The 126,097-nt window shown below is 40.3% G+C and overlaps 6 protein-coding genes and 1 pseudogene across 11 annotated transcripts; 4 read left to right on the forward strand and 3 right to left on the reverse strand.

Moving 5' to 3' along the window:
* Nucleotides 1-1,059: 1,059 nt before the first annotated feature.
* Nucleotides 1,060-29,378, reverse strand: Ccdc47 (coiled-coil domain containing 47). The gene is made up of 13 exons (XM_027946251.2): nt 28,991-29,378; nt 22,738-23,006; nt 21,843-21,950; nt 20,804-20,978; nt 17,472-17,593; nt 17,175-17,240; nt 12,399-12,500; nt 12,095-12,205; nt 10,733-10,818; nt 7,109-7,167; nt 6,722-6,831; nt 6,331-6,498; nt 1,060-2,776 (listed from the first exon to the last, which is right to left on the reverse strand). The coding sequence occupies exons 2-13, from the start codon at nt 22,999-23,001 to the stop codon at nt 2,696-2,698; spliced, it is 1,452 nt and encodes a 483-aa protein (XP_027802052.2). The 5' UTR covers nt 23,002-23,006; nt 28,991-29,378; the 3' UTR covers nt 1,060-2,695.
* On the forward strand, nt 24,401-25,368 carry LOC114101297 (proliferating cell nuclear antigen-like; annotated as a pseudogene).
* A 376-nt stretch (nt 29,379-29,754) lies between the features above and the next one.
* Nucleotides 29,755-73,297, forward strand: Ddx42 (DEAD-box helicase 42). 2 transcript variants are annotated; one of them, XM_027946246.2, is made up of 18 exons: nt 29,755-29,925; nt 40,676-40,908; nt 43,564-43,714; nt 50,703-50,764; nt 52,711-52,747; nt 53,573-53,722; nt 57,289-57,393; nt 58,997-59,116; nt 60,084-60,260; nt 60,776-60,904; nt 61,532-61,631; nt 62,186-62,233; nt 62,983-63,080; nt 65,086-65,362; nt 66,770-66,996; nt 68,394-68,504; nt 70,234-70,335; nt 71,668-73,297. In XM_027946246.2, exons 2-18 carry the CDS (start codon nt 40,688-40,690, stop codon nt 72,364-72,366), a joined length of 2,814 nt encoding a protein of 937 aa, XP_027802047.1. In that variant the 5' UTR covers nt 29,755-29,925; nt 40,676-40,687; the 3' UTR covers nt 72,367-73,297. The 2 variants fall into 2 exon arrangements, with proteins under 2 accessions (XP_027802047.1, XP_027802048.1); XM_027946247.2 differs by lacking the exons at nt 29,755-29,925; nt 40,676-40,908; nt 43,564-43,714; nt 52,711-52,747.
* A 123-nt stretch (nt 73,298-73,420) lies between these two features.
* Ftsj3 (FtsJ RNA 2'-O-methyltransferase 3) lies at nt 73,421-81,078 on the reverse strand. Of its 3 annotated transcripts, none has more exons than XM_071603592.1 (21): nt 80,982-81,078; nt 80,594-80,686; nt 80,320-80,425; nt 79,930-79,976; nt 79,748-79,827; nt 79,222-79,321; nt 78,934-79,128; nt 78,514-78,629; nt 78,300-78,404; nt 78,115-78,215; nt 77,803-77,883; nt 77,564-77,713; nt 77,315-77,450; nt 75,602-75,789; nt 75,356-75,479; nt 74,997-75,274; nt 74,652-74,737; nt 74,470-74,569; nt 74,182-74,365; nt 74,008-74,102; nt 73,421-73,917 (listed from the first exon to the last, which is right to left on the reverse strand). In XM_071603592.1, exons 2-21 carry the CDS (start codon nt 80,658-80,660, stop codon nt 73,725-73,727), a joined length of 2,532 nt encoding a protein of 843 aa, XP_071459693.1. In that variant the 5' UTR covers nt 80,661-80,686; nt 80,982-81,078; the 3' UTR covers nt 73,421-73,724. The 3 variants fall into 3 exon arrangements, with proteins under 3 accessions (XP_071459693.1, XP_027802050.2, XP_027802051.2); XM_027946249.3 differs by having other exon boundaries at nt 80,785-81,078; XM_027946250.2 differs by having other exon boundaries at nt 80,770-81,078.
* A 58-nt stretch (nt 81,079-81,136) lies between these two features.
* Nucleotides 81,137-86,199, forward strand: Psmc5 (proteasome 26S subunit, ATPase 5). Of its 2 annotated transcripts, none has more exons than XM_027946196.2 (12): nt 81,137-81,234; nt 81,783-81,854; nt 83,741-83,810; nt 84,127-84,224; nt 84,394-84,450; nt 84,526-84,756; nt 84,981-85,107; nt 85,195-85,385; nt 85,482-85,580; nt 85,665-85,775; nt 85,885-85,971; nt 86,084-86,199. In XM_027946196.2, the coding sequence occupies exons 1-12, from the start codon at nt 81,211-81,213 to the stop codon at nt 86,135-86,137; spliced, it is 1,221 nt and encodes a 406-aa protein (XP_027801997.1). In that variant the 5' UTR covers nt 81,137-81,210; the 3' UTR covers nt 86,138-86,199. The 2 variants fall into 2 exon arrangements, with proteins under 2 accessions (XP_027801997.1, XP_071459694.1); XM_071603593.1 differs by lacking the exon at nt 81,137-81,234 and adding an exon at nt 83,522-83,645 and having other exon boundaries at nt 81,791-81,854.
* Nucleotides 86,200-86,255: 56 nt separating this feature from the next.
* Smarcd2 (SWI/SNF related BAF chromatin remodeling complex subunit D2) lies at nt 86,256-96,502 on the reverse strand. The gene is made up of 13 exons (XM_027946195.3): nt 95,991-96,502; nt 91,476-91,660; nt 91,240-91,282; nt 90,981-91,103; nt 89,396-89,551; nt 88,859-88,954; nt 88,626-88,727; nt 88,324-88,485; nt 88,066-88,163; nt 87,766-87,901; nt 87,486-87,608; nt 87,289-87,390; nt 86,256-87,215 (listed from the first exon to the last, which is right to left on the reverse strand). Exons 1-13 carry the CDS (start codon nt 96,204-96,206, stop codon nt 87,162-87,164), a joined length of 1,596 nt encoding a protein of 531 aa, XP_027801996.1. The 5' UTR covers nt 96,207-96,502; the 3' UTR covers nt 86,256-87,161.
* Nucleotides 96,503-108,803: 12,301 nt separating this feature from the next.
* LOC114101255 (intercellular adhesion molecule 1) lies at nt 108,804-120,533 on the forward strand. Of its 2 annotated transcripts, XM_027946193.2 has the most exons (8): nt 108,804-108,998; nt 113,297-113,372; nt 115,345-115,611; nt 116,456-116,776; nt 117,028-117,306; nt 118,023-118,292; nt 118,943-119,185; nt 119,530-120,533. In XM_027946193.2, exons 1-8 carry the CDS (start codon nt 108,996-108,998, stop codon nt 119,736-119,738), a joined length of 1,668 nt encoding a protein of 555 aa, XP_027801994.2. In that variant the 5' UTR covers nt 108,804-108,995; the 3' UTR covers nt 119,739-120,533. The 2 variants fall into 2 exon arrangements, with proteins under 2 accessions (XP_027801994.2, XP_071459183.1); XM_071603082.1 differs by lacking the exon at nt 115,345-115,611.
* Nucleotides 120,534-126,097: the final 5,564 nt, after the last annotated feature.

Below are 126,097 nucleotides of genomic sequence, written 5' to 3' on the forward strand. Positions count from 1 at the left end.
TAATCTTCACATTGCTAATTTCTACTAGATGGGTAGAACGAGAATATCAGTGTTTTTCTTTGGTGTAGGTTCCACGTAAAGAGGTCTACGTCTGGGACTTGACAGTGAGAAGTTTCCTATTAATACAGAAAGAGAATCACGAAGGATTCCTCTCTTCCCCCCAAAATACCCTATCAATTTTGGCAGATCAATTCAGAGAACTCTGAAAGGATCTCCTTGGTTTCCACTGGGAGAGAGAAAAACAAGTAAAGCTAAACTGAAATCACTTGGAAAAAAGTCTTAGAGGGTACCATTTCTTTAAGACTTGTGGTGTTCCATCTGGAGGTGTTAGAGTTATTAGGAGGTGGAGCCTACTGGAAGTAAAGTTAGGGCATTGGGGGAGTGTCCTTGAATGGGATATTGGGACTCCAGCTCCTCCTCCTGCTTTTCTTTGCTTCCTGGTCACTATGAAGTGAGCAGCTTCACTCTACTGTTCACTCCCTTCCATGTTTTGCCTCACCATAGGCCCAAAGTGATAAGGATAAGCAAGCAAGGACTGAAATCTCTCAAACTATAAGCCAAAATAAATCTTTCCTCCTTTAAGCTGGCTATTTCAGGTGTGTCATAGCTACAGAAAGCTAACACAGAGACTGCAGGAAGGAACACACTAGTACATGCGCTGGGCCCAGAGACACAAGTCTGTAATACCAGTGACTTGGGAAGCTGAGTCAGGAGGATTGCAAGTTTGAGGCCACACTTGGAAACTGTCAAAAGGGCTGGGCATGTAGTGATCTTCAATCCCCAATAACAAAAAATTAAAATTAATAAAGGCTGGGGATATAGCACTGGTAGAATATTTCTGGGTTCAATCCCTAATACCCCCCACAAAACAAACAAAAACAAGAGGGAGCTCTAAGAATATAAAACACTTTAAAAGGGGTAAATGAACAACAAAATGAATATTCAAGATCAATACTTTTAAAGGAAAAGCATTTCAGTGCTGACTTTCACTGATCAGAAAAAACTTTCCTATGGGTGTATACTCTTGTAAGAGAACTCTAGAAAAGTCAAGGCTCACTCTTGAGATTTTGTCAATCAGTTTAATATATGTCCATAGGTAGTTCATTAGAATGCTTAAATTACAAAATTAGCTGCCATGGTCCAAATGTGTGGGACTTTAAGAAAGCTTATATTATTAAAAGATAGCTAAGCATATCAACTTTGATTTCTAAAATGTACTTTAAAGGCTTGTAGTACAATGCTAGTTCTAGAATTATATAGCACTAAATTAAATTTGTGTTATTTTTGTCATTTTAATAACTTAAATTCACAAACTGTTAAAAAATATTACATCTGCATCTCCCAGTTTACACATTTCTGTATTAACCTAGAGAAAACCCATGTGAAAAGTTCCCATGCAGTTACAAAGGCAGCGGTACATGCTGTTTTCACAGCAACTCATTGTAGTTGCCCCAGAACAGATCTGCACATAAAGCATCAACAAAAATCCCTCCTCCCACACCCACCAAAACACCCAACCCTTTCCCATCCCCAGCAAAAACTACCTGGTGCCAGCAGTGACTTAAAAAATGCTTTCTTAGTAGGAAGCATTTATAAAATGCAGAGATCTGAACAAGCCAAATGCTTGTACAGATAGATGGGCCTTTCCCACAAGAGTTTCTTCCTCAAGAGGCAGAAAGAACTCTCAATAGTTTAGGAAGGCTCAGTTTTTTAAGTATTATTTATGCATGTTTTTGGCTATTTGAAAGGACATACCCAGCCCCAACTGTAGAAGAGAAAAAGCAGAAGGAGAAGCAAAGGTACACAGCCATAACACAGCAGAGCTTCTCCATGAACATCCAATAGGTGGCATTAATGAAGAAGAAAAATATTTGTGACTTCACATAGACCAATGATCTGATTGCTGATCTGATATGGATGTAGCAATTAATTTTTCATGCACTTGGTACTCAAGAAAATAACATAAAACCTTTGAAAATACAGCATTCACATTGTCATTAGCTCATAGTATCAGATAAGGAGAAAACCATGCTCATGTACTACCTACCTCTAGAATTTTCCATGTACATATCAGTATCCTAACACCTACAGATTTCCTATAATACTGCTATCAGCACCTCCCACCTACAAAACATACTGCATATGTACTGAGTTTCCTGAAATTTCGTCACCACATATAATGTTCTAAATTTTACTTTTTCACAAGTTCAATGTACACACAGAAGAAAACATCAAGCAATGTTTATTGTGCAATTCCAGTAGTTATTTGTGGAATCTTGGTTTAGAGTCAGGTTCCATAGCTACTCTATCTGCTTAGTTTAAACAAAAAGCAACAACCTAATTATTTACCTGTAAATTTCATGATATTTCTTCAAACTTTAAAACATTAAAAGGATTGATGATTCATGTTATAATTTAAAAAATATTTGAAAACTACATTTTATATATCATTTCTTTTATAAAATAATCAAAATAATTTGATTATCTGGAAGAAAATTACTGAAATAGAGCCCTTTCAATGTATCTACAACCTCTGTAAAACTCCAGACCAAGAGCAGAATAGATGATGAAATAAGGATTTCTCAGCACAGAGAGTATCTGAACTTTAAAGTGAGAAAACGACTGGTGTTTTTTTATGTTTCCTATGAACTCAGAGCTTATAGGTGGAATTAGGACTCGGATCTCTGGGATGATTTTACATGGCTTTCACTTTGATTTGTTTCATTTTCATTTGCTTCTTCTCCAATTTCTTCTGTTCACGCCTCAATGCAGCTTCCTAAGACAGGAAGGAGAGAAAGAAAGAACCCAAACTTAGTTCTAAGCACATTAAAAAAAAAACAAAAACAAAAGCAAAACCTTAGGCCTGTAGCACAAATAACATTCTAGAAGAGAGTTAACTCTTGATAGTATAACAAATTGTTTCAAAGAGTGATTTGTAAATTCCTGGTCTGGGAACTATTGACTGTGTTAGGTTCCCCCACAAATAATAGAGAACTACCCACCAATACTGCAGTAAGTGAGAATGTTTATTAATTCATAGGTGTCCTATCACCTAAATAGTTGAAAAACTGAAATATCAATATTAATGCCACTTTAACGGAAACACATTCTGAGTTTGGGTTCACAAAGGAGGAAAGAACTCCCCCTCCCCTGCTCTGCCTACTGTGAGGGCCTAGTAGCAAACAGCTACAGCATATATGTCAAAAGCTATATTATTCTGGGACATTTATATAAAGTAGTCAGATATTCTCCCAACATCCTCTTCCCACACTCTCAATCTCTCTCTCCACCACCATCCAATCTTTCCCCAGCATTATCCATCCCTACTTTTCATATTACGTATTATACCCACATGTACATCTGCATCTCCCAAGATACTAGAATATAGTATCATGATTTAAAAACATATTTATGTTAATATATTTAAGTGACATCTTATGCCAAGACCATGTGAAAAATGCTCACCTTCAATAATTAAAAAATTGTAAAGCAAGAAACCATTTCCTATCAGATTTACAACTTCAAACAACTGATGTTTTTTCATAAAAGATGTTAGTGAAGAGATTTCATACAATGTTGAAAGTGTAAATAGATACAACTTCTTATAAGCAATATCCATTAAAAGTATTTTTCATAAACATGTGTATACATGCATACCTACATATTTATATATTTTTTATTTTCTGAAACAATCTTAGAAGAAATATATATTCACGTGTATGTACATATATACAGATATCTCCCAGGACTCTTTACCTTAAGAAATAAAAAAGCTCATATGTGGGAAGATATTACCTTCTTGAAAGACTTGTATTTATAAGCTGATTTACTTAAGAAAAGATAATATATACACTTAGTATATGAATGGATATATAAACAAAGGGAAAACTATATAAACAGTGTTATCTTTAATAGTGTTTATAGTGATTACCTTTAGGGATAGGGGGTGTTTGAGGGATTATTATATTATTTTTATATGGTAATTTTAACTTCTATGTATATTTTTCTCATTAAATATATAAGAAAACAAAACAAACAAAAAGCATCCTGGCAGGGATGTCTAGCTCATTTCTATGAATGAGCCATTCAAGTCAGAAATTGGCCACAGTGGCACATTCTTTTTTTTGGTACTGAGGATTGAGCACACAAGCCACATCCCTACCCCTTTTTTATATTTTATTTAGAAACAGGATCTCACTGAGTTGCTTAGGGCCTTGCTAAGTTGCTGAGGCTGGCTTTGAACTCACGATCTTCCTGCCTCAGCTTCCCTAGCTGCTGGGATTACAGGCATGCTCCACTGTGACTGGCCAGTGGGCACATGCTTCTTTTTTTAAAAAATTTTTTTTAGTTGTCAGTGGACCTTTATTTTATTTATTTACATGTGGTGCTAAGACTCAAACCCAATGCCTCACACATGCTAGGCAAGTGCTCTACCACTGAGCCCCAGCACCAGCACATGCTTTTAATCCAGTTACTTAGGAGGCTGAGGCAGGAGAATAGCATGTTCAAGGTTATCCTTGCCAAGTTCAAGGCTAGCCTCAGCAACTCAATGAGACCCTATCTCAAAATAAAACATTATAAAGGGTGTCGTAGCTTAATGGAAAAGCACCCCTGGGTTAAATCCCCAGTATTGCTAAACATATGAATAAGTAAGTCAGTCAGAAATTGATTATGAACTGGGCAGGGTGGTGAACACCTGTAATCCTAGCAGCTGGGGAGGTTGAGATAGGAGAATCCAGAGTTCAAAGCCAGCCTCAGCAAAAGCAAAGCACTAAGCAACTCAGTGAGACCCTGTCTTTAAATAAAATACAAAATAGAGTTGAGGATGTGGCTCAGTGGTTGAGTGCCCCTGAGTTCAATCTCTGGTACCTCCTTCCACCCAAAAAAGAAAAAGAAATCGATTATAACTTTTTATCTCAAATGTAGCTTCTATTCCATTTAGTTCACTAGATCTTCTCATAAGGTTTCCAGACCAGACATTATAAAGCAGTGGTTCTAGGGCTGGGGTTGTGGCTCAGTGGTAGAACACTTGCCTAGCATGTGTGAGACACTGGGTTCGATTCTCAGCACCACATACCAATAAATAAGTAAAATTTAAAAATTCATCAACAACTAATAAAAATATTTAAAGAAAAATAAAATAAAGCAGTGGTTCTAAAAAAAAAACCCCAAATGGTTTACATTCACAAGAAGCTTACAATCTAACTCAAGTTCTGGGTCTCCTTTTTCCTTTAACCCACTTTAGATTCGAATCTTAGAAAGAACAGAACTTCCTTTTTCATATAAAAATGAAAGGCATTACCTCTTAATGATTCCTATATATATATTTTATGTGTATACATTGAAGAGTCATTTCATTTATAAAGAAGACTGCATAAACATAGCTAAATTTTTAGGGGGAAATGCCCATCAGCTAACCCAAACCAAACCAAATGAAGCATGATGAAATCCAGGCACAGTGGCTTATGCCTGTAATCCCAGTGGTTTGGGAGGCCAAGGCAGGAGGATTGCAAGTTCAAAGCCAGCCTCAGCACTTAGCAAACTAAGCAATTTAGTGGGACCCTGTCTCAATGTGGTTCAGTGATTAAGTGCCCCTGAGTTTGATCCCCAGTACCAAAAAGAAAAAGAAAAAGAAACACAATGAGAGAGATGCAGGCAGAGTTATATCCTGGGCACTTCAGTTATCCTTGCCAAGTTAACACCTCACTGGCAACTGCAGTGCACACAGAAGCTCACATTTTTTTGGGCAACATGTGCCTTTTGCTCTGAAAGATTTTCTTCAATCTTCAAGATTATTCTCATTTAAATTCACAATTTCCAGGACTTTGTTCTCTTCTTTTTTAACCAGATGTATAAGTTTTAGTGCTGGATTAGGGCATCTTATTTCATAAAATTATCAGAATATGCTTATATTTAAATAACACACTAGAGCCTAAGAAGCTTACATTTGAGATAATAACTTGAAAAATACACACAAAAGTATTAGAATTCTCTGATTCTATGATTAAATCTTAAACTTTATATAGTAACTTCATTTAGTGCTGTTAATAATCCTAATTTCTGGGGCTGGGGTTGTGACTCAGTGGTAGAGTGCTTGCCCAAAATGTGTGAAGCACTGAGTTCGAGTATCAGTACCGCATATAAATAAATGAATAAAATAAAGGTCCATCAACATCTAAAAAAAATTTAAAAACAACCATGAAAAAAACAAAACTTTTAGCTTGTATACATTCCAATATAGGATTACATGAACAGCCAGTGTGGTACAAACAGGAATCCTTATAATAAAAATCTTAGTATTGCCCCAGTGATAAGGTAAGTCTGTCTTACCTCCAGTCTGCGTTGTTTCTCAGGATCTTCTTCGTTCATGATGCGCTCCTTCTCTGCTCTTTTCTTTTCTTCACGCCGGGACTGTGCAGCTTCCTGTCTCTGTACGTGTGTTAGTTTCAAGAAGTTCTCTTCTACTCGTGCACGGTTCTTATCTGCTTTTTGTTTGCCCTTTCCCAAAAAGACAAAGTCTTTCATAAGAAATCCATCTCTATGCCACAAAAGTAAAATTTCACTCAGAATTCTTGCATTAAACTATTTCCATCTGGCACTTTCAAATCATCTAGCAAAAATTCAATCATTGATAGCTGCTCCCTCTAGAGTCCTACCCAGAAAACAAACAAACAAACAATAATTAAAGGTATCAGTTTGTAATAAAGGCTTTGTGTCTTACTTCTCTGTTGAGTCGAAACTTTTTGGCTTTATCAATAGAATAAATCACCATGTTCATCAAGGGTAGCAAAGCCTCCATATCCTTTGGGTAAGTGTTACCTGATCCAGGCACTGGAAAACAAAGTCAATTTTCTATTGAGTTAATGGCAGCATTAATACCTGAGTCACCAAAAAAAAAATTTTTAATGTTAATAGACTCCTTTCTCCAAGTTTTCTAGCAGAAAATTAAAATACATAAAATGTGATCTTCTTGAAGAAACTCAGAAATCAATCAAATCAGGCATAAGGTTATTAATTTTAATGTAATTTTACATCTATCAGTTGCAAAAGAACTATATCTCCTTAAGGTCATCTCATAGAAAACCAAGACAGGACCCAGAACACTTACCATTAAATGTAAACAATAGTGTCCTCTTAGTGTCAGGCAGCTTTAAAGGCTGACCTTCCCTGTCATAAAAGAAAAGTCTTTTAAGACACAACATAAGAAAGACATTTTCCATGTTCACAAGTCATCTGATTCATTTAGACAGATACCTGCAAATAATCAGCACAGTAAGTGCCTTGGCATCCCCAAGTCAAATATAATCTCTGGGCCTGAAGGAGACTTAAGGTCATCTGGTCTACTTGGCTATCTGATGAATGCATTCCCAAGTGACCTTTATCTTTCAATTTGAATACTTCCAGTGGTGATGTCCCCTGCAGGCAGGATATATTCCATCTCATCTGGGAAGTCAGAAATGAATCTACATTTAAGTATGAGGTCCATATTTTATATGACACTCGTAGTTTTGTGGGTTTTTTTTTTTTTTTTCAGTATTGAGGATTAAACCCAAAGACACTTTACCACTCTGCTAAATCCCCAGTCTTTAAAAAAAAAAAAAAAAAATTAAAATAATTTGGAGACAGGGTCTTGCTAAATTGTCAAAGGTGGCCTGGAATTTGTGATCCTTTGGCCTCAGCCTCCCAAGTACCTGGTATTACAGGTTTGTGCCACCCTGCCTGTCTTATTTATTTTGATGAATTATATTTTATTTCCAACTTCTATGCTATCTTCCCACAATAAAGCATCTTACTTGAGTTAGCCTCTGAAGAAATTTAGAGATAATCTACTATAACATATAATTGGCCCTCCATATCTACGGGTTCTATAAAATATTTGGGAAAAGAATCTCATCTGTAATAAACATGTATTGTGCAAACTTTGTCATCATTCCCAAAGCAACAGCTATTTACATAGCATTTACACTGTAATAGGTATTATAAGCAATCTACAGTTTAAAGTACATGGGAGGATATGCATAGGTTATATGCAAAGAGTACAGCATTTTTATGTAAGGAACTTGAGCATCCTTCAATTTTGGTATCTGAGGGGAGTCCTGGAATCAATCCCCTGTGGATTTGGAGGGAAGACTATATAATTTAGTTCTGTCCTTGAAGATTCATTCATAGTCTTTGACTGCCAATCATCCCCCCTTTCTACAATTCAAAATGCTTGATAAATATTCTAATGTGATATTTTGTCCCTGGTGTTGCAAGGCAAGGATGATACAATACCATCTAGAGGGATATAATCTGAATAATCCCACTTACAACTAAAATCCAGAATGAGTTTTTTGTTGTTATTGTTTAGATGCTGGGGAGTAAACCCAGGGCCCCCAGATACCTTTATTTATTTACTTGGTACTGATGACTGAACTTAGTGGTATTTTATCACTGAGCTACAACCTCAGTCCTTTTGATCTTTTGGGAGAGGGTCTTCCTAAATTACTGAGGCTGGCCTCAAACTTGTGATCCTCCTGCCTCAGCCTCCCCAGTCACTGGGATGATAGCCTTGTAATTGTACTCAACTCCATAGCCCATCAGAGTAGTGTGCAACTGAAAATTTAGATTGGAACCAGTTCTACATGACAAGGAAACTTAAGGATGCCCTCCTGAGACAGACTATAAATTTAAGAATGAATCCAAGCCCTGAATATGTACACCTGGACAATATTACTATAAAGCTAAAAACCTGATTGGGAATAACTGATAATATGCTCGGAGAAGATATAATAATCACCTGTTTAAAGAAGGAAGCCAGAAAAGGGTATAAATGACAAAATACACAATTACATAGATTTGTAATCAAACAAAAGTCAAACATCATAGACAGATTAATATCATAAAATTTTGGGAAAAAAATGCTGGGTGTGGTGGTGCTACTTGGGAAGATGAGGAAAGAGGACTGCGAGTTGGGGCCAGCCTGGGCAATTTAGCAAGACCCTGTTTCAAAAATTAAAAACCAGGCATGGTGCTACATGTCTACAATCTCAGCGAATGGGAGGTTTGAGAGATTCCTAAGTTTATAGCCAACCCTGGCAACTTAGCAAGAGACTATCCCAAAAATAAAAAATAAAACTAAAAAGCCTTTTTATAAAAAATTAAAAAACCGGGCTGGGGATGTGGCTCAAGCGGTAGCACGCTTGCCTGGCATGCGTGCGGCCTGGGTTCGATCCTCAGCACCACATACAAACAAAGATGTTGTGTCCGCAGAAAACTAACTAACTAAATAAATAAATATTTAAAATAAATAAATAAACAAACAAACCTGGGGGGGCCGGGGTTGTGGCTCAGTGGTAGAGCTTGAGAGCTTGCCTAACATGTGTGGGGCACTGGGTTCGAACAAATAAAATAGAGGTATTAAAAAAAAAAAAAAAAAAAAGACAGGGGATATAGCTCAGTAGTAAAATGCCCCTGAGTTTAATCCCCAATACCAAAACAATGAATGATGAATGAATAAAAGAAAAAGGGTCAGGATGCAGCATGGTGGTAAAGCACTCATGTGCAAGGTCCTGAATTCAATTCCCAGCACCAAAAACAAAAACAAAAGCTGGGCACCAGGGCACACACCTGTAATTCCAGTGGCTTGGGAGGCTGAGGCAGGAGGATCACTAGTACAAAGCCAGCCTCAGCAATGGTGAGACGCTAAGCAACTCAATGAGACCCTGTTTCTAAATAAAATACAAATAGGGCTGGGGATGTGGCTCAGCGGTTGAGTGCCCAAGTTCAATCCTGGTACAAAAAAAAAACAAGAATTTCCATTTTCTTAGTATCAATCATTTCTGTAAGATTCTCATCAACCTTACTGAGTGTGTGATGCAAATAGGCACAGACATATGCAAAGTAGGCTAGGCTAGGCTCATTTGTTTGTCTCCCATAGATTTTCTTTCTTGATGTTTTTGGTCCTGCTGAGGATTGAAACCAAGGCCTGTAATATGCTAAGCAAGTGCTGTGCCACCTGAGCTACATCCTCCTCTCCCATGGGCTTTTCTTTCTTTCTTTCTTTAATTTTTTGTTTAGTTGCTGAAGGACATTTATTTTGTTCATTTATTTATATGTGGTGCTAAGAATTGAACCCAGTGCCTCACACTTTACCACTGAGCCATGACCCCAGCCCTCCCATGGGTTTTCAATGACACCTCTCTCTCTTTTTTGGTACCAGGGATTGAATTTAGGGGTGCTTTGCCACTGAGCTACATCCCTAGTCCTCTTTAAAATGGTGATTATTTGGGCTGGGGATATAGCTCAGTTGGTAGAGTGCTTGCCTTGCATGCACAAAGCCCTGGGTTCAACCTCGGTTCAATCCCTAGCAACACACACGCACAAACACGTCTAAAATGGTGATTATTTGAACTCAGGGCCTAACACATGCTAGGCAAGTGTTCTATCACTGAGCTATATATATATATTTTTTTTATTTGAGATAGGGTCTAGCTAAATTGCTAAGGCTGGCCTCAAGCTTGCAATTCTCAACTGCCTCAGCCTCCCCAGTTGTTGGGATTAAAAGTGTGCACTATCTTGCCTGGCTTTTCAATGACCTCTTGTGATGCATACAACCAAAGCAAAGGAAAACTTGGATGCCATCACCAACTTCTCTCACTCATTTGGTAAGAAAACTCAGAGAAGCATTTTGTGGTGTTTCAACACAGAACTAGCAAGAAATATTAATACCAACGTTTTATCTCATACGTACTCTTGCATAATTTTTGGACCAGAGAACTGGTCTGAAAAATGAATGGATTCAATCTTGTCAGCATAGTGTGTAAGAAAGTGAACCATCTGAAAAACAGAAAATAAAATTATTTTTTTTAAAGTTGATTTTGATGCATTTCCCTTTTTTCATAAACATTTCACCCTTCAATCCCCTGCAATGTTGCTCAGACCAAAATGTTTTAAAATTAAATTTATTTTTTTATTTTATTTTTTTGAGAGAGAGAGAGAGAGAGAGAGAAAGAGAGAATTTTAATATTTATTTTTTAGTTTTCGGTGGACACAACATCTTTGTTTGTATGTGGTGCTGAGGATCGAACCCGGGCTGCACGCATGCCAGGCGAGTGCACTACCGCTTGAGCCACATCCCCAGCCCTAAAATTAAATTTAAATAAGGAAGCTCTCTAAAGTGAAATTAATATTGTTCTTATACAGTAGCTGAAAATATGTCACAAAGCAAAATTGTAAACAAGAACGAAAGTTATGAAAATCTAAAATAATTCAGGGGATTCTTTGAGCTTCATTCTCAGTCCTTTTAATTTTGAGACAAGGTTTCATTAAGTTGCTTAGGGCCTCCCTAAATTGTTGAGGCTGGCCTTGAATTTGCAATCCTCGCCTCAGGCTTCCTACCTGCTGGGATTACAGGCCTGTTACTACACCCAGATTCAAGGATTCCTTTTTTTTTTTTTTTAAATACCAAGGATTGAACCCAGGGGCACTTAACCCGGAGCTACATCCCCAACCTTTTTAAAAATATTTTATTTAGAAACAGGGTCTTGATGAGTTGTTTAGGGCCTCACTTAGTTGCTGAAGCTGGTTTTGAACTCAAAATCCTCCTGCATCAGCCTCCTGAGCCACTGGAATAACAGGTATGTGCCACCGTGCCTGGCTCAAGGGATTCTTTATAAACATGTCACCTTGAATTTACATTTGGAACTGTCCCTGAGTTATTCCATAATTTAATGTAAGTAAGATATACTGTTACCATAACACAACCAAAAGAAAGAAATGGTTTTCTGAACACCCTCTTCTCCTATGCTAATTGAAGATCAAAATTATAGACCAAATGGCATGGTGAAAAGAATTGAAGTTGTGTTCCTTCTTCAAAAAACCTGAAAGTCATTAGCAATCCCAGAAACAATTTGCTATTCATTCAGAGAACTTCTTGACTAATCAAACAGTACTTCTGACAAGTTGAATTACTGCTTAAATATGGTATTTCAGAATTGATGTGAGAAAAGAATACATAATTAATGCATTAACATTAAGGATTCATACAGGGTGACTTTTAGGAAAAGCCTTCTCAATGCCAGGTCTGGCAAATATAAGTCTTTTTTACATTTACCTTTGTATCCATCATTCCCTCTGTGACTTCTCCCATCTCCGACAGGATGGCCAAAGAGTCTGGCAGTCCATACTTCACTCCAGACTTAGGTTTATCACTACAAAACTCACTCTGGAGGAAGAAAATTTTGAAAATAAGATAGGACATTTGATTATGCACAAAGATTTCCCCCTCAAAAAAGCATCTGTATTAACATATTTCAAAGCTTAACAACATTTGAGTAAGGTAATTGTCTGTGCAATGAAAATCTATTTAATAAAGAAGCAGTTTCTATACATATTTCAGTTGGAAAAACTTGACGTACCAGATCCTGCATCTCTTTCTGCAGTCGCACTAAAGCTTTCCGTGTGCCAACAGCAAACACATAGGTATCCATGTCTTCATCATTCATAGTTACTTTTATTTGCTTTTAAAACAAAACAACAAAGCTTACTATTGGGTTCTACGGTAGATAGATTTCTAAATGGTCCCTAAGAACTCCCTTGAGTGAGATTTGCAAGTATGATGTGTCATCACTCCCATAATTATGTTGTTATAAGGCAAAAGGTCCTTAATTGATTGATTTTGAATTAACCAAAAGGGACATTATCTTGGGTATACCCACTAAGCATGCAAATCCTTAAAAAGGATGAGACTCTATGAGAAGAAAAGAATCAAGGAGTGAAAGGGCTTAAATAAAGATGAGTGATAAAGAACTGAGGGTAGCCTCTAGGAGCCAGTTGGTAAGTAGAAAGAAAATAGAGATCTACAACTACAAGAAACTGAACTATGCCAACAACCTGAATGATCTTGAGAAAGTGATGCCCAAGAAGGAAACTTTAATCTTGCTGATACCTTAATTTCAGCCTGCAAAGACCTGAGCAGAGAACCCATGCTTGGACTACTTATTTTCACAAACTGTGATATAACAAATGGGTGTTATTTTAAGCTGCCAAATTTGTGTTAATTTGTTCTGCAGCAATAGAATACTAACAGATTCATACAGGAATACTCAAGTCCAAAATTCAGCATTAACAAGATCCTAATTGAAGCTGGGTGTGGTGGCACACACCTAAAATCCCAAAGGCTCGGGAGGCTGAAGCAGGAGGATCGTGAGTTCAAAGTCAGCCTCAGCAAAAAGTGAGGTGCTAATCAACTCAAGTGAGACCCTATCTCTAAATAAAATACAAATAGGGCTGGGGTTGTGGCTCAGTGGTGAGTGCCCCTGAGTTCAATCCCTGGTACCCACCCATGCAAAAAGATCCTAATTGGAAATGTGCTATAATAAGAAATACATTTGGTTTTTGTCCCAGGTTTCAGGCACCAAGCTCCTAAAACCTTTAGAATCACATGAATGATTGGAGTATCTTTTGTTATTGAGAAAAGAAATGCAATGACTTTGGTTGGCTCCTAGATGGCATCAGAAATAGGGCTGGTCATCATAATAATCAAGGGCTTAGCGGGTGTGATCTTTCAGCCCTATTCAAGATATCTGGGAAAGAAAGGAAAAATGGAAATTGAGTTCTACAAAGACTCCAGAACAGGAATGGGGATTTAGCTCAGTGAACAGCACTTGCCCAACATGCTCAAGGTCCTGGGTTCAATCTCTAGTACCACAAACAACAACAAAAAAAATCCTGAATAAGATACAGAGGGCTTCCAAGTTAGTGAACTCATCAACCTGTTGGAAGAGTAAAATGCTCAGAAAGGTCATGCTCCATGCATACCCCTCTCCTATGTACCACCCTTTATTTCTCTTTTATTTGGCTATTCCCGAGTTATATCCTTAAAAATAAGCCAGTAAATGTAAGTAAAATGTTTTCCTGAGTTCTGTGAGATAATCTAACAAATTAATGAACCTGGCCAGAGGTTGTAGAAATGTCCAGTTTATATTTTGATCAGTCAGAACTGTACATGGCAATATGGATGGCCTGGGATCTGCAATTCCCTCTGAAACAGGAATAGTCTTGTGGGATTGGACCCTTCAGCCTGTGGGATCTAAGCTAACTCCAGGCAGATAGTATCAGAATTGAATAGAATTGTTAGCACTCAATTGGTGTCCAGAGAATCAAAGAACTGTTGGTGTTGGAAAATACCCCCAAAGCAAGTAAACAACTATTAATATTTTGCATTGGGCCAAAATTAAAAGCCTAAAGAGTCTGATATGACAAAACATGGCCCTACTTGTCATCTTATTTATATTTTTAAATGTTTGAGTCAAATAATTATCAGTTTTTCCAATAATATGGAAAAAAGAAATGTTACTATTGGGTAAGATCTGGCAAAATAGCAGCCGTAAAAGAAAAATTTTCTGCTCTTTCAACATTGACAGAAAATTATACAAAGTCAACACTTTAAACAGAATCCTATAAGAAAAAAAAAAACTAAATGTAAAGAATCATGGGTGTGGGCTCAATGGGCTCAATCATGGGGGTTATGGCTCAATGGTAGAACACTTGCCTTGTACATGTGAGGCACTGGGTTTGATCCTCAGCACCACATAAAAAATAAATAAGCGGGGCTGGGATTGTGGCTCAGTGGTAGAGTGCTTGACTAGCATGTATGGGACACTGGGTTCGATCCTCAGAACCACATACTTGTAAAATAAAGATATGGTGTCCACCTAAAACTAAGAAATAAAATAAATATTTAAAAAATAAATAAGCAAAATAAAGTTATTGTGTTCATCCACAACTAAAAAATACTAAAAAAAAAAAAAAAAAGAATCATGAGTTTATTAAGGTAATTTCTCTTTGAGAGGTAGGGGAAAAGGAGGGAGGAAAGGAGAGAAAAAAGGATGACTGGCCCAGAGGAAAAAGAGAAGAGTAAATACACTCCAGGAAAGAAATGACATGATTTAAACACTAAAGAATAATTTCTATGAAAGATGGCTGGGGAGGTTACAGCAAATTTTCTTCTTCTTTTTTTATTTTTTTGAGTAGTGGAGATTGATATGACAAAACATGGCCCTACTTGTCATCTTATTTATATAAGGGCATTTAATCACTGAGCCATATCCTCAGCCCTTTTTTATATTTTAGAGACAGAGTCTTGCTGAGTTGCTTAGTGCCTCACTAAATTGCTGAGGCTGGCTCTGAACTTGAGATCCTCCTACCTCAGCCTCCCAAGTTGCTGGGATTACATGCATGGGCTACTGTGCCCAGCTTCTTCATTTTTAACTAATGTTTGGTGGGAAAAGAGATGACAGGAACATTAACTGATGAGGCTCTAAACTTTAGTGGATTAAGTCATCAATGGCGACATTAAAAAAAATTAAAAGATGTAGATTTACAACTAAAATTGAAATCTTTAAAATAATGAGTTTCAAGAAGAGGCATGGTGGTGCATTCCTGTAATCCCAGCAGCTTGGGAGGCTGAGGCAGGAGGACTGCAATTGAAAGCCAGCCTCAGCAACTTAGTCAGGATGTAAGTAACTCAGCAAGACCCTGTCTCTAAATAAAATATAAAAAGGGCTGGGGATTGTGGCTCAGTGGTTAAGCACCCCTGGGTTCAATCTCCAGTACCAAAAAAGAGGGAGAAAAAAGAGAGAGATGAGCCAGATGCAGTGACATGTCAGTAACCCTAGCTATGCAGGAGGCTGAGACAAGAAGGATCACAAAATTGAGGCCAGCCTAGACAACTTAGCAAGACCTTGGCTCAAAATATAAACAGAAGGACTGGGTGTAGCTCAGAGACCTCTGGGTTCAATCCCCAGTATTGCCCCCACCTCCAAAAAAAAAAAAAAAAAACCAAGAAAGAAAAGAGAGATGAACAGGGGAGCAGGAAGTAATTATAAATTACTTATTAAATATAAAGTAATTTAGAAAGGACACCATCATTTAGCCCATTCCCTACACTTTGGAGAATATGTTTTACAAGATCCTGGATATATGGTTATCTAATCTCTATGTGAAAACTTGCCATGGCAGAGACTTAGCACCTTATCAGGGAGCCCATCCTACCTATAGACCACTGATCATTCCAATTTTTTTTTTTCTTTTTGAGTGTGCACCCAAGTGATTGGGAAAGAAATAGTGTTTCAATGACAGGAATAGAAAAGTTCAGAGTAGAAGTAGTTTGGGTGTAGGGCTGGGGTTGTGGTTCAGTGGTAGAGTGCTTGCCTAGCATGCATGAGGCACTGGGTTCCAACCTCAGCACCACGTAAAAGCAAAATAATATGTCCACCTAAAATAATAATATAATCATAATATATAATAATAATATAATAATCCAATAACATTTGAAAGTACTAAATTTATAAAACTAATACAACACTTACTTAACACTACTTTGTACTTTGACATACACTTATATATCTCTTATTTTATTAATTCATATAAAAGAAGAAATTGTCCTTTTCTTGTTTTTTTTATTGTTGTTTTTCAGTACTAAGGATAGAATCCAGGATGCTCTACTATGGAGCCACATCCCCAGTCCTTTTTATTTTTCGTTTTGAGATCCTTGCCTAGGCTGGCTTTGAACTTGCAACCCTCCTGTCTCAGCCTCCAGAGATGCTAGGATTACAGGTGGGTGCCACCATGCCCAGCTATTCTGTATATTTTTGTTTCTTGTACCAGTGGGAACCAACACAATTATTTACTGAAAGAATTAAGGAAGGAGGAATATGGCATTTCTAATAAAGGATACATTGGCAGATTAACAAGTTAATTTAATAAAGGAAAGAAGGTATGCCTAATAATAAAGTTCTTAAATCATGGTTTGAGCTCCTTCAACCAAAATTAATTATCTGAAGCAAAAAAATTTGAGAAGAAACCCAGCTTTTTGCCAAAAACAAAGACATACATAAGAAGCAGAAGTAGATATGAAGGCAAACTATTTGTGACAATTCTTCTTCCCTCTATCAAGGCTAATTTAGCTGATCTCTGTGGTGGTAGAGTATTTCTCATTCCCTCCAAAAAGCACATTAAGGCCTCCAGATAGTTGTACACTGAGTGAAAGAAGATCTGCTTAAATAGAAAAGGATCATTTTTTTTTGGAAAGGGATATAAGTTGCCAGAAATTCCAATAACAATCAGGTAGAAATGGAATAAGGTCAAAGAAGTAACAAATTCAATCTGTAACCAGCATGTATAATACATACCACTTGATCACTCATTGGCCTCATCATTCGTGCCAGGACATTCAGTAAGTCTTGTCTCTTAAGGAACTAAAAAAATAAGGAGTTAATATAGTTTTAACTTCTACTTACTATAAAGAAAGGGACTTTGAGAGAAAATCACTTGCTTTATCAAATATCCTCTATAACATGCTTGTCAGTTAGCAGAATAGTTGAACCTTATTTTAAACCAAACATGAAGAGATGAGACATTGAATTTAGAACATTAGGAACCACATTTAGAAAAAAGGGATGATATACATTGGACCAAAAGTTACTTACCCTCAGCTGGATAAGCATTCCCTCACAGCACACTCTACCAGAACACCACAAGTTATAGATATGCTCATTCTCCTGGTTCAACTTTCCCGTGCTTGTAGCTTCTTTGTTAGTTCCATCATCTCCTAGGGGTAAAACCACTTAATGTGATTCACTGAAAATTTGGGGCCTAATTATCACACCCTTCCTCTATCCTGACTCCAACATGATCATAGCTTTAAGGTAACAATAATTTGTTATCTTATAGAATCTCTTTTGGAGAGAGATTTATATAGATTGGCACTGTTCCTTTTACTACTACTTATTTTTTTAAATATTTATTTTTTAGTTTAAGGTGGACACAATATCTTTATTTTTTATTTTTATGTGGTGTTGAGGATCGAACCCATGCCAGGTGAGCACACTACCGCTTGAGCCACATCCCCAGCCCCACTACTACTTATTTTTTTCTAGTTTGTTTAATGTTCCATTTTCACACTTTAATAGATTTGATGTATTTCTTTCTTTCTTTTCTTTTTTAGAGAGAGAGAGAGAGAGAAATTTTTAACATTTATTTTTTAGTTTTCGGCGGACACAACATCTTTGTTTGTATGTGGTGCTGAGGGTCGAACCCGGGCCGCACGCACGCCAGGCGAGTGCACTACCACTTGAGCCACATCCCCAGCCCAGATTTGATGTATTTCTTATACTTCTTTACTCATTAGTTAATCTAGTTCTTGAGGGTTACTGAGTCATCTTGATGAACCAACCATCCTTTTTAAAAGAACTGTTGACAAATCCTAGATATTCTTTAAGAGTTTCATTAACCTCAGTTATCTCTCCTGACAGAGGAAAAAAAAATTCACTAGCTTTCACACTTTCCAAAGCACCAAACTTTTCCTTTTTTTGTACCAACTTTAGACAGACTATAGTAAAAATATCTCCCACTGAGAGGCAGAGCAGAGGGATGGTTAAGGGGAAGTAATGCAGAATGAATTCTTAAAAAAATCATGTTATATATGCAAATATAAATATACCACAGGGAATTTTACCTTTATGCATAAGTAAAAAGAACCAAAGAACCAATCAAATACAAATAAACAGAGGAGCGAAAGAAGTCTAATAAAGGAAGAAAAAAAGGGGTGAAGGGGAGGAGGAATGATCATAACCTGAAATCGAATTCAATGCATGTATGAGTTTGTTAGTATGAACCCAAATACTATGTATAATTATAAAGCTATAATAATAACAATAATAATAATAATAATAATGATAATAAAATAATTTCCCAAAGTTTCCTGCACAAAGTTGATTCCTACCCACTGTTCCAATACTATTTTCTGTTGTCATCCTTTCATGTTTCTCTGTGAATTTATGCATGGAGAACAGAGCAGATGGCATTTGCCCTCAGATACCAGCATGTAGTAGGCATGAAAGCTGTGGGAAGGCTCCTCATCATTCAGTGGGACTTGTATGCTATGTGGCCATCCAGACTGGAAGAAACAGGGGCTGCTTTTCACTTTTAAAATGTTTGTCTCCATGAAAAACAACAGACTCTAGTAACCACATGAAAATGGAGCAAGAGAGAGGGCAATGAGTCAAAAAACTGCTTATATTTTTCAATGTCCTGGTCAAAAAGTACTCTGAAAAACCACTGCATAGAGGTGAAAGTATCATAGAGAGCATGGACTTTGGCAATTTAATAGTTCAGCCATGTTTTAATATTTCTGCTCTCCAGTTAACTTCTAAGGAAAACAAAAATTATACCCAATTGATGGTGTTGTTACAAAGAGCAAATAAGAAACAATGTATGCAAAGTACCTAGCACAATATATAAATAGTCTGCTAAAGAATAGAGTTGATGGATCCCTATTTACTATTTTTAAAAATATTTTTTAGCTGTAGATGGACACAATATATTCTATTTATTTACTTTTATGTGGTGCTAAGGCTGGAACCCAGTGCCTCACACGTGCTAGGCAAGCACTCTACCACTGAGCTACAACCCCAGCCCCCCTTTTTACTATTAAAGTGGAATAAAGTGATACCGGGGTGCGGTGGAGCATACCTGTTATCCTACTACTTGGGAGGCTGAGGAAAGAGGATTGCAAGTTTGAGGCCAGCCTGGACAACTCAGTGAGATCCTGTCTCACAATAAAAAAAATGTTGGGAGTGTCACTCAGAAGTACTTTCCTAACATGTGTGAAGCCCAGGAATTAATTCCCAGTATAGCAACCACCCCCCACAACAACAAAAAAAGTGTTAAAATGACAAGTAGAGGTTCATGTGAGGGGAGTCCACCCCACTTCTTATACTGCACAGTTACAGATATTCCTCCAAGTACTTCAGTGTATATCTCATCAGAAGATTCAGTACCTTAGAACTGGAGAGAAATTTAAGGGGCTTCCAACTTCTTTTCTTTTCTTCCTCCTCTTTCTTCCTTTTTTTTTTTTTTTTTTTTTTTGGTAGTACAGTACTGGAGATTGAGTCTAGGTCCTTGAGCATACTAGGCAAGTGCTCTACCACTGAGCTACATTCTTAGACCTTTTAAAAAAGACCCTAGGTTTCATTAAGTCACCCAGTCTGGCCTCAAACTTGTGATCCCCTGCCAGAGCCTCAAAAGTGGCTGGGATTACAGAAATGTGTCACTGTGCCCAGCAGGACTTCCAATTTCTAAAGGCGAATCGAAAGCATTTATCGAGTTACTTATAATGTCAAAATTTCATAGTTTCAACCAGAAGTTTATCAACTTTTTTGGGGTGTGGGGAGGATACCAGGGATTGAACTCAGAGGCACTCAACCCCTGAGCCACATTCCCAGCCATATTTTGTATTTTATTTGGAGGCAGGGTCTCACTGAGTTGCTTAAGGCTTCCCATTGCTGAGGCTGGGTTTGAACTCATGATCCCCCTGCCTTAGCCTCTTGAGCCACTGGGATTACAGGGGTGCACCATCATGCCTAGTGCAATTATACTATTGTTTGATAAAAGATAAAGAAATTATTACATAAATGCAATATACTCAGTACATTAAACTAAAAAAAATATGTATCCTCTTCAAGCAGTACATGAAAGCAACTGGACGCTTATACTTAGAAAAAAATGCACGAAGGTAAGTTACTAGGGAACAAAACTGAACAAATTACATTACTCTATTATGTGCATGTACAAATATGTAACAAAGAATCTGAGAATTACATATAATTATAATGGACCAATTAAAAAAAAATGTGTGACAAGAAAATGCATCCTCTTTAGCATTTACTGAAAGCAGTTAGATGCTTATGCTGAAGGGAATAAACACTTCTTACCAGACTATTTTCAAGCAGGGAGCTGGACATATATTGGCCTAACTTACCCACTAAGGTAAAGTTGCTCTCCAAAAGCTCTCTATGAGTGTTAAACCAGGCCTGTGCTAGGCGACTGTTTTTATTCTTTCCAATAATGTAGTTCATGATATAGGCGAGCAGACCAGTCACCATCAAAATTTCTAGATAATAACTCTCCCAACTGTTCTGGAGGTGTGCAGGTACCTAAAGAATCAAAATTATTCCATTTAATATTGGATAAGGCTGAATGATAAGAGTCTAATAATGGTATGAAAAATGAGAAAACCCATAAGTAGAAATAAATCTCTTATATAACTGTCACTGAATATGATTATACATCGAGAAATAAGCCTATTTTGGTTTTTTAACTTAGTTTTGTAAAAGATTCTTTAAGGAAATGTTAAAGAGAATCAGATGAGATGAAAAGCTGGCAAATTCTTTGTATTAACTTGGTTCTGAGTCCCACCCCAAAATATATCCAGTGCATGGTATACCTGTTTATTTATTTCTTTTTTAGTGTGTGCTGGGGTTTGAACCCAGGAACACTTAACCACTGAGCCACATCCCGAACCCTTCTTATAATTTACTTAGAGACAGGATCTCACTGAGTTACCTAGGGCCTTGCAAAGTCACTGAAGCTGGCTTTGAAATTGTGATACTCCAGTCTCAGCCTCCAGAGCTACTGGGATTACAGGCATGCACCACCATGCCTATTTATTTATTTATTTATTTTTATTTATTCTAATTAGTTATACATTATTTATTTCTTGATAATAAAACCAGGAGAACTAGAATAAAATAGCCGTTCTTTTTCCAGATATGATCCTTTTTTTTTTTTTGGATTGGTGGTGCTGCTGCAGATCAAGCCCAGGGTCTTTGCATGCTTAACTGGTGCACTACCACAGATTTCTAGGTATAGATGTTTATCAGAAATAACTGATGTTAAGCTATTTCTCAATTTCCACTATAACATCAACACCAGCCATATGTCACTAATTATATTTCTGGGATTAATGACATCAAGATGTTTTGTTGGTTAATTTAGAATTCAGAACCCTGTATACCTACGTCAACAATTGTTATTGGGTCTTTATTTTTGCTAGAAGTAGTATCTGGTTTGTCTTCATAACCTTCAAATTCTTCGTCATCATAAGGTTCATTCTCCGTATCTCCCTCCTACAAAAATGAGGCACAATCTGTTTTTCTCTACAAATGTCACCAGCAATAGTGTCTCATTTTGCAGGCAACGTTTGTAAAGGAAAAGAGAACTTGTTAACAGAAAGCCCAGAACAGAGATATTAGATGTTTTTAGCAAAATATCAAAGTGTTCAAACTTTCAGTCCTAAAATAAATAAGTTCTGGAGACTTAATGTACAATATAGCATGGTAATAATTAGTAGAATATTATATATACTTAAAATTTGCTATGAGAACAGATGGTAAGTATTTTCATTACACATACAAATAAAGAAAACTATGTGAGGTAACAATATGTTAACTAGTTTGTGATGATCACTTCACAATGTATACACATATCAAAACACCATGTTGTACAATTTAAATATACGTAATCTTCATTTGTCACTAAACTTCAATAAAGTTGAGACAAAAACCCAAAAACACAAAAATGATGACTCCCCATACTTTAGAACCCAAAGTTCTAAACCTAAATGATGACAATCCTCACCCATACACAGTATCTATTCTCTAGCCCCTTCCCTAGCCAGGATTGCCATAGAGGAGGAAAACACAATTTACCATATTTTTTAATGTAAAAGGTGGAAACATCACAAATTGTTTTTCAGTAGGGAAAACTCTTATCTACTGAAGAAAAACGAAGATTCCAGAGAGTAAAGGTCTCCCTAGATCTGTGTCTTATTTCTAATATTTGAGAAGTGCTAGTTATAAAATTTCCCATCCTCCAAATTGGGGGGAAAAAAAAATCAATGAAAGAAAACCCCACCTGGGTATCTGCATCTTCAAAATCTCCTTCTTGGTTTTCATCTTGCCCTTCCAATTCCACAGTTGTCTCATCTTCGTCGTCTTCAGTAGTTATTACCCGTTGAGGAGATTCGGTAACAGAATCTTCTAGGACATCTTCAAATTCAGCAAAGTCATTATCATCATACTCTACTATGTCCTCCTCATCCTCAAAATCATCAAACTTGGCTTCAGAGACACTCCCGAACACCAAAACAACAACAAAGAAAGCACAGAAAGCTTTCATTGCACCTTAAAAATAAGATTAAAAAACAAAACAAAGAGCCTTAAAATGAACTCTATTCTACAAATAACAGATTTTGTAAATAGTGAAAATAAAAATTTAAATTTAAAATAAAAAACCTCTCCTGCTTTTCTCTTACTCCATACTCTCAGATTTCAAAAACATTATACAAAAAAAAAAAAAAAAGTCAGGTCAAGAGGCTTAGATCTAGTTTAGACCTTGTTACTAGTCATCTGTAAAATCTTGGACAAAACATGTAATTTCTTTAGGGTGGGGGTCTCTGAAAATTTTTTTCCATTTAAACTGAGTGTTCCATAAAGGAAATTTTTTTCTTTTTTTCAACATACACTTGAGGGCTTATACAAAGCTTTCTAAAGACAATGAAAAGGACATATCATGAAAGAATAAGATACAACTATTTACCTATTAGTGATAACAAAAATAATCTGTAAACAAGCTATGCAAGGAAGGGGATATCGCTCAGTACATGTCAAAGGCCTTGGGCTTGATTCCCAGCACTGCACAAACACACAAAAACACCATTTGCCCTTAGATCAATTTTTTATATGTGCCTGCACATGCTATAAGAGTATTCACTTAAAACATTAAGTGCTAGGTACTGTCCTAAAAGCTTTATGAAAAGCAACTGATTTAATCCACAAAAAGCAAATGTTTTAATCCTCATAACAATCCTCTAAGGAAAGCATAATTACCCAAATCCCCATTTCACAGATAAGGAAAATGAGGCAGAGATGTTAAATAATACAACTACCACATGACATAGACATGTGGATTTGATTCCAGAGTTTTGACTTCAGAATATGTGCTGAGCCATTCTCAAGTTACTTCTCAAATGTAAGCTGGCAGCTGTGGCTTTATATTACTTAGAGTAGTAATTTACTAACAAACTGTTTCTAGTGTATATGGTAGAATGCAACATTACCAGCATTTTATAGCTTTCAGAAAAGAATAGTAAGTATTCTAATATTTGAACAAGTTTGTGAACTAACAAAAATAATGAAAAAATATCTGTGACAAACAAAAAATCTTATATGAAAATATGAAAAACAATGCAATCATTTTATCTAACAGTTAAGGCATTTATGCTGCAATGGAAGTAGCTAAGGGGGCTTGGGATGTAGCTCAGTGGTAGAGTGCTTGTCTAGTATGTGTGAGGCCCTGGGTTCGATTCTCAGACCACATAAAGGTAAATAGATAAAATAAAGGTAGTGAGTCCATCTATAACTTAAAAAAATATATTTAAAACAAACAAACAGGTCGTCTTCTCTGGTCTCAGTCTCTGCTGTGTTCGCCCACTCTCTCTGGGCCTTGGGAAGCCTAAACTCCGAATAGGCCTTACTGCTTTCCGCCCAGCCGTAGCTTCGTCTTAGACTTCACCACCATGTTCGAGGAGCACCTGGTCCAGGGGTCCATCCTGAAGAAGGTGCTGGAAGCCCTCAAGGACCTCATCAACGAGGCCTGCTGGGACATCAGCTCTGGTGGTGTAAACCTTCAGAGTATGGACTCGTCCCATCTCCTTGGTGCAGCTTACCCTGTGCTCTGAGGGCTTCGACACATACCTCTGTGATCGCAACCTGGCCATGGGTGAACCTCACCAGCATGTCCAAAATACTAAAATGTGCTGGCAATGAAGACATTATTACATAAAGGGCTGAAGATAATGCGGATACATTGGCGCTAGTATTTGAAGCACCGAATCAAGAGAAAGTTTCAGACTATGAAATGAAGTTTTTTTTTTTAATATTTATTTTTTAGTTTTTCGGCGGACACAACATCTTTGTTTGTATGTGGTGCTGAGGATCGAACCCGGGCCGCACGCATGCCAGGCAAGTGTGCTACCGCTTGAGCCACATCCCTAGCCCCATGAAATGAAGTTAATGTTGAACAATTTTGGAATTCCAGAACAAGAGTACAGTTGTGTTGTAAAGATGCCTTCTGGTGAATTTGCACATATATGCCGAGACCTCAGTCATACTGGAGATGCTGTTGTAATATCCTATGCAAAAGATGGAGTGAAATTTTCTGCAAGTGGAGAACTTGGAAATGGAAACATTAAGTTGTCTCAAACAAATAATGTTGATAAAGAAAAGGAAGCTGTTATCATAGAGATGAATGAGCCAGTTCAGCTAACTTTTGCACTGAGGTACCTGAACTTCTTTACAAAAGCCACTCCACTCTCTCCTACAGTAACACTCAGTATGTCTGCAGATGTACCCCTTGTTGTAGAGTATAAAACTGCTGACATGGGACATTTAAAGTATTATTTGGCTCCCAAGACCGAGGATGAAGAAGGATCTTAGGCATTCTTAAAATCTGAGGAAATAAAACTAAGCTCTTTGAGAACTGCTTCTAAAAGACTGAAAGTCTTTTCTGTCACCAAATTTGTAACTGAGTACATATGTAGATAATGTTTTCTGTAAATAACCTAATTTTCCCTTTCCTTCCTCTACAGCTTAAGAATAAAATCCAAAATCAAATCTGGTTTTGTTAACCTAAAAATACTTCTTTCTGCCTTACTTAGAAATACTTCTGGTGATTTTTATAATAAAAGGGTCTTGACTTTAAATGCAGTTTTAAGAATTGTTTTTCAATTTAAATAAAGTTATCTGAATTTCAAATGTCAAAAAAATATATAAAAATAAAACAAACAAACAAAAAACATTTAGGGGCCAAAAGTTGTGGCAGACACCTGTATCCCAGCAGCTCAGGAAGCTGAGGCAGAAGAATCCCAAGTTCAAGGCCAACCTAAGCAATTAAGTGAGGCCCTAAGCAACTAAACAAGACCCTGTCTCAAAATAAAAAATAAATAAGGCTGAGGATGTAACTCAGTGGTTGAGTGCCCCGGGTTCAATCTGTACAAGTACAAAAACAAAAACAAAACAAAAAACCACCACCACCACCAACAACAACAACAAAAAAACCAAAACCCCAACCATCTAGGTTTATTTTAAAAGTCCTGCCCTCTTATCTAAACAGGAGACTTACATCATCTGCTATCTAAAAGGCATGTCCATTTTCATGCTCTACAATCCCCCCGCTACCCCATACTATACTTGGTAACTATTTTAGGCTTGTGGAGCAGACACTGTTGGGTACCCTTTAAAAATAACTCTTTAAAAATGTAAGACATTCTTAGTTCAAAGGCCACCTCTAAGGCTTTGTTTGCTGACCCCTGCTCTATGGTCATCTTAAACTCAGCAGGTATCTGAATTTCCCTGTTTTTATAATATCAATCTCATTTTTTCCAGTCTTGTTTTTAAAAATGAGATATATAATTTCTCATTTCTTCTGCATTTGAAATTTAATCAGTCATCAAACCCCCATTCTGTAAGCCACCATGATCCAAATTATCACCACCTGCTAAGAAACCACAGCATTATCCTAAACTGAATTCTTTCCTACTCCCTATTTCTCTTTCCTTAAAACCACTGTCATCTTTCTAATACAACTTTGGTTACATAAATCATCAAAGGCCAACCAACTCCTGCAAAACAATATAAAAATTCTTCTGGCTTTCACTGTTTTCTATAAAATGATCCTACTATATCAACTATACCTTCACTAAGTATACTACCATGCCACTAAGCATATGATCATGCCAAGATAAGTAAAATGTAATTCCTGACATAAATTTGCTCAGGTATTTAGCTTAAAGAATATGTATTACAGTATTACTTATGACAGTACAAGTTTTGAAACTATTTGGTTAAATTATGTATGTATCCAAACAAACTTACTTTTGCCCATTAAAATCTGTTACAAAGAAGTTAGAAACCATGTTGTTTTAGGAGCACATGGACATAAAGGAAAAGGTTTAAAAGTACATATATCTACATAGAACAGTAGTTAGTGTGTATGGTATGTTTATTGGTATTATCTTTCTTTTTCTTTTTCTAACTTTCCTATGATATATGCTTGTAATTAAAAGAAATAATTCTTTGTAAATAAAAGTATATTTTCTGCATTAGGGAAAGAAGACAAGGAACAGCTATGACACAAAGGCCTGAAATAACACATTTCACTTTTCTGAGCATTGGGTTTGCAGACTTAACTTGCTGAAAAGGACAGCAGTGGCCAGATATGATCTTTATATGACACACCAAGAACTTTGGATAACTAGAAACAACTAAAGGATTTTAAATAGGAAAACTATACAGATTTGCAACCTAATCTTCATAGTTTATAGGCAGCATGAATCTTAGAAGGGTACTTGACACAGGAAACTCAGAACTGGCTGAGATAATTAAACAGTATTTAACTGGAAGTGGCAGAAATGAAAAATAAAAATTGATTTGACAGATACTAAGAATTATATTTGGCAACATAAAGTAACCAGATGCTGGGAACATGGGGAAGAAAGATCTGCAATGATTCCAAGTTTTGTTTAAATAAAAGTGAATAGCTGGACAAAGCCATCCTTCATTGAGATAAAAAGAACAATGAAGGAGAAAAATAATGAGGAAAAAGGTAATAAATTCAATCTAGTACTTATTTAAAAAGAAAGTAAATGGAAATATAAGAGTTCAGGATACAGACTTGAGCTTGAAAGAGACACACTATGGGAATGCACAGATCACCAGAAAGTATTGAGCTGAGTTGGTGAGGGGTTCAAGAGAGAAATCACCCAAAGAAAATCTGGAAACAAATCATAATAGCCAAGAGGTGGGCTTATATCTCCTGTAGTATCTACCACAGAGAAGGCACTCAACAAGTATTTGTTCCTTCATTATTAATTACCTTTTTAAGAGTTAAAAAGTATTTTAGGGCACACCTTTTCAGATCAAACAGATGCTGTCAACTTGACTAATAGACTGCAAATCGAAATGGTCATTTTAGACTGAATTTTAACTTGGAACTTTTAAGAATACACACACAGAAGCATTTTTTTTTTTTTAAAGAGAGAGTGGGGGAGAGAGAGAGAATTTTTTAATATTTATTTTTTAGTTCTCGGCAGACACAACATCTTTGTATGTGGTGCTGAGGATCGAACCCGGGCGGCACGCATGCCAGGCGAGCGCGCTACCGCTTGAGCCACATCCCCAGCCCCACAGAAGCATTTTTAAGATAACTCAGCATGTGAAAGGGCTCCTTCAAGGTTATTTAGGTTAATATTATACAAGCCATTTGTGTATTGGCTTTTCCTCTCATAAGTCTCTGCTGCACCTGTCAACCCATTTCTCAAATGCACAATTCGTGCCAGGTCACCCAGTCTCTAGGACTCCTGAAGCTAGGGAACACTGAACCAAGGCAGGGCACAAGCACTAACAAGTCTGGTTTGATTATTATCTATAAACTCACTGGGTAGTCTCTCAGTGACGGACTCTGGACTTAAAAACGAAAGAGTAAGTAAAGCAACCATTCTTTGCTGTTATTTTAGAAGAGGCCTCTGACATTAGTCCTCTGTCTCCTTAAGTTTGGTTAAAACCCCGTTTTATGTTAACAATCTTCAGAGAAGGCTGACTACAGAAAGTAGTTGCATCTATCAAACCACCCTTGTTTAGTCTCTCTCCACCATGGAGAATCCATTCATCCCAATGTTTATGCTCCATTTTTCCTGCCTCACGTTGTAAATTTCCTCTAACTTTGTCCTTTAGGTTGGCATTTGCTCAGAGCTTTGTGAAGATTCCAAAACACACTAAAATTACCCCAGTCCCCAAAAGACCAATAGAAAATGAGCCAGAAGAGTGAACAAAGATTTAATATTCAATATAACATATATACGTATGCATGTATGTGTGTGTGTGTGTGTGTGTGTGTGTATATATATATATATATATATATATATATATTTTTTTTTTTTTTTCTTAAAAAAAGGGTATATAAGAAGTCGCGGGGATGGATGCGTGTCACCATTGGCAGGGCAGAAGGGCTGGTTAGGTGAAAAACAGGACCGAATTATAGGCCACGCAACTCAGTCGCCGCTCGGCCTGACCCAGCCCCACCGACTAAGGCATCACGGCCCGCTACCTACCTGTTCCCGAGCTTAAAGCCCGCCGGGCGCTCCTGCGGCCTTGCTTCTCAGCCTGGCTACCACCTTTATCGTCGCCCAGGTTTACTGGCGGCTATGCCAGTAAGACAAGGCAGAAGCAGGTAGCTCAGTCACACCGCCCCTCTTTTCACGTAATCTCTGCCGTCCGTTACGTAGAATGCGTGTGGTTCATCCGCGCCTGCGCTGGGCGTGGGGGGCGTAACGCGAACTCAGTTACAGCACCAGACCTACCCCTCCACCGCCCAGAAGAAGCGAGATGGGGCTTCTGGGAAGGTTACATAATCCCCACCCGTGGGCCGTAAGTGCCCTCGCCGAAGCCGGCATTTTCTATTAGGGTCCAGTCGGGTTGACGTCACTCTGAACCGGTGCTCCGGAAGCTAAAGGTGGCCATGCGCTATGGGACCATGTGGTCACAGGCAAGCGAGGAAATGTTGCCCAAGTCTTATTTACAAAGGAGCTGATTTGGGATCGACTTTTTTTTATGTATACGTGGTTTTCAGCCAACCTCCTTTCTCTTGGAATTTTTGAGCGACTCCCTGTTACTGCCACTCTTTCTTCATTCCAGACCCCCTTTCTTGACGGGCCATGAACACTTCACCCAAGCAGCAGCTTCCCGTCAAAGTGCCCAAGGAGCCTGTGAGGGATTCTGGAACTTCTTGGGCGGGAAGTAGCGGAGCCTTCCGGCAGCCGTAGCCCCCAGGCCCCGCCCTTTGGCCCGCGCTCTCTTTACTGCGCATGTCAGGTGTGTGTTCCCCTCCCCCCCGCCAGCAACGGGCCGAGAGGCGGCGGCGGCGGCGGAGAAGGGGGCGGAGAGGGAGGAGCGCGGCGGGACGGGGCCTGTACCGCGCGTACTTTGGGCCGTGGGATTCTCTCCGCGCCGGCGGTAGTAGCAGCTGCCGCTGCAGCCATAGCAGCAGGTTTGTGGCAGAGGGGGAAGGGGGAGGCAGGACGCGGGGTCGCTAGCCCTTTGAAGCACTAGAGGTAACTGTGGGGCCTAGCGAAGGCTGAGGAACCCCGGCCTCGCTTAACAAAGAGTCGGCGGAGCCTCTGGGCCCCGGCAGTCCTGGGGCCGGGGAGGGATGGGAGTGCAGTCTGAGGCCTCGAGGGAGCCTTCGGAGCTGCGTCGCCCTCCCACGGCTCCCGCTGCTAGCAACTCATGCCGAGGCCCAGTTGGCGGCTTTCCGGAGGCGGCGCCTGCCAGGTTAGGGAAGGGATTTGCAGGGTGCTGGGCTCCGAGGCCGAGAGCCACCGGGAGGATTCTGACTCAGGTAGGCAGGGAGATAAAAGTCCCGGAGTAGGTGTTCCCGGGAGCAAAAGTTGACAAACAAGAAGATTGTAAAGACAGTGATCTTTGTGAAACCTTGGGTAGATCAGGGGTTAGCATCACCATTGTCACAAACTTTTTGCGGCCTGCTTGAAAGCTTATGTTAGTAAATAATTTATGTGGATTGCAAGCACGCACACCAAAAATATAGGGAAAAACATATTAGTGAGAGTTTGGGGGGCACTATAGATTCCTTATCCTGTGAGCATTTCCTTCTTTGGCCCTCAGTCTTTTAGTTTGCCTTTTAATTTTCTGTGGCTTCCCTGTATGTTGTTTCGTAAATGATTTTTTGTATATTTGCACAGCCACATATACACGCACGAGTTCCTACGGGGCAAAGAACTGTATATTAATTCATTTAAACTTTTTAGAGTCCCGCCCAGTTCTGGCAGGTAGAAAGTGAGCGGTGTTTAGAATAAAAATTTGTCTTTAAACTTTCATCGGTGAAAAAAGTATTTTTTCTGTACCCAGAAGGAAGATTATGTAGCATAATATAATTCATTCATTCAAGGAATATTTCTATTGATGCCTACTGTGTGCCTGTTCCCTGGGGTTGTTTTAGATATTGAGAGGTCTGTGACCTCTGTCCTCATGAAATTTTCTTGTGGGGAGGGAGACAAATATATATTCTGATGTATGTTAGAAGATAATCAGTGCCTCAGGGGAAAAATAAAGCTGAACAGCAGGATGGGAAGGTGGTTTCAATTTGCAATAAAGTAGTGAGGGAAGTCCTTTCAGACAAGTTGATATTTAAACAGGAGGAGATGAGGGAGTGAGCTGTTGAAGTATCTGGTGAAAGGAACATTCCAGTGGAAGGAATGGCAAGAATAAAGGCCTTGAAGAGGATAAAGCTGGCCTATTAGAGGAACAGTGAGAAGACTGATGGACTTGAAGTACTGAGCAAAGGAGGGAGTAATAGGAGATAAGTTCAAGAAAGATGGGTGGGGGAGAACCAACACATTTTAGGCTGTTATGAGGATTTCACCTTTACTCTGCATAAGATGGGAGCCATCCCCCAGCAGAGAACATAAAATTTGACTTGCATTGTAATAATGTAACATAATTTGTGGAGGCCCTCAGTTCTCCAGAAATGTGTTCTATCATAAGGATAGTCATAGTACTTAGTTTTATTAAATAACAAAGAAAGGGATGTTTTTAAAATAGCTAATCCAGCAATTATATTTGGTTTTAGAAGAATATGATGAAATTCTTGTTTTTTATACAGATTTTCATTAAAGTATAATTAGTATAGAGTGTGAGATTTCTCAAAGCAGATCATTAGGTAAAGTAGATGCTCATCAGGTGCCACTACTCCCCAAATTTTCCTCCAAAAACTATAGTAATAAAATAACAATTTTTATAATCAGTTGTTGTTTTTAGTCTACTACTTACTTTCTTTATTGTACTAGGGATGGAATCCCCAGGGGTGCTGTACCATTGAGATCCACCCCCAGCCTCTTTATTTGGAGATAGTCTCTCAAAGTTGCTGAGGTTGATCTAAAATCAACGTGTGATCCACCTGCCTCAGTTTCTCAAGTTGCTGGGATTACAGGAGCGTGCCACCGCACCTGGCTCCTTAATCTACTACTTTTAAAGTCATTTAGTCCATATCTTATTTTCACCAAAACACAAACTCTAAACCAGATTTCATCCTTACGTTGTACTCTTTGGTACTTCCATCATTTCTCTTTAAAATGTCTTCTTTCTCAGCACATCTCTATCCTGCTTACAGACCTAACCTAGGTTCTAGATCTCTTAAGAGGCTTACCCCAACTTGTCAATTTCTTGCAATCTCTGTTATCTTCAGTGTCATAAGGTATTCCAATGTGAGTCTGAGTTGAAAGATACCTGATATTATCAATTTACCAATGGACAGATTGATTTCTGGAGAAATGATGATGATAAACATAATGTCTACCAATATGCTTTGAAGACTTACTATATACCAGGCTTTGTCAAATGTATTTTTGTGTATGAACTCAGTTTTTCACTCCAACCCTTGAGGTAGGTGATATTCTTACCATTTTACAGATAGAGAAACTAAGACCCAGAGAAGCTAAATAACTTTCTTGAGATTTGGTATCAAGTTAGTGGCAAAACTATAGTTTGAACATAGCCTGTGTTACTTTGCTGTTCTGTTGATTTCCTACTAAAGTATAGCATTTTAGAGCCTAGAAATATACCAAATAGGACTTTATGCCATTTTTATTTTTTCTCTTCAATCATTTTGTAGATCTCTTTGAGTACGTTGAGTAAGCATGAATAATTATTGAGTACTATACTCTGGAAAACATACTATAAAAGATTTTAAAGTATATAACTCTGCCAGGCATGGTGGCATACACCTGTAATCCCAGAAGCTCGGGAGGCTGAGGCAGGAGGATCATGAGTTCAAAGCCAGCTTCAGCAACTATGAGGCTCTAAGCATCTCAGTGAGACCCTGTCTCTAAATAAAATACAAAATAGGGCTGGGGATGTGGCTCAGTGGTTGAGTGCCCGATTCAATCCCCAGTACAAAAAAAAAAAAGTACATAACTGTTTCTTCAACCATGATGCCTGTAATGTAGAGTTCAAGAAATAAAACAAGAACATAGTTCTTGTGTAACTTGTTTAATTACAATTAAATGTCAGGTTTGTTTGTTTTTTAAATCAGTTCCAAGTTTCAAACTTTGGATTCTCTTTCCTCGACCTCCCTAGTTGCTGGGATTAAAGGTGTGCACCACTGTGCCTGGCAAATGTCAGAAGTTTTAAGACCAGACAGGGAGTTTGATGGAAGAGATACTACTTCTCTAGGAAATTATATCCATGTCATTGCTCTAGGAGTTGGTATTTTATATGGTCTTTGAAGGATACCAAGGGTAAGTAGATATAATGAGAGATTTAGAAGGGAGAGAATCCAAATAGCAGGAAAAGCATTCATCAGAGTTCCTGGTTTTCTTGGGAAACTGAGTGCATGTAGGAAATCTTGGTTAATATGAATGGTAAAGTAGTTTGCTTATTCCAGCCTGATTGAATAACTGTAGAGAGGTACTGAATTGTAAAAAGTAACAGAATCAGGAATGTGTGTTTGGAAGGCCTGAGGCCAGGATCTGGAAAAACCTGGAGGAATAGGGTTTTCACTGAGCCTATCAGTGCTCATCTCTCTGATATGAGTAGTTCCACTATTCCCACAAAATGCTATTCTGCCAAATGAAGTAGATATTTGGGATGCCTCCAGAACTGCAGTCTCTTGGATGGGCAGAAGGTAGGGTAAAGCATAGATCTGTTTTCGTTTATGGCTGTAGATGCCTTTTAACATTGTTCTTGGCCTTCAAAGCTTTGGCTGTAGTTTTGCTTTGAAAGGGGCAGGAGCTTCCTTCTTTGCCTTCAGAGTTACTTTGATGAAAAGCCATTCCCCCGCCCCACATTGATTAAACTGAGGAGTGCTCTACCCTGAACTACATCCCCACCCCCCACCCCTTTTGATTTTTCATTTTGAGACAGGGTCTCAGTTACCAAAGCTAGCATCTAACTTGCTGTCTGTCCTCTTCCTCTCAAGTAGCTGAGATTACAGGCAGGTGCCACCATGCCTCATATATTTTCTCTTTCTTTGATAGTAACCATTCTAATGGGTGTGGGGTACTATCTCATTCTGGTTTTGATTTGCATTTCCCTATAACCGAGTGATGTTGAGCATCCATCTGTTCCTGTTCTTATTGGTTATTTTTATATCTTCTTGGGAGAAATGTCTATTCAAGTTCTTTACTCCTTTTTAAATTGGATTGTTTTTGTTGAATTTATTGTTTTTAATGAAATCTTTGAAGTTTACTTGGGTGTAGGAAGAAAAAACATTGAATATATACCTGGAAGCTACAGGATATTTCCATGTTTACCTTCTCTGTCATCAATCTGATAAGTGTTTACAGAGGTAGAGGTGAGATTTTAGATCTATTTGTTGAGTTGTCTATCTTGGTGGGCTGGATGATATACCAAGCATATTGTTAACCTGAGAGAAGACTGGGGCCAGGGGTATGTACCAAAAAGGGAGCTTTGAACAGACCCACATGTAGTGGGACTATAGTTTAACATTTTAATATTTTTTTATTTTATTTTAGCAGATATCTCTTAACATGAAAATTAATTTTTATAGCAGAGGAGTATTCATCTTTTTTCTTTATTTCTCTTTTTTTGTAACTTCATATGACCACATAGAAATTAGAGTGGTAGCTGGTCACCATGATGCATGCCTGTAATCCCAGTGACTGGAGGCTGCGGCAGGAGGATCATAAATTCAAGGCCAGCTGCAGAAATTTAGTGAGGACCTAAGCAGCTTAATGAGGCTGTCTCAATAAGGGTGTGGGAGTGGAGATGTCACTCAGTGGCAAAGTACTCCTGGGTTCAGTCCTTAGTATCCCCACAGCATTCCCCCACCAAAAAAAGAAATTAGAGTGGTTATCTTCTTCTCTTAACTAATTCCCCGAAGCTTTGTCTCTGTCAAGGTTCAGTAGCTATATACATGGCTTTATAGTAGGGAAAAAAATTGTTAAAGAGAGCAAGAAATTAATGATGTGTTGAGGATGTTCTGGTTTAGCTTAATCAGGAAGGACAGCTAGATAACAAGATTTAGAAGATATTGAATTTCACAAATTCTAGGGTGAATTTTGGAGAACTTGGATGCACATTTATTTATTCATTTATTTGCAGTACTGGGGATTGAACCCAGTAGCACTTTACCACTGAGCTGCATCCCAGCCCTTTTTATTTTTTATTTTGAAACAGAGTCTCACTGAGTTGCGTAGGGCCTCACTCAGTTGGTTAGGCTGTCCTCAAACTTATGTTTCTCCGTCCTCTGCCTCCTGAGTTGCTGGGATTACAGGTGTGCACCACTGTGCCCAGATTTGTACTTTATTTTAAATACATTTTTTCCATCTTGTGGTATAATCCTAGTGCAACTTCTCATCAAAATGAGCTTTCGTAATTGAAAATGACCCTTCAGCTACCATTAAATTTATCAACCTCACTTAAATGAAAAAGAATTGGTGGTTGTCATCATAAACAAAAATAAGAAGTACTGTAGCACTGTCTACATTGCTTTTTGCAACACAAACTTTGAAAGACCTAGTGATGCTTTATAGAAAAGTTTAGTTGGTCTTGAAAAGGCACATGGTGGGCTGGGATTGTGGCTCAGCGGTAGAACATTTGCCTAGCACGGGCGGGACCCGGGTTCAATCCTCAGAACCACATAAAAATAAAGGCATTGTGTTGTGTCCATCTACACCTAAAAAATAAATATTAAAAAAGGTACACGGTTTTTGTTTTGTTTTAAAGAAGTGATTTATTATATATATATGTAAAAATTTTAGTTGTAGGTAACACAGTGTATTTGTTCATTTTTTTGTGGTGCTAAGGATTGAACCCAGTGTCTCACACGTGCTAGGCAAGCACTCTACCACTGAGCTACAGCCCCATCCCTTGTTTGTTTTTTAACATTCTGGAAGTTTTGCTACCACTACTCTTTCTGTTGCAGAGATGGCACCTGTGATTATTGGGATAGACTAGAATGTTGTTCAAACTAAAAGCCAGAGCCAAAATTTAACTGCACAGTAACAGTACACTTTTCTTCACCCAGCCTTTTGTTTCCTAAATATGCAATTTTATATCATGCATTAGAATACATAAACTGTGTTCTAATGATTTACCTCTAATTTTATAATAGGAAAAAAAATTAAGGAAGGATATGACCTGGGAAAGAGAAAAGGGTGCCCAAGAACCCTTATTGCAGTGAAAATAGATACATTTGTACCCCAACTATATAATAAGAAGATAATCCATTTGTTTCCAGAAACACTGCTCAAACTTTCCTTCATTGATGAGAAAGATCCTCCTTTGGCGTCAACTGGGATGAGAGTATCAGTTTGTTTCGAAAGAAAAGTTGAGTACAACAGAAAATAGTTTTAACTTTGGTCCACATGCCTGTTAGCTTCTTCTTTTTTAATTATTTATTTATTTGTTCTAATTGATTTGTTAACCTGTTAGTTTAAGGATAGTCGTACTTCTCATAATCATTTCAAAAACACGTGAGCTGGGCACAGTGGCACACCCCTTAATCCCAACCGCTCAGGAGGCTGAGGCAGGAGGATGGGAAGTTCAAAGCCAGCCTCAGCAATTTAGAGAGGCCCTAAGACTCAGTGAGACCCTCTCTTTAAATAAAATTACAAAAAAGGACTGGGGATGTGGCTCAGTGGTTAAATTCCCTTGGGTTCAACGCCCTATAGCCCCTACACCCACCCCCCCAAAAAAAATCCCAACATGTAATTATAGAAATGTATTTCCATGTATAATCAACATAGCTGTTCTGCCCTCATCCTCTGCCTTTTCCGCTTAGGAACCCACTGTCAGTTTGCTTTTTAAACCCTCAGCACCTCATGATCTTTCTGGCACCTTCAGCAGCATCTGCTTGATTAGGCTCTCTCTTGGCTCAGAACCTCAGCAATTTCTTTGTTATCTTTGTCTACTGTCTCTCATTCAGTCTTTTAAAATGTGTGCCCTTTTTGCTTAAAATCAATGATTATTTATAGTTGACAATGTATTTGTATGGTATGCTGTTAAGATACATACTGAGCTGTTCATCTTGCCCTATGTGTTTTTCCAAACATGTATCCTGCAACTTTTCCAGATATCCTACTAACCTGTAGCTTCAGTGAACTTTGGGTACTACTTGCAGTAATTTCAATTTAAAATGCCTCCTCTGCTGCCTCTTTGCTTTTAATACCTCTTTAGGCTTCAAAATTTAATATCATGCCATCTCCAGGAAAACTTATGTGACTTCAGTTTTCCTCATCCTAATCCAAAGAACCCTTTCCTAGACCACCAATGAGTGAACTTTGTATAATACTTCTGTTAGAAGGCATCATATTTTATATATGGGGGTTTTTGTTGTAGTTTTGGTGGTGCCAGAAATCAAACCCAAGGCTTCAAGTGCTAAGCATATGCTCTACCACCGATCTGTGTACCAAGCCTATCATGTTCTTGGTGTTTTCATTTTTTTGTCTTTAGTGGTGCTAGGGATTGGACTCGGGGTCTGCTAGGGAAATGCTCTACCACTGAGCAACTGTTGGTTTTTGGCTGGACAAAACTACTACGGAGGCATCTCCTAGAGAATAGCCAGATGTATGTTTAATATGCAAATGCCCAGTGCCTAACTACTTGTTTTCTTACCAAACTTGCGGTAAACTGTTGAAACTTTCCTTGCTAGGAGATCTTTTATGTGATTTATTTATTTTGGCAGCGGGGGTTGGGGGGACGGTCATGGGAAGTTCTGAGGATTGAACCCAGGGATGCTTTAACACGGAGTTATATTCACAGTATTTTTTATTTTTTACTTACTTTATTTATTGAGACAATAAATTGCTGAAGCTGGCCTTGAACTTTTGATCCTCTAGCCTCAGGCTTCCTAGCTACTGGGATTACAGACATGTGCCATGTGATTTTTAAAATCCTGTCTTGTGATTCTTAAAATCCACCTGAGGACTGGGGTTGTGGCTCAGCAGTAGAGCACTCGCCTAGCATGTACCAGGCCCTGGGTTCCATCCTTAGTACCACATTAAAAAAAATAATAATAAATTAAATAAAGGTATTGTGTCCGACTACAACTAAAAAATAAATATTTTTTAAAAAATCCACCTGGAGCTGGGGTTGTGGCTCAGTGGTAGAGTACTTGTCTAGCGGGTGTGAGGCACTGGGTTCGATTCTCAGCACCACATATAAATGAATGAAACAAAATAAAGGTCCATCAACATCTAAAAAAATATTTTAAAAAATTAAAAAAAAAAACCCACCTGAATCTCAATGTCATCTTACCATTCTTCCTTTGCCTACTTTCTGGTTTCTAGTGTACATATATGTACATTGTATACACTAGGAAAAATGAAGTAAAAATTTAGGGTCCATCATTTTTGTTTATTTAGAACAATTTTTGTAAGCATAGGGATACAGATTAGATTAAAAACATTAAATACTAAGATTTTCTTGCTTGTAAATAGTCTTAATAAATTTCATTTCAGTAAATTACATTGATTCCCTGGTTGAAGTAATCCCTTATGAGACTCCTAATTAAGTTCAAGTAAACACTAAGTACCTACTTTTAGCTATATTTACTGTGTTGGAAAGTCTAAAATGAGGAAAGATAGTCCCTGTCTAGAGCTTAGTTGTGGTCTAAGAGTAGAAATTGACATAGTTTAACTTAAATTTCATACTAAGCTGACTAAACTAAATGCTATATAGTTCAAATAAAACCTATAAGATGGACACATGTGAGGGGCATAGAACCAGAAAGGTACAGAATATTTTATTCCTGGTCCTTTCACCAATATTACTGTAAAATGTGGTTTTTGGAACTTTTTCCATCTCAACTTCAAAGCCATTTTAGTCTAACTAATGGTAAATATCAAAACAACAAAAAAGTGAAAATCAAGTAACTGGTATTAACGTTTTGATATAGACTTCCAACTATCTGTTTGTAATGTGTTTTTTGTTGTTGTTGTAGATGGACATAATATATTTATTTATTTTTATGTGGTGCTGAGTATTGAACCCAGTGCCTCACATGTGCTAGGCAAGTGCTCTTCCACTGAGCTACAACCCCAGCCCCTATAATGTGCTTTTTACATAAATTGAATCATACCACCCTCCTTGTTTTATTTAGTATGTAACGGGCATTTCCATAAATATAAGTAGTAATTAGAACTTTACTAAGCAATTACATTTTAAAATTTGATACTAAGGAAATAATTAAGGGTATACACAAAGATAGAGCTATAATATGTTTTATAACAAAATAGTAGTGAAAAAATATTGATATTGCAAGGTATTACAGTATAAATCATAAAATACTCAGTATGGATTCAGTTTTGTCTTTAAATTTTGTGTATGTATGTGTACACACGTAGATATAAAAAAAACTACATATGTAGGAGAGGGAATTTCAGGCAGATTTATTTATTTATTTATTTGCTTTCTGAGTTTTCTCCGCCCCCGCCCCAATACTGGGGATTGAATCTGCACTGGGTAAGCATTCAATCATTGAGTTACACCCCAACTCTTTAAAAAAAAATTTTTTTTTTATTCTGAAACAGTCTCACTAAGGTACCCAGGCCATCCCTTGTGATCCTTCTGCCTCAGCCTCTTAGGTACCTGGGGTTTCAGGTGTGTGTCACCGTGCTGAGCTCCAACTTTCTGAGTTTTCTGCTTTTCTATGAAATTTGAATAAATTATGTCATTGAAAAATTTTTTTTTGGATTAAGTGGGGAAAGGTTTTTTGGAGCCACGACTAGTAAGATTGAGATTATAGAATGATTTTTTTTTTTTTTTTTTTTAATATTTATTTTTTTTTTAGTTTTCAGCGGACACAACATCTTTGTTTGTATGTGGTGCTGAGGATCGAACCCGGGCCGCACGCATGCCAGGCGAGCACGCTACCGCTTGAGCCACATCCCCAGCCCCTAGAATGATTTTAATACTAAGGAAATTTCTTTGTAATCCTTAACCATATGCTAACTGAATACTTAAGGGAATTTGTCAGTGAATTATGGTTTCTTCCTGGATAGTGTTCTTTCTAATAGGGAGTTGTCCAATAAATGTATGGTTAATAAGTACCCCTCAGAGATACATTCGTAGATATTAACTACAAATACTTGATTATGTCTTTTTTTTTTTTTTTTTTAAACAGTCTCACTGTTGCCCAGGCTGATCTCCAGCACCTCAGCACTAGTGATGCTCCTATCTTAGCCTCCTAAGTAGCTGAGGCTGTCAATGCCTATCTCCATTCCTGGCTCTGATCTTCTCTTTTAAGTTTCAATTCTTTGGTTCTTCCCTATGTCATTATCAGAGGATAATTTTTGTTTTGGGGACAGTGTTGCCGATAGCGTCTCAGTCTTTGTTATTGTAAGCATTATATTATAATGTGTGGGGGCGGGTGTTGGTTTTTGGTTTTTAAAGTGTTTTTTTCTCCGGGTGACTAACTTCTGTGAGGATAAAGATTAAGAGATTATGTTTTTTAATCTTGATATTTTTAATTACTAATCTAATACCCAGCCCATATAAAGAGTCCCCAAAATATTTTATAAATATTTTTGGCAACTTAAATGTTGATTAGCAATGAAATCCATTTGAAGAGGGTAGTACTGCATTCCTATTTGAAATCCCAATAAAATGAATAATTCCTCAGTATTTTAGGAAATAATCATTTGGTTGAGGTTATTATATCTATCTGAAGTGCAGTGTTATAGTTTTGAGGGACAAAGTTTAAAATTATGGATAGCTATTTATAAAGTTAATTTTATATTTGTGCATCTTATTCCTAACAGATTATTAGCACCATGAACTGGAATAAAGGTGGCCCGGGCACTAAGCGGGGATTTGGTTTCGGAGGTTTTGCCATCAGTGCTGGGAAGAAGGAGGAACCTAAACTCCCACAACAGTCCCATAGTGCCTTTGGGGCAACTAGCTCATCTTCTGGATTTGGGAAGTCAGCTCCACCACAGCTTCCTTCCTTCTACAAAATTGGATCTAAGCGAGCCAACTTTGATGAAGAAAATGCGTAAGTGGTAATTCTTGGTGTTTTAGCAAAGTTTGGGCTTTAAGTTTCTATTCCATTAGCAGAAATTAAGGCAAAGAAACTTTGTTTCCCAAGTAATAATGACTTCCTAAATTGGTTATCTCACTGAATTGTATTGTTCCTAGTATGTAAATTGTTAAATCTACTTATTTGTAAGGAATATAATGTTTATATCTTTGTTTCATGAATAATGATTTCTCCCTGGCTAGCATTCTAGTGGGCAGTTACACAATAAATGCATGGTTTCAGGGTGGGAGACCATTGAAGCTTAAGTATGATTGAAGAGTTTTATATAATTTGAGTTTTGGTGGTCTTTACTGCACCCTTTTATTAATACCATATAAATCATTTTGTGAAAACACGATTGTCAGATCTGGTAGAAACGTTATCTTAGAATCTAAGTCCTCAAAATCATTATATTGTATCATCTTACAGTGATAGAAAAAAATCTACTCAGATTTTCCCCACAGTTTTTTTGTTTTGGGGTACCGGGGATTGAACTCAGGGGCACTGGACCACTGAATCACATCCCTTTTGTATTTTAGAGACAGGGTCTCACTGAGTTGCTCAGTGCCTCGCTGTTGCTGAGGCTGGCTTTGAACTCATGATCCTCCTGCCTCAGCCTCCCAAGCTCATCGTGTCTGGCTCCCCACAGTTCTTAGGAAACATATTTATCAATTATAATTTTTACCTTGCTTGTCTAATAAAATGTTGTGAAAAGCTGGAATTTAAGTGTTTGAGCTCTAATTCCTAAGGATAATTTTTCCTGAATTTGAAGAAATTTTCTTTTTTTTTTTTTACATTTGAAAATGTTTATTAATCATTGATGACAGGTGTAGGGTAAATTTTCTTATTACTATTATTTCCATCCTGGTTCTGATGCTGCTTGAGTTTGTTTCGTTTTGCTGTACTGGGAATTAAACCCAGGGCCTTGCACATGCTAGGCAAAATGTTTTTCAGCTGAGCTACCTCTTCAGCCATTTTTGTTTATTTTGAGATTGGGTCTCTAAGTTTCCCATGCTGGCCTCATACTTGGGATCCACCTGCCTCAGCCTCCCATGTAGTGCTAGGATTACTGGCATACCTCACTGTTCCCAGCCATAAGTTTTTTTTTTAATAATTAGGATTATACTCTAAAATTATGATAAATAGTATGTTGAATACATGAACCAGTAACATTTTATCATTATTAAGTTTTACTTGCTATACATAATTGCATGTGCCATATTCTTGTATTACTGGTAGCACAGTAGGTTTGTTTATACCAGCATTAGCACATCACCACAGACATGTGAGTAATGTATTGTGTTACAGTATCTGTAGGCATTAGGAAATTTTCAATTCTTTTGTAATTTTATGGGACCACCACTATATGTATGTGATCTGTTGCTGACCTAAATGTTGTTGTGAAATGTATGACTATAAATTAGTATGTACATAATTACTACATTAGTGTACATATATGTGTATATATGTATGTGTAGCATAAGTTGTTGGAGCTTTTTAAAATAATTTCTATGAAAACTTGAAATGCTTTAAATTTTTAAGTTGCAGATGTTTGAACTAATATTTGTTTGTATTTTTTTTTTTTTTAATTTTGAGGTAATGTCTAAACAATGTTTTATTTTAATATATCAAGATCTATACTGACATCCTTTTCTGGAATGTTTGTTGTAGGAAGAGTGATGGTTTCTCCAGGCTTTGAAGATGTCCTCTCTCAATACTTTCAAGTAGTGTGGTGAATGATTGTGGACTGAGCAATTTTTTGTTACCAGGGATTGAACTCAGGGCCACTTAACAGCTGAGCCACATCCCCAGCTCTATTTTGTATTTTATTTAGAGAGGGTCTCACTGAGTTGCTTAGTGCCTTGCTTTTTCTGAGGCTGGCTTTCAACTCACAATCCTCCTGCCTCAGCCTTCTGAGCCACTTCTGTTGGTTCTCGAGAAATAGTCCAGAACTTCTAAAGAAAATCCTTAGACTTGAAAATATTTTTAATTTTTTAAGGATTATAAAGAATGTTTTTTAAATATTTCAATCAAAAGGTTTATTTTTTCCTTTTTAGCACATACTCTTTAATATTTACCAATCTTATTCCAATGTAAAATATTTAATTTATATTGAAAATTCATTTCTTTTAACAGAACTGGGGATGTGATTTGAACAGACACTCTTGAAATGGATTATCTGCCATGACTGTTTTCTTGTAATATTATTAGAATTTTTGCACGTACTTGGTAATACTTAATTAAGTTTTTAAGTCTTAAAGCCGTGAAGAGTCGCTTAATTTGACCTGAATAGAATTTTTTGTTGTTGTTTTCAGACAGGGTTTTGATAAGTTGTTGGTCTTGCTGAGCTGTTGAGGTTGGATTCAAACTTAAAATCCTCCTATCTCAGCCTCCTAAGTTGCCAGAATTACAGACATGCAACACCACACCTAGCTAGAAAAAAAATTTTTAATAGTAAGATAGACCATAGTACCCCAACACACACACACACACACACACACACACACACGCGCGCGCGCACGCGCAAAGGTTGTATAAAAAGATGTGCCATAATAAAAATTTCCGTTAAATGTCAGATTCACTGAACCCAGACTAAATAGTCACTTTACCACTCTACATTTTAATTTTCAGCTATTTTGAAGATGAGGAAGAAGACTCTAGCAATGTTGACTTACCTTACATTCCTGCTGAAAACTCACCTACCCGCCAGCAGTTTCATTCCAAGCCAGCAGATTCTGACAGTGATGATGATCCCTTGGAAGCATTTATGGCTGAAGTGGAGGCAAGTATCAGTTTATTTCTTTATTAAAATATGTAACAATTAGCTAGGCATTGTGAAACTTACCTGTAATCCCAGCTCTTCAGGAGGCTGAGGCAGGAAGATACAAGTTTGAGGCTAGCCTGGGCAACTTAACAAGACTATGTCTCAAAAAATAATAGTAAAAATTGGGAGCCAGGCACAGTGGCCAGTGTTTGCAATCCCAGCAATTCAGGAAGGCAAAGCAGGAGGATTATAAGTTCAAGCCTTGCCCAGGCAACTTTAGTGAGACCTGGTCTCAAAGATTTGGTGTATAGCTGAGTGGTAGAGCAACCCTGTACCACTAAAAAACAAAAACGAATTAAAAATTAATCAGAATTAGTTGACAATTATTAATAACTTTAGTTATTAACAGTAATTAAAAACTAGTTAACAAGGGCTGGGGTTGAGTGCTTGCTCAGTGGTGGAGCGTTTGCCTTGCATGTATGAAGCACTGGGTTTGATTCTCAGCACTGCATAAATATATGAATAGAATAAAGGTCCATCGACAACTAAAAAATATTTTTAAAAAAGAAAAGAAATAGTTAACAAACCCTGTTCATATTTTGGATTCTGCTTGTTTTATTTGTTTAATTTTGCTCTCAACTTCCCTTGCCCCATAATATTTTTTAGTTGTAGATGGACACAATACCTTAATTTTATTCATTTATTTTTGAGTTTGACTATTTTAGGTGTTTGTTTAAGAATCTTTACTCATCTTTCTATTCTTCCGATCTTTTTTTTAATTAAATTATTTTTCTAATTTGTTATGACAGCAGAATGAAATTCATTTCATATTACACATATAGAACATAATTTTTCAAGTCACTGATTGTACACAAAGTATTTTCGCAGCATTCGTGTACTCATTCATGTACTTAGGGTAATGATGTTTAAGTCATTCCACCATCATTCCTACCCCTTTGCCCCCTCCTATCCCCCTCCCTCCCCTTTGTCCTATCTAAAGTTCCTCCATTTCTCCCATGCAACCGGCCCATCACCATTATGAGTCAGTCATTTTTTAAAATATATCTTTTTAGTTCTATGTGAACACAATATCTTTATTTCATTTTTTTTTTTTTTTTTTTTAAATGTGGTCTGAGGATTGAACCCAGTGCCTCACATGTGAGGGGCAAGTGCTCTACCAGTGAGCCACAACCCCAGCTATCACTTATTTATTTATTTAGAGAGAATTTTTTAATATTTATTTTTTAGTTTTCGGCAGACACAACATCTTTGTATGTGGTGCTGAGGATCAAACCCGGGCCACACGCGTGCCAGGCGAGTGCGCTACCTCTTGAGCCACATCCCCAGCCCCATTTATTTTTTTTTAATGTAGTGCTAAGGATTGAACCTAGTGCTCCAATACTGAGCCACAACCCCAGACCTGTGTAATCATAGTGTTCTTAAATAACTCTTATTCAATCTAGCACTTATTAAGTACATATTTATGTAAGGCAATTAAACTTCCAGCTTAAATTACAAATTTTGTAGTTTTAAATGTTACTTCTTATTAACATTAGTATTAGTATTTATAACCTCCCCATAGGAATTAAAACTTATGACCACTCCCATCTGGAAATTCTTCTCACTAGGTTTTTACGATTTTTGCATTTTTTCCCATCTCTGTGGCTTGCTTGCTTTCTTTCTATTTAGTTGCTTATTTATTTTTTTATTATGGAAAATTTCAGACATATAACATTAGAATAATAAAATGAACTTTTCAAATTTGTCAATTAACTTTTAACCAGTCTTCTGTGATCAAACCCCTCCCTCATCATGTCATGGTGGTGCACATCTATAGTTCTAGTGACTCAGGAGGCTTAGCCAGGAGGATTGCAAGTTTGAGGTCAGCCTCAGCAACTTAGCAAGGACCTAAAAAATTTAATAAGAACCTATCTGAAAATAAAGAAGGATTAGGGGTGTGGCTCAGTGATTATGTGCCCATGGGTTCAATCTCCAGTACACAAAACAAATACAAAAACCCTCCTTCCTCAAAACCTGTTTTGGGTAGTTTTAAAGTAAATTCAAGACACATAATTTCATCTGTCAGTATTTCTGTATGTATAAGATGACTTTTAAACATAATCACTATATCATTGTTACACCTAAACAAAATCCTTAAATATATATCTATGATCTTTCTTCTTATGATCCTCTCTCAGTTCCTCAAATAGAGAGGCCCTTTAGTGTTCTCTACATTAATTTACTGTCTCTCTCCTTTTTTTTTTTTTTTTTTTTGCTTTCATTACTGGGGATTCAACTCTCGGCCTCATGCATACTAGCCAAGCACTCTACACACTACTTTACTCTTTATACTTTTGTTAGTTATCTTATCCACTTATAAAACTTAACTTCTGTGTGCATAATTCACGTCTTTAGTCCCATGCTTTGTTTTTTTTTTTCAGTTTTAACCCTACTTTTCTGGAAGCATATTGACCATTTTTACCTGGGCATGTCCCAGTGCCACCTTAAACCCAGTTCATTATCTTTTCCTCTTTAACTAGTTCACTGTCTTGTCTTATTCCTATTACTAGCACCAGTACTCATTCAATATAAAACCTTGTTTTAGCATCTTTCTTTCACTTGCCCCCACCCACTTTTTTTTTTAAGCAGATTTTCAAGCATATATATTTCTTGTGTGTGGGGGGTATTGGTACCCAGAGGCACTTAACTGAGCTACAACCCCATCTCCTGATCTTTTATTTTTTATTTTGAGTTGCTAGGGCCTTGCTAAATTGCTAAGGTTGACCTCACACTTGATATCCTCCTGCCTCAACCTTCCAGGTTGCTGGGATTATAGGTGTGCACCACTGAGCTCAGCTTCAAACATATTCTTACTATAAACTTACTATAGGACATAGAAAAAAATATATATGTAATTTTTAACATCAGACAACTGAGCCCTATGATAGTATTTACTCATTTGTGTATGTGTATGATGCTGGGGATTGAGTCCAGCACCTCATGCATGCTAGGCCAAGCCCTAATATAATTTATATAGCATGCCTTGCATCATATTGACAATATTTGGATAGCAGGAACTCAAATCTAATTTTTCTTGCTTTAGTAGTCCAAGAGCATAACTTTTTCCAGTATATAACACTGCCCTTCTTCATTTACTAAGTGGGTTGATCTTCACAGAATCCCTTGCATCTTTTCATTCCTTTCTGTTTTCACTATTATTTATTCTACTCTATACTCTATTTAACCTGTTGTCTGATTTAAATATTTTCTCTCCTTCAGACTCTCCCCTCTCCTGTTTATGTGGTCTATAGCTACAGGTTGATGAGACCAAATCACATTTCTTATTAATTCCTTTTGTTTAAAATCTCTCCTTTGTTGCTTATGAAATAACATTCTCCCAGATTCCTAATTTGTCTTCAGTCAGAATTCATCTCTCCTCTAAGAAAAGAGGGAACGGATACAATATGGACGTGTTTTAGTTTGACCTAGATGTTGTTTGTAAAAATAAGAGCCACCATTTTTAAAATCAGGGAATTTTGTCTTAATTTTCAGGCTCCATGAAGTGGAATAGCTAGCAATACTAAGCCTGCTTTCTTGTGTGGCAAAAATAAGCTATTGCTGAGTAAGTGGCTCTCTACTTTATAGACAAGGCATGCATTTTTCTTGTTCACATCAATCCCTGTTTTCTTGATGTTTAGGGCTTGCTTATAGTCAGTTATCATAACACTTGCTTTGTAATTTTTCTTTTAGTAGAGGAATATTTTTCCAAATTCAGTTCTGTTACATAATCAGAAAATAAAAGACTGAGGGCGATTCAAGAAAAATTAGCATGCTTCTTGAGAAGATTATTCCTGTTTACTGGAGTGCAAGAAAAGTATGTTTATGTGGCAAAAGAATACAACTTTTTATTTTTTAACATTTATTTTTTAGTTGTAGGTGGACACAATACCTTTCCTTTATTTTTATGTGGTGCTGAGGATCGAACCCAGTGACTCATGCATGCTAAGCAAGAGCTCTACCTCTGAGCCACAACCCTGGCCCCAGAATACAGCATTTCTTATCGTGGCTTTATTCATTTATTACCAGCTTGGCACCCATTAGATATTTGAGTTTCTCACCTTTGATTTAGTCCAGTTCAAGTACTTGTTGAAAGTATGTACCTAAAAGGAGACAGGGCCAGAATTCACTTCTAGCTCTCAAATTCTTCATGTTGTTTTATTCTTTATCTTAATTCTAGCACTGTGTATTTCTGCCACATGAACTATTCAGGACATTCTCATATGCTTCCCAAAATTATTCAGGACATACATGTACCTTACAATGTAGTAGGTATTTAAGTAAATATGTTAAATGATTCATTGTGAAAGTAAAGACCATAAATGATTTGCTATGTTTGAGATGTCTTGAACCTATTGTGTTTTTTTCCTCTTCTTGAGATGTGTATGTTTCCTAAGAGCTGTGTTTCCAAGAAAACCTTGTCATTGTTTCTTGAAATCCCTAGTGATGGATTAAAAGAAAGATCAGTTCCTGATTTTCTAGGTTTAAATTTAGATTTAAATTATAGTAGTGGCAGCTGACATAGCCCCTTTTGAATGAAAGTAAACAAGAACATCCCAAATTCTTTTGCTTGGCATTTAAATAGTTGAAGTTGTTTGGAGGTTAAATCTTTTTTGGTACAGTTATCATTTCTCCTGGGTATCTTTTTGGTGTGTGGTATCAAGGAGTTTTGCTTGTTTTAGAGATTGAATGTTATCTGATCTAGAAGAACATGTTGATGCCTAAGTGGTTGGTTTTTTTGTTTTGTTTTTTTGGTACCGGAAATTGAACCCAGGAATGCTTTACCACTGAGCCATATATCTAGTCTTATTTTTTATTTTAAGAACATAGTCTCACTGAGTTGCCCAGGCTGGTCTGACTTACTGTTGTCCTGCCTCAGCCTCCTGAGTTGCTGGGATTACACCTGGCTGTTTGCATTAATTCTTCTTTTTTTTTTTTAGTTGTGATAGACCAAATGTTTTTATTTTATTTGTTTATTTTTATGTGGTGCTAAGGATCAAACCTAGTGCCTCATGTGCTAGGCAAGCGCTCTTGTCACTGAGCAACAGCCCCAGCCCTGATTGTGTTATTTGTTTATTTCACATGTCAGTTTTTCTAAAAAGTCTAAACTTTTCTAGTACTTAAACTAGATGATTTATTCTTAGGTAGTGTTCTAAAGGAAGATTTAGTCTAAAAAAAAAAAACAGTCCTTCAAGTGTTGTGATCTGATCTATTTAATATGTTACATTGTATCCTGTTTAATTTATAATAATATGTATATCTTGTATCTGACAGCTTTCAATTCCTTGAAAAGTAGATTGTCTGTGTTTAATACTTTTTTAAAAAATAATTACTCTCTATTGGGAACATTTGATTGGAACATTTGATTTAGTAGAACATCTAACCATGCCATTTTAAAAAATCAAAGATAGAAAAATTTACATTGCTTTATGACAAACAGTTGTGCAGAATATGTATAACCTTAGGAAATCATGTAAATCTTTTGATATTGATTTCAAATGTATAAAACAAAGGAACTATTTAGTAGTGAATGTCAGTTTACTGTGCATAAGAATTGGCTAAGGAAAATGAAAAAAAAAACTACACATTTAACTCCATCCCCAGGAATTCTGATGTTGTAGGTCTAGAACGGAGTTTTCAACTACAGAATTATTAGTGTTTGGGGTTGAATATTTTTCTTGTGACTGCTATTCTGTATATTGGAGAATGTTTAACTGCATCTCTGGACTTTGCCAACCTGTAACACCAACCTCCCTCGCTCCCCAAGTTTTAATAACCAGAAGTGTCACCAGACCCTACCAAATGTCAAACCCAGGTTAAGTACCCCTTTCCAAATGGTTCTCAGATCCAGAAAATTGTATTTTTTACCAGGCCCACTGGTAAACTAACATAAGTGGTCTCAATTTACACTTGGAGAAATCCTGATTTGCCTGAATTTTAGGCCCTTTAAAGCCATAGTTAAATCATTAACTTAAAAAAAAGTGACCCATTGTTATGTGTTTGTGAGTCAAGTGTTTTTGTTAATTTTTCTGTGCATGGTAGAAAATATATATATATATATATATATATATATATATATATATATATATATATATATATATATATATATATATATTACAGATTAAAAAATTTTCAGTCTAGCTGGGTGTGGTGGCTACTTGGGAGGCTGAGTCAGGAAGATCACAAGTTTGAGGCCAGCCTGCAGAACTTAACAAGACCCTGTCTCCAAAAAAAAAAAGAAAAAAAAAAAATGAAAAGGGCTAGATACCCAGCTTGATGATAGTACTTGCCCAGCATGTGTGAGGCCCTTTGTTTAATCCTCAGTACTCCCAAAATAATAATATAATATTGAAAAAAAAATCACACAGTCCATGTATAGCCAAGATTTTAGAATATTTGGATTTTTCTCTTTCAAAAATAATTATCAAAAGTGGACTTTTATTATATCAAAATGCAGTTGTCAGAAAATAACTAGGGATTGGGTTGTTGCTCAGCAGTAGAGCTGGGCACTGGGTTTTAAGCATAACTTAAAAAATAAAGAAATAAATAAAATAAAATAAAGGTATTGTGTCCATCTACAACTGAATTTAAAAAAATAACTAAAGGTATGACAATAGTTGTTCCAATCTGAATTCTTTTTGTTTGTTTGTTTGTTTTTATATGGTGCTGAGGATCGAACCCAGTGCCTCACACATGCTAGGCGAGCGCTCTATCACTGAGCCCCCAATCTGAATTCTTTATAAAAAAAATATTTCCCAGGCTAGGGTTGTGACTCAGCAGTAGGGCACTCGCCTCGCACCCTGGATTCGATCCTCAGCACCACATAAAAATAAATAAGTAAAATAAAGGTATCGTGTCCAACTACAACTAAGAATATATATATATTTTTAAAATTTCCCTTTCAGTGTTTTTAGTTGTTGTGATTACATGTGATCTTTTGTTTCATTAGGATCAGGCAGCTAGAGACATGAAGAGGCTTGAAGAAAAGGACAAGGAAAGAAAAAACGTAAAGTAAGTTGTTTTCTTCTCCCTTACCATGGTTACTTGAAAATTACTAAAGTACTGCCAGGTCTACCTTCCCAAAGTTTATAGAGGAAAAAAAAAATAAAGTATATAAGTATCTTTACTTAGTCTTGGGTTGTAGCTCAGTGGTAGAGCACTTGCCTAGCATGTGTGAGGAACTGGGTTCGATCCTCAGCACCACATAAAAATAAATAAAATAAAGGTCCATCAACAACTAAAAAAAATATTTAAAAAGAAATATCTTTACATGAACATATTCCTATATCTTGAATATTTTTATAGGTATAGAGATGGCAAAAAATCTTTGCGTTTCCAGTAATTAAGAGGTATTCTGTTTGAAAGAATAGCGTTTGGTCTTCAACTTATAAATAATTGTGGTAAACATAAGAAATAAATTACAGTGGGGTTTAGGAGAGCATAGTTACTGAAGTTTTGGTTCATTGTTCTGAGTTTTGTCCCATAATTAGTATAAAATAGATTATAAAAAGTAACATCATGAGGGCTGTAGTTGTAGCTAGCTCAGTGGTAGAGTGCTTACCTAGCATGTGTGAGGCACTGGGTTTGATCCTCAGCACAACATTAAAAAATAAATAAATAAAATAAAGGCATTGTGTCCATTTACAACTGAAGTGACATCATGCTTTAGTAACCATAGTCAGAACTTGAATACTTTATTTCCTGGGAAAGAAGAAACTTCTCTTTCCCTTGCTAAATATATTCCTAAGGCTTTTTCTATCAGACATGGTTGGATTTTTCTCTCTATTTGCTTGCCAGTCAGTGGTTCAACCTCTTCCCAGAGTTCCTGTGCCATGTGGAGGTTCAGCCCTCTTTGGGTGCTCATGATGTATTGCATTCTCCTCCAGCTGCCCTAGCCTGGTGGTGTTGCTTTGCTAGTTGCCTTAGGAATACTAAGTGTTATAGGTAGGCAGAAAGTCTGATTAGAACGAGATGGTGGTAGGGGCTGGGGTTGTGGCTCAGTGGTAGAGTGCTTGCCTAGCATGTGTGGGACACTGGGTTCAGTTCTCAGCACTGCTTATAAATAAATGAATAAAATAAAGGTCCATCAACAACTAATATATTTATATATATATGTGTGTGTGTGTGTATATATATATAATATATGTGTGTGTGTGTGTGTATATATATATATATATATATATATATATATATATATATACACATATATATATATATATATAAAGATGGTTGTGGATAGGCTGGGAGTATAACTCTATGGCAGAGCTTTTGCCTAGCATGCATAGGCCCCTCCAGTTTGATGCTCAGTTACCCCGCCTCCCCACACACACACAATTCTTTGAGGAAATAGTTGGATATGGGAACTAAACAACCATATTTTGTGTAACTGCAAGAAATGCAGCAACTGGCAGTAGTTCCCTTCTCTATATGAACTGCTTAGGAGATTTAGTTCCAAACACATAAAGGAGTTAATGTTAGTTTTTCTCTTTTTCTCTCTCTCCCCCATCCACAAGGTAAATGATTTTGGCTCAAAAGTTTATTCTAGAGCTAGAAACACTGAGGGACAGTAAGAAATTTGTGACATTCTTCCTACTATTTACTAAATGCAGGCTTTTTATATAATATGAAATATTTTTCACAGCTGCGTTGTGTTTGTTTTATGGGTTGCCAAGGCTAGGATCCTTTGTCTACAGAAAGTTTTTACTTCTTATATTAGTAATTGATATTTCTAGGGATACCATGTCATCCCATTCAAAAGAAATGCCATGTGTAGCTCATAGAGCAAAACCACACATATTTGATGGGTGGATAGTTTACAGTGTGCTCATTGCTGCTTTGTTATTGTTAGTGTTGAGAGTTCCTGTTATGCATGGAATCCAACACTAATTTACTGTAAGTATGAAGCTGGGTATGTGGAACATTTGCAGGGAAGTTTGTTTCTCCGCTTGTTTTTCCAGGGGTATTCGAGATGACATTGAAGAGGAAGATGACCAAGTGAGTTCCTATGCAGTATTTCTATCTTTTATTTTTACCCCACAAAGTCTGTACTGGGAACAAGCTAGAATTTGCCTTTACTGAAATGGCCATTCCTTACATTGAGCAGGGAATGTCATTTGACTTGCTTCTTTTCTACCTCTGTGATCAATTGGTAATATACCATAAAGATTCACATGACTTTTCCCAATTTTGAAGATGGAACTTTTGATCAGCTGACATCAAAAACAAACATGAGCTTCATTCAGCTTTCCTTCTTTAAATCCAAAATTAAAGTTTATTTTGATAAATCAATAATAAATAGGAACTATTGATGGCCTTTAGAATATCTAACCTCTACCTCTAAGGGTTCTGTTTATGATTCTTATATTTGAAAATGGAACATTAATGACTGTCCGTTAGTATTTCTTTTTTCCATTGTTGAGTTTTAGGGTGGTGACAACCAGGGTAAGCAGTAGCCCTTTCCAGGTTTGTGACCTTTCTGATCAGTGTCTACTTCCAAACTTGGATTGGTAAAGCTCCAGCATGTGTTCTATAACTCTGGACAGTTAGATAGACACCCCACCCCAGGAAGGCTATAGAATACACAGATTTGTAAATATTCTGCTAGACAAATTATTTTGTAGTACTAATTGCTTTGTTCATTTCTTATGATTCTTCTCCTAAATACTGCTATTATAAAAGGATTATTACTAGTAAAAGTCTTGCCTTATTTGGTAGGTATTTAAACTGTGCAGTCTTCTGGTACAGTGTGCACTCGTTATTGGAAAAGAAACATTTTTCAATTGTACTTGGGTGTGATTATGTCCTTGTGCTTTCCTGCAGGAAGCTTATTTTCGATACATGGCAGAAAACCCAACTGCCGGTGTGGTTCAAGAGGAAGAAGAAGACAATCTGGAATATGATAGTGATGGGAATCCAATCGCACCTTCCAAAAAAATAATCGATCCTCTTCCACCCATTGATCATTCAGAGGTATGGTGTTTCTTGCTGAATTTATTATTATTTCAAAAGGATACAGTTTTCTTTAATTTTAATATTTAGGTTTTCCCAATATCTGAATACTCTAATGCCTTGAGAATTTTTGTACTTGGGGATCTTTTCTCCCTGTTGAGGCTTTCACAGTCTGTGGTGTTACCAAAAGGTATAGCTGAATCACTTGCTCTCGTTTAATTTTAGAATTTTCAGAGTGTTTTTCCAAGCAACTGTATTTGTTTTCCAGAAACAGTGCTTAACTATCTTCCTTTCAAATGGGCCTTGGGTCTTCATTTGTTTTTTAGTTGCTATAAATATTATTGCCCCCAAATAGTCAGATCAGAGCCTATTTATTCAAAGTAGAGCCAGGAATTATGAGTTCCATAAGTCAAAAAAAGGAAAAGAGACTGTCAGTGTACTTGAAAAAATATCAGTGCTTTTTCCAAGTTAAATATCAGACTAGAATTTGCATATCCTAGTGACTAGATCTAGAGCAATGGTTCTCAGAATATGGTCCTAGACCCCTGAAAGAGCCATTTCAGAGTCTATAAAAGTCAAAAAAGAATTTTTTTGATACTAAGAATTTGTCTTTTTCATTGTATCAGCATTTGTACTGATAGTATAAAAGCAGTATAGGTAAAACTATTGCCACCTTAGTATGGATTAAGATAGTGGCACCAAACTTCTCCAGTAGTCATTATATTATTCCCTACAAGACCATTGCGATTTATGTATTTATTTATTTTTTAGTTGTAGTTGCACACAATACCTTTATTTATATGTAGTGATGAGGATTGAACCCAGGGTCTCGGACATGCTAGGTGAGCACTCTACCGCTGAGCTGAGCTACAACCCCAGCCCCAAGACCATTGCAATTTAAAAACGAGGTGGGGGAGGTGCCTGGCATGGTGGCTTAGTGGTAGCGCGGGGCCCTAGATTCGATCCTCAGCACCACATACAATCAAATAAAAGTATTGTGTCCAACTACAACTAAAAAAATAAATATTTTTTTTTAAGGGGGCGGAGTTCGTCTAAGAATACCCTTATGGAACAGATTAAATCTGATCCTTGAGTTACATGTCTTTTTATTTTTTGGTATTAGGGATTGAACCAAGGGGCACATAACCATTGAGCCACATCTCCAGCCTTTTTATTTTTTTATTTGAGATAGGATTTCACCAAGTTGCTTAGGACCTCACTAAATTACTGGGCTGGCTTTGAACTTGAGAATCCTCCTGTCAGAGCCTCCCAGGTCAATGGGATTACAGGCATGCACCACCGTACCCACGAGTTAAAGGTCTTTTTTTATTCTGTGTGTCCAAAAGGGAAGAACACAAAATATTTCTATTGGCATACCAAAATATGATAGTTGACTCCGGGGAAAGCATTTATATGTTTGAATTGTAGGCTGAACTAGCTGTTTTATTTTCGTGGAACATTATTTGTAACTGAGAAAATGAATGATACCTCAAGGAAAACAATTATGTTTATTACCAGTGCTAGAAATTAAAACTTTCAAACAAAAATTAGAATTTGGAAACTTACATTCACCATAGTGAGCTCGACAGTTTCTTAAGACTGTGGTGATAAAATTGATGATGACATTAATGAATATGAATTTTAAAATTCATAATGAGCTGTGTCAGCATTTAGATGATCTGCATACTATCTTAGTGAACCAATATTTTCCATGTGATCACTATTATACACTCACAGAGTCCATCAAAATACTATCATGAGCAATGTTTTTTTTGTTTGTTTGTTTGTTTTTACACCTAGGAATGTTTTACCTTTAAGCTACACCATAGCATTTTGTTTTATTTTGTTTTTGAGACAGGGTCTCTCTGAGTTGCTGAGGCTGGCCTTGAACTTGTGATCTTTCTGCCTCAGCTTCACTGAATTGCTGGGGCTACAGGGAACACCAACATGCTGACTAGATCAATGACTTTTAATGTAATTAGTATAAAAAGTTCAGTGATTTGGTATCAGATTACACAATGAAAATAACCTTTAAGAAGTGACCACTAGTGGGCTGGAGTTGTGGCTCAGTGACAGAGCGCTTGCTTAGCAAGTGTGAGGCACTGGGTTCAATTCTCAGCACCACATATAAATAAATAAAAAATAAAGATGCATCAACAAATTAAAAAAAAAAGTGACCACTAGTCAAGTTTTAGTGTGGTATCAAAAAAGAATAGAAGCTGGGCATGCTGGCACACACCTATGATCCTAGCTGTTGTGGAAGCTGAGGCAGGATCAGGAGTTTAAAGCCAGTCTCCACAACTTTTCTAGGACCTAAGCAACTTGGCAAGAGCCCGTCTATAAATAAAATATTAAAAAAGGCTGGGGTTGTGGCTCAGTGATTAAGCATACCTGGGTTCCATCCCTGATACCAAAAATATATATATATAATTTTGCTTAAAAAATGTATTATAAATAATTTGTTGGTAGAGAATCATTTAGGCAAATTCTATTGAACAAAGGGATGCTTTATTACTGAGCTACATCTCCAGCCCCTTTAAAATTATGAGACAGATTCTCACTAAATTGCCCGGGCTGGTTTGCAAGTCTGTGATTACAGGTTTGTGCCACCATGCCCAGTTAGCCAAATTCTCATGTGGTGGTATGCTTATGTTTTGTATCCTAAAGTAATCTATGGAATGAGCAGCAGAAATGACTGCTGCTCTCTTTGGAATTAAAAATGTTTAACTGATTTTTGTTTGTTTGTTTAATCTTGCTAGGGATTTAACCCAAGAGTACTTAACCACTGAGCCACATCCCCAGCCCTTTTTATTTTTAATTTTGAGATAAGATCCTGCTAAGTTGCTGAAGCTGACTTTGAATTTGTGATCATCTTGCCTCCACCTTCCAAGTTGGTGGGATTACAGGTTTGCTCCACTGTGGCTGGCATTACAGGCAATGCAAGCAATTCCTTGTTTTTAAACAGAGTAGAGTGCCCTCTAATGGCTAAAGCTTTTCTCTTAATTATTAGCAGTGTTTCTAAATGCCTAGAACTAGGTGAACAACTTAATCCAAAACATATTTAAATGTTAGAGTGAACTATCATCCTTAAAATACGTGTTCTCTCAGGACTTTGGCATTGTAGAAATTCTGTGTTCTGCTTCTAGGTTGTTCAAATCTAAGTTGTCACTAGGAATATTAGTTTATACCTATAATCTTGTATCTTTGTGTTGGGTGTGGGGGGTGCTGAGGCAGGAGGTTCACCAGATCAAGGCCAGCCTCTGCAACTTAGACCCTGTCTCAAAATAAAAAGGACTGGGGTAAAGCTCCCTTGGGTTCAATCCCCAGTACCCCCCCAAAAAAAATAATAATAATAATCTGAGGTGGTATTAAATGTTGGTCTCTTTGGGAAAGAGATTGATATTTATAAGAAAAGACAGAGGCTGTACTTTCTGGAATGTGTGTCAAGAATAAATGAATTCCTTTGTTCTTTCTAGCAAGAAGGGGATTATTTGTGTTATATTTGTAAAAGATTATTTTGCACTAAAATCAAACTTACAGGATTGACTCTTGAATTCTAGACTAACTTTGAATAATTGGACCTGCAGATTGACTACCCACCATTTGAAAAAAATTTTTACAATGAGCATGAGGAGATAACCAACCTCACTCCACAACAGTTAATAGATCTCCGGCATAAGCTCAATCTTCGGGTAAGACACTCATTTATCAAGTATTTTTATGTTAGGTTTGTATTCTTGCTTTTTCAAACTAATGACCTTGGATTTTTTTTTTCTAATGGTCTCTGAACTGCCTTTGCTAGAATAATAATTATATCGCTTGGGCTTACTTGATTTGATTGTTTTAGTCCTCCAGATGACCTTTTAGGATAGGACATTTTTTTCTTTCATCTATTCAGTCAACTTTATATGTACTGTCCTGTGTGGTATATCAAAGAATGATTAGAAAGCCTCCTTTTTAGGAAGAGGAAATAGGATTGCTAGATGTGAATAACATGAAGTCTTAGAATATTTTGAAATTATGATACACTTTTTAAGTCACATATTGTGTACCTTTTTTAAAAAGAAGAAATGAAGGGGCTGGGATTGTGGCTCAGTGGTAGAGCGCTCGCCTAGCACGGCGGGGCATGGGTTTGATCCTCAGTACCACATAAAAATAAAGGTACTTGTGTTGTGTCCATCTACACCTAAAAAATAAATATTTAAAAAAAAAAGAAGAAGAAGAAATGAAGACCTTGTAAAAATACATATGCACTACTTTCAGAATGAGATGGCTTTAATTGCTTACCAAAATGTTTTGGGTTGCTCATTGGTTATATTGTTTAGAGTCCTTCTCATGTTAGTTAATGAAACTTAATACACTCATCTACTTTGATGTGAATAACTTTCCAGTTCCTCTGCCTTATTGGTTGCTACATGAAAACTCCTGCTTTTCAAGAGGTGTATGTATGTGCTTGCGTACATGCACATGTGTGCGTATGCACATGTTTTTTTGTGTTTATTTTCCCAGAGATTAACAATCCTCCATAAAATCTTTTTTTTTTTGAATACTTATTTTTTTAGTTTTAGTTGGACACAATACCTTTATTTTACTTATTTTCATGTGGTGCTGAGGATCGAACCCAGGGCCTCACACGTGCTAGGCAAGTGCTCTACCGCTGAGCTACAACCCCAGCCCTCCATAAAATTTTTAATGAAATTCTTTTTGAAAATGTCAGCATCACTGGGGAAGTATTGAAAGGTTACCACTTTGGGAGACAAAATAGAGATAATAAACCCTGTTCTTGACCTGGGCATAGTTGTAACAGAGCTTGATAGTGGCTAAAACATCACTAGGGGATACAGTAACTCTTCTGGCAATATTTTTTGTAACCAGTGGGTATAGACTTGCCTTCATCTGAGTTTATATGTAATTTTTGTTTTGAGTAAATTTTATTGTTTTTTTTCCTCCTACCTGGTTAATATTTATGCAAAACTAGAAAAAAAATTCTTTTTTTTTTTTTTTTAACAATTCATTGAATGGGTTTTTGTTTTATTTTGTTTGAGATAATTTTTATTTAAAAGATTTTTAGGTACTTAGTCATTTAAAACCAAGTGACAGTTATCTCGAGTTGTTTATATGAAATCCTCATATTATTTGAGGTTTTGCCTTTTCAGTGCATACTTTTGGCTACAGATTTATGTTATCACTTTTTCATACTCAAGCTAAATGTTAGATCCAGGTAAGTGTTGTTGAACTTCAAATACTATTTATATTGTCGTACAAGTCATTCCTGGAGGTTGTCTCTATCTCTAGGTTTCTGGTGCTGCACCTCCTAGACCAGGAAGTAGTTTTGCTCATTTTGGATTTGATGAACAACTTATGCATCAGATTCGGAAATCTGAGTACACACAGCCCACTCCAATACAATGTCAGGTAAGTAAACATAATGAAAGAAAAATGAAGAAGAATGATATTTAGTGACTGTATTTAGTTGACAACAAAGTCAAAACAGTAAAATAATGTTTAAGGTAGAACTATATTGACATGGGTAGATGGTACAAATATTTCTTCTGACTTTGTCCTTAATTTTTCCTCTAATTAAAAGGGGGTGTGGGACATAAATAAAATCCAAGAGGATTTTTAAAACTTTTAAAAATTAAAGAGCAAGTGTGAATTATTCACCCCTCTAGGAAATTTTAAGTGGCTAAGAAATGTTCTTTTATATCTGATAAATACCTTGAAAACACGATATGAAGAAAATAATCAGTTCTACCTTAACAAAAAGATTTGTGGTGGACTGGAGTCGTGGCTCAGTTGGTAGAGCGCTTGCCTAGCATGTGGGAGGCACTAGGTTCGATTCTCAGCACCACATATAAGTAAATAAATAAAGGTCAATCAACAACTAAAAAAAAAAAAAGATTTGTGCATGGACAACTTGAGCACTAACAATGATTAGAATTGCTTTGTCCATTAGTTGAAAATTCTCATTTATTACTGAAAGATAATAGCTTCTGTTTCCCCTTCATATATGTGATTTACTTATTCCTAAACAATTGTCTGTACCTTCTAAAGGGGAGAACATTTTTAAAAATTTGAGCAGCTACTTCCATTATGAATTGCAATTTTGTATTTCTGCATGTCAAACAAAATGGAGTCAGTTATATTCCATAAATGGTAACTGAGCCACATGAAGAAAATGATGATTTTTTTCCAATAAATCAAGAAGCTTGTGGGAATGTCAGACTTTTTTCAGTGTTGGCAGTCAGTATGCATAGCCCAGGATATTTTTGTTTCTTTGGAAATAAATGTCATTAATGATCATTTGTCCTTTTTAAGGATTTCCTTCAGTTCATCTTTAAAATAGAAATTTTAGAGTGGATATACTTTACTTTTTCTCCAGGGTGTGCCTGTGGCATTAAGTGGTAGAGACATGATTGGTATTGCCAAAACAGGCAGTGGAAAAACTGCAGCCTTTATCTGGCCCATGTTGATTCATATAATGGACCAGAAGGAATTGGAACCAGGTGATGGACCAATTGCAGTGATTGTGTGTCCTACTAGGGAGCTTTGTCAGCAGGTATGTGCTTTGTATAGAATGCCTCCTTCCCAAAGTAGATTAGCAAAAGACTACCCAGTCAAGTGGATAGAATAACCAGGAAACTTTTTTTTTTTAAATTATGATAAGTACACACAAAATTAACCATTTTAGGAATATTTTAAGTGTACAATTTGGTGGCATTAAACACGTTCATACTGTTGTGCTACAAGTAGATACACCCTTTTTTACTGTTTTTAGAGGGGAAAAAGATATTACAATATGGGAATTGTCCAAGCTCACAATGTTTTTCTCTAAGTGTATTCATTTTTCTTGATAGAAAGGCAATTACAGAATCAGGAAGAAAAGTTAATTTAAAAAAAGAATAATCAAGGCAAGATTTTAGACAGCATGATTTTATGAATAAAATTTTAAGCCATGTTTCAAGTTTTCATTTTCTTTATTACATTCTGTGTTTTTCAGAACTCCCTCTTGGGTTGTGATAGAGGTATTTATTAGTGTCACAGTTTGTTAATATGTTATTAACAACTTTGTAGATCCATGCAGAATGTAAGCGGTTTGGGAAAGCATATAATCTTCGATCAGTGGCTGTGTATGGAGGAGGGAGCATGTGGGAGCAAGCCAAGGCCCTTCAGGAAGGGGCAGAGATTGTTGTGTGTACCCCAGTAAGTATATCATGTCTGAATGGCTTCTCGGCCTCTCTTCGTATGGAAAGCATGGTTAGTTTTGAAGGGAATTCTCCCCCAAATTGTGGTAAAGCAGGGTTGAGACTATCCTGATGAATGACAGCCTCTGGTTTTGGTTTAATTTTGATTGGTTGACTAAAACAGCAATCCATTAGGAATATCTGTAACATACAAATTAGCAGCTACAAGTTTCTCTCTATTTCAAATAGTTTTTCTTATGCTCTCCTAGGAAGTGGATCGTAGTAACTAAGATCTTCAAGAATCAGAAAGATACTCAGAATGGTCAGTTACTAAGATCTTCAAGAGTCAGAAAGATACTCAGAACTGCCTAGAGGATTGTGATTTAAACATTAAAACCCATCAATAAGGCTTTAAATCAGATAATTTCCAACTATCTTACAAAAATTGTTCTGGCCACAAAATATAAACTACATTTAGGTAAAGGAAGATTCTAATTGAGTTTTCAAAATGTCTGCCCTCTTGAACTAAAGTTCCAGGCTGTCAGACTATATTATCTATTATTATTTAAGACTTTGCCAGGCATGCAGTTTTGGAAAATTCTTGTGTCTGTAATTATATTTATTATTCACTTTGTGCATTTTATAGGGTCGACTGATTGATCATGTGAAGAAGAAAGCTACTAATCTTCAAAGAGTCTCTTACCTTGTATTTGATGAAGCAGATCGAATGTTTGATATGGGATTTGGTATGCCTTGAATACCAGTTTCTTCTATCTTCGTACTAGTTTTTTCCATTTTTCTAGATTTAGCCAATGATTTTCAGCATAAGAGAATCTAAAAATACTCCTTGCTTGGATTAGATTATAGAGTTATAACTAAGAGATAAACTGTTTTTTAGAGTTTTCTCAGGAGAAGTATGTTAGTCTTGATTGGGTGAAGGAAATTTGAAAGCAGCTTTGTATAGGGAGGAATATTTTCCATTATTTTTATTCATGTGCTGTTGATGTGGAAGTCAAGGTCTGTATTCTTGGGTAGGTGAATATCAAGTCCTTTGTTTTCCTATCCTTGATTTTTCTGACAGTGTAAACTTCTAAATAACCATCTTTGCTAATTGATATACCATGTAGCTCAGCTTCATGGAGGGAGAGTTTTTTGGAGTTTCATACTGAATGATATGGCTAAGAGTTTCAGTTTCTTAATTCTTACAACTTCTCATGAGGATTTTACTAAAATGACTTTTTTTGGGCCTCCTGAAATGTATTACAGGGTTGTAATATTAACTTTACTGTTGTTCTTCCAGAGTACCAGGTTCGATCCATAGCAAGTCATGTTCGTCCTGACAGACAGAGTATGTATGAAGCAGCTTTATCATAAATCACATTTATACTTAGAATGAACACCTATTTTTATAGACATAGTTATGGAAACAAAACCAACCATTTGTATACTGATTCAAGTTTTACAGAGCAATAATGGCCATTTATCTGAGCTGACAGAACTTTAGCAGTTGTAGGCTATAACTACCCATTTTCTTCAATGATAAAACCAAGATTCAGAAATTGAATGACTTGTCCTAGCTTGCACAGTATTATCAGTGAGTAGAAATTGCATAATATAGATCTGATTTGAAATCAGAAGCCTTTTTCCTCAATCGTTTCTTGACTGAAAAATGTAATAAAAAGTAAAATAAAGGAAAATCTTTTTTCTTTATTGAATCAGTTTCTAACTAAAAGTTAAGATGAAAAAACAAAACAAAACAAAAAACTGATTCTGGGTTTTTTGGTTTGGTTTGATTTGGATTTGTTTGGTACTGGGGATTGAGTCCAGGGATGGCTTAACCACTGAACAAGTCACTTCCCAGCCTTTTAAAATATTTTATTTAGAGACAGCATCTCACTGAATTGTTTAGGGCCTTGCTAAGTTGATGGGGCTGGCTTTGAACTCACTATCCTCCTGCCTTAGCCTCCCGAGCCACTGAGATTATAGGCATGTGCTGCTTCACCTGGCAAAGCTGAGTAATTCTGAATATTAAGGAAGCTTAGTGGGTATTCAGTAAAATCGTACTGTTTCTTTAACAGAATTTACTTTACTTTTTAGCTCTCTTATTCAGTGCAACTTTTCGGAAAAAGATTGAAAAACTGGCGAGAGATATCCTAATTGACCCTATTCGAGTGGTGCAGGGAGATATTGGAGAGGTAACCTTAAGCTAGGCTGGATGGGACTCTAGTGGGTTATTTCTTATATTATGGAGACATAAAATTGATTCTTCACTATGGAGATTTTGAAAATTAATGCATATTTATAGATGAGGCAACATGTTTTAGATTTGCTTTAAAATACATAGAAGTAGTAGTTGAAATAAGATTGGCAAAATGTTGATAATTGTTGAAGAAGCTCAGTGACAGGTACATGGGAGTTGATTCTGTTCATTTTGCTTTTTTTGAATGTTAAAAAAATTCATAATAAGGGCTAGGGATATAGCTCAGTTGATAGAGTGCTTGCCTCACATGCATAAGGCCCTGGGTTCAATCCCCAGCACCATACAAAAAAAATTCATAACAAAACTTTTTAGAAAAAGCTTTTAAAGAAACAAAAAGGTCTACCTGAAAGACTATCAGTGAGTTATGATAGAACTGACATTTTAAATGATTGTGTGAAGAAGTCTGTATAGGATGTAGTGGGATGTCTTTTAGGGCCTGGTGTAAATAAATTACTGTTTGATTTCTTACCTATACACATGGCCTATGTGAAAAATTTCTCTGGATTGGATTTCATAATTCAGTTAAGCTGCTCAGAGAATTCCTTAAGTTGCTTGTCATGTTTTTGGTTTGTATTAAAAAATTGTGGGTGTGGGTATATCATATGTATATATAATATGGGTTTTTTGTTGTTGTTGTTGTTTTTCTTGGTACTGGGGATTTAACCCATGGGTGCTTTACCACTGAGCTACATCCTCACTCTTTTTATTTTATTTTATTTTGAGACAGGATCTCACTGAGTTGCTGAGGGCCTTGCTAATTAAGTTACCAAGGCTGGCCTTGAACTTATTATAATCCTCCTATCTCCCAAATTTCTGGGATTACAGATGTGTGCCACTTCACCTGGCAATTTAAAATATATTTTGAATAATATTACACAATAATTGTACATATTTATGGGGTACAGCATATTTCAGCATGTATACACACAAATACACGATATATTGAATACAGATCAAGGTAATTGGTATTTCCATTCCCTCGAACATTTTACATTTTACCATTTCTTTTACTTTGGAAGCATTCAAAATTTTCTCCACTAGTTTTTTTGAAATACATTTTTAGTTGTCAACCAATTATTTCTTGCTGTGTTTATTATTCAAGAAATTTTTAGTGTAGTTGATATTTTGACATTGTCCAATTTTCATTTTTGATTGCCTTCTATGTATATGTATGAATGGTGCTAGGAATAGTGAGTGGGAGGGATCCAGAAGAACTCTCTTCGTTAGGAACAATCAAAATAGGTATATGAAAAAGTATTGCCAAGAATTAGGACATACAACCTAGATAGTATGTGTACATAGAGGGAGAGAAGTATAGGATGATTTATAAAGAGAGGTAACTTTTTTTTTTAAGAGAATTTCTTGATTATTTGATTTTATTTTTTTAAATACACAACAGCAGAATGAATTATAATTCTTATTACACATATAGAGCACAATTTTTCATATCTTTTTATATAATATAAAGTATGTTCACGCCAATTCCGTGTCTTTATACATGTACTTTTTTTGCATTACAATTCTTATTATACATATATACCACAATTTTTCATATCTCTGTTTGTATACAAAGTAGGTTGACACCCAATTCGTGTCTTCATACATGTACTTTGGATAATGATGTCCATCACATTCCATCATCCTTGCTTATCCCCTGCATCCTTCCTTTCCCTCCCACCCCTCTTCCCTGTCTAGAAGTCATCTATTCCTCCCATGCTCCCCTTCCCTATCCCAGTATGAGTCAGCCTCCTTACAGAGAAAACATTCGGCATTTGTTTTGGGGGGATTGGCTAAGTTCACTTAGCATTATCTTCTGAGAGGTATCTCTTAAGCTGTACTTGATATGCTTAAGGAAGGACCCAGAGAGAACAGGGATCATTCAGGATTCTTCAGATGCAGACAACAATATCACAATCACCTATTTTATTTCTTCTTCCCAGGCAAATGAAGATGTGACACAGATTGTGGAGATTCTCCATTCTGGGCCTAGTAAATGGAACTGGCTTACCCGGCGTCTGGTGGAGTTTACTTCTTCCGGGAGTGTCCTCCTGTTTGTTACTAAAAAAGCTAATGCCGAAGAGCTAGCCAATAACCTTAAGCAGGAGGGTCATAATCTTGGGTTGCTTCATGGGGACATGGATCAGAGTGAAAGAAACAAGGTCATTTCCGACTTTAAGAAAAAGGACATCCCAGTCCTAGTAGCCACAGATGTTGCAGGTAGAGTATAAATTTCAAAGTAACTATAACCCACTTCTTCTGTTGTGAGACCCATATTCATGAGCAGGCTGAAAAACTCCAGTAGCCTGGCTGATTTCACCCCACAGTGCAGCAGTTTAGTACAGTGATAACAACCTGGAGTTTGGGATACCACTTTTCCCTTAATGTTTCTCTCAGAACAGAGTATCGCTACAGCTAGAAGACACCTGGGAAAAAAAGGTTGTTCCCTTATTGTGTGTCTAAATATGGTAGGTGTCTTACATTGATTGTTATTAGTTGGGCATACTTCAGTCAAGATCAGAAAAGTAGCCAAGTGCAGAGGTGCACCCCTGTAATCTCAGCTGCTTGGGAGGATATCACAGGATCTCAAATTCAAAGCCAGCCTCAGCAACTTATCAACTCAGCCTAAGCAACTCAATGAGACACTTGTCTCTAAATAAAACATAAAACAGGCTGGGGATGTGGTTCAGTGGTTAATTACCCCCAAGTTCAATATTCAATCCCTAGTACAAAAAAAAAAAAAAAAAATCAGAAAAGTTTTTGGAGTTTTGGGGGACTGAGGGAAGTGGGGCAGGGGGCAGGGTGTACCAGGGATTGAATCCAAGGGCGTTTAACCACTCAGCAGCCACATTCCCAGCACTTTTTTAAATTTTTGTTTTGAGACAGAGTCTCACTTCTTAGCTTAGAACCTTGTTAAATTGCTGAGACTGGTCTCAAATTTGCAGTCCTACCTCAGCCTCCCAAGCCACAGCAATTACAGGCATGCACCACCACACCCAGCTGGAATGTGATTTTTTATTTTGTTCTGCTGTTTTATTAGCTACCCTAAAAACTGGTATTTTTCTCTCAGGAGAGAAAATGCTCAGCTTTAACACAGATTTGATCCTGGGTACAGTGGCATGTGCCTGTAGTCTCAGCTACTCTGCAGGCAGGAGAATTGTGAGTTTGAGGCCAGTCTAGGCAACATAGTGAGACCCTATCTTCAAGAAACACATTTCATACATGTATGAAGACATGAATTGGTGTAACATACTTTATATTCAAACAGAGATATGAAAAATTGTGCTCTGTATGTGTAATAAGAATTATAATGCTTTCCACTATCATGTATTTAAAAATAAAACCAATTAAAAAAAAAGAAAGAAACACATTCCATGTCAGTTTGTTTACATAGTTCAGATAAAGGAGAGAGGCTTTGGCAATTTATTGATGGCAAGCGATAAGCCATTGCATTAGTGGCCCAGCATCATAGAATCTGTGGGGGTGATATTTGTTCTAGAAGGTAACTTATGTGCCTATATTGCAGCTCACCAGACTCATACACTCTGCCTAAATAAGGGAAATTAGTTAGTTTGATCTTCTGGCTCCAGGTAAAGAATATAAGAATTTGATTGCTTTTTATTTCAGCCCGTGGTCTGGACATTCCTTCAATTAAGACTGTCATTAACTATGATGTGGCACGAGACATTGATACCCATACTCACAGGATTGGCCGCACAGGAAGAGCCGGTGAGAAAGGTGTAGCCTATACCCTGTTGACCCCTAAGGACAGCAATTTTGCTGGTGACCTTGTGCGGAACTTGGAAGGAGCCAATCAGCATGTTTCCAAGGAACTTCTGGACCTGGCAATGCAGGTGAGGGGATAGGCACACTAAAGATTGCCTCAGGTTATACAGCTAAGTTATATTTCAGCAGGCAAGGAAAATAACATGGACAATTGACAAGAAAATGGGTTACAAGGTACAGATTGGAATTATGGGATATTAAAATTCATCTGGTCTATCCACTCATCCTCTCATTTTAACAATGTCTGTGTTGAAAAGCTACTCCTTGCTTTGTGCTAAAATCTGTCCTTGTAATTTCTACCTGTTTACCCCATGGCACGCTTATGAACAGTATCTGCTTTCTTAATGCTGCCTTCACCCCTAAAAAAGGCGGGGGCTTCTCTTTTGGAGACCTAAAAATGAGTGGTGTTTTTAAGAAAATAATTGTGTGGTGCTTCTAAAGTGTTCCTTACAAACTGAGATCTCAGACCTTTGACTACATGTTGATTGCCCTCTTCCAGAGATGCCTCAGTCTAAAACCAAGTGAGTCATTCTACCAAATCAAATGAGGCATCTTAATGCAATTCCCAAATTACAGAGCAAATTCTGATATTGGAAACTGTTTTTAAATCTATGTTAGATTCATGGACCAGCCCATAGCTGTGTCAGCCTATAGGTAGTGTACCTGTAGGGTGGCACTACCTGCATTTCTAATCCTAGAATAAAGGATAGAGGAGACGAATAATACTTCCTCCTCATTTCCTTGGTGGAAGAGAGCCAATGCTAAACTAAAAATTTGAACTGGATACATTTTGTCTTTGGTGCTTTCTTAACATTTCGTTTTGTATTTCATGTTCTCTCTGTTTAGCACTTTTCCCAGTCCTGGCTACCTCTCAAGTACTTTTCTTTTTTAATAATATATGAATGTCAGATAAAGCTTTAACTTCCCATAGGTGTTTGTATTCTTAAGATAATGTGAATAAATCTAGTGAACAGTTTTTAGGCTGTGGTCAAGTTCAATGAAAACTTTTAAGACACTGGGTAAATAAAATTTTCAGTTATGGGGTTTCTAGTCCTTCCTGAGAGTCTGTTCCTAGGGTTTACTCTAATAAGCCAAATGAGCCTGGCATTTTTTTTTTTTTTTTTTTTTTCTCTGAACCAACCAGTTCTTTAAAGTTAAGTGGCCAAAATGGCTACTCTGTCTTTTAAAACTTACCTAATCGCTTCCCTTCCCTCAGAAGGAGGCCTTGATGGAAGGACTAATAAAGGAAGCCTTAGATATAAATGTGCATCTAAACCTCCAACAAATTTGGTGGATTAAACTACTGAAAACATCCAGGTTGTGGGTTCTATGAATAGTTTCTTCCTTGCCATAAATAAATTGGCAAATAGTTCTTACCTCCCCTTAATTTTCCTCTTTGACCTTGTCTTCTTCCTCTGGGCTTTTCTCCCTCTGCTGGCTTAACCTTGAATTGTGTTCAATGCAGAATGCTTGGTTTCGGAAATCCCGCTTCAAAGGAGGAAAAGGCAAAAAGCTGAACATTGGTGGAGGAGGCCTAGGCTATAGGGAGCGACCTGGCCTAGGCTCTGAGAACACGGTGAGTTCAGACTGTGGTAGTGCTCTTAGAGTCAGTCCATGTCTTAAATGATGGTAGGACTTTTCTGATCTACCTAAAAAAGCCCCAGAGTTTGGGGCTGGAGCTGCGGCTCAGTGGTAGAGTGCTTGCCTAGCATGTGTGAGGCACTGGTTTCGACTCTCAGCTCTGCATATAAATAAATAAAATAAGGATCCAATGACAACTAAACAATATTTGGGGGGGGGGGGGACCCAGAGTTCAAAATCTTGCCTGGCAGGTAGCATCTATTTAATCTACTGATTGAAGTAAATGCAGTGCTGGCTCATGAAGAAGCATCTATGTGTACTTGGCTGACCAGTTTTGCTCAGGAAATTAGTATAGATTTGTAGTGGTTCTCAGATTATAACCCCTGGACTAGCAGAACATAGACTAATCTCCCACCACAGACTTGGTGACTCAAATTCTTGAGGTGGGGACCACCAGTCTCTCTTTATAAGCCCCCCAACAATGACCTATAGCCTGCTGTTAAAAACATTGCCAGAGAGTGTATAATCTCTAGCTCTATCTTGTCAGGAATGATCATACACTCTTTGTTGTTTCTCCTCTCTCCACCACCACCCCTCCCAGATAAGGGTCTTGCAGTGTTGCCCAGGCTGGTGTCCAGCTCAAGGGTTCAAGTGTTCATATTGCCTTAACCTCCCAAGTAGCTGAGTCTACAGGCAGGTGCCACTATACCTGGCTTATGCTTTGTTTCATTTTGTTAGAATTTCTGAGACAGGGTCTTGCTAAGTTACCTAGGCTGACCTTGAACTGGTAGGCTCAAGCAGTTCTTCCACCCCAGCCCCTGTAGTGGACAGGACTCTAGATGTGCACCAGTAGACTTGGCTTCTGCTTGATTTATGTCTTGTTGATTCCTAAGCCATGGAAGAAAGTTGCCAGTATACTTCTAGAACATTATAGCTAACTTGGCATCTTTGGTATATAAATACTCTGTTCCCACAGTATAATAATGATATTGCAAATAATAGTGATAGCTAATAGTTACTGAGCCTTTGTCTGTGCCAGGGCCATTCCAAGTATTAATCTTCAACCCAGTGTAAAAATACAGATACTAAAACTGAGGTGTCCAAAGTTACACACTGGTAAGTATTGAAGTAGAAATTCAGACTTAATGGTCTTGATTCAGAGCATAAACATTGTACAGTATGCTGTACTGGTGGCTTTTCATCTTTAACATTTATTTTATTTAATTGAATGTTGTGTAAACAATTCATGGTCGGGCTGGGGCTATAGCTCAGTGGTAGAGCATTTGCCTCCAATGCATGAGGCACTGGGTTCAATCCTCAGCACCACATAAAAATTAATAAATAAAACAGATATTGTGTTCATCTATAACTAAAAAAATATATTAAATAAAAATTCATGGTCAATTTTGGGCATAATTAATCTGATGGAATTTTTTTCTTTTTTTTTTTTTTTGGCGGCGCTGGGGATTGAACGCAGGGCCTTGTATATGTGAGGCAAGCACTCTATCAACTGAGCTATATCCCCAGCCCTCTGATGGGCATTTGTAGAAATAGAATTACTGGGTTGAAGGGCACGAACATTTTTAAATGGCTTTTTGTTACTGCATCTTTTCTTACAAAGTGTTAAGTAATTTAAAAAATATCCAGTTCCCATTCCAGTCTGTGGCAGTTGGCTCTTCCACCTATTTTTCCACCTATTTCTCATGGATACATTTATTTTTTAGGACCGAGGAAATAACAACAATGTAATGAGCAATTATGAGGCCTATAAGCCTTCCACAGGAGCCATGGGAGATCGGCTGACAGCAATGAAAGCAGCTTTTCAGGTCTGAAATAAACATTTTGTTAAAATAGCTTTCAGTAGTAACTTGTGAGCAGTGATGAGGGGGCTGGTCTTCCTGAGGGTAGTAGATGAGCTGATAAAGTTCATGTACAATAAGGCCTTTTCATTGCTTGGGTTGCACATTAAACTAACAGTACCTTACCTGGGGATCTACATACAGAGCAAAACCCTTTGTGCTGGTCATCTGTATCTGTCCTAGCCAGAGTCTGGGACTATTGTACTACAGCAGTATTTTTCCTACAACCTGTGATGTTACCCACCTCCAAGACTTTCCCAGTCTAGTTCAGAGTAATTGCCATGTTCTTGGCTAAAACCAGTTTGATGCTGTTCATCACTCTACACATTTTTTTCTTCTCTTTAAAATGTAGTCTCACTATGTTGCCCAGACTGGTCTCAAAATTCATGAGATCAAGTGAGCCTCCCTAGTAGCTGGGATCACAGGCATGTGTCACCATGCTCAACTTTCTGATTAACTGGCTGGGCTTTAATTTTAATCTACAGATTAATCTGTACCAGACTGATGGTTCCAGTTTGGGCCCATGATTGTTTTTCTGTTTTTCACTAATAGAGGGATTCAGAAACCCTTGTTTAGGAATCTAGGAATTATTATTCAGATTTGAGAAACAATGATACATAGTGCACATATTGTCACATCAACAAGGTCTATAGCCACATTTTACATAATTAAGTAGAAGCTAAATAATAGCCTTCTATCCATTCAAATTAGGTTTTGCTGTCAAACTTTCTTTTTTGGTATTGGGGATTGAACCTTGGGGTGCTTTACCAATGAGCTACATCCTCAGTCCTTTTTAAGACAGGGTCTCCCTAAGTTTCTGAAGCTGGACTCAAATTTGCAGTTCTCCTGCCTCAGCTTCTCAAGTAATCAGGATTGTGAGTATGGTGCTAAGGATTAAACAAACCCATGGTGTTGCACATTGCACATTCTAGATCTACTTCCCATCTGCATTCCCAGTGCATTGCTGTGAAACTTTTTCAAAAATGTTTTGTTTTTTGAACTTGTGGTATTTTTGAATTGTAAATAGCAGACTGCAGACCATAAATATATTGAATTACTATACACGGGCTTTATTCTAACCTGTCAGGCAATAAGTGTTGATACATTGAGGTCCATCTATCCACAAAAATCTGTTTTCCTTTACAGCACAAGATCAAAAGGGCCTGTGCTATGGGGGCCATCAGGATACTAAAGTCATAGAGCTTGGATAGCTAATTTCTGTGTGATTATGACCAAATTTATATGTATACTCATTTCTTGAATTTGTTAACATAACTACTACTGCTGTCTTTCTTTCAGTCACAGTACAAGAGTCACTTTGTTGCAGCCAGTTTAAGTAATCAGAAGGCTGGAAGCTCTGCTGCTGGGGCAAGTGGATGGACTAGTGCAGGGAGCTTGAATTCTGTTCCAACTAATTCAGCACAGCAGGGCCATAATAGTCCTGACAACCCCATCACCAGTGCCGCCACCAAGAGCATCCCAGGCTTTGGCAATACAGGGAACATCACCAGTGCTCCAGTGACCTACCCTTCTGTCGGAGCCCAGGCAGTCAACAACACAGCTTCAGGAAATAACAGCAGAGAAGGAATTGGGGGTGGCAATGGGAAGCGAGAGAGATATACTGAGAATCGGGGTGGTGGCCGCCATAGCCATGGAGAGAGTGGCAATCGGCATGGTGATAGTCCACGGCACGGAGATGGTGGTCGACATGGAGATGGATACCGCTACCCAGAAAGTAGCAGCAGCCGCCATACTGACAGCCATCGGCATGGGGAGAACAGGCATGGAGGAAGTACAGGCCGGCATGGGGAAAGCCGGGGTGCAAATGATGGTCGGAATGGAGAAAGCAGGAAAGAAGGTTGTAATCGTGAAAGCAAGGTGGACCCCAAGGTGGACAGCAGCAAGATGGACAAGATGGACAGCAAGACAGATAAGACAGCGGATGGTTTTGCTGTCCCTGAGCCACCCAAACGCAAGAAAAGTAGATGGGACAGTTAGAACATATGTGCTATAGCGTGAAATCAGTTGTCTTTAATTTTATTTTTAGAGATTTTGGTAACTAGGTGTCTCAGGGCTGCATTGGGGCCCAAGGTGTAAGGACCCCTGCCCTTAGTGGAGAGCAGGAGGGCAGAGACATTACACCTTCATCTGAATGATTGTTCAGATGCTTTCTTGGGAAGCTATTTTGGTCCCAGCAAGCAGCAAGAGCTGGGTAGCTTCTGTTGGCTCTGGGTGAGTTTCATGAGGGTAAGTGGAGGGTACTTCCAGAGAAAAGGGCCTTGTAGGGCACAAAACTCACTCTAAGTTTATATTATAAGTAGCTTCTATTTTTTACTAAAATGTCACCTTATAAACATCTATAAATTGAATTTCTTTTTCTTAGCTATGTGGCCAGGCAGTCCCCTTTTTAGGAGTTGGTATCTGCAAACCTAATCCATTGAGCTGTTAGGGATGTTTGGGAAGCAATTTGGTGCTTTCAGACATTCACAGGGAAGGGAGATGCCTAATTCCAAACAAGAGTTGACTCTCAGGTCCCCTAGCGAGGTTTGTATCCAGCCCTGAGACATGTAGGAAGAGGCAGCCTTCCAGACCTAGGCTTTTGAGATTTCCAGAGATACTATGATTGAAAAGAAGTGATTACTCCTGGAAAGGGTTCCAGGAATGCTCCAGGTCTGAAGCGTTGTTTTAAAAAAAAAAAAAAAAAACCAACAGCTTTTGAAGTGTCTTCTTCTATTTCATTGTATTTTTTTTTTTTAACTTGCCCCAATGGTAGAGATGTCTTTTGCTGAAATGATTGATGATTTTTGTTCTATCTTGTTTATAAAAGGAAAAGAAATATACAAACTTTGAATTTTGTGACTTTGTGAAGGTTTCTTTAAGATGTGCATTCCTCTCTGCTTGCTCTCTAGTAAATGTTTTACTACTGGGACCTATGGATTGTCTGTCATTTCTACTTTAAAATAGTTGGTACCTATTAAATTATGATTTGACACAGTAGATGGTGGGAACACTCAGATGTGGGAATGTATTTATTAAATCGTCAGAAAAGGTATCTGTGCTATCATTTTGGTTTTTATTCAGAAGACTCAAGAAGCCCACTTGCCCAAGAATAGGCTATAACAAACATGGCCAATGCTAAAATTCCTTAAGATTTAATGATCTGACTCTTCATTCAGCACCATGCAGGAGTATGGGGTCTGAGGGACCATCCTCCAACCATAATGACATCATCTTGTAGCTCCACCTCCCAGCCTACTCAGTCAACTATGATGTGAGCAGCACCATATCTTCCCTTAGTTTTATAATAGCACCATATCTTCCCTTAGTTTTATAATCTTCCCAGAAGGAGATAGCTCTCACTTCCGCTTCTGTTTTTTCTTCTGGTCCTTACGTTGTTGTGCTCGCTGATCCTTCTTCATCCTGGAGTCCACCACCTTAAAATGACCTCTAACTCCAGCTGGCCGCCTCACCTTGCGGCCCACACCTTTTTTAGCTACAACATAGGTGACTTGGCGTTTCTCCTTGCCAAGCCCAGCCTTCTTGTAGAGACTACAAAGGGGAAAGCAGATGAGTTAGAGGTCTGATTTCTGCTGTTCTTTTACCCTAATGTGCCTCTATGCATATACTCTCCTCAATTACCTTCTTAGCTGTGCCACCTTCTCTCGTTCTGAGATGTCCACTGTGTTCACCACAGCTTCTGCCTTCTTCTTAGTTTGCTCCAGCTTCTTCAGCATCTGGGAGGGAGCCTCAGTCAGGTGACCTCTCTTCCCATATTCTATCCACACCTAACTCCAGGCAGCCCCTACCACTTACCCTCCGTTTCTTTCTAGCCTTGGCCTCAGCCACTTTCTTGATAGGACGTGCATTAATTTCCCGCCAGCGTTTCCGGTAATACTCCACTTCCTTCTTATCGATAGGCAGTTGTCTTATCCGGTGCTGCTTCTCTTCCTGTACAAACCACTCTGGAAGCTCCTCCTCATCTTCATTAAATGTGTACCTACGTGGAACAGACATCAGTCCACCAACCAACCACTCCAGGCTTCTTTAGGAAGAAATCACCCATATAACCAACTACACCTGATGATTTTCTGTCCCCCTTACCGGTTGAAGGAGTTGTCTATAAGGTCTCTCTTGGCCTTTTTGGAAGAGGCAATTACAGCACCTAGAGCAAGGCCTTCAGGATCTAGAATCCGATGTTTCACTAGAGGAAAGGACAAAAGTCAAACCCTGATTCCCAACATAGATTCCCACTGGTCTCATTCCACTCTGTATAAAGCTCTCACCTGGGTCCTCGATAGGCACTACCTCAAACCCGTCGTCATCAGGCTTAGATCTCCGGCTTCGCTTTTTACCATGGGAAGACTCCCAGCTGTGGAAGATGAAAGGATTATATTCTACCCTCTCCTGTGCCGTGCAGACTGCACTGTGCCTCATCATTGCTTCCTACTTTAAGCCACTTAAAAGAACTTCGCAGGAATTCAGGTTGTGCCCTAGGCCAATTAAGTCAGAAACATGTATTTTAAAGCTCCCTAAATATAGCCAACGTTATAGGGAATGCCCATACTAGAGAAATGACCCATACTACTGCTTCCTCTTCATCCAGTTTCCCATCAGCTGTACCCACTCACCTCTCTTCATCCTCGCTGCTACTGCTATCACTCTCTGAGCTGCCATCTCTTTCTTCCCCTCCAGGATGAGTGGCACTTTTTGTTCCGGAGGGAGCCTCTATCCTCTTAGGGATCTCATCCTGGCACTGAGGAGACTTCCTCTCAGTCTTTAAACTGGAAGGTGGTGGTGGCTGCTGGTTTCTTTGCTGCTGCCCCTTCCGGCGGCTCTCATATAATAATTGGGCCTGACTGATTTCCAGGGCCTCATCAGCATCATCCTCAATCCCACTGAAGCCATCCTGTGGTACAAGAAATTTTCAACTCCCTTTATCCCTGGGAATTCCAGTGTCCCATCAGCCTTGCTCCCAGCTTCCTCTTACCTTTGAGAACCACAAATTGGCTTGTTCTTCCTGCAGCACTGTCTTTTCCTCCAGTGGTACCAACAGTGGATTTTCTTCTTCCACCTCCTCCTCTTTATCATTATCTACTTGGGTAAACCGCACACTGCAGACCCCAAAAAAAGTTGGGGGACGCTTAGTACCCCCACGTGGACTCTGCCTCAGAAGTTGAGCTAAGGGTGGTGGCACTTCCTTTGGCGCGCGCGCACACACACACACACCCCTTACCTCTTTTGGTCCTTTAGACCTTGATGTCTACTGACTCCTGCCAACTCCTCTGAATCCATATCACTGTCCAGAGATGCATCATCATCATCATCGTCCTCAGCATCTGACACATAGATGTCATCTCTTGGCAAATCAGCCAGAAATGTGTCTGCAGCACTCATGTCACCTTGTGTTACTTCCTCTAACAACTAAAGAAAAACAGATCAAATATTCAAGGAAACCTACTGTGTTTTCTCATATCCAATATCTTAAGTTCATCCTCAGCAACACTAGGAATATAAATACATGATCTTTCACAGACAGGGCAGCTATACCCCTGGAATATGAGTGGCTTGTCTAAAACATCCCACTCAGGTCCAGTCCCACTTACTGGTTTAAAAAAATCACTCTTCCAGAATCCAGTGGCACACAATTCTAGCAACCTGGGTGGCTGAAGCAGGAGGATCACAAGTTCCAGGCTAGTCTGGTCAACTTAGAAAGACCCTAACTCAAAAGGGCTGGGGATATAGCTCTGTGGTAGAGCACCCCTAAGTTAAGTCCCAGTATTGCCAAAAAAAACCAAGGGGCTGGGGTTGTGGCTCTTCGGTAGAGTGATTGTCTAGCATGTGTGAGGCACTGGGATTGATTCTCAGCACCACACTTAAATAAAGGTCCATCAGCAATAAAATATTTTTTTTTAATTCCTCTCAGAAAGCACCTGAATTACTTGAGAAAACATCTATACTTTGATTCCACTGAGAAAAAAAAGCAGCCCAGACAACCTGTCTGTTTCACTTCAAACATCAGAACCTCAATCTTTTGTGTGGTACTGCGATTGAACCTGAGGCACTCAATCACTCGCCTATGTCCCCAGTCCTTTTTAGGGTCTTGTTAAGTTACCCACACTGGCCTGGAACTTGGCAACCCTCCTGCCTCAGCCTCTTAAGTAGCTAGGATTACAGATATGTACCACAACACCAAAATCTATTTTAATCATGGCAAAGAGCTATTATTTCTTCAGTGTTCACCACAACAGGGACTGCACCCAACGATGTTTTTAAAAAATTTCTCATAAAAACACTTAACATATTCTACTACTGTTGTACAGATGAGAAAACTGAGGCAGAAAAAAGGTAAATGGGAATGAGCTCAGAGTCACACAGTTCAAGTGGTAGATCTGGATCTGAGACTAAGCCTGTGTCTGCTCTAGGGCCACCAGGCTCTACTGTCTTTCCTAGGCAATAAAGATGGTCTGTATTGTGTCATTCCCACACAGAAGTCACAAAAACTTGTTTGGCTTGTGACAGTTTTTAATAGGAAAAAGCTTGTTCCTCAGTGCATGACCCAACAGCTTAACATGAGGTACTAACTTGGTAACAAGGAACTAAAAAACATTGCTTCCTGCTAAAGGACACCCTGTTTTCACTTGTGCTGGTAACCAGATGCCCTGGCTGCATCTAATATAACCTGAACTTGTGGTCTTAGTATTCTCATTCCCGAATCATAAATCTATAACACACAAATCTTCCTCATTCATCACTGTTTCTTTTTGGCCTTTGTGTTCAGATGGCTCTTATTTTATCTCCAGTCTCCCCACTGCCTGCCAATTCTTTTTACAGATGAAGTCAGCAACCAAAGCTCATGATAATTCAGCACACTTAACCCAATCCTCCCACCTCCAGGTACCCAAACTGACCACTGTTTCCTCAATCTCTACCTTCAACCCCACCTCACCTGGTGACCCCGAATGGTGCGCAGGGAGAACATGCCTGTCTCCCCCTCATCCGCAATGGAAACCCCAGGCAGATCCATCTTCAGTTCTACTCGTTCCCGCTGCTTTCTCTGCTCACGTAGCAACTTCTTTTTCTTCCTGAAGGGATGGGTTGAGGGACTAAACCTGCTGGGCTCTGAAGATTCCCCATCCATGCCTTCCATTCTACTACCTTCAGGCACTGAGGAACTGTGTATTGGATTTCCCCTCACCTCCTTAATTCTGCTACCTCCTGGGCTTTCATCTCCGCCAGGGTTTGGTTTAGTTGCTCCTCTTCTTCCTCCTCCTTGGAAGGCTGCTTTGTGGTTCCACCTGTTGACTCCTCCTCTTCCTCACCTTCCTCCTCCTCTCCTGAGCTGAGACTGACAAAGCAGTCCAAGGAGTTTGGTTATTTTGCCAGAAACTTCCTTCAACACCCAGTTTAGCTATCTCAATTTAGTTCCCACCTTACCTGAGGTCTAGTGCCTTTGCTTGCTCTTTTAGCTTCTTGGCCACATATCGTCGAAGTTTTGTTCTCCAGTTCAGTAGTGACCTGCCCCAGAAATATATTAGCATCTCTTCCTTTGTCCTTGTCCCCTCTTCTATTTTCAGCCCATGGTTTAATTTTTAGGTTTCAGCCACACAAATGCTAAAGCTCAGGTCTCAATCACTAACTTCCAGCAAAAGAGTACACTTTTCCCAGAAATCCAATGTCATGGTTTCAAAGAAAAGACCTTTTCTTGTCCTCAGGGCTCCTGGTCCCAATGCCCACTGTACTGCATACCTGAGCTCCTTGCGCCCCAGCACTCTGATGTCCTGACAGCATGCCTGTATGTCTTCAGTGGTGGCTGGATGCTGTGCCAATTCTTCATCATTTATTGAAATCTATTTGGAAAGAAAAGGAGTCAAGGGAGATTTTCAGGTCCTGTGACCAGAGCTCCCTTACATTCCTGGAGTCTGAAAACTCACTTCGCTGGCCTTGGAGAGGAAGTCAACAGGGTTGGCAGCTCGCAAGAAGTCAGTGACTGAAGTGCGGTGATAAAGAGTAAGGTCACCCTCAGCATAGCCTTCAGCCTTATGGAGAGACAAATGGGTGAGCAGTCACTTCTGAGCTATCTGAATGACCCAGAGGGGCACAGCCTCCCCAGAGTTCCAGGACCTTTGGCCCCCACCCCAAACATACCTTTGGCTTCTTCTTGGACACCAACTCAGTAACAGTCTTAGCTTGAACTTCAACCTCCTTGAAGGCAAACTTGGGATCGAAGAATTTACTGTCAACCTTGTCAGGAGCCAGAAATCCTAAAATAGTTAAGACATATTTCAAAATGTGGTTTGGAGCTGGGTGTAGTGGTGTACTCCTGTAATCCCAGGGACTCAGAAGGCTGAGGCAGGAGGATAATGAGTTCAAAGCCAGCCTCAGCAAAACTTGGTGGGAACTTAGCAACTCGGAAAGACCCTGACTCTAAATAAGATACAAAACAGAGCTGGGAATGTGGCTCCGTAGTTCAGCGCCCCTAGGTTCAATTCCTGGTACCAAAACAACACAAAATGCGGTTTGGCAGTTAGAAGGCTGGATCAAGATAAAGAAGGAAATAATACTCACCCTGGCAGACTACAAAGATTTCTGCAGATTCATGGCGAGAGGCTTGGGGTTTTGTGGCCTGGACCCGGCAGAACAGCTGCTGGAATATCCACAGCAAGGGCTGATAATCTCGAGAACGAAAAACCTTTGTGATGAAGCAACCACCACGAGCCAAAAAATCACAAGCCAGACGTAGAGCCATCAGTGTCAAGTGGGCTATAGAACAGAGACAGTCAATGAGGACCCATGTGGCCTGCAGGCATACCACCTCCACCTCCACTCTCCTCTCCAAGCCCACACACCCTGCACCTTGTGAGTAAGCATCATGGACCCAGCTGGCCCCAACATTGGGGGCCCCATCATTGAGTACAACATCAACCTTCCAAGTCTTCAGCTCCTTCCTCAGGGCCTACAGAGAAGCAAAGGGATTATGGCATCAGAAACACAGAAATGGCTAAGAATACATTTCCCAGTTTACTATCTATATCATCCAGTTATTTACTGAGTGGCCTCCATGGCCCAGATCCTGGGCCAGACACTGGGGAATACAACAGGGAACAAAACTTATACATCTCCATCTTTATGAAAATTGAAGTACAATAGTACACTGGAAAGCACTTCACTAAAGTCTCTGCCCTTCCCCCAATTCCAATCACCTTCATCCCTGACTCTTTAAGATTGAGGTGCACACTGGGATTCTCATGGGCCTGTCAGAGATGTCATGCAGACACTTGCTCACAGTACAATAAACAGGAAAAAAAAAATGCCTTTAGGGTGACTTGAAGGATGTGCATACTTGCATATAAAGGGACAGGGAGAGAGAGATTCCTATTACCTGCCTACATCGTTCTGTAGTGATGTCCTCCTGGAGAGTCACCACATTGGGGAGAGGCTTGATTGGAACCAAGTCCACTCCTGGGAGAAATCAGATCAGAGTACTCTAAAGGGCTGCCTCAAGCAAGTAGTGGTACCTCATACACATCCCCTAAAATACCAGGAGAATCGCCTGTTACTCACCCACAATAAGGCTGGACACAGGCATAAACTTGGCAGCCACCTGAAGCCTATGAAAAAGAACAGAGATTAAAATACCTAGGACTGTTCCTTTCCCTCCCTTAGCAATGAGATTTCTCACTCTCACTGTTAATGGCAATTGCCATAGAGTGGACAATCATGTCATATACATTACAATTACAAGCCTTTTCTCCAGTCAAGAAATGACCCTTTCCCTGGCACTTGATTATCCCTCAAGGTTTAGAAGAGACCAATGGCTGGAATGCACAAAAATCTGAAGCTGGAATTATTGCACTGCGGGTCAGGAAAGCTCCGAATCCCGACCTTAACCAATGCAACTCTAAGCCAGTCAGGGCCAGGAAATTGCCTTCGAGAGAATGGTGTGTTACGCACCAGCCTCCTGGCGCAGCACACAGATCCAACAAGGCTCGAGCTTTCTGCAGGAACTGAAAGCGGCGATTGAGTTGGATCAGCTTGAAAGCAGAGCGGGAACGATAACCTGGGGTTGGTGACAAAACAATAAGGTTCGCGTAGCGCTTTTCCAGGACTTCCCCAGATTCATAACCCACCACCCCTTCTGCGGAAAAAGAACCCAATATTCGAAAAGGCAAAACGATGAGGATCAAGATCATTCTCTCGTTCTCTCCAAGTACGTACCCTCACTTACCAGTTTCCTTTGCCAAGTGATAAAACTTGTCCCGCCGACTCTTGCCGACTTTGCCCTTCTTGCCCATAATGAAAAGGATCAATGTCACTCAATCTGGGGAGAAAGCAGGAGTTGGGACGTATCTTTTAAACAAATTCCGCTCCCATTTCCCACCTCTCGCAACAACCACAACCCACCCCAGCTTCCCAAACCTCAACCCAGCGCCGTTCACAGTAGCAGCAGCAGCACATGCAGACAGCAAGTGAACTTCCGCTTCCGTTTGCGCCCTCTGCGTCTCAGTCGCCAACTCTTTCGCCATCTTGAGTGTGTCCATTAATCTTCAAATTTTGCCCCTAGATGTACGAGTTGGAAGTTGGGACCAGAAGAGCATATTACAACGAATAAATACCTCGTTTCTAAGAAGCAATAACTAGGATCTCCGTTTCATGTACAGTTCCTAACAAATTTCCTGACCTCGAGAAACCACCCTTCCCATCAGCTCCCTTTCGCGTCTCCCCTCACACCCCGCCCATTGACCCGGAACTCTTCTCTGTTGAGTCCTCAGGCCTCAAGCCCTCGCTTCCGCGCCTGCGCAATAAGGCAGCGCGGATGCCGGCGGTCTCCGTTGAAGAAAGAAGATGGCGCTTGACGGGCCAGAGCAGGTATGGTGACGGTGTCTGCGTCTGCAGCCGGGTAGAGACCGTGGCAGGGTGTGGAGCAGGCATGATTCTAGGTGGGGAGCGGGCCGGGACAAGAGGATCAAGTGGGCCGGAGTTAGGTGGACCAATCCAAACTGGGCCTTGCCTGAGCCCGGATTTGCTGTGTCAGCGCCGCCACCGGCGAGTCGGGCAGGGGCTGGGTAGAAGTGGAGTGTAGAGGGATGGGATAAGTCACAGTAGACCGTATGCCAGTCCTTAATGCTGGCTCTGTGTAGTAATAACACTTTGGATGTATATGGCGCTTGCCACAATGCAAAGCACTCCGGTGTGTACAGTTTCTTGATCCTCCTAAAAGTCTTAGAAGGTAGTTGGTATCTGCATCCTGACATTTTGGTCTTGGGAAATGGAGAGAGAAAAGGGAGGGAGGAATTAGGGATTTCTCCCACCCAGAGCTGCCTGGTGACAAGCCTTATGGAGAAGTGCCCAGAAAGTGGCTTTATCTCTTGGATGTTTATCCTCACATTTAGTAACTACACTGTGTCTGTCTTCAGATGGAACTGGAAGAGGGAAAAGCAGGCAGCGGACTCCGTCAATATTATCTGTCCAAGATTGAAGAACTCCAGGTAAGAACAAACTGGGTGGCAGGGTGAGGGGAGTTGGAAGGGAAGAGAATTGAGAGAACCAGAGTTCCATATAATTCCATCAGGAATGCAGTGGAAGAAGCTATTTTCCTAGTTTTTTTTTTTAGTTTTCAGAAAAGTGCAAGAAGTAACAAGCCGTTTAAAGTATATCACATAAGCCAGTCTCTTGTTCCCTTTAAGCCCCTCCTCTGTGAGGACAGTAGTATTCGCAAATGTTACTTTTCTGCAAATGTGAAATTTTAATAGAAAAGGAACCACTAGGGCTGGGGAGTGGCTCAAGCAGTAGCGCCCTCACCTGGCCTGCGTTTGGCCCAGGTTCTATCCTCAGCACCACATACAAACAAAGATGTTGTGTCCGCTGAAAATAAATATTAACAACAACAACAAAAAATTCTCTCTCTCTCTCTCTCTTTAAAAAAAAAAAAGAAAGAAAGAAAGAAAAGGAACCACTAGCCTAAGGCTGTGGTTTTTGGAAGAAGTGTAAATGCAAGGATTTCTTATAAAATGGAAGGCATAGTCCCAGGATATCAAAAAGTTTGGGGCGGGTAAAACTTTAGGAACTTGAGGAAGGACAGTATTGAGAAGTCTGGACAACACTGATGTCATGGGGACTGAATGAAAGGAACAGGGCAACCCAGTGCTCTATATTAAAGAGCTAAACCAGAACCAGCATGATGATGGACATCTGTAACCCCAGCAACTCAGGAGGCTGAGGCAGGAGGATTGCAAGTTTGGGCCCAGCCTCAGCAGTTTTGCAAGAACTTTCTCTCAAAAGAAATGAAAAGGACTGGGGATATGGCTCAGTGGTAAAGTGCTGCTGGATTAAATCCTTAGCTCCCCACCACCACAAAAAAAAAAAAAAAGCTAAGCAAGAGAAATAGGTGGGATAGAGGGGCACGAGGACAATTTCCAAACTCCAGGTACATTTGCAGATATTGTATTTGGTTTATCATTTATTAATGCTTCTACATGTAATTTTATTTGTTCTTCCAAGTAGTCTTGAAATGAAGCAGGTTTGTTAATGCTGTGCAGTTTGGTGACAGGTTTTTTTAAGTGCCTTACCCTTGATTTACTATTTTTTTTTAAATAAATTTATTTTTTTATGTGATGCTGAGGATCGAACCCAATGCCTCACACATGATAGGCAACCACTCTACCACTGAGCCACAACCTCAGCCCCTGCTTTACCTTTTAATTGACAGTAGCTGGGCTAGAATTAAGGCTTCTCACTTAAAGCTGTCTTTTGCTGGGTGCAGTGGCTTATGCCTGTAATCCCAGCAGAGACTGAGACAGGAAGATTGCAAGTTCAGAATCAGCCTCAGCAATTTAGTGACGCCCTCAGCAATCTAGCAAGATTCCATCTCAGAATAAAAATAGGACTGGGCCAGGCACAGTGGTGCACACCTGTAATCCCAGCAACTTTGGTGGCTGAGCCAGGAGGATCGCAAGTTCAAAGCCAGCCTCAGCAAATTAGCAAGGCCCTAAGCAACTCAGACCCCATCTCAAAATAAAAAGGGCTGGGGATCTAGTTCAGTGGTTAAGCACCCCTGGGTTCAGTCCCTGGTACCAGTAATAAATAACAAAGCTCTCTCCATTGCCTCTTCAAAAGAAAGTCACTACACAAGCCAGCTGTAACTTTTCTCTATTAGATTCTTTTTTCCTGGACCAGTATTACACAACCTTTTGTGGTGGCTGCCCTAGACTCCTAAGGGACTCTTGGAGGACTGAACAGGGTCATTAGGATCCTACTGGAGAATCTGAAATAACATGCAGGTGATTTTCCCATGGTTCACATCTGCCTGTGAGGGTCTTAGCCAAGATCCTGCTGTTGCTCTGGGGTAATGGAATTTGTCTCTTGCCCTCCACAGCTGATTGTGAATGATAAAAGCCAAAACCTCCGGCGGCTGCAGGCACAGAGGAATGAACTAAATGCAAAAGGTGAGGGGGAAATACGGAAAGCTACATGTATGTGGTTTGAGGTGTGGCTGTTCCTAATCTCCTTGACCTGCAGACTCATAACAGTTCAGTTTCCTTCCCTTCCATGGAGATGCTGCCCACCGTCATTATGTAGTTGTTTCCTGTGTACATCTCTCTCAAGAGCTCTGTTGTAAACCCCTTCAAGATGTGAATTTTATCTTTTGTGACTGTGACCTTCCCTTCAAAACTTTTGTTAAAGTATTACTTGGTTTGTGCATGTTGAGTTTGAGTTCAGGGGAGGGGAAGCAAGGTCACCACTGTGTCTTTTGCCATCTAGTTCGCCTATTGCGAGAGGAGCTACAGCTGCTGCAGGAACAGGGCTCCTATGTGGGAGAAGTAGTTCGGGCCATGGATAAGAAGAAAGTGTTGGTCAAGGTAAAAGCAGAATGGGACCAGCATGTTGTCCACTGCACTCCCACCCTTTGTATGAAGCCTTGGGAAGACAGTGTTCTGTCATGTTATTCTAGGAATCCCATGGGTCTTCCTGGGTGAGGTTGGTGAGTTGGTGGCTGTCAGGGAAGGTCATGAGCCCCTGTTTCTTCAGGTACATCCTGAGGGCAAGTTTGTCGTAGATGTGGACAAGAACATCGACATCAATGATGTGAGTGGAGCTGGTGAGGGTAGGGGTGGTCAGTTCTTAGGGCACTACTTCCTGAAACTTGACCCCTCCATTCAGGTGACACCCAATTGTCGGGTGGCTCTAAGAAATGACAGCTACACTCTGCACAAGATCCTACCTAACAAGGTGGACCCTCTGGTGTCACTGATGATGGTGGAGAAGGTGCCAGATTCAACTTATGAAATGATTGGTGGGCTGGACAAACAAATCAAGGAGATCAAAGAAGTGATTGAGCTGCCAGTGAAGCACCCTGAGCTCTTTGAAGCACTAGGCATTGCACAGCCCAAGGTGAGGCTTCTCCTGGAGATGGACTATCCTCCCTCCTCTCTTGGCTGGGGGAGAGGTTTCTAGGCCACTAAACTGGTTTGGATATAAGCTCTGAAGGGACCTTGATATTTATTTTTTTGTATCTCCAATCTCTAGTAAGTGAGCAGATACAAACCAGCACTCACTAAACGTTCACTGAGTGAGTTAGGCTGGCTTTCTGCCCTGAATCCTGCTATTTCCCCCAGGGAGTGCTGCTGTATGGACCCCCAGGGACAGGGAAGACACTGTTGGCCCGGGCTGTGGCTCATCATACAGACTGTACCTTTATTCGTGTCTCTGGCTCTGAATTAGTACAGAAGTTCATCGGGGAAGGTAACTGGCTAAGAATGGGCAAACCAAGTAGAAGGGTAGAGGGTACAAATCTCAGTAGCTCCTAACACCAGGTTGGCCTCTGCACAGGGGCAAGAATGGTGAGGGAGCTGTTTGTCATGGCACGAGAACACGCTCCATCTATTATCTTCATGGATGAAATTGACTCCATTGGCTCTTCACGGCTGGAAGGGGGCTCTGGAGGGGACAGTGAAGTGCAGCGCACAATGCTAGAGCTGCTCAACCAGCTGGATGGCTTTGAGGCCACTAAGAATATTAAGGTGAGGTGGTGGCCTCAGAACAAGCCAAGGGAAGGCCTGGGGTGACAAGCAGTCTAAAAAAGAATTTAGCTAAACCTCTTCTCTTTCTTTGCTCAGGTTATTATGGCTACTAATAGGATTGATATCCTGGATTCTGCACTGCTTCGCCCTGGGCGCATCGACAGGAAAATTGAATTCCCACCTCCCAATGAGGAGGTCCGTAATGGGCGGTACCTTGAGTGGCTCTGTCTATGGGGGTAGGGAGTGGAGCTCAGGGCTTTTTTTTCCTCCTGTTTCTAGGCCCGACTGGACATTTTGAAGATTCACTCTCGGAAAATGAATCTGACCCGGGGGATCAACCTGAGAAAAATTGCCGAGTTGATGCCAGGAGCATCAGGGGCTGAAGTTAAGGTAATTGAAGTCCAGAGAAATGGGATAATACCAGGAAGTTCTGGGTTCTGGACTAACTCGGGGATGAGGGGGCATAGCAACAGGGCCTCAGCTTCCTTTTCTTGCTCAGGGTGTATGCACAGAGGCTGGCATGTATGCACTACGGGAACGGCGAGTCCACGTCACCCAGGAGGACTTTGAGATGGCAGTAGCCAAGGTACATTCCTCCACCTTTCTCTCTTTGCTGATGGTGGCTATGGAGCAGGGGTTTAGGCTTGTGTTCATTGAGTTTGTGGCTTAAGGCTCATATGCTTGCTCTCTTTCTCTAGGTCATGCAGAAGGATAGTGAGAAAAACATGTCCATCAAGAAACTTTGGAAGTGAGGGATATCTTTTGTGTGGATCCCTTAAATAAAGGTCTGTGGGACAAGCCCTCTAGAACTTCATTACATTATGTTAATGAGTGGTCACACTTTCAATGACCAGGTATGGACACCACCAGTAAACAAAAGAATTTATTTGGAAATTTCCAAACCTGCCAGAAGTGGCATTTTTGCCAAGCCCTAGGCCCACCCTCCTGACTAAGCTCCAAAGGACAACAATCCTCCCAGCCTCCCCTAACCTTATGATGCCCTCCACCACGCGCAACATACCCCTACCTCCGGCTGGGCTAGGGTAGTGGTGTGTCCCCTCCTCTCTGTAGGAGGCTCCAGCTCCCCCAGCCTAAGCACCTGGGTAGAGGGGCAGCCCCCTGGCACCCCAGGAGATGATGGCGGCTATAGCCGCTTGCATAGATTGAGGAAAGAAAATAAGAAAGGAGGCGCCAAATAGGGCTCCTTGAAAAACCCCAGCTTAACCCCTGTACAAAAAAATGGCTCCCACATAGAAAATCCTGCTCCCCAAATAGTGCAAATACCCAAAAGAAAGGAAAATACCAGCAGCAAGGCTGGGTTGTAGGAATGGCAAAGAACTTTGGTTTAGAAAGGCTAGGAAGAGTCTGGGCTGGGCCTCCTCCTCTTCCTCACCCAGCTCCTCAGAGCCAGCTCTGGCCCAAAGGGGGAGCCTGTAAACAAGCAAACCCAGCAGCCTTTGGTTCCAAATGTCTGTTACGACAACAAAGCACAGCCTCCAGCAGTCCTACTTGGGCCTGCCTGCAGGGAGCAGAAGAGGCTTCTATCTTAAGAACCCAATTAAAGCCAACGCGAAAAGTAAGTAATAAGGCTTTGGGGACCAAGCAATGAGGAATCCTATCTCTACATTTATGAAACTAAAACTGGGGAGTAGAGGTTAACAGGAGACACTGTCACCCCTCACCCCATCCTACAAGTCTTCAGCCATAGCCAGGTCCCAGAAGATGGTCCCCTGCCAGGCTCTGGGGCTGGGATGGAAGGAAGAGATCCCTGAGCAGTTAGGTCAGGCGAATTCCCAGCACCTGTTCCAGTTCCTGCCTTCGCTGCTGCACCTAGAGAAGGAAAAGAATGGCTCAGGCCTCTGCCACTCACAACAAAAGGAGGACAGACTGGGCAGAGCCTCACCTTGGCAAAGATGTGCCTCCCCACTGCTTCTTGGGCCCAGGGCTGATGGTAGAAAGCAGCCCGTCTCTCTTCCTCAGGATTTCCGATCACATCAGTGATGATCTGCAGAGAGCCCAGAATAACCCCTAAGCCAATCTGCCTTTGGGACTGAAAGAAAAGTACCTGGGGATAAAAATCACCCAGAAAGAAAACCATACTTTGAGGTCTCGGCGTTGAGAACGGAGCCATTCCTGGATGAAATCCTGGGGGTCAGTGCTAAAGCTGAGCATGAAATCCCTCTGAGTCTTCAACTGGTTGATGGACTCAATGGTCTCATGGATCTGGGGAAGAGGTCCATGTGTCAGATATGCTCTACCAATGGGGTCTGTTCCCACTTCCTGAGCCAGAGATTTTATCCCCAACATGCTTTAAGTATGAAAATAACAGGCCCACTCTCGTCCTGGGTCCCAGAGGAGGTGGTGGAGGCAGAGGACCTACCTTGACGTCTAAAGAGGCAATCTCCTGCTGGTTGGTGGTAGAGGCCAGAAAATTGCTCATCTGAGCTTTCAATGGGTCATCCACCTCCACATCAATGTCATAACAAGCTGTCTTCTTCTGGTCATTGGGGTCCACACTGCAGGCAGTGCACAGGAAAAGAAGGGGAAGCATGTAGCCATGTCCATCATGCCTTCCTGGGGCCCATTCTGTGCAATAAACCAACCTGCTGTGCCTCTGGCTTTATATCAAGCCATGGGTGAATCTGCTCTTCATAGAGCTTAAACATCTCCTTCCACTTACCTGATGACATGGTTGATGACAATGGGATCTGGATGCTGCAGCAATCCAGCCAGTTTCATGGGAATCTCAGAGAAACGGAGTCGGCCACAGCTGAAGATCTGGAAAGAGCACCAAAGGTGGTGATGCCTGAGCACAGGAGGTGTGGACCATTCCAGGGCCAGCAAGGACAGCAGTCAAAATACTGACCAAGAACTAGCCCATTGGGGGTCCAGGGCAACAGGCAGAGGCTGGGAGGACAAAGGATGGCACCCAGCTAACCTGGCGGAAGTAACGGTTGCAGTTGATGTATTCGCGCTCATGCCCATCTTGCAGCTGATTGTGCTTGATATAAAGCCACAGGGCCTGCATGATGGCAGCCCTTGTCTGTGTGTGCACTCCCAGCAGCCTTGCCAGCCGAGGGTCCAGTTTATACTGGGGAGGCTGGAGATGAACAAAGGGGGGTCAGGAGGGTTCTTGTGGAAAAACAAAGCAGAACAGCAGGGACAGGAAGGGTTAATAGAAACCTGCCCTCCCCCACAAGTCCCTAAGACCCTGGACATGACCCTAAGGGTATCTGTCACCTGATGATCCAGCATGAGCAGAAGGGTGCATTTGACATTTAGGTCCCCTGGTCGTTTCACCTGGAAGCCATCTGTCTCCTGGGTGGTGGGCATCCGGTGCCACTAACAACAAGGGAGGGAATCGTGCTTATCACCAAGGAGAAGGCTCCAAGAGTACTTGACTATTACCCAAATGACCCATCAGCCTGTGGCTGGTGTACTAAGTTCTCCCCAGGCCTGAGAGCCATTCTTACCTCCACCAGGTGGTTGTCAGGTCCATATAGTTCCTTGTCCAACTCAATGACGAGACTCTTAAAAAATGAAGAAAACTTCCTCTTCTGTTTGCTAGGCTGGGAATGGGAAGGAAGTATGAGATGGGGGCAAAGGGATGTTGCTGAGTTCTTGAACCAAAAGCTATGCGCTAAGCCCCCAAAAGGAACATTGTTTTGGCCCTGGAATTTAGGGCACTGGTGAATCCTGAGCCCCAAAGAAGCTGTCAGTTTGGGTGGAGACCAGTACAGGAAAGATGCAGCCCCACTGCCAGCCATCTCAGGGAGGTTCCTGTAATAACTACACATCTTCAACCTGGGGCTAGGGGTGGCTCAATGGTAGAGTGCATGTGTGATGTCCTTTCTGTTCTTAGCACCACCAAAACAAAAACTTGAGCGTCTAGTTAGCTGGGGCTGTGTCCTCTCCCTATGGCAGGACTTCTCTGGGAATGCCCATTTCTGGTCCCAATCTTAAACCCATACAGGCTTCCTCCCCTCCAGACACTTCCATCCCCAACTCACATCATCCAGCAGTTTTCCCTCCACTCGGAGTTCCCAGGAAGCCACCTTGTCCCCTGCTGGAGTTCCCCCAGGGGTCCCTGCAGTTCCTGCACTATCACCTTCTGCCTTGCTGGGACTGAATGTATTGGAAATGTAGATCCGAAGCTTCCGCTTTTGCTAAAGAGGGGAAAACAATCAACTAGAGGTGGACCAACAGTTGGAAATTGTTACCCAATCTTCCCATATGAACTCATTCAGCAATCCATACTGAGTGCTATGGGCCAGGGACCTTGGTAGGCACGGGGAACTGGAAGCAGTAATCCTACACAATTGTATGGGGAAAACAGATGTATCACCATTCATGCCAACACAGTGGGACTGGCAGCATGATCGGTACACACAGGGTGCTGTCAAGCAAGTCAGACGCCCCTGGGGCTGGGAGTCTGGCTTAGTGGTATAGTGTTGCCTAGCATGTGCGAGGCCCTGAGTTTCATCCATAGCACCACAAAAAAAAAAAACCAACAAAGAAATAAAGACTCCAGCTCATATTTTAAATGAAACCCAAATAACCACCATGGCCCCCCAAATATCCTAGTCTCTTGGAAAGCATTCACCACTCAGGAGACTATTCTTTAGGAGAACAGAGAATGAAAGAAAGCTTCTCTAGAGATGGTAAGGAACTATCCAGGCGGGTGTGATGGTGCACCTATGAGCCCAGCAACTTGGGAGACTGAGGCAAGAGGATCACAAATTTGAGGCCAGCCTAGGCAACTAAGGAAGACCCTCAGCAACTTAGCAAGACCTAGTCCTAAAATAAAAAAATAAGGCCTAGGGACATAGCTTAGTGGTAAAGTCTCCCTGGGTTACAAAAAAAAAGGAACCACCCTACTACCTTTATCTACTCTTTGGCAGCTTTCAGACTTTTGACCACATGATCCATAACTTTTTTTTTTTTTTTTTTTTTAACTTTTATGTTTTGTAACTGGGGAGTGAACCCAGGGGCATTTACCACTAAACTACATTCCCAGTCCTTTTTGTTTTTATTTTGAGACAGGGTCTTACTAAGTTATTAAGGCTGGTCTTGGACCTCCTGAGCCATACATTTACATTTTAAATAATCACCCAGGAGTTGGGGATGTGATTCAATGGTAAAGCATTTGCCTAGCATGTATGAAGCCATAGGCTCAATCCCCATTTCAATCTACGAAAGGAAAAAAAAAGTACTTAATTACTATGACATATTTTTATATTTTATACTATATTATATTCATTTAAAACATGATGACCCCAACACTTTAAAGTGAGTTCATGTTCTACTCTTGAGCTGCATCTTTTTTTTTTTTTTAATATTTTTATTTTTTAGTTCTCGGCGGACACAACATCTTTGTTTGTATGTGGTACGGAGGATCGAACCCGGGCCGCACGCATGCCAGACCAGCGCGCTACCCCTTGAGCCACATCCCCAGCCCCATTGAACTGCATCTTGCATGTGAAAAATACTGTTCTAGTTCAGTGCAGACCCTCACTTGACCCTGGAAACAAGGTGAAGGCAGGAAAGGGAGGAAAGTATTTTGGGAAAGCCCCGGATAATCAGAGTTGCACATACTGTCAGAGGCTTTTTGATGGCCTCCTGGATCTCCATCCGCTTGCGAGCAATGGTCTGGTCCAGCTTCCGCTCAAAAGCTAAGAGATCCATGTATGCCTGAGACTCTGGGACAAGCTCCCGAATCTGAGGGTGAAGGAATTCAACAGCTTGCTTCTAGCAGCTCTGGCTCTTTCTTTCTTTCCTTCCCCATCCCTGGGTAGGTGGAGATGGCCTCCCACATGGCCAGACAGTGGGGAGACCTCCCTCCCAACATACTCACTCGCTGAGGTAGAACCTTATCTGCCATCTTCCTCCTCTTTAACCTGGGGAAGACAGAAACTCATTTGAGAGGTTAGCAGTCCAAAGGATTCTCGCCCCCCACCCACCCCTCTAGTCCCCAGCAACCTTCCCCAGGGAGCCAGAGGTCTCCCTCAGTCATCAAAGCTCTTGGGATAGAAGGAAATCTGCTACCACCAGAGCTAGACTAGGCAGAGTAGGAGAAATTAATGGTCTTACCCCCGGCGCTGGGCAGGAATCGGGGGCTGGGCCTGGGGCACAAGCAGGCGTTTTCGGAATGGATCCATCATGGTGGGTGGCATGCCAGGTCGAAGTGGAGCAGCAGTACCAAATGGGGAGCCAGTAGGGGGTCCCACCTGCAAGCCAGCCATGGGCATCCGGCTCCCTGGGGACATGCCAGGCCGCTGGGGAAAGTAAGCCAGTGGGGGTGCATAGGTCAGTGGCAGGAACCTACAAGGCAGGTAGCCTATGCCCTCCATCCCTCTCTGTAGTCAGGCCTGGCCCTGAGCACCACATGGGGAGCCCCACTGGAGGCTGGGAACAAAGGGGAGCTGGCGCCTAAGCACAGGGTGTAAACCACACCTGCCCTGCCCCTGCAACCGCCTTTGCAGCTGTGCCAGCAAATGAGGCTGCCAGAGCCAGGGGTGGGAGGAGAGTGCTGCCTACAGAGGGAAAGGGAGCTTCTCAGGATCCACTGTTGCCTTCCAGCCCCAGCATGCTGTGACCCTGCTCCCTGAGGCCAGCTGGCTTTGAGGCACTCAGAGGGTCCCACTAAGCACTCCCCTCCTTCTCCCTCCATCTTGAGAAAGTAGCATGGAGGGGAAGCCTGGGGGCAGTGTCACAGTCAGAGGGGTGTAGGAGTCCAGTGTCCACTCCTATCACCAGCCTTATGGTGACTGAAAGAGGCTGTCAGTATGCTGGCAGGACCATTAGGCAGAGGTACCCCAGGTGGCAACTACAGGAGGATGGCATGGATGTGTCCCAATAGGTGGAGACAGCCTCAGGCAAAGTACAGAGACCATTTGGTCACAATATGGCCTCTACCCACAACCAGAACTTAATCCTTCTCTCAACTCCCTACTGTTAACCCCTACCTGCCTCTAAGCCAGAAGACCCCAAAAGGGAAGCTATGGCCCCTGGGTAGCCTGTGGGAATGAAAGCAGCTGGCACCTGGACTCTGCCCTTGACCCAGGCACACCACCTGGCGGCCTGGCTGATGCTGTCTCAATTTAACCCTAGCAATCCCAAACTAGAAAATGGGGATCAGATTATCTTCAGATGTAAGAAGCAGAGTCACAAGGTCAGCAGCCACAATCTGGATGACAAAAATAGTTCTTTAAAAGCCTGCAGAAACATCTTCCAGGAAAGGCTCAGCTCCCTAGCATTTCTGTAGAGCCCATCTGGGAGTCACCTCCACCCCTCAACCCCCTTTCCATGGCTGCTGCCTGCAAGGCCTGTTTGGCAGCTCTGCTTCGCACACACTGTCCCTGGCAGCTTCCCGGGACTGGCCCCAGGGCCCAGATTATGCAACCAGCATAACCAGCCAACCAACCCAGGCTGGGTGGAGACTCTCACCAAATCAAAGGATCTTTCCCCACCCCAGCATCCTGGAGATGAGTCTCCCCTGCCTTTTAACGGAGCACAGAACCGATGTTCCCAACAGAACAGTTGCCCTGCCCCTGCAACTCTGATTTGTGACCAGATACGAAATGAAGAAAACTTGGCCCAGAGACAATGGGAAGGAAACAGGGGAAGTACAGTAGGAGAGTTTGTAGAATGAGGAGTTAAAAATAGGGGGCCCTGGGACCTCAGGAGTCCTGCCACAAGTCTCTCCCTGTCAGGAAGAGATTCATCAGAGCTGTTGAAAGGCAAAAGACAGCCTGGTTTTTCTGCCTTAATGAGCCATAGCAGGAGATTACAGAAAGAACGGGGTGGGGGTGGGGGCGGGGCGGGGACGGGACTCAGTGTGGCCACAGCTGTAAACCCAGACCAGCTCTCTCAGGTTTGAGTTTTTCCCAATGCTTAGGACAAAGGTAAGAAACAATTGCAAAGTGAGCTAGTGAGATGTGGTCCCCAGGAAACTACTCACTAGGGTTCACAAAACCTGGAACACCACACAGTTCTCCTGGGCAGGTGCTCAGGTAACAGGAAATCCCAAGACTAGGCAGCACAGGAGGGCCTGTAATAGGCACCATCTTATTAATTTGGAGATATCCTCTAGACTTCCTGGGCTCTGAGCCTCTAGCTCACCCAGGGCCCCCAAAGGAAGACTGCTTACAGTTCAAGTCCTGGCTCAGCTTTGCAAAGCTCCACACCTGAGCTTGAAAGTGCCAGTAATTCCTTCCCATTCAAAACAACTCATGTTTTTTTTTGTTTGTTTGTTTTTTTAACAACTCAGCCTCCCAGCCTCCCTACCTGCATCAGAGTTAGGTTGGTCTGGTTCATTCCTCTGAACCCCAGAAGGTACAGCAATTTCTTTTCCTTTGGCCCAGCACCCACCCATATTCCAAGCTTAACCACCACCCAGGAGAACAGGGCAGGAGGCTGGGCTACAGCCTCTAGGGGAGCAATCTAGGGCTCTGCTCCATCCAAAACCTGTGCCCCTAATACACCTGGTGGCTGGACCTAAGAGCCTCAGTTGGAGAACATAATCCCCCAACCCATGAATAGGAAGCATTTTGAACTCTGGAGTAAACGCAGTGATACATGGGTTTTTTTTTTGTTTTTTTTTTCATTTGGGTTTTTTGTTTGTTTGTTTGTTTTAGCTTTTCAGTTGATTGTGATCCAAAGCTAGAACCACTCTCTGGAGGGAGATGGACTGTCACATCCCTTCTTTCAACAGGTTTACCTGTTTTCCCAAATCCTTGTTCTTCCACTTACTCCACAAAGACTTAACAGACAGGAACTCCTTTGTTCCCCAGACCTCAAGTCCTTCTCTTGGAAGTCATACAACTGGGCTTAGAAAGAAAGCAACAAGATTCCCCTTAAACTTAACCAAAGTTAGCTGGGTGGTTCTTCCATCTATCTCTTCTGCCCCTCTGAGGAGTAGGATGGGGAGATGATGATGGGAAACTTGTGAGATGGGAAGTCCAGGCTCAGAGCTATCTCCTGCCCTATACCTAGCAGCCGAGAGCTATCCAGCCAGCTAGCCTGGGATTGTCACAAGACCCAAGGCCATTCCCCAGAAACACTATGGAATCCATCCTTGCAGGGGCTTTCCCAAGGGCACATTTCCTATGGGTTCCATGCCAAGGAAACTGAAGAGGCTTTTGTCTGTTCCAAGTCCTCCAAGGCCAAAAGCCCACAAGAAGCTCCCAGGCCAGGTCTTAGCTAGTAGGCCCAATGACTAGAATGACAGATGCAGGGACACTCAGCAACACTCTGGAACCATGAATCACCATGGCGGAGAACAAGATGGGAAAGATGGACAGCATTTGCAGTCCTTGGAACCAGGTTTGTCTCTGTTCATATTCAAACCCATTGTTTTCTTTTGAAAAAAAGGGGAATGAAGAGTAAGGGAAAAATCACTATCCCCAGTTAAATAAGCATCTCTTTTGAAAGTGAGGGCTCAGGGGCCTTAGCAGATTATGTGTGCCCCTTGAGGATCCACTTCTGGGACCTCTACCTGAGAACACCAGGAGATAACAAAGGAAGCCACAGTGCACACCTTCGGACATTAGCACAACATGGGTTAGGATATGGCATTGTCAGAACCTGGAAACTAAATAAAAGCGGAGTGGGGTAGAAAAAAGGACGGACACAATTCCCAAGCATTCTGGGACAATATGAAACTGGGGAACTGGCCAGTCCCATAACAGGGTCAGGCTGACCACAAGATCAACTCTCTGCCTCTTAATGGCCTTTGAAGCTGCAACTTGAGATGCTGTCTTCGAGGGATCAGGACAGTACCCTCTGAAAGCAACTCCTGCAGCTGCAAGCTCCTCCAGCCCAGAACAGCAAGACTCCATGGAGCCATTCAGCTCCTCAAGACTCATCAATTCCTGGACAATGACACCAGGCAGGAAGCCCAGAAGAGTCTACCCAGAATGCTGTTACTGGGCTGGGTCTTCCTCAGGCCTGGCCATCACTGTCTCTGGTCTAACCCAGAGTTATCCTGGCCAGAACCTGGACCTGACCAGGGAGTCCAGCCTGCTCCTGCACAGGCTAGAGTCCCAGAGCCCTTCTGCCTCCCACGCTGTGGGAAGCCTCCTTCCTCTTTACTAGCTAGCAGCTGGGAGCCATCTCAAGACAGGCTAGGGCTCTGCCAGTTCTCAACTATAAAAAACAGGGCAGACCTAGAGTGGGACCGAGGCCAATGCTGGGTAACCCTGGATTCTCAGTAAGGACCCTTTTCCAAAACTTCATCAACTCTCAGGACTTCCCACCCCAGAACCTGCACTAGACTTCTCAACGCAAGTGCCCACAATTCCCTGGCTGCCAGAACGCCTCCATCTCTCACGCAGAATCCCTGTGCCAAGAAGCCAAGAGATTCCTCCAACTGCATCAAACCTTCCACCACCGTAGGGTTCCTCTCACCTTTTTCTTTAACTCTGCCACCATTCCTTAGACGCAATCCGAGAGTCCCCAACCTGGCCCTTCACTGGCTCCTGAGAATTCCTCCTACAAGGCCCCTGCGCCTTCCATCCACAGACTCCTCCTGAGACCTCACTCAAGGACCCCAGGCAATATAACCTGGCGCCCTCGCGGCGCCGACCGCCCGCCGGCCCGCCTCACCTGGTACTGAGCAGCGGGGCCCGCGGGGCCCATAGGGCGGAAGGCGGCGGTCCCGGGTCCCCCCACGCCTCCAGCGGGCCCCGGGCCCCTAAGCGCCGGGCCGGGCAGCATTCCGGGTCCCGCTGGGGGAGGCGGCGCTCCCAGGGCCGCAGCCACGGCGCCGCCGCCGGGACTCAGAGGGGGCAGCGGGAACCCGCCCGCGCCACGGCCCGACATAGCTCCGTCCCGTCCCGCGGTGCTCGGATCCGGCCTCCGGGTTCCGCGTCGAGTCCGCTCCGCGCGCTATGCTCCGCGATCCGGGACTTTCCAATCTTAATTCCGGGTTCCGAGGTTTACCGATCCGGGTTCCGGGATTTCCTAATCCAAGTTCGCGAGTTCCTCACAGACCCGCTTTGGGTCAGGGCCGACCCTGATTCCGCTCCTGCACGGGAGATCCGGATCCGGGATCTCCTGCAGGCCCGCCTGCCGCCGCGGGCCTCGGCAGGTTTGATCGCTTGAGTCTAGTTACCAGAGGCGGTCACTCACTCCAAGCCCCGCCCAACTCGGGGCGAGCGCTATGCCCCGCCTCTACTTAGCAGCCCAATGGAGAATGCCTCTTCAAGTCCCGCCCCTCGCGAGACCCGCCCCTAACAGACACGGCGCCTAACCGCCGGCATCAGAGCCCCGCCCACACTCCTTGGGCCTGCCCCTTGCTGGAGAGGCGGGAGCGGAAATTGCGCATGGAAGCGCCAAGCCAGGGGCGGGGTCAGAGGTCGAAGGTCAGCTGGGGCCTCTGCTGCTACAGCATTCTGCTGGTTGTAGGTGCCTTCCCAAAATGCCCAGCTGTACTTCCTGAAAGTACTTTTGTCAAGTGTTTCTTATTTTTCTTTCTTTCTTTTTTTTTTTTTTTTTGGCACTATGGATTAAACCCAGGGGGTGCTCTACCACTCAGGTACAGCCCCAGCCCTTTTTGTTTTTTAAGACAGGATCTCGCTGAAGTCAGTCGTTCTTCATTTTCAGCGTTAAAGAGCTTTTAGAACTGTTCTCTGGGGCAGAAGAGCCACCACCTGGGCTCTTTTAAAAAAGCTCATCCTGGTTGCTCAGAGCTGCCAGGGGACATGAGCGGCTCCGGATTTGATCCAGCTGTGTGAACGGTTGACTTGGCCAGACGCCTCGGTCTTATCGCACATTTGTCTTTCTTCAAGGAAGCCTGGTACTTTACTTCACAGGAAATATTTCTAGTCGAAGGAAATTTGCATAAAAATATACCTCCCAGTAGTTTTTCTTTAAGTTCTTTCTCCAGTATTTATAACACCACGTTTTCAAAAATTAATTACTTTTTCCGAAACCACTGGCCTGTTTTCAGGAGGTGTCTAACATAAAGTGCTTCGGCTGTGCTAGGGACCAACCCTGTGGTGGTGTGGAGTTTCCTTCCCCAATACAGATCAGTGCTTCTTATACTTTAATGAACATTATAAAATACAAATACCTAAGGCTCCTTGTTAAAAACAGTAGGTGGGCCCGCAGGAATATAGCTCAATTGGTAGAGTGCTTGCATCAATGCACAAGTCCCTGAATTCAATCCGCAGCATCACAAAAAAAAATTTAAAAATGAAGTTTATGATTCAGCAGGTGGGGGCAGGACCCAAGATTCTGCATTTCTAATCAACTTCCCAAGGGGTGCTCTGAGTCAACTACATTTTGAGGTAGGGTAACCACTATAGATATTTTTTTCCCCTATGAAAATATTTGCTTTTTCATCTCCAGCCAAGTGATTGATTGCTTTCTTCCTTTCCTGCACCATAGCACCCCAGATACTGTTTATAGCAGTCTTCCAGCCCTTTTTAGAAATTAGTTCTCACCTGGACCTCTTTTTATCGTTGTTACAGTGATAAATTCTGCTGTGACTGTGTTTCTGCCTCTTGACTTCTCAGAGATCCCTCTCTTGTTTTTCCCTGAGTTGGTTACCTGTCATTCTGGGAACAGGCCACTGAAATTGTTTCAGTCATTGAACCATGGCCCTTCCCCAACCCTGTAAGATGGATAATTAATGTCTATTTCCACTCTTTCAAGCTTCTAGAACAATAGTAGTTCAGGAGAAAGTGCTAGGGGCAGTAGGGAATCAGAATCCTTTGGGGAGCTATTGCAAATGATCCCTGCCAACCTTCCCTCCAATCCAATGGCTTCCATTGTTGCATTATAAAAATAAGCCAACCCAGTAATTCTGATACAGTCCCCTTTGTAGACAACCACCACTCTGGAAAAGAGGCAAACTAATGCATACAATTAAGAAAAGATAAAACAGGGACTTCAGTGGTGGCTCAGTGGTAGGGCATTTGCCTAGCACCTGTGAGGCACTGAGTTCAATACTCAGCACCACATAAAAATAAATGAATAAAATAAAGTATTTCTAAAAATAGATAAAACAGTTAAATATAATCCAGGCCCTGTTAATTGTTTGCTTAAAACCCTCCCAGCTCCCTATTGCTCTTAAATTGAATATATAAAGCTCTGCAGCCCCTGACTCCTGCTTACCTCTGTAGGCTCATTTTAAATCACTGCCTTTGACTCTGGAAACAGCCCAGATGGTATCTTTACAATTTCTCAAACCACCATCCCCTGCTCTTCCTTAACTTTTCTGCTGTTTCTTTACTTCCCACCAAGTGATTATCACATGTAAGTATTTATGTGTATACTGGCTTACCATCTGATCTGGTTCCCTCACTAAAATATAAACTCTATGAAGGCAGGATTCACATAACATAAAATTAACTATATAAAAGTGAAAAACTCAATGTGCATGTATGAGTATGTAACAACAAATTCCATTATTATGTATAATTACAGTGCATCAATAAAAATATGGAAAAAAATTTAAAAGTGAACAATTCAGTGACATTTATTACATTCACACTGTTGTGCCACCACCACTTCTATTTAGTTCTGAAACAGCTGTTATCAACCCAGCTGTTCAGAACTAAATAGAGGTGGTGTGGCACAATAGTATGAATGAAAATTAAGCATTAAGCATACCCATTCTTCCCTTCTTCCCAATCCTTGGTACCCACTAATCTGCATTCTATCTCTGTGATTTACCTGTTCTGGATATTTCATATAATTGGAATAATAGTATGTGGCTTTTGTGTCTGTCTTCCTTTACTAAACACAATGGCTTCTTTTTTTTTTTTTTACTATTGGGGATTGAACTCAGGGGTGCTCTATACTGAGTTACACCCACAGTTTTTTTTTTCTTTTTTTAAATATATTTTTAGTTGTAGATGGACAAATACCTTTATTTTATTTATTTACCTTTATGTGGTGCTGACACATGCTAGGGAAGCACTCTACCACTGAGCTACAACCCCAGCCCCCACTTTTTTCTTTTGAGACAGGGTATTGTTAAATTAAGAAGGATGGCCTTGAACTTGCAATCCTCCTGCCTCAGCTTCTCAAGTTGCTGGGATCACAGGTGTGCACCATCATGCCCAGCTAAGCATGTTTTTGAGGTTAATGTATGTTGTAGCATGGATAAGTACTTTACTTCTTTTTATGGCTGAATAAACTCCTTTGCATGTGTATAGCACAATTTGTTTATCCATTTATTTGTTGATGGACATTAGGGCTGTTTCCACTTCTTGGCTATTGTGATTAGTGTACATCTGTGAACATGCATGTGCTTGTATTTCTTTTTTCTTTAGTACTTGTTTTTAATTACTTAGGTTATATACTGTGTCTCTCCTGGTCATTATTATAATGTATATGAATAAACAATCTTTGAGCATAGTAGGAGAGAATGATAAATAAATAATATCAACATTGAGTTAATTGCTATGATAAAATTTCCTGAAAGTGTTAGGGAGAAGCCACATGTAGCGGCACATGCATGTAATCCCAGTGGCTAAGGAGGCTGAGGTAGAAGGATCTTGAGTTCAAAGCCAGCCTCAGCAAAAGTGAGGCACTAAGCAACTCAGTGAGACCCTGTGTCTAAATAAAATACAAAATAGGGCTAGGGATGTGGCTAAGTGGTAGAGTACCACTGAGTTCAATACCCAGTACAAAAAAAAAAAAAAAAAAAAACAGTGTTAGGGAGAAAACAGAGACATCTAAGACATGGAAGGGATAAAGGAAGATTTCCTACACAGTATGCAAAAAGTAACTTAACATTTATTAAGCATTACTGCACACAGTAGCTCACTGAATTGTCACAACACACGAGTTAGATACTACATGAGGTACATACTATTTTTACTTCTATTTTAGAAATCAAGGCAGAAAAATTCAATTGCTTGCCTACCCTCCCTATGATGGTGCTGGGATTCAAACCTGGTTCCCACATGGCTTTAGAATTCACACTCCAGGAACTTAAATCACTAGACACCACAATTTGTCAGTAGCTATGTGTCTGCTTTTTTACTTGCAGAGAAATAGTGTTAACCTAAAAATAAAGTGCCATGGGGGACTCAGAGATTGATAGGTCCTGATTAACCAGTTTTCCTGAAACACTTTGTTTTGAAGGTTGAGATACTATTGATAGTTACTCAAGAGGCAAATAGGATCTGATGTCTCACTTCAGACAATTAGGAACTTGTGAAAAACAGAGCTGATTAATGGTGAAGAATCAATAGCTATAGGGGACGGGAGAGATTCCCACTGCTGGCTGCCCATATAGGACCTAATGGTGCAGCCACTAATAGGTCTTGCAGTCACAGAAGTGGCAGCATTCCTGTGCCTTTGTCCTCTTAGCTGGGAATGCCTTTTTCTCTTCCTTCCTTCTTTTCTGAATACTTATTCTGCTCAGTGCCTACTTTTCAGGGATTTCAATAATTTTCATTGAAAACTTCTATGATCCCAGTATAACTCTAAAGGAGGGACTTTCCTATAACCTCTGGACCCTATTGCATCTACATATGCTCAGAGAGACTGAATGGAACTCGAGTATTTAATTGAATAAACTATTTAATAGTAAAGAATTTAAAATAATCAGAGCCAAAGGGGCAAGTCCCAGTATGGGCCCTGTGGTTCCTTGCCTAGATATTTGTTTGGCCAAATAGTGCTTCTTGGAGTTCACAAGAGGAAGGCCCTTGGAGCAATATAGCTCAGTACTTCCCCTAGACCAGGTCAGCAAAGGATCATTCCTAAGAATGGATGTCCCTCAGGAGGTCAGAATTTCAGGAGAAGCAATGTGGATAATCAGATCATGATGGGAAATATTTATTGAGATGGCAGTACTGTTGGAGCTGTACCAAAAGTCTGTCCAGTGGAGCATCCAGACAACTGAAGTATCCAACTGCCACATGGATATGATGATGGTAGCAGGTCCAGTGCATTGGACAGACAGAGGAGCAGAATGAGGGAACACCAGGACAAAGCAGCAGATGTTGTAATCAGAGTTTGAGAAGCATTTATTGAGCACCTTCTATGTGTCAATCTCTGATATATGTTAATAAAGAAGATGAATGCACAAAAGATCATTTCCCCATGTACTATAATTTGGAACTTGAATGTTCCCCAAAGAACCATGTGTTAAAGCTTGGTCCCCCAGCTTGGTACTATTGGGAGGCAGTAGAGCCTTTGAGTGGTGAGGCTTAGTGGGAAGTCCTTCGGTCATTGGAGGCATGCCCTTGAGGGGATTGTTGGACCCTGGTCCCTTCCTCTTCCTCTTTGTTCCCTGGTGTAAGCAATTTTTCCCCACTACATGCTCCTGCCATGATATGTTGCCTTGGCACAGTCCCAAAGCAACATGACCAGTCAATCACAAACTAGAACCTATAAAACTGTGAGCCAAAATAAACCTTTTCTCTTTATAAGTTGATTGTCTCAGGTATTTTGTTATACTGATGATAAGGTACTATGTGGATACTTCAGGAGGCCATTAATGAGGAAAAACCTTCAATGAAGACTTCTTGAAGGAGGTTATATATGAGTTAGGCAAAGAAGACAGAGTATGACTCAAAGAAATGAAACAGTACTGGGTGAATCAGAATGAATCAGAATCAGTGTTGCTGGATCATCTTCTGTGTACACATTGTGGTCACAATTCTCCACACATACTATTTTCACAGTCAACACAGTCTAACAGATAAACATCAAAAGTGTAGAGACTTCCAATGGTGGGGACAGATAGCAGTATAAAAGCAGAGGGCTTCAGCCAAACATAATGATGTATGCCTATAATCCCAGCTACTTGGGAGGCTGAGGCAGGAGGATGACAAGTTCAAGGCCAGCCTTGGCAACTTAGTGAGACCTGTCTCAAAATAAAAACTAAGAAGGGATGGGGATGTAGATCAGTGGTAAAAACAAAACAACAACAACAACAACAAACAACCAAACCTCCTGGGTTTTATCCCCAGTACAAAAAAGGGGTTGGGCTTCAGCCCTGGGAGCCAGTCTCTTAACCTAGAATACCATGAGAAGCCTCAATGGTTTCATATTCTTCGGGTATTGCTGTGACAAGGAGTTGGCAAAGAGAACCTAGGAAATTTGGAAAGGCTCCTTTGGAAGGAAAAATTGACAGATGGTGTTTACAGCTCTGCTTTGGTTCTTCCATCAGAGTGAATGCCAGATGTTTTCTTCTGGTTTCTAAGCTAGTGTGTTACATCTAAAAAGCTCTTTTGCCCAAAGATAATGAAATGTGGGTAAAAGTCTGACTTGCTGCTATATGAAGCCAAGATTTGATGTTACCATTCTAATCTTTTCTTTAAGTCATGTAACAGCATCACAATCTGACAAAAGAGGACTTTTTTATATTTATTTTTTTAGTTGTACACAATACTTTTATTTTGTTTATTTATTTTTATGTGGTGTTGAGGATCGAACCCAGGGCTTCACGCATACCAGGCGAGCGCTCTACCACTGAGCCACAACCCCAGCCCAAAAGAGGACTTTTGCAACCATTAAAAAGAATGTTATAGGGCTGGGGTTGTGGCTCAGTGGTGAATTATTTGCCTCACACATATGAGGCACTAGGTTCGGTCCTCAGCACCACATTAAAAAAAAAAAAAGAATAAAAGTAAAATAAAGTATTGTGTCTATCTACAACTAAAAATATAGTAAAAAAAAAAAAAGGATGTTACAAGCTGGACATGATGGTGCCATGTCAGTGATCCCAGTTACTTGGGAGACTGAGGCCAGGAGGATTGCAAGTTCCAGGCCAACCTCAGCAATTTAGTGAGACCTTATCTCAAATTTTTAAAAAAGCGCCAAGAGTGTAGCTCTGTGGTTGAGTGCTTGCATAGCATGCATGAGGCCCTAGGTTCTTGGAGAAAAAAAAAATCCACAGAACTATGTAACACACAGAGGGAACTTTGATGTTAACTAAGAACTTGAGCTGATAATAATGCATCAATATTTGTTCCCATTGGAGCAAATGTACCACATTAATGAAAGATGGTATTTTTTTCCCCGTAGATCTAAAATTGTTTTTAAAAAATAAAATCTAAAAACTGGGGTTGGGGAGTAGGGCTATAGATAGTTTGTAACACTTTTACAATCTCTGGAGCTAAGGTCTGGGACATGATTCTGCAATTTGTTCTCTCTCCAGTGAAAGATTAAGACCTGCATGGCATTGTGGTCTCAGAGGCCTCTTCTGGTCACTTCTTAGATCTTTGAGGTTACCTCCTGGCTTTTGAACTTGGATCCAGAACTATTGGTATAATTAATAAACAGACCACTACTGTAGTGAGACAACAAGGGAAGGGCTTCTACTGGGATTCTGTCTCATCTGTACTCTCCTGCTGGCCCTAAGTGTCCTTGTCCTCTCACTTTCTACCTTTAGCTCTTTTCTCTATACCTGATGTATTCAGACGTACTCATCTTCTTCCATCCTTTCAATTACTGTTTTCTGATGACCCTAAATCTCTATCTCCAACCACCACCTTTCTCTTGAGCTTTAGATCTATATTTCTAGCTCCCTGCTAGATGCTCTGTAAGTCATTTAAACCCATCTGCTCAAAATCAATGTCTCATTGTCTTTCCAGACTGCCCCTCCTTCTCTGTATCAATCTTGGTGAAGGGCATGGGGACATGGCAAAGGGCCAACCCCTGCCTTGCTGAGACAGTCACACTGGTCTTGCAGGCAAAAGAAAGCTAAGGAAGATGGAGTGACCCAGCCAGATGCCCAGGGTGCCTACTACCAGAAGTAAAGAGAACAGAGAAAGTCTTGAGGACTTTCATTTGAAATCATCTTTCATTCCACTTTCCTTCTCCCCCTCATTCTCAATCACTGTGTTCTGTTGATTTTACTTCCTAAATCTTTCTGGGATTCATTCTACCCAACTTAAGTCCTCAATATCTCTTCTCTAACCCATGCAACTGGCTTCTCTGCTAACTGGCTATCCCACTTTGTCCTCCCAGATAAGTTTAGTCAAGGACAACAAAGCAGATCCAAACACTCTACTCATTGTTTATGTGCCCTCCATTACCTTCATCAGGGGGGTTAACTCATGATCCCTTAGGTTTCTCAGAAATTCCTCAGGAGCAGGGCATGGAGGTACACCCCTGTAATCTCTGCAGCTCAAGAGGTTGAGGCAGGAGGACTGCAAGTTCAAAGTCAGCCTCAGCAATTTTGCAAGGCTCTAAGCAACTCAGTGAGACCCTATCTCTAAATAAAATATACAAAGGACTGGGGATGTGGCTCTATGGTTAAGTACCCCTGCGTTCAATCCGTGGTACAATTAAAAAAAATTAAAAAAAAAAAAGAAGAAAAAAGAGAAATCCTTCAGGAACTTTATGGAGAGCTGAGGGTGAGCTGGAAGAGCAGAAATAAGGGTTCCTCTGAAGTCCACCCTGATCCCTGCTTTGACCAAGCAGCTCTGCTTTTGTTTTATATACTGAGTGACTTAGGCAGGATTTCCTCTGAAAAAAAGAGTCCCACAGCTCTAAAATGCTTAAAAGTCAATGACTAGGGCTGGGAGTGTATCTCAGTGGCATAGCATTTGCTTAGCATATGCAAGGACCTGGGTTTGATTCCCAGCACTGCAAATAATAATAATAATAATAATAATAATAATAATAATAATAATACAAGCTACTGACTTACAGAAGAGTAAGTTTAAAATTCTTAGCATGGAACAAGTGGCTCTTTATTATCTGTCCTCATGCTTTTTTTTTTTTTTTAAAGAGAGAGAGAGAAAGAGAATTTTTAATTTTTTTTTTTTTTTTTTTTTTAGTTTTCGGCGGACACAACATCTTTGTTTGTATGTGGTGCTGAGGATCGAACCTGGGCCGCACGCATGCTAGGGGAGCATGCTACCGCTTGAGCCACATTCCCAACCCCTCATGCTATCTTGATAGCTTCATTTTCCACTGATAAACGATGTATTCTACCATCAGGCCACAATGAACTCACCTTCTCTGAACATACCAAGCCCTTCCATAGTCTGTTTTCTTTCTGTCTACCATGTCACTAGGCTGTATGTCCTGTATGCTGCTGTGTCCCTACTACCTAGAACCATTCTTGGTATAAAATTAAGTACTCAAGTGCCTCTGAGTTCAATCCCCGATATCAATCAATCAATCAATAAATAAAATTAAGTACTCAATACGTATTTATTAAGTGAATAATCTTCCCATTTTCTGCCGTGGAAGCATCAGTTTATCCTTCAAGGTCAACACAAATGTCATTGCCTCTGAAATTTTCATGACTTATTATTCCCACCTTCTAAATGACATCATCAATTTGTTGCTGCCTTTTGTTTTTCACAATACTTGGTCCAAGGCTCTGTAACAATATGTAACATATTATGCTGCAGCATTTTTGTGGGGGACTGTCTCCATCCACAAATCCCTCCAGTGTGAACTCCAAGAGTCAAAAGGACTTTGCAGAAACCATGAGGGCTCAGGAAATAACTCTGATAAAAGTTAACTCCATTCCCCACCCCAGAACTCTGTTTCACTGACCATTCTGATCAGTAGTTAACCTATTAGGACAGGTTGAAAACATCTAAACAATTCAACAAATCCTTGAGCATAACCTTTGCCAGAGCACTTATCCATTTAAAGGAACAACTTCTCTACTTCCCTAGGAAAGCATCTTTTATATAAAGTCATGGGTTAGCCAAGTAAGCCTATTTACCAAAATTAACTCAGGGCCAATTTATAAAATTAACAGAATACTTAAAAAATTTTTTACATGGTACAACTATTTTTTAAAAAATATTTAGTTTTTAGTTGTAGTTGGATATAATACCCTTAATTTACTTATTTATTTTTATGTGGTGCTGAGGATGGAACCCAGGGTTGCCTTGTATCTGCTAGGTGACCGCTGAGCCACAACTCCAGCCCGATACAGGGGCTATTTTAATGCCTTGAAATTTAAGTTTTTCAATAAAAAAAAGCAAAGTTTGGCTGATATGCCATTGAGGAATTGGAAAAAAGGAAAAATAAAATTATAGCATTTGACAAAATAAAAAATTACATTCAGGGGCTGACAGCATAGCTCAGTGATAAACTGCTTGCCTAGCATTTGGGAGGCCTTGGTTTCTACCCCCAGCACTACAAAACAAAAACAAAAAAAAGAGACACTCAAAAAGGTATCTGAAAGAAATAAGTAGCCAAAAAATCCTGCCAAATATGAGTATGGAAATTTTGGTTTCTGACCAAGAATGATTAGGATGTTGATGTGTAGCAGTTTGGCGAAATGAACATAAAATGAGTAAACCATTCAAAGCCACAAAGGAGAAATAAAGGTACCTTGAAGCGTTACTACACTATATCTTAAGGACTTGGCTCAGATTTGCTTTTGGTTTTGTTGTTGTTGTTTGTGGCTTTTCTTTCTTTCTTCTTTTTTTTTTTTTGCCCCTAGTACTAAGAATTGAACCTGGGGCCTTGCACATGCTAGGCAGGTGCTCTATAGCTGAGCTACATTCCAAGGTAGGCTCAGATTTAACATGCATTAGTCAGAAATGTCTGTGAAGGATCCAAAAAATAAAAACAAGAAGTGAACGTGGGGGCTGGGATTGTGGCTCAGCCGTAGAGCGCTCGTCTAGCACGTATGAGGCCCTGGTTTCGATGCTCAGTACCACATAAAAATAAATAAATAAAATACTACAACTAAAAAATAAATATATATTAAAAAACCAAGAAGTGAACGTGTTAAAAAGTAATTTAACATAGGAAATTTACAGGGAAGCAATAGGAGCAACCACATGATAATACATTTTGCTAGAAGTAACACATAAGGAGATATGCAAATGAAGAAACTAGCAAAAATATTTTTCTGCTTATTAAGAAAACAGCTGTGTTAGGATATAGTTGACAATTAACCACACATTTGAATTTACACAACTTTATAAATTTTGACATAAACTCTATTCCCCACCCCCTCCCTTGGGTACCAAGCATAAAACCCAGGGGTGCTTAACCACTGAGCAGCATCCCCAGCATAGAATAGAATGCCTTTATTATATTTATTTTTATGTAGTACTGAGGATCGAACCCAATGCCTCACACATGCTAGGCAAGCGCTCCACCACTGACCTACAACCCTAACCCTCCCCAGCCTTTTTTATTTTTTGAGACAGGGTCTCCATAAATTGCTGAGATTTTAGATTCTCCTGCCTCAGCCTCCCGAGCCATTGGGATTACAGGAGTGCGCCACTGCCACAAACTTTTATTTTCTTAAAGACTTTAATTACCTTATGACTTAACTTCACACAAATTGAATAATCCTTGCAGTGCTTCCAGGAAGATAAATAACGACCCACCAATTAAATCTTTCCAGTTGGGCGCGGTGGAGCAGGCCTGTAATCCTAGCAATTTAGGAGGCTGAGGCAGGGGGAAATCACTGGCTCGGAAACAGTGAAGTCCCGTCTCAAAAAATAGAGAGGGTTGGGGATGCAGCTCGGTGGTAGAGCGCTTCCGGATTCAATTCCCAGTATCACAAAAAAACAAAATATCCCAAATTTCCCAGAAATCTCCGAAATCTGTCAAAACCAGGCCCTACAGTAGTTAAGTGCTGGCAAGTTTATTAAGAGTTAGAAGAAACACTACGTTTTGAAGAATTGGTTATCAGGAGTCCTCCCCATTTTGCCCTGTTGAGCTGTTTGCGGGATTGGGATGTCGAAGGTGTGTCTCTGATAAGCACAGTTCCTCATTCCGCTTCTGACCGAGGATGCCACGGGTGGGGATGCTGACCAACGTTACCAGCCAGAAGAAGGTGGTGGTAACATCTTCTCTGGACAAACTCCAATTTTCATTTGGAGAAAAATGAGCGAAAGATGATCGCTTAAAAGTGTTATTTGCATGTGGAATGGGGCATAAAAATGGGAGTAGGGGCTCGAGGAAAGAAGGACTTTTCGAATACTGCCAGAGCCTCGCTAAACCTACCTCCCAACTCAAGCGGGGGTAGCCGTGAGTGGACCCCGGAGAAAATTTGAAAAGTAAAACCCTCAAGCCTAAGGACTTTCAAGATGTAGGGTCCTAGGAAGGAATACGGCTGCGCGCGCATCTAACTGCAGCAACAGGACGACTCACGGGTTTAGGCAGAACCACCAGACGAACAGACCCAGGAGAGGACAATCTCTTGTTTTTCTTTATAGAGCCACTATTTGTTGCAATATACATTTACTTTTCATTTTCACTTTATTTGATTAAATAATCAATATTTGAGTCAAATATGTGCTCTCAGCCACACAGGATACAGGCCTCCCTACCTTTATCTTCCCTACGCACCCCTACGGTCGTTTTTACCTTTCTGCTAGCCTCATTTGTCTCAACCAATCCCGCTGAGATTTCGCGTTTGCGTCACGAGTTTCTAGGCGATCGAGAAAATCCTCTCCGCGGCTGCGCGAAGACGCGCCCCCTCCTGGTGGTGCAGACCAAACGGTCCTAGCGCGCGTGAGTTGTTGAGAGCGGAGTTTGTCAGGCGTCTAGCGATCGGAAGATTGGTGTCCCTTGAAGCGAAGAGCGGCCCCGCGAGGGCAAGGGACGTGCAAACGGCCCCGGCTCAGTGAGGACTTAGGTCTTATTTGGTTTGTGTTCATTCTGGGTTCTGCCCCGGCTTTTCTGTCAAGTCTGGAGGCCTCGCTCATGGTGAGCTTCGCCCCTCACACTAGTGAACTGGACTGGGTGCCGCGAGGAACACTCGTTTTTTTCCTTTTCTATTTTTTTTTCCGTGCTGGGAATTGAACCCAAGGCCTTTCACATATTTTTAAAATGTTTAAATGCCGTCTGCCTTAAAAAGAAAAAAAATATATTTTAATGGAGCTGGCGTGATGACCACGCTTGTAATCCCAGAAGCTCAGAGGGGAGGCTTAAATTCGAGGCCAAGGGCTGGCCAAGGGCTCACTTGGTAGAGCACTTGCCTTCTATGCACAGGGCCCTCGGTTCAACCCCCACCACCACAAAAAAAAAAAAAAAAAAAAAAAAAAAAAATCGAGGCCAGCTTCAGCAATTTAGCGAGGCCCTAAGCAATTTAACGAGACCCTGTCTCAAAATAAAAATGAAAAGGGCTGAGGCTGTAACTCAGTAGTAGAGCACCCCTGGGTTCAATCCTCAGTACCCCGCCCCCCGAAAAAAAAGTCCTTCAAGGCTGCGGTCAGGTACCGCCCCTCATCCTGGAAGCTCCTCCCAGCCAGAACTGGTCTTATGTCCTCCATCCTGCCGGTGGGCTAAGTTTCTTTGCATAAGATGTATCTTATCTATTTCATTTGTAATTGCTGAACGTCTGTAAAAATTCTAGGCTCTTGGGATCCAACATTGGATAAAACAAAGGGTCCTGCCGGTCCAGGGCAGGGGAGGGAGAGACACTGATGAAAGACACAGGTCTTTGAAGTAAAGAGTGTGTTTGAGGGTGATGTGAGCCATGGGAAAAGAAAGTAACAAATTGAGGGTGGGTCTTGAGGCTCTAACAGAGGGGAGATAAGTTGAACTTGGGTAGTGTTGGGGAAGAAGGAAGTAAATCACAGGCAGAGGAAATAGAAGGTGGTTTAAAGGGCAGACTATAACTCCTGCATATATGAGACCCTTGTATGTAAGAGGAAGGTGTGGAAGGTGGGAATCCTGAACTTGTACCGGGGGTCCAGTGCAGGCCACTCAGCCAAAGCAATCCACAGCAGGGACTGGGGTGCTGGCCTAGACTTTCAGATAGTTTAATCTTTAAATATTTGGCACAGAATCTATGGAAAAAGCCAGAGATCTAAAAATTGTTTTCTCCTAGGGATGCTGATTTAATTAACAAAATGAATATAAAATCTTATGTTTGAAAACCTGATCATAACCTTCCACTTGAATGCAAGGTTGGAAGATTAGAGCTGTGTGGATAGTGCATAGTTGGTGGGGAGGGCATGAAAAAAACAGAACAAAATGTATGTCAATATATGAATGTGAAAACAAAAAGAATCTCCATCTCTCATCCCTGCACCCTGTTTCTTATGCCTACTTATGGGCATAAATATGTACTAGTAGTGGTTACAAGGAAAAGCCAATAAATTTGGTTTAATAGTGATCAGAAATGGAAAATCTTTGTTTTACCTAAGATTCTAAGAGCAGAACATAGTAATGAGATAAATTCACAGCAAGGTCAGACTTTGTAGCAGAAGGGTAACATCAACAAGCTCAAGAGAGATTAATACAAGGAGCTCTGATTAACTTCTGGAGAATTGTGACAAAGTGGTCCCATCAAAGCACAAATAACTTGGATTCATGGAAGGTACAGAAGCAGTGAAGGACTGAGCATTGGTGAACATTTGAAATGTCTAGATTTGAATCCTGGCTTCCCCTATTATTGTGTGATCTGAAGCAAATTAGTTTATCCCATGCTTGGATTATAATGTATGTTTACTGAATGTTAGAAATTATTACTCAGAATATAATAGTCATTGAAATAAGATACAGAACAGTAGAGTATTAAAGCCTGAAGTAGTTATGAAGAGAGTACTTTTCCCTCAAAGACTTTAAAAGTTCATTTGGATTATATCATGTGCAGATAGATAACGTGACTGATATATTATTTTAAAAATTACATAGCATGGACTGAGGGTATATCTCAGAGGTAGAGTTCTTCTCTAGTATGCACAAGGCCATGGGTTCAATCCCCAGCACCAGAACAAAATGAATTAACAAACAAAATGAATATTAAAATGTCCATCAAGCAGTAGGAAATCCATTTTCTTTTGTCCTGCCCATGCCACTTCCAAAAAAAAAAAATTACATACGAAATTGATTGTCTAAATTTTATGTAAGGTGTAGAAAATATTTAAAACACTGCTATTTTATTTATATAGTTGATTTGCACTAACTCATTTGATCCTTATCTCCTTTTTTAATATTTATTTTTTAGTTTTCGGTGGATACAACATCTTTATTTTATTTTTATGTGGTGCTGAGGATTGAACCCAGCACCCCGTGCATGCCAGGCAAGCGCGCTACCACTTGATCCACATCCCCAGCCCTTCCTTTTTTATTATAACACTTAGAATTGTTGTTATTGTTATTTGCTATATCCCTAGCCCAGAATTATTATTTTTTACATTTATCTTTCCCAATAGACTTGTAGGAATTATGTGTCACAGGACAAAATATCTTCAACACTTCAAAGAGCTTGGCATGTTGTAGATGCTCAGTGATTGTTGGAAGAAAGAATATATAATATAAGCAGTCCCACTTGGGACTTTTGTACTTTTTCCATCTCTGTTGGCTGAGTTAAGTCATATGTGTCCACTTCTTTGTTCACTACCAGTTCAGGCCAAGTTGATGTTCTTTCAGAACTCTATTCAAGCTATTTTTTTCTAAGAAAAATTTCTTTTTAATTTCCTTTTTTCTCTCCCCAACGTATGCTTGGAATCACACTCAACTCTCATTTTGTATTTGAAATTTCAAACATTGTGTTTTGTACAGGTCTACTTTAATGCGTAAGATAATAGTCATCTAAATTCATACTTCTAAATGAATGCTATCCCTCAGAATTACACTTTGGGAGGATCCCACTGATGACACCTTTCACCTTTATTTAAAACTTCTTTGAAAATGATTTTTAGAACTTCCAAGATATAAAATAAAAATCTTTTTCTTTTTTTTTTGGTAGTGGGGATTGAACTCAGGGGCACTCAACCATTGAGCCACATCCCCAGCCCTATGTTGTATTTTATTTAGAGACAGGGTCTCACTGAGTTGCTTAATGCCTTGCCATTGCTAAGACTGGCTTTGAACTTGAGATCCTCCTGAATCAGCCTCCCTAGCTGCTGGGATTACAGGCATGTGCCACTGTGCCTGGCAAGAAAAAATCTATTTAATCAACTATCTTAATATTCTTTGAACAAAAATATTACTCAGTCGCCTTATTTGCCAAACTTTGCTCTGAGTGACATATATCTTTTACCTAGGAAGATCTGTTTATCATTGAAGACATTCTTAAACTCATGTTTTGAAATTTTCTTCAGAGTCAGTGTTTTATTTAGAATATCTTCAATGATATTTTTCTTAGAAAAAATTAGCTTGAATAGTGTTTTGAAAGAAAAATCAATTTGGTATGAATTGGTGATAAACAAAAAAGTGGACACATAAGACTTAACTCAGCCAAAGCAGTAATCCAAAGTTTTTTTGGTGAATGTGGAGGCAGGTCAAAAGGAGGTGAATTATTTGAGGAATATTTCTCAGAGGTCCTGAAGACAGTGTCCTGATGAAACATTTCTCCCTTTTTTCAGAGAACAAGATTGTAATGACCATGTTCTCTAGATTGAGGGTCACATTCTTTTACTGAATAGTGCCAGAGAAACACTACCAAAATCCATCTCTAAACTGTTTTATATATAAGTTTCCATGTTGGCTTTCTATGGACTCAGTGTAATAGATGGAGGCAAACTAGTAAAAGCATAAGTACAGTACAATTTTATATAAGAATTTTGCTAAACAAATATTCCTTCATAGCTGGGTGTGGTGGTGCATACCTATAATTCTAGGTACTCCAGAGGTTGAGGCTGGAGGATTGCAAGTTTGGGGTCAGCCACCCTCAGCAATTTAGCAAGAATACACCTCAAAATTTTAAAATAAAATAACAGTTGGGGATGCAACTCAGTGGATGAACTCAGCATCCCTGGGGGATTAATTCCCAGTTCTCCCAGTATTGCCCCCCCCCAAAAAAAAATCAAGTATTTCTTTGTTCTTTTACATATTTTCCCTCATCTTTATCCTATGCTTATAAGCCAAACTTAAATAAATACATGCAAGAATTTCTTTTAGTACACTCAAATTATTGATATTTTTGCTATAGTCTCTCCAGACTACATGAGGTATAAGGAAAAGGACTGACTTAACAATATCAAAAAATAATTTTCTCTATCTTTTTTTTCGTCACTTTTCCCAGCACTACTGATGTTTTTCTTTCTTTCCAGCTTTTAGCCTTTCTCCCAAGGATGGAAATGCTTCTGTTTGGTATCTGGACCCTACTGACATTGATCCCTTGCCCAGGTGAGGCTATTTGGGAAAGTTTCTTTAGGCCAGTATGTGTATGGATACACATGTCTGGTCAGTGAGCAAGGGGATGGGGCAACACTTCAGTATTTATTCATCTTGACTCTTGGGAGAAATTATCCTATCTCTTGATTCACTGGAACACAGAATCTCCAGGTGTCTCTGGGTTGTAATTGGGTAACCTAAATTAATAGACCATCAGAGAGAACTTTGTCTAGGAAATGTGTCTTTTTCTGCAAGGCTCTCTGCTACTCTACGACTGTTCTTGTCTTGGTAGGATCATGTAGTAGAATAGAATTGCTCGCTTTATGGCAGCTGGGAAGTGAAAGGAGGGAGAGGAGAGGCTGGGATTCCAATATCCCTTGTCTCAATGACCTGTCTTCTACTAGACCCCATCTCCTGAAGGTTTCACCATCTCTCAGTAGAGAGATATTCCCTTCAAGAACATTTTACTTGGGCTGGGGGTGTAGCTCCATTGGTAGAGTGCTTGCCTTGCATGCACAAAGTCCTGGGTTCAATCCCCAGCATCACACACACACACACACACACACACACACACACACAAAGAATGTTTTACTTCTTTGTTGCCACCCTTTGTGTCATGATGAGCCATAACAGATTCCTGGCATCACACATACTAGGCAAGGACTCTAACACTAGCTACATCTCCAGCCTATAATAGGATCTTGTTAGGACAGGGCCTGTTATAGCTCAGTTGCAAAAAGTTGTTGCATTGGTAACAGGAACTCTGGAGCCTTATCAGGTAATATTTCTACAGGTGTTGTGCAGAGGGAAATATTTGGTAGATATAGTGGATGGTGGACATGGTAGCTAAAAGGGACTATGCACCTTACCTACATCAGGTATCTAAAATATATCTGATGTTTCCATCAATGCATCTGAGACTGTTTCCCTAACATTGTGTTAGCTTTCCATTGCTGGGACAAAATACCTGAGGGAAAAAAATTAACTTGAGGAAAAGCTTTTTTGGCTCATAGTTTCAGAGGTTTCACTCCATGACTACTCAGTCATATTGTTTTTGGGTCTGTGGTAAGGCAGAACGTCATAGTAGGATCATGTGGTAGAACAGAATTGCTCAACTTATGGCAGCTGGGAAGCAAAAGGAGGGAGAGGAGAGGCTGGGATTCCAATATCCCTTTCTAGGGCATGCCCCAATGACCTAACTGTCTTCTACTAGACCCCATCTCCTGAAGGTTTTTCACCACAATCTGGCAACCAAGCCTTTAACATATGGGCCTTTAGGGGTCATTTAGCTCTAAAGCATCAGAGAACAAACTTGTAAATACTTCAAAACATTTGTTGCCTTAGCATCAAAGCAAAATGGAATATTCTCACTCTAAGAAGAGGTGGAAAGTTCCATAGGAAGTGAGTGACCATGGTAGTCACCTTTAGGCCAGTGGTTCTGAGAGTTTGGTGTGTAGAAGGTCCCCAAGAGGCTTGTTTTGACTGCTAGCATGTTTCCAAGTCCTGCCTTCACCAGTTCATAATCACTCAGTCTGACATGGAGTTGGAATCGGCAGCATTCCAGTTGACTCTGGTAAAGGCAGTCATTAACTACAATTTGAGAAAAATAGCTTTGAGGTATAAGTGACAAAGCTCTTTCACTTAGGAATCTGTATGCTAATCCCATGAGGGTCCTCAGTAGCCAGTCCTGGGGAGCTTCTCAAAATTCTGAAAGCTTAGGAAAAGAATAGATTTGTGGACATGATTTTTAACAACTCCAAAATGCCATTGTGAAGTCAAGATCTCAAGAAAGAAGATGGGTGAAGGAGTAATGGTTGAATTGGGACTCTCAACCAGTGATTAAAGTTCTTTTTTGTTCAGTCTCCTGAACCTTTTATATTCAGGGCAGGTTTTCCTTTACCTAGAACTAGATAAAATAAGCCTTGGATTTTGTCTGGGTCTCATGATCTTCACCAAAGTCTTCAGCATATGTGGTTCATTTCAGGGGCCATAGAAGAGCTTTTTGAGGTTTCTGTTTGGCCAAATCAGGCCCTAGTGGAATTTGGACAGTCTCTAGTGATCAACTGCAGCACAACCTGCCCAAATCCAGGACCCAGTGGAATTGAGACGTTCTTAAAGAAAATCCAGGTGGGCAAAGGGCTTCAGTGGAAGGAGTTTCTCCTGGAAGATGTCACAGAGAACTCTGTCCTGCAGTGCTTCTTCTCTTGTGCAGGGATTCAAAAGGATACAAGCCTGGACATCATTGTGTATCGTGAGTGGGTCAGAAAACTGGGGAGGAAAGAGGAGTGGAAAAACGGGAATCTGTCTTATTTAGGGGAGAATTAGGGCCCTTATTAAAGATTTCTGTCATACTGGAAGATTCCAGAGGCAGATGCGTCTTTTTCCCTTTGGCAGAGGCTGAGTTCTGGGTTTTGTATTAGCAGACTGTCGAGGGCATCCAGACATAGCTTCTGGAGGACAGGAAGCAGATGCTAATAATGCTAACTTCTGAATCATCAACAGAATATGATATTAGTGCTGACTATTTGCTACAAGTTGTTAGAATAACAGAAAGGAGAGTCATTTTGAGCTGGGGTAGTTAGAGAAGTCTACGAAGAAGGAGACCCCTGATTTGAAGAATGGGTAGACTTTGAATTGTTGGGGAAGGTAGTGAGGGGGATCGTTCTGTGGGGCAACTAGCAGTAGTAAAGGTTGGTCTGTAAGAATAAGTGAAATCTCTTGTAGGTGAAGAACTTAGTTAGCTAGAGTGATTTTTGTGTGATGCTAAAAGTATTTTAGAAGTTGCTCAGCCTCTGAACACCCCTGGTAAAAAATAAAAGCTCTCCAGAATGGCAGCAACAAAGCAAAGGACCTCCCTTCCATTGTCACATTTCTGGGTTATGGCTCTAGCCACCTTTGATGAGCAAGAAGAACTAGAAGACTAACTCATCCCATCTATGGTGGGGGCAGCAGGAAATTGACACTATATCAGATAATTTAAAGGTAGTAGTCATCTTCTGTCATTTGCATATTCACAGGCTTCCTGTCCTATGTCATTTCTTTCTGGAGAAGTGGGTAGCTCTCACTCATCAAGCCCTACCTTTTTTGTTTTAAAGAGCCACCAGAGCAGGTGATCCTGGAGCTTCAGCCTGCATGGGTGGCCGTGGATGAAGCCTTTACAGTGAAGTGCCAAGTGCCCAGTGTGACACCCCTGGAGAACCTCACTCTTACCCTTCTCCAGGATAACGAAGAACTGCACAGAAAGAACTTTGTGAGCATGACTGTGGCCTCTCAAAGAGCTGAGGTCACCATCAGTGTCAGAGCCCAAAGGGAGAATGACAGGTGTAATTTCTCCTGCCATGCAGAATTGGATTTGAGTTCACAAGGTGGAGGGCTCTTTCATGGCAACTCGGCTATCAAGCTACTCCGGATCTTTGGTGAGTTTGAGGCCATGTGTGAAAGGAATCCTGGCACTCATTTTGCTCATCTTGCCTTGGCCTTTGAGTTCTCGTTTTGGTTGAGGCTGTGAGGTTAATTGAACTCCACCTCTACTTTTTAACTCACCTTGAGAGAGAGAGAGAGAGAGAGACATTTTAGCCCCACTCCCATCCTACATTGTATGGTCCTACATAACACATGATTTATCATGACTTTCCTCTTTTCTTGCCTTTTGCTAATTTCTTGGCAGAATTCTCTCAGAGCCCCCAGATCTGGATCTCTTCCCTTCTGGAGGTTGGGATGGCAGAGACTGTGAGCTGTAAGGTGTCCAGGGTGTTTCCAGCCAAAGAAGTTATATTCCTCATGTTCCTGGGAGATCAAGAGCTGAGCCCCTTCCTCTTCTGGAGAGAGGACACAGCATGGGCCAATGCCACTGTTCGGGCCATGGAGACTGGTGATCAGGAGCTGTCATGCATTGTGTCTCTGGGTCCAATGGAACAGAAAACAAGGAAGTCCGTGTATGTCTACAGTAAGTGACCTGCCTCTTCCTTTTCCCATGTGAGTTCTCTGCTCTTGAAAACTAACACAGAAATGGGTTAGTAATTCAACTGTAGATATCTCTGCTAACCTTTGCCAGGTATGCTCTCAAGTGAATATTAGTCTTCATCTTTCTCTGTATGTGTAGGCAGGTTGGGATGTGCATCATGACAGTTCTAGCCAGCCTTCACCCTCTGCTTCCTAAGGCCATCCTGTGTACAGAGCAATTACTGGTGTTTGAACTTCACTCTAGAACAATTATTTGAAGGGAAATATAAGATGAAAAGAGATCTTACTGTCCTTTCAATAAAGACATATAACCAAATATGTGTACACTGCATTTGTTATAAGAGAAGCTTTCAAATCCCCAAACTCTTTGTTGTTCAGCCTTTACAGAAGCATAATGGCATCCAAAGTCTTTTTTCCTGTTGTCTGCCTATCCAAGGGAGACCTCCAGAAGAAAGTACAAAAATAGCTGCCAGTTTTGAAAAATGAATTTTCTTTATTCTTCCTTTTTTTCTTTCTCCTTTCTTCCTTTTTTTTTTTTTTTTTTTGTGGTGCTGGGGATTAAACCCAGGGATATTCAACTACTGAGTCACACCCCAGCCCTTTTTATTTTTTATTTTGAGACAGGGTCTTACTAAGTTGCCAAGGATGGCCTTGAGCTTCCTTCCTCATCCTCTTGGGTCCTTTTTCCTTTCTTTATAGGTTTCCCTCCACCCATCCTGGAGATAGAAGAATTATATCCTCTGGCAGGGACAGACATTAATGTGACCTGTTCAGGCCATGTATTAACATCACCCAGCCCTACTCTTCAGCTACAGGGAGCCCCAACCCTCTCTGCTCCTGGGGAGACTGTATGGCTTCTACTTACTGCCAGGGAGGAAGATGATGGCCGAAATTTCTCCTGTGAGGCCTCTTTGGAAGTACAGGGTCAGCGGTTGGTTAAACACACTGTGACACAGCTTCATGTCTTATGTGAGTAGAGACCTGGTCTTTCTTAAAATAAGGATTATTTGTTCCCCATTCCCAGAGATCTTCTTGGCCAGTAACTTCATTGTTAACATTGCCACATTTTCCTCATTGAAAAATTAAAGAAAATACAGTGAAAGCTCTCCAAGCTTACTTACCCCCAAGAAAGTGAGTGGGTAGGAAGATGAAGGGAAATTGGAACCCGAAAGGAAAGTGGTTGCAGTGATTAAACAGCAATAGTTGAGAGCTGATGACTGGGAGAACATAGGAAGGGGAAGTTGGAGCTGATGCTAAGGAGGAAAGTTTCCAAATATTCCATATCAAAATTTGTAATTTGCAAAGTGGGAAAATCCTCATTTCTGAGTTCACCCCTGCTCAACTCCTTCTCCATTGGGAAGCTAAATGGGTAACAGAACAGTGTTACCATTAGTCTGAATCTGTAAACATACTCTAGGCTGCATCTCAGACTCCTTTTCCACAAGGAGGGAAAGAGGAGCTGGCTCAAACAGGGAACTAATAATCTTCCTCTTGGGAAAGAAAGCTGTTAGGTGGAGGGAACAGCATTTGGGTGGTGTGGGGAGAGGGAGCTCAGCATGGAGGTGAAAAGGGGAACAGAGCATACTGAGTTGGCCTCCTTGGGGACTCTGTTTTTGCAGATAAACCAAGGTTAGAGGAATCTGGTTGTCCTGGAAACCAGACATGGGTAGAAGGAATGGAGCAGATGCTTACCTGTGTCCCAGAGGGAAATCCAGTTCCAGCTTTGGAGTGTACTTGGAATGGGATGATCATTGACCTTGAAGTGCCACAGAAGGCAACCCAGAACCACACAGGCACCTACTGCTGCACGGCCACTAACAAGCTGGGCTCTGTCAGCAAAGACATTGATGTCACTGTTGAAGGTAACTGCTGCCGCCCTGCTGTCAGACCCAGGGGTTTGAGATTTTACATATATATATATATGTAAAATATATATATATATATATTTTAGCTGTAGATGGACACAATACCTTTATTTATTTTTGTAGTGTTGAGGATCTAACTCAGTGTCTCACACATGCCAGCTAAATGCTCTACCACTGAGCTGCAATTCCAGCCCCTTGAGATTGTTACTCAAGCATGGAAAGAAGAAAGATTTTATTGGGCTGGGGAGGAAGAGACTTAGAAGTGGGCCTGGTGGTAAGGGTGGGGTTATTCTCTTGTCCTCAAACCCCTCTCAGTTCTCTGTCTTCTGTGCTTGGACTAGGACTGGATAAAGGAGTCAACTCTACCCTCTTCATCATCATTGTCGTCCTTGGAGTAGGTGGCATCACCTTAGCACTGTATTTAAACTATCGGCCCTGCAAAATGAAGAGGAAGAAATTGCCCTATAGGCAGAAAAAGTATAACAAAGAAGAAGAAGATAATCAGTTTGCTGTTCAACAAGCAGAAAAGTGTAATTCACATAACTGTTGACTAGAAACAGCTCTTTGGTTGACAGAATTACTACTGGGGTTCCCCAGGGAGGGAAGAGTGGACAGAGGAGAAAGGAAGAAACAACATGAGGCTACATTACCCTTTGTGTTATGTTGTCCCATAAAACAGACATGTTTCAGGCCCCCCATGTCCTTTGTGTCCAGTCCATCCACAAGTTCACTTTTCTCTTTGGGTTCACTCCAGTCAATAGGATTTTCATTTTCATTTTCAGTGTTCAGCTAGTGAGAGGGTCATAGAAGGCAACCCAGAACCATCTTTCTATGTGCCTAATTGCCTAATTGGATCATTCTTAGATCTACAAAGATCCTGCTTTTACATCTTCATTCCCACTACCCTTTTCTCTATGAAATTTGCCTCATAGGTTAAGGCTGCAAACATCTCTGAATTTCTTTTCATAAGCAATTGCAGAGTAATCTATGAGTTCACATTTGACATATTTACCTATATGAGATCTTGGGTTTAGTTTCAATGTTTAGCCTTAATTTCCTAAAGATGTATAACATTCATCTGCCTGAGAACTATTTCTTTAAGTGTCAGGAGGAATCATCTTGGGCTGGGGATGTAGCTCAGTGTAGAATGCTACTGGGTTCATTCCTCAGTCCTGGGGAAAAAAAGTCAGAGAATGAAAAAATCTCTTGTAAGATTTTATGATTTGGCTTTCTTTTTTGGAAAGAGTTTATTCACTCTTGGAGAGGCATGAGGAATCAGAAAACGAGATCTTTTCTCTCAGATCAGTCTTGAAATGTTGGCTCTGGTGAAAATAAATGTGATTTGATGATATCTGAATGTACTTTTCTTTGTATCATTCCTGAGAGTTTTTTTTTAATTAAACCAAATAGTTGCATTTTAGAGCTTTGAATATAATTTCTAAGGTCAGAATATCAAATCGATAGCATGAACAGTGACCCTGGGGCAGGTAGTGCAGTAGCCTATCTGACCTGCCCTCAAAACTAAAGTTCAGACTTCCAGAGAGAGGCCTACAGCCTTCCATATTACCTACACTAGCTAGAAAGAATGCAGCATCAGATACCAAAGGGGAAACATTTTCCCCTTCCTCCCAGATTTCCCTGAGTTTTGGGAAGTGGTACAAAAGCAACATTTTGGTTTTACAACATCCTGGCAAAGGGAATGCCATTGTGAACAAATCATTGTTCCTGCCATCCACAAGATTATAGTTGGTTTGGGAATGTGTTAGCTTTTCATCACTGTAACAAATACCTAAGGTAAATCAAGGAGAACAGTTTTATTTTTGCTCACAGTTTCAGGGGTTTCAGTCCATGTTGAAATAAGCAAACTAGCTGTTAGTCTTAGAGGTTAACAGATAAACCAGAAAATTAGGAGTTAGAAAGTGGACTAATCTTCAAGGCTGTGAAATTATGAACATATCAGGTGATGCGAGGTCAGGAAGTCATCTCAGCCTTCTTGAGACTATGCACTGTGTGGGCAGCAGAAATACAAGAAGCCAGAGCCTGACAAGGTCACTAAAACAGAACCATCTATACAGGACAATAGTCTGCCCTATTTTCAAAAAAGAAGCAAGTTCTAGGTGATGAGGGGCAAATACATGTAGAACAGTGACTGCATAACACACAGTTACCTTTATTAGCATAGTAAAGCACCCCCAAAGTGGAGACAAGATGGTAATGAGATACATAGCATGAAGAAACATGATGAAGGGTTGGGGTTGTAGCTCAGTGGTAGAGTGCTTGCCTAGCAAGCATCAGGCCCTGGGTTCCATCCCCAGGACCACATACAAAAACTAAATAGACAAAGGTATTGTGTCCATCTACAAGTAAAAACATAAAAAAAGAAACATGATGAAGAAGAGCACAGATGGAACTATACTCCCATTCTACATGTGATGACATCAAATCTAGTTAAAAATATGTGCATTAACTCTTATGATCATGAAAGGATAGATTATTAAGAGAAAGCCTAACTTGGGTGGGGGGGTGCTTATAGTTGATTAGAGAATGTGTTAGCTTTTCATTACTGTAACAAATACCTAAGGTAAATCAACTCAAGGAGGACAGTTTTATTTTGCTAACTTGGTGGGGGGCGCTTCCTGGAGGGAGAATATTTTGAGTTTGCACAATAGCATTTCTCCAAGTGACCTTCTCAGCCTCAATTTTCCCACTAAAGATGGTGGTTCCTACTCCTTCATCATGTGTGTCTTAATGTAAAGTATTCATTTTCTCAAATTGAGCGCTTGAGGAAGAATCTGGGAAAAAGCAGGTTTAAGAGAGCAGAGTATGAATAGCCTTATCCAGGGATCTCCAGCCATTTCATAGTCTGGATTGGCTGCATTAGGCTTGTAGTTAGTTGGTCCACATCTGCAAATGCCACCCTCTGACCCCAGAGCCCTGACTCCCAGTGATTAAAATAAGGAGGCAAGAAGGGGGTCGGTCATTTGTACTTCCTACGCTCTTCAAGGAGAGCTTTTGCTCTTCATTGCCACTGGGTGTCACTGTTGACAGAGGGTTTTGCACAGTCCCACCAAATCAAGGGTTTCTGCAGATCCACATATTTGATTGGCTACTGTGAATCTTTATGGGAGGATGATCTACTACCTTAGGTCTCAATACGGCTGTAGATGACTCTTTGTTTGTGTTTCCAGGGTTACACCTTTTAGAAGTCAGTGCTTTGGATTTTCCATCTCACCAGGCTTTTCAGATTTGGTCTAGCCTCTTCCCCTCATAGATTTTTCTCTTCTTTCCTTCCCAGGATCTACCCAGTCAGGGGTTGGGTAGCCCCTTCTTGCCAATTCTCAAAGCACAAAGGATCTCAGTACATCTCTTTTCCAGAATAACAGAACTCCTAAGGGTAGCTGCCTTCATTGTCTCCAGGACTCCCCAGACCCTGAAAGGTTTTGATAATATCTTCCTCTAAACAACTGTTCACAGTAATTAGTAGCTGCCCATTCAGAGGAAGAGTGACCTTTAATACCCCAACATTTGTACTCTTAAAGATGGTTAAGGTTGATGAGCATGGTGGCACACGCCTGTAATCCCAGAGGCTCTGGAGACTGGGGCAGGAAGATCGTGAGTTCAAAGCCAGCCTCAGGAAAAAAAAAATTCACTGAGGCACTAAGCAACTCAGTGAAATCCTGTCTTTTGTATTAAAAAAATACAAAATAGGGCTGGGAATGTGGCTCAGTGGTTGAGTGCCCCTGAGTTTAATATCCAGTTACCCCTTGCCCGCCCCCCCCCGCAAAAAAAAGATGGTTAGGGTAACTTTTTGCCATCTTTCTAGATCTGAGAAAGGATAAGTTAAATATTCAGTGGGGCTTCTTACTAAAGTGGTAGTAGTATTTACAGGATTATAGTGAGAAAGAAATGAAACAGTATTTGGAAAACATGAATATGGTGCCATACACGTGCTCACAAATATTGTTTTTTATTATGTGAATAATCCCAGTGGTAATTATGTCCTTAATTATAATCATAATGAATTTGAGGCAAGAGTCAGAAACCTGTGACAATTGTTAAGGGCCATCATAAGTTGCACATTCCATACACGTTTCTCTTTTCCATTATGTTATTTCCTTTGACTTTCCTAGTCTTCTTCCTCCTCCTTCCTCTATTTTTCTCCTTTTTGGTTTCCCAAGATTTAGGAATAAAAGTTGGCTAACCAAACTTACTAGCTCATTTGCATTGAGTTGAGGAGTTCTTAAAATCAGGAAAGCTTTATGTCAACTGGGACTGGCTAATAATCTTGATACTAATCACCCAAAGTGTTTCTCGGCCATGTCAGGGCCTTCTGTGAATTTGGTGGTGTGAGGGATCAAACCCAGGCTTTAATCTTCTAGGCAAGTGCTCTACCACTGAGCTGCACCACCAGGGGCTTTTGGATTAAGGAAACTTCAAGGCTTGTCTGGTCCAAAAGCCCAGATCTTGTTCCAAGTAGAACTTATGCAGAAAGAGGGGTGTCACTTCCACTCTAAGTGTGTATGCAGGGACAAAACTAGCTGTGTATGTTTTGGCAATGCTGATGGAAGACATTCAGAATTGATTTTAGATTAGGGTAAATTCAAAAGATTGCATGAAGCCAGGTGTAGTGGCACATACTTGTAATCAATCCTAGCTATTTAGGAGGCCAACGCAGTAGAATTGAAAGTTCGAGGTGAGCCTTAGCAATTAGTGAGACCCTGTCTAAAAATGAAAAATAAAAAGGGATAGAGATGTAGCTCAATGATAGAGTCCCAGTGAGTTCAATCCCTAGTAAAACAAACACACACACACACACACACACACACACACACACACCCCAGATTGCATGAAGTCAGAAAATATTCTTGAAAATATTGTTTACATTTGTAAAATTATGATAAGACAGACATAAAATTTACCATCCTAACCATTTTTAAGCATACAGTTTGGTAATGTCGATGTGTTGACATTACCAAACTGTATGCTTAAAAAGATGTGTAATCATCTCCACCATCTAGCTCCAGAACTCTCTCCATCTTGTACCAGGGAAACTTTATACCCATTATATAATTCCCGGTGCCCTTCTCTCCAGAGTCCCTGGCAGCCACCATTCTACATTCTGTCTTGATGGATTTGACAACTCTAAGTACCTCATCTGAGTGAAATCACACAGTATTTGTCTTTTTGTGACTGGATTATTAGAAAAAAAATTAATGATTGGTTAGAATAAGAACAGAGAGTTGCACAATGAACCTGGGTCTCTCATCTCCTTTTGTTCCATTTTGCCTATACAACAGCTCTGAACACGTGCTATCTAGCTCATCTTTAAAAATCTATTTTTTAAAAATTCCCTTATTACTAAGCAAGGTTTGACTCTTTTCAATGTGTATGGTGCTAGGAATTGAACCTAGGGCCTCACACATGTGCTGTCCTCTAAGCCAGACTTCAAGCCCTATCATCTTTGTGATCTTGTTTGCATTCTAGAATTCCCTGGGAAACTTTTTTAAAAATTCTTTTTCCAGAACCCTGTTCCAGAACAATTTAATCAGAATCTCAGGGTGTGAAGGCCATTGCTGTTTAGAAAACAAGTGTTAGGCAGTTCTCATTTGCAGCAGAGGCTCTGTGCACTGCCTAATTGAAAGAGCTTAGAGGCAGAATAACAACTGGAAAATTGAAGTGTTTAGGGTAAATGGTCTTTTTAAATTCTAAAATTTTGCAAAATCAGCTATCAGCTTTGTAATTCTCAATGAGTGGCGGTGTCTTTGCTCCCACTATTATCAAGCTGGATCTGAGTGGACACTCCAGAGTGTGGTTCCCCCTGCAGTCCAGTGCTGTCATGATGATCTCACTTTAGAATCTTCTTTTTTTTAAAATTTTTTTATTAGTTGCTCAAAACATTACAATGATCTTGACATCATACATTTGATTCAAATGAGGTACGTAGAATCTTCTTAATACAGACTGGCCGCCAACTTAGGATGGGGCCCTTTTTAATACATATTCAGCAGAAACCATACTTCAAAGTTTGTTGTTTCCTGGCTTAGCAATATGTGGTCCAACATCTCGCAATGCTTAACAGAGAGAGTGAGCCATAACTTTTGTCAGCAACATAATCACTGGGGTGGGGTGGGGAGCGTACTCTACAGTGTACTGTGTTTCTAAGCTAAGCTATGGTGGTCAGTAGGTTAGGTGTATCAGGTGCACTCTGACTTTCAATATTTTCAACAGACGATGAGTTTATCCAGATGCAATGCCATTGTAAGTGGAAGAGCACCTGCAGTTACAATACTCCTCTGTGGGCATTGGACATTGTAGTTCCCCTGCCACATTCATTCAGCAAATACTAAGATAGCTCCCATTTTCTTTCTTAAACTTAAACCAAGAGATTTATTGGTTTTATTATATCAACTTAGCTAAAGACTACAAATTTTTAAATAACTCCAAGGTCAAATGAGGGATGTTACAGGGATATTGATTCCAGCTTAATGTGTGAAATACTTTTTTTTTTTTCTTTCTGAAATCAGAGTGGTTTAAGAGAATGAGTTATCTTGTGAAGTCTTAATTTCTTTGGTCCTAGTGCCATACAAATCATAGTCAGGATGCCGTCTGTAAAGGGTATTCTAGAACAAGATTTCTAACAGAAGGGAATAAGAATCCCCTGTGAGCTTCTAATTCCAAAATTTCTTTCTTTTATTTATATATTTATTTATTGGTTATACTGGGGATTGACCCCAGAGGCACTACACTAAGCTACATCCCCAGACCTTTATTTTTCATTTTGAGACAGTTTCAAACTTGTGATCCTCCTACCTCAATCTCCTGAGTCACTGGGATTACAGAGTTGTACAGCACTGTGTCCATCTGCAAAATTCCATTATTTTAACGCCAGACCAAAAAAAAATGATCTAA

Source organism: Marmota flaviventris, chromosome 17, assembly GCF_047511675.1.
Source record: "Marmota flaviventris isolate mMarFla1 chromosome 17, mMarFla1.hap1, whole genome shotgun sequence".
NCBI lineage: Eukaryota > Metazoa > Chordata > Mammalia > Rodentia > Sciuridae > Marmota > Marmota flaviventris.

What these genes read in the sequence shown, in the direction of transcription:
- Ccdc47 (XM_027946251.2), bottom strand. Translation starts at nt 23,001, where the DNA reads ATGAAAGCTTTCTGTGCTTTCTTTGTTGTTGTTTTGGTGTTCGGGAGT. An exon ending in GGTCCAAAAATTATGCAAGA is followed by an intron (nt 7,168 to 10,732) that starts GTACGTATGAGA and finishes CTTTTATGACAG; the next exon opens with GGAAGGTCAGCCTTTAAAGC. An exon ending in AGAAACAACGCAGACTGGAG is followed by an intron (nt 2,777 to 6,330) that starts GTAAGACAGACT and finishes TTCCTGTCTTAG; the next exon opens with GAAGCTGCATTGAGGCGTGA.
- Ddx42 (XM_027946246.2), top strand. Translation starts at nt 40,688, where the DNA reads ATGAACTGGAATAAAGGTGGCCCGGGCACTAAGCGGGGATTTGGTTTC. An exon ending in CATTTATGGCTGAAGTGGAG is followed by an intron (nt 43,715 to 50,702) that starts GCAAGTATCAGT and finishes TTGTTTCATTAG; the next exon opens with GATCAGGCAGCTAGAGACAT. An exon ending in AGATTGTTGTGTGTACCCCA is followed by an intron (nt 60,905 to 61,531) that starts GTAAGTATATCA and finishes TGCATTTTATAG; the next exon opens with GGTCGACTGATTGATCATGT.
- Ftsj3 (XM_071603592.1), bottom strand. Translation starts at nt 80,660, where the DNA reads ATGGGCAAGAAGGGCAAAGTCGGCAAGAGTCGGCGGGACAAGTTTTAT. An exon ending in TGTGTCCAGCCTTATTGTGG is followed by an intron (nt 79,828 to 79,929) that starts GTGAGTAACAGG and finishes GATTTCTCCCAG; the next exon opens with GAGTGGACTTGGTTCCAATC. An exon ending in TCCTCTCCAAGGCCAGCGAA is followed by an intron (nt 78,216 to 78,299) that starts GTGAGTTTTCAG and finishes CTTTCCAAATAG; the next exon opens with ATTTCAATAAATGATGAAGA.
- Psmc5 (XM_027946196.2), top strand. Translation starts at nt 81,211, where the DNA reads ATGGCGCTTGACGGGCCAGAGCAG. An exon ending in CGCTTGACGGGCCAGAGCAG is followed by an intron (nt 81,235 to 81,782) that starts GTATGGTGACGG and finishes GTCTGTCTTCAG; the next exon opens with ATGGAACTGGAAGAGGGAAA. An exon ending in TTGAGATGGCAGTAGCCAAG is followed by an intron (nt 85,972 to 86,083) that starts GTACATTCCTCC and finishes CTCTTTCTCTAG; the next exon opens with GTCATGCAGAAGGATAGTGA.
- Smarcd2 (XM_027946195.3), bottom strand. Translation starts at nt 96,206, where the DNA reads ATGTCGGGCCGTGGCGCGGGCGGGTTCCCGCTGCCCCCTCTGAGTCCC. An exon ending in ATAAGGTTCTACCTCAGCGA is followed by an intron (nt 91,104 to 91,239) that starts GTGAGTATGTTG and finishes CTTCACCCTCAG; the next exon opens with ATTCGGGAGCTTGTCCCAGA. An exon ending in GCAACCGTTACTTCCGCCAG is followed by an intron (nt 88,164 to 88,323) that starts GTTAGCTGGGTG and finishes TGCTCTTTCCAG; the next exon opens with ATCTTCAGCTGTGGCCGACT.
- LOC114101255 (XM_027946193.2), top strand. An exon ending in CAAGCTACTCCGGATCTTTG is followed by an intron (nt 116,777 to 117,027) that starts GTGAGTTTGAGG and finishes ATTTCTTGGCAG; the next exon opens with AATTCTCTCAGAGCCCCCAG. An exon ending in GAAGTCCGTGTATGTCTACA is followed by an intron (nt 117,307 to 118,022) that starts GTAAGTGACCTG and finishes CTTTCTTTATAG; the next exon opens with GTTTCCCTCCACCCATCCTG.